Below are 144,179 nucleotides of genomic sequence, written 5' to 3'. Positions count from 1 at the left end.
TGTCTTTTTGTTTTTGAGCTGTAAGACTTTATAGAGTTGGCCCTCTGTATCTGTGGGTTTCACATCCCTGGATTCAACAGACTGTGAATCAAAAATATCCAGAAAAAGAGTTCAGAATGTTCCAAAAAGCAAAACTTAAATGTGCTGCATGCTCACAACTATTTACATAGCATTTATATTTTGTTAGGTATTATATGTAATCTAGAGATGATTTAAAGTATATAGGAGGATGTGCATAGGTTATATGCAAATACCACACCATTTTATGTAAGGGACTTAAGATCCATGGATTTGGTATCCACAGGGGGTCCTGGAACCAATCTACCCTGGATACCAAGGGACCACTATACATTCTGGCTTTTAGACCCTTATCAGATGTATGATTTCAACAATTTTCTTGCATTTTGTAGTTTATCTTTTAACTTTCTTGATAATGTCCTTTGATGTACAAAAGTTTTAATTTTGATGAAGTGCAATTAATCTAATTTTCTTTTCATACCAGTGTTTTCTTAGGGCAGTCTCTCATAAAAGCAAAAATAAACAAATGAGACATAATCAAACTTATAAGCTTTTGTGCAGCAAAGGAATCCATAAACAAAATGAAAGACAACCTATGGAATGGGAGAAAATATTTGCAAACAATGTGACTGGCAAGGGCTTAATCTCCAAAACATACAAACAGCTCAAACAATTCAACAACAACAAAAAAACAAACAACCCAGTCAAAAATGGGCAGAAGAACTAAATTGATATTTCTCCAAAGAAGACATATAGATGGCCAACAGGGACATGCAAAGAGGCTCACCATTGCTAATTATTAGAGAAATGCAAATCAAAACTACAGTGAGGTACCATCTCACACCAATCAGAATGGTCATCATCAAAAAGTCTACAAATAATAAATGTTGGAGATGGTGTGGAGAAAAGGGAACCCTCCTATGCTATTGGTGGGAATGTAAATTGATACAGCCACTATGGAAAACAGTATGGAGGTTTCTTAAAAAATTAAAAATAGAGCTACCTTATGATCTTGCAATCCCACTCCTGGGCATATACTCAGACAAAACTATAATTAGAAAATATGTATACACCCCTATGTTCATAGCAGCAGTACTTACAATAGCCAAGACATGGAAGCAACCTAAATGTCCATCAACAGAGGTATGGATAAGAAGTGGTACATATATACAATGGAATATTACTCAGCCATAAAAAAGAATGAAATAATGCCATTTGCAGCAACATAGATGGACCTAGAGATTATCATACTAAGCGAAGTAAATCAGAAAGAGAAAGACAAATACCATGTGATACGCTTATATGTGGAATCTAAAATATGACACAAATGAACATATCTACAAAACAGAAACAGTCTTGTGGATGCCAAGACTGGGGTTGAGGGAAGGAAGGATTGGGAGTTTGGAATTAGCAGATGCAAACTACTCTATATAGGGTGGATAAACAGTGAGGCCCTAATGTATAGCACAGGGAACTATAGTCAATATCCTGTGATAAGCCATAATGGAAAAGAATATGAAAAATTATATATATATATCTAATTCACTTTACTGTTCAGCAGAAATTAACACAACATTGTAAATCAACTATACTTCAATAAAATTTTTTTAAAAAGTGGGTCCTTAATCTTATAGGACTGGTGTCCTTGTGAGAAGAGGAAGAGGCACCGAAGAGCTCTCTCTCCTTCTGCATGCAGAAAGAATAGTCCATCTGAGGACACTGAGAATTCTATAATCCAGGAAGAGAACATTCACTAGAAACCCTATGACACCTTGATCTTAGACTTCTAGCATCCATAAATGTGAGAAGACAAATTTCTCTTTTTTTAAGTCACTCAGTCTATGAGTTTTCCTTATGGCAGCCCTAGTAGACTAATTCATTAACCAATTGATAGTTGAAGCCTTCTTTCTGGTTGAAGACTCCTGATTTGAGAATAACCATAAGCTCATTCTTCTTATTCAGGTTTTTTGAGTAAAATTAACTTCAGTATCATAAAGAGGCAATATGGCATATATGTGAGACAGAGTGGGGTTCAAATTCTCTCCTTATTCTAAGTGTGGTTTTACAGAACAACAGAACTGTTTTCAATCACAGATGTCATATTTGTTCAGCTAAGCTATAATGATGATTTGAATGAAATTATGCACACACACACACACACACACAAACACACACACACACTGAATTAAGCAGCAAATGAAAAAAAATCCTAACTCTGGTTATCTTGCCTCATATCTCAAAGTACTCAAAAAAATTCTATGTTAAATATTAATGGAACATTTCTGGTACTGAGGGCCACTGGTTTCCAGGGATGCTAGACCAACCATTATCAATCCACTTTTTACTTTGTGAGCAGTTACAGAAGGGCTCTCTTTTACTGGTGGTGTTTTAAATTATTGTACACTCTACACTTTTATCATCTGTAGATTTCTTTTACTTTATTAGTTTTGATAACACCCAGTTTATCATTGTAGTCAAGGTGCTATTCGACAGTGACTAAGGGTAATAAATAGCCTGAACTTAATGTTTCTTGATGACCAGAGGACAGTATCATGCTAGTCTTATGGAACCAACCTTGTCTTTTTATCTCCTAGGTAAATAATGCATAAATAGAAATAGGCATGATTGTATTCTGAGTGCACAAAATAAACAAAAATGTTTATACCCATGTGAACAACTTCTTTGCATGTTGCTTCATTGTAGCTTGGTGTGTTATCAGATATTGTATATCCTTCTCACAGGGCTGAAGACTGTGCTTGGGGCAATTAATCTGGAAATGTTTCTTTTTTATTCTAGGGGTAACATAATTTTGTCCATTCTTTATATCGTTTATCAGCAGATATAGTTGTTCCCTTTGCCCGGACAGAGCAATCTCTTTAACAATAACCGTGAACCAATATTTCATCATGACCATTTTGCTAATTTAAACTCTAGTATAACCTTTAATTTTCATTGAGAAATCTATATACTGCATTAAAAGTATTTTTAGCATATTCTGTTTCATGGTGTTGAAGGATATGCCATTTGTGCCCAGGTGCACCTCAAACACAGTCTTTATAAACCTGAACAGTTGACCTCTATTCCTTTAAACCCGAACCTCTTTCAATTTAAAATACTTCAGCAAATACAATAACAAGCCTGTGTGCTGTTCGGCAATATGAATCTCCCTCGTTTCCTCTTTGTTTGACATTTGCTATCCCATCTGACACACAGATTTAAAGATAATATTGCTTAAATATCTCTTGAATCCCTCTGCTTTACTCCATATCTATCAAAACCACCCTAGTCTTAATAATAAAATAATTCATTATATATAGGCTGTTATCTATGTTTGCTATTGTAACAGCTAGCCATTTTAAATATTTACTCTCACTGATAATTTTCTAAGCACCCAGCCTGTATTAACTCATCTAATAATCAAAGTAGCTATATCTATGGGATGCTACTATTATTCCCATATTATAGATAAGGAAATTGAGGCACAGAGAATTTAGCTAGCTTTCCAAGAGCTCACATCAATAAATGGTGGAACCAGAATTCAAACTCAGATGTCTGTTCCTAAATCAATGCCTTTGCCACAAACTTTGTTTTACCAATTCTCATCTCCTTACAATAAAGTATAAATTCTAAACAAAGGAAGCAAATTGTTGTTTCAATCACTGATTTTCTAGCCTCAACTGGAATCTCTCTCTAATTCTCTTCAATACACTGGTTTTCTTTGGGATAATTGAACTTGGCATTTCCACAGTCTCACCTGACCCGCATCCAGGATCTCGGTCTTCCTCTCACTGGACATGTTTCCTCAGAATTTTTTACACCGTGATGCCTCTAATTGTATATGATCATCCTCCATTAGTGTTATATTTGATAGGAACATCAATTGCAGTGTCAATTATTATTGCTCTGTTTTATCACCTCCCATTACACAGTGTCAGCTCCTAGGATTTCCATTCCCACAGCCTCTAGTCTTTGATTTTCTCCTAAAGTTATTAACCTGGGGTCTAACACTCTTGGAAATTCTACTCAAAATATAGACAGATAGAGAGACAGATGATAGATAGATAAGTAGGTAGACACATAATAGGTGATTGAATGATTTTTAAAAGAGAGAGAGAAGGAGAGAAGAAAAGCTAGGAAGGAGGGAGGGAGGAATAGAGTGGAAGGAAAGAAAGAAAGAAAGAAAGAAAGACAGAAAGAAAGAAAGAAAGAAAGAAAGAAAGAAAGAAAGAAAGAAAGAAAGAAAGAAAGAAAGAAAGAAAGAAAAAGAGAAAGAAAGAAAGAAAGAAAGAAAGAAAGAAAGAAAGAAAGAAAGAAAGAAAGAAAGAAAGAAAGAAAGAAAGAAAGAAAGAAAGAAAGAAAGAAAGAAAGAAAGAAAGAAAGAAAGAAAGAAAAAGAAAGAAAGAAAGAAAAAGAAAATAGATATAACTTTACATGTTCAATTGCTTTCTGGACATGATATCTACCATTTTAATCAGATTTTAGAGCAGTTCAAGATAACTGTACCTACAGAATCTTAAGAGGAAAGGGGATCCAGATGACACCATACCCATAAACTCCCATAATTTCATCTATTTTGATTTTTCTTGTTTCTCCTCAAGGACATCCTCTCAGTATCAGTAGATCTTCTACAAGGTCACAGCTCAAGCGCCCAGGCTACTAAGTCACAGATTCAAAAGTTCCAAAGTTCCTCTTGCAGGCTCTGTCACTGTCATATGGCGTAGGAAACCAGATGGAATGTACTTCAGTTTCCTGTTTAGAAGCTTGAATTAAACTCTTAAAAAGCACAGATTTTTACTGTTTTACAGAAATGAGAAAACTTTCTAGGTGATGTATTGATAGTGTTGGATTACCAACCCAAACTGCATTTTCTGACTGCAATAGAAATTCCTTCTTAGACTAAGAATCCTCAAGAGCTGCCTGTGAAGCAGGGCTATCCACCTTGAGAGCCCACCCTAGTTTTATTCTTTCTCTAGCTCTCCAGTGAAGAAACTAGAGCTATCTTTTCACTCACTACTCACAGTTACTAGTTTTGAACCATGCCCCAATGAATTTCACCACTACCTTCTCTCTCTCTTTTATTTTATTTTATTTTTTTATTTTGGCTACACTGCATGGCTTGTGGGATCTCAGTTCCCTGACCAGGGATTGAACCCGGGCCACAGCAGTGAAAGTGCTGAGTCCTAACCACTAGACCACCAGAGAACTCCCTCACCATTGCCTTTTCCATCAAAGCATCAAGACATAGATTTATTCATGGCCAGTGATATGCCAGCTCTGGCAACGTGACCATCAAGATAGCCCAGGACCCCTAAAGTCCTCACGGTAAGGCAAGGCAGGAGATAGATTGTCCCCAGGCTGGCAGCTGGAACCTGTCCCTTGTGGACAGATTCTCTAAGATAAAGACAATGGCAGGAACAAGGAGGAGCTGAGTCCTGCCCAGATAAAAGACAAAGAGACCACATATTTCTCATTCTTGAGGTCAAGAAGACCTCCCCAGCTACGCATGTGCAGAAAGACTCCTTGGGGGTCAAAAAGGAGGGGGCACTACCCCAGAATAGGTGATGCCAAGCCCCCCCCATAGGCCTCTGGACTGGGATCCATCTTGGAAAATAGTTGCTCACGCATGTTGGGGAAGGTCCTAGGGCAGGTAAGGTGTGGTAAAAGAAAAAGATAACTGGCCAAAGGTAGACAAAGACCCAGAAGAAATGCCCTGTATAAGTGATTTGATCACATCTCTGGGGCACTCCTCCTCATTAGGGAGGATGCCCACACCCTTTTCTCTCTGGGTGTGTATCTCTGCCTTGCTTCTGTCTTAAATAAACTGTTTCACTGTGTGTTCTCCCACTTGTTTTGCTGTGTCTGTAATAATGAACATTGTACCTATTTTTACAGTCTTTGCCTCCTTGAAACATTCTTGCTTTCAAATGAGGCAAGATCCATGGGAACTTTGCTTCCAGCTTCTAGCCCTTGCTGTTCTAGTGGCTAGGATTCCTGATTTTCACCCAGGCACCCCAGGTTCGATTCCTGGGCATGGAACTAAGATCTCATTCAAGACACCACTCACTGCTGTCTCCTCGAGACCAAGGGCACTGACATTTCACAGTCTCCATAAAGAAGTATGACTCATTAACTCCTCCCAGTGGACCCCATATCGTGTTATTACACCTTTTCTCCCTGCTGTGTTTGAGTCTTCTGAGAAGCAAAGGCTAGGATGGGATTATATTTCCAAGAAATTAAATAGGGAATATGCTTGTGCTATGGCTGAATTGTGTCACCCTGCCCCAAATTCCTGTGTTGCCCTAACATCCAATGTTATGGTATTTGGAGATGTGGCCTTCAGGAGGTAATTAGATTTAGATGAGGCCATTAGGGTGGAGTCCTCATGAGGGGAGTAGCGCCCTTATAAGAAGAAGAAGAGACCAGACAGCTTGCACTGTCTCTCACTCTCTCTCACGGTCATGGGAGGAAACAGTAAGGAGCTGGTCATCTGAAAACTAGGAAGAGAGGTCTCACCAGGAACTGAGTCTGCTGGCACCTTGATCTTAGACTTCTAACTTCCAGAACGGTGAGAAATAAATGTCTGTTTTTTAAGCCACCAGTCCAAGGTATTTTGTTAGAGCAATCTAAGCTGACTAACATGATAATTGGTTTTGAGAAGTGGGGTGCTGCTGTAATAAATACCTAAGAATGTGAAAGCAACTTTGGAACTGGATTACGGGTAGAGGCTAAAGGAGTTTAGAGGTGCATGCTAGAAAAACCTGGATTCCTTTGAATGATCTGTCAGAAGAAAGATGGATGTGAAAGGTGATTGTAGGCAGCTCAAAAGAACTGTGGAGAGAGCCTCCATTTTCTTAAAGAAGGCAAATAAATCATGTACAGAATCTTGGTAGAAATATGGATGTTAAAAGCTATTTTGTTGAGGTCTAAGGTGGAAGTAATTATGAGCTGTGGGGGTGATGTTGCCACCCCAGAGGGCCTGCAGGGCAGAGCATCAAACTAAATAGGATTATTCTCAAGCTAGGTTTGGGACTTACTGGAATGGAACGTGCTAGGTTTGGGACTTACTTGGGCCCCATAACTCTTTCCTTCTTTCCTATTTCTCCCTTTAGGAATAGCAATGTCTATCTTATGCCTGTTCCCACCATTGTATTTTTTAAGCATATAACTTTTATGGTTTCACAGGTTCACAGCTGAAGAGAGATTTTAGCTCAGAAGAAATCATACCCTATGGCTCACCCAAATCTGATTTAAATGATATTTATTTATTTTTAATTTTTATATTTTTAACATCTTTATTGGAGTATAATTGCTTTACAATGTAGTGTTAGTTTCTGCTGTATAACAAAGTGAATCAGCTATACGTATACATATATCCCCATATCCCCTCCCTCTTGTGCCTCACTCCCACCCTCCCTATCCCACCCCTCTAGGTGGACACAAAGCACCGAGCTGATCGCCCTGTGCTATACAGATGCTTCCCACTAGCTATTTTATATTTGGTAGTGTATGTATGTCAATGCTACTCTCTCATTTCTTCCCAGCTTACCCTTCCCCCTCCCCATGTCCTCAAGTCCATTCTCTACGTCTGTGTCTTTATGTCTTTATTCCTGTCCTGCCCCTAGGTTCATCAGAACACTTTTTCTTTTTTCTTTTTTGTTTTGATTCCATATATATGTGTTAGCATACAGTATTTGTTTTTCTCTTTCTGACTTACTTCACTCTGTATGACAGACTCTAGGTCCATCCACCTCACTACAATTAACTCAATTTCATTTCTTTTTATGGCCGAGTAATATTCCTTTGTATATATGTGCCACATCTTCTTTATCCATTCATCTGTCAATGGACACTTAGGTTGCTTCCATGTCCTGTTTGCAGATGACATGATACTATACATACAGAATCCTAAAGATGCTACCAGAAAACTACTACAGCTAATCAATGACTTTGGTAAAATAGCAGGATAGAAAATTAATGCACAGAAATCTCTTGCATTCCTATACACTAACGACGAAAAATCTGAAAGAGAAATCAAGGAGACAATCCCGTTTACCATTGCAACAAAAAGAATAAAATACCTAGGAATAAACCTTTCTAAGGAGACAAAAGACCTGTATGCAGAAAACTACTAGACACTGATGAAAGAAATTAAAGATGATACAAACAGATGGAGAGATATACCATGTTTTTGTATTGGAAGAATCAACATTGTGAAAATGAGTCTACTACCCAAGGCAATCTACAGATTCAGTGCAATCCCTATCAAGCTACCGATGGCATTTTTCACAGAACTAGAACAAAATATTTTACAATTTGTATGGAAACACAAAAAAAACCCCAAATAGCCGAAGCAATTTTGAGAAAGAAAAACGGAGCTGGAGGAATCAGGCTCCCTGACTTCAGATTAAATGATATTTAGATGCAACTTTGGACTTGAGTTGCTGCTGGAAGGAGTCAGCATTTCTGGGGCTGTTGGAATAGAAGTATATATTTTGCATGTGAGAAGGACATGGATTTTGGAAGCCCAGGGACAGATTGCAATGGATTTTGTGTTTCCCAGATTCATATGTTGAAGACCTAACCCTCAATGTAATGATATTTGAAAATGGAGTTTTGGGGAGTTAATTATGTTTAGACCGGGTCATGAGGGTGAGATCATCAGGATGGAATTAGTGACCTTATAAAAAGGGGAAGATGATCTCTCTCTGTCTCTTTCTCCATGCACATATACCAAAGAAGGTCTCAGTGAGCACACAGAGAGAAGGCAGCTTTCTGCAACCAAGGAAGAGGATTCTCACCAGACACATAATCTGCTGGCACCTTGCTCTTGGACTTTGAGCCTCCAGAACTTTGGGTAATAAATGTCTATTAGTCTATGGTGTTTTGTTATAGCAGCCCTAGCTCACTAAGACAGGCTGTGAGAGAAAATGAGGACAAAGTTGGACAAGGCTGAGAGAATAACATATCTGGATACAAGATTAAATCCTACAAAGTAAAGAGTGGAAAAGAAGAAGTTTAGATAGGAAGAGTATTAGATGGCAGGGCAGTCCTATGAGAGCTTGGGAAGGTTGGTGGGTAAAGTCACCCCTCAGAAGAGTATCAGGGCTCGCAGGAATGCTAAAGCCTGCATTAGCTTTCCTGCAATGCATACGAAGTGGGGAGCAGCCTGTTGGAATGTGGTGGTAGAGTCAGAGCACAGCAGCTGTGGTCATCCGTCAGCCGTCCTCTCCATGGTAGGAGATGTGAGGGACACACTTTCGTGGATACATAAAGGGCATTGGTTTTGAATCAGAAAACCCAGGGTTCAAGTCTGAGGTTTGATATTTTCTATTTGGGAGACACGGAGCAAATGGGCTTTCAAAATTCTGTTTTCTCCTCTGAGAATGGTCTAAAAGGAAGTACCTCTTTAATGGCATGATTCTAAAGATACACACACACACTATATATACATATATATGTATATATATGTTTGAATATATATATATATATATGTAAAGTGCAACAACAGTCCCTGGTGCACTGTGCAGACACAATAAACGCTATTAGGATTATTAGCATACATGCTATCAGTGCCCCAGAGTCTCATGTAAACAATCAGAATTCCATCCAAATGCAAATTATTGCAGCCCTGCTGGTCTCCGCTCATCCAGTTCCAATTATCAGGTCAATTTTTAACGGAAAACCCTTTACCAGCACACACAGGCACACAGTTTCCACAGATAAGTTGCTTTGATCCCAGACTATGATAAACTTTGAAATGCTTACAATGCTCTTGATCAACATTAAATTCCTTGGAACTGTGAATTCAGACAGACATATTGAGACACATTAATTAAGAAAAAAGAACACTTGAATTTATTAGGGAGCCGTAATTTACTCATTTTTAGCGGAATAGTGCAAGCTAGGTGACAGATGCTTTGAAGCAGATATAGTTTGTGAAGTAAAGAAGCACTAGAGCATCGAATAATAAGCTGTACATGTGGCATACATAATTTATGAGGTGGCGTCAGTTGCAGTGGAATTACCAGTGAAGACCCACTTATGTCTTGGGGCATCAAAATAAGCCATGCTGACATCTAAAATGTCAAAACCTCCACAAAAGATCTTGATTTCTCCCGACTACACTTACAGTTTTGCACAAAAAATTTAATTGAGGAATTTGATCTTCCCATCAGTTATTGATTCTTTTTTAACCCAAGATTAAAGGAAGACTTTCCAAACCCACCCCCACAGGGGGCTGTCAGTGACAGCTGGTTGGAGTTTCTTAATCTGCGTACTCCTGTGTGGTCCTTTTGGATAAGGAATAAACAACCAACTGAACAGAGGCAAATAAAAACCCTGCCTTCCACTAAGAGCTCTAACTGGTAATAACAGATTCTGAGGAAGTCACCTAAGCGTTATATCCTTGTCAACATGGAACCCCTCTAGACGACATTATAGGCTATAACACTGCTCCCCTTGGAGATGTTTCTTTTCTGTAAGATGCAATTATGGATGGTTTGGTTCCTTTGAAATAATGGAAATGCACACATATATGTACTTACATATAGTTTTGTGGCTTTTAAAAGTCTCAGCAGAGGGCATTTGTGTTCTTTGACCTCTTGAGCATCTTCTTCTAAGATATGATGAGGGAAGACTTGTGAGGAACAAAATCTAGAACAAAAATCCGCTGACAATGAGGTAGTTGTTGATGTGTTACCAGCCTGGACAGAGGACAGGACAGGGGGCAGCTGTCCACAGGGCACAACTCCAGTGGCTCAACATCTCTGGACTTTTAGTTCCAGATACTCAGATTTTTCATATGTATTTCAATACATAGCTGATGAAAAATAAATTAGACTGCTTCTAGTGAGATAGAAAATATTGTCATGGGTTATTTTTAAAAAATTAAAAGAAAGCACACACACACAGAGCCTTCTCATTGCTACCAATATTATACAGTTGACACTGTTTGTAATTCTTGCCTTTAAGATATATTGGATAGTGGTTGACTGAGGTCTACAGTAGCAAATATACAGGTGAAATTTTAAAACAACAATTCAAAGCCTATTCTTTTAATAGAGGACAAGCTATGTGTTTTCCTATTTGAATTATTAAAATATTAAATGATTCCATAATCTTTCAAAGATGTTCTGTGATCCTGAAAATGGCAGACTATTGACCATTGCATTAAATTCCTTACTGTGAAAATACATGATTTTTATGAACAAAAAGTAGTTTTTCTTTGGCTTTACTAAATGGATATTAAACCAATATTAGAAAAAATAAACTAAAAGACTGTTATGAAATTAGATAGTCTAAAATGAAACTTTGATTGACCCTTGATGTCACAAGGACATGTCTTGATATAGGTGATGGCATATTCATTCTCGGCTCAGACTACAAACACAAAATTACAGTGCAAAGAAGGTGTAAAATAACCTTTGTGTCACTGCAGCATCAGAACACAGGTTAAAGCAGAGTGTGAAGGCAGGAAAGAGAGGACAAGTTAAAGTTAAAATTGAAATATTGAGGTTAGGGCAAACAAGAAAATCATTCTCTTATTTTCATTAATTTAAGTAACAAACAATATAGAGCCAACACTTTGCAAAATATGTTGGAAATAAAACCATCCAAAAATTAATTATTAAAGGTTGTATTTTAGGAAGTGCTTTAGAACCCTCATGTGCTGTCTCTGATTGGTAATAGGGGCCCTGCAGCAGGGAGCAGCTGATGTAAGGCAAGAGGGTGTGGAGCTGGAAGTCACGATCTTGCCTGACCAGTTGGGGGCTACTGCCTGATATCACTGTGAAGTTCGTGATCTGATCCTTATTGACAAGGAACTAGAAAGTTATATCAGCTCTCCTGGAGTGTCCTCTGTAGTCTCTCATATATATGTACATGTAGTTGCACTTATCCTAAACTGTACATGCATGGTAAATCTCAACAAAATTTTGTCATCTTTGTAAAATGAGAACTAAATAATCTTTAGTTTTATATAATTGTGCTAATTTGCTAAAGCTGCCATAACAAATTATAATAGATTGTATAACTTAAACAACTGAATTTTATTTCTCACAGTTCTGGAGGCTAAAGTGTGAGATCAAGGTGTCAGCAGGGTTGATGTCTTCTGAGACGTCTCTCCTTGGTGTGCAGACTGTTGTCTTCTCCCTATGTCTGTGTCCTAATCTCTTCTTGTTAAAAGGACATCAGTCATATTGGACTAGGGCCCACACTAATGACTCCACTTTAACTTGAACGACTCTTTGAAGACCCTATTTCTAAATACAATCACATTATGAGGTACTGGGTAGGAGGTTAGGACTTTAACATATGAAGTTGAGGGGGGCACAATTCAACTTACAGCAATAGTTGATCTCTAACATATATGGATAGATTATACATATATGTATATAGTCTATGTCTATATATAATTAATTATGTAACCTCTCTATATATAGTTCATTAGTCTCTATCACTATTGAAATCTCTGTCTATAAGATGTATATATTTTCATCTTGAAAAAAATTCAAGACTCTTCAGTATATTTTGTAAGGTTTAGAAGGAAATAGTGTCATACGAATATATTTCTGACACAGTATCAAGGATTCTAAAAATCATAGATAACATAAGCCTAAAAAATAATTATATATATATTTTTAAATTATTATATATATTTTGAAAAGTAGAAAGTAGATTGCACTAATTATAGAGCAGTCAGTTTGATGTAATCCACGGTTTATAGTCTAATTTTAATTATTAAATCATATTTTGGATTTTATATATATACAATATATGATATATATATATATATTATAATGTATATATAAATAGAGTGTGTATATATATAGAGAGAGAGAGAGAAAGAGAGAGAGAGAGAGATTTTTGATCACTAAGAACAAATATAAAGTTCTCTAATACGAAGTACCTTTAATTTTTTTTTTGCAATTTTGTAAACAATACTAGATAGACACATATTTGGCAGACAAAATAAGTTCAGATTTTCTAATATGTTAGAAGTAATTAAAAGTAATATATAAAGACTTGTAAATACTGTTAGAAGAGCAACAAGGTTTCCTGAAACAAGAAGAAAAATTTGGTCTTACCCTGGTAATATGAAGGTACAAGAGCTACAGCTATTAATTAGATTTATTTTCTGTTGAAATAAAAGGCTCAGAATGGTATGTTGGATAAAAAATGAAATTGATATTTGTGTTAGCTCAGTAACAAGATTTTATGAACCGAGTGTCTGATAATATTACATATCCATAACTGGGAGTGTTCTAGGAGAAGATCTTTACAACATTGTACAAGGAATTCAGACATTGATTGATTATGTTACATTTAAGTTCCCTTCTAAACTTAAAATGTTATATTAAATTATGATATAGATCAGAGAGGGTTTTTGATTAATATTTAATAGTTGCTTTCTTTAGATTTTAATGCATGAAATAAACACAGGTTGAAACCCTGAATTTGCAGGATGATAATCAACTCTCAGGCATTTCCATACTGCATAGCTAAAGTTTTGCAAATTATAAATGTATTGTACTTGTAGTGTAATAACCATACATTTTTTTCCAAACTTTTAACCTTTTTATTTTTGAATAATGTTAGATTTGGAGAAGAAGTACAAAGATAGGACAGAGAGTTCCCACGTAACTTTCATCCACCTTCTCTTAATGTTAACATTTTACATAACCATGGCACAATTTTTGCTCTCTTTATAGATAAAGAAATTAGCATTGGCACAATACTATTATTTAAACTACAAACTCTGTTTGGAGTTTACCAGTATTCTCACTAATATCCTTTTTCTCTGTACCAGGATCCGATCAGGATAACACACTGAATTCAGTTATCCAGTCTCTAATCTACTTCCATCTGTGACAGTATCTCAGTCTTTCCTTATGTTTTTGAACTTGAGAATTTTGAATAGTACCAGTCAGGCATGTTATAGAACGTCCATCAATTTGGGTCTCTTTGGTGTTTTATCATGGCTAGATTGGGGTTACACATTGTTGGGAAGAATGCCACAAAGATGAAATGTCCTTATCACATCAAATCAAGGAATCCATGACACCAACATGACATCACATGATGTTAACCTTGATCACTCAGGGTGTTGTCTGCTAGGCGTCCCCATCATAAAGTTGCTATTGTTCACTTTAAACTCTCCTATTTAGAACAGAATCAGTCAAACTCACACTTAATGGGAGAGGAATTAAGCTCCACTTCATGGAGGGGAAATAACTTTTCCATAAGTTATTTGGAATTTTTCTGTTTAAAAAAATTATGCTTTTTCCCATTTATTTGTTTTTTCAATCATTTAATTATAGCAGCATGAATATATGGATATTTATTTTATTCTTTGTGTTCTAACATTATTCTTTGGGTTCTATATTACTAGTTTTTTTTGTTATTCAATGATTCCAGCTTTGACCATCGAGAGATATTTCAGTTTGGTTTTTGTGTTCTGTAGCTATGTCTCTGCCTCCATGCTTCTTCTTCTTTTGGTGGGTGGAAGCATACTTTTCTTTTCAGCATAACGAGATGCTCCAGGCTCATCTCGCATTTGCCTTGTCTCTGTCATTTCTCCAAAGTTTACTTGTTTCATTCTGTTGGAGGATGACATTTAGAAACCAAGATCTGAGCAGTAGGTGTGCTCATTGCTATGGAGGGCTCACAGCTTCCAGGCCTTCTCAGCAGACAGAACTAAGAGATGTCTGTATGTATAATAATCCATGCATACATTCATATCTACATTTATTTATACATGTATCTATCTGAACATATTTTAAGATAAATGATTTCATACCGACATTTCCAAAGGTAATCCAGAACCACAGGACCCATCCTATTCTTCCTTGCTTGTTTACTAGTAAATTCTTTCTCTGACAGTGAGAAACCTGGCTCCTGTTGTCTGTAATTCATTTACTTAATTGTTCAACACTAGTACATATGTAAAATAATTTCAGAATTTGTGACCCTTATCCCTTTGAGAAAGAAATTTACCAACTAGATTGCAGTGTTTACAGGTAGTTCCTTTGAATCAGTTAAAATAAAGATTTATGAAGTATTGTACTTAGGTCATCTCCTTTCCTCCCACTTCCTTCAGTGACATTTTTAATGCATTTAGACTCATTTCTTGCAGACTACATTCTACCTGGAATCCCCTAATGTTGATTGTTTTTTTAAATTTACGCATCACAATGTTCAGTCTTTGTGGTGTACATTTCTATGAGTTTTCACAGACACATATTCATGTCTCTAACACCACAGTACAATATAGAATAGTGTTTTAACCCTGAAAATTCCCCTGGGTGCTTCCTTCTCGAGTTAATCCATTTACTCTCACCAAACACTGATCTGTTTTCTGCTCCTCTTATTTCTACGTTTTCTTAATGTCATACAAATGGAATTACACCATATGTAACCTTTTGGGTTTAGAGTTTTTCACTTAGCAAAACGTGTTGAATATTCACCCATGTTATTGCTTGTGTCAATAGCTCAATGCTTTTTATTTCTGAATAGTATTCCACTATATGGATACATGAGAGTTTGTTAATCTATCCCCCTGTGAAGGGTATCTTGGTTTTTGGTGATTGTGAAGCAAGCGGCTATAAACATTTATGTGCAGCCTTTTGAGTGAACACCAGCTTCCAATTTACTAGGGTAACTATTAGGAATAAAATTGTTGGGATTTATTGTAAGTGTATGTTACACTTTATAACAAATTGCCAAATGGTCTTGCAAGGTGTACCATTTTCTTACTAGCAAAGGTTGAGATTTCCTGTTGTTCCAACATAAATAGACTTTGATATTGCTATTAAAATATTAAAAACACATGAAACAATATTAATTTCATCAATATTATATACTTTTTCAAGTAATAATAACACTTTGCATATGTTAAATGCTTTATAAACATTGACTAACTTAGGTTTCAGCCCTCTCTGAATACAGGGGCCCAACCAAGTGTCATCGTTAGTTTTTACGGTGATGTTCAAAAGAACTGTAAAATTTACAGTTCAATGTTAATACTACAGAAAAATTAACTCATGTTTCCAGATTATGATTTACTAATCATTTATTTCAATTATTAATATCTGTACTCAATATGATTTTATAATACTCTGAACTTGTTACAACATGTATTTAATACATCATTTCAGAAACCGATAAGAGTAAAGAAGTATCATTTTTATGATCTTTAAAACTCTTTCATTGTCTGTCTCCAATTGTCAATCTTATTGTACCCCAGTGCCTGGCACAAAGTAGACTCTCAGAAGTAAAATATGTATTTATTTTTAATGAATAAATAAATGGATGATCACTTTTCATTTGACATTTTTAAGGACTTAAACTATTTTCATCCAGTATCAATTTCACTGTAAATTCTAATCTGTCTTACCAACAGGATCAGGTAAAAACAAATGGGCTGTCTCTTTCTGTGTTTCACACTTTGTATTTACAATTGTAAGATGTAAATCTTGCTAAGACAAATATTTGTGTGTTTATATTGTTCTAGTTCTGTGGTTGAAACTATATCTATTGTGTGATAACAGATGGACAAACAAAGTGGCTAAGAAGACACTGCATGAGATAGGAATTGAGATAGGCTTAAGATAATAGGGTATATTTGGGAATAAGGGCAGTTTATGGCTAAAATAAGATTAATTTTTTTTTAGATGGTAAGAGGAACATGAAAAGATGCTCAACATCACTAATTATTAGAGAAATGCAAATCAAAACTACAAGGAGGTACCACCTCACACTGGTCAGAATGGCCATCATCAAAAAAATCTACAAACAATAAATGCTGGAGAGGGTGTGGAGGAAAGGGAACCCTTTTACACTATTGGTGGGAATGTAAATTGATACAGCCACTATGGAGAACAGTATGGAGGTTCATTAAAAAACTAAAAATAGAACTACCATATGACCCATGAATCCCACTCCTGGGCATATACCCGGAGAAAACCATAATCCCAAAATATACATGCACCCCAATGTTCATTGCAGCACTATTTACAATAGCCAGGACATGGAAGCAACTTAAATGTTGCTTCCATGTTGCAATCCAACAGAGGAATGGATAAAGAAGATGTGGTACATATATGCAATGGAATATTACTCAGCCATAAAAAGGAATGAAATTGTGCCATTTGCAGAGACGTGGATGGACTTAGAGTCTGTCATACAGAATGAAGTAAGTCAGACAGAGAAAAACAAATATCGTATATTAATGCATATATGTGGAATTTAGAAAAATGGTACAGATGAACCTATTTGCAAAGCAGAAATAGAGACACAGACATAGAGAACCAACATATGGACACCAAGGGGGGAGGGGGGTGGGATGGATTGGGAGATTGGGATTGATATATGTACACTACTATGTATGAACTAGATGGCTGGGGAGGGCCCACTGTGTAGCACAGGGGTAAAATAAAAGAAGGTACAATCTGCTTGCAGGACATATATTAAGTTAACCTTAAAAATGCATTCCAATATGCACTAGGTGCAGACAAATACTGTTTGATTCCACTTATAGGAGGTACCTAGAATAGACAAATTCATAGAGTCAGAAAGTACATTGGTAGATGCAAGGGGGCCGGGGGGTGGGGGGGTGGTGAGGGGGAAGGGCGAGCTAGTGTTTAAAGGGGGCACAGTTTCAGTTTAGGAAGGTGAAAAATTCGGGAGATGGGTGATGGTGAGAATTGCACAACAATGTGCCACTGAACTGTATAGTTAAGTATGGATATTCTAGCAAAGAAGAATAGGACAGAGAAGGGAATGCCTAGTGTTTAAGCAAGTGAAAGTGTTCTCCTCCACACCCTGTAAATTTCATTTCTAATAAAAAATATAAAGAGGAAAAAAAAGATTAAAATTTGAAAGTGGTTTTAAAATGCTGTAGAGGAGGATAGACCAGAATGAAGACATGCTAGTAACCTATGTGAGAGATAAGGTCATTGTTGAGGAACTTAGAAACCAGATTTGAGATGTGACCCATAGAATAAAGAACCATATTAGAATACCTCTTTCTTTTCTGCACTAATATATTTGTACTCTAAGATCACACCTCTTTCTTATAAATCAGTGCTTCTCATTATTATCCATACCATTATGGCAGGAGTGATTTTTAACACAATTTGCACACACCTATACAGGATTGCACTTAATTCACATTACACTTTACTGTCTAATGCAGTCGTACTGTGTTGGGGCATGATGAAGATTTATCTATTGTATAGCCTAATTTAAATCATCTTTAGCATTATGACACTAATGATATGATTGGTAAAATTCTCATTTCATACATCCCAAAACAAATATTTTACTTAAAATTCTTAAAACTTAGCAAAATATTGAATTTTATTTTCTCCCACTCTCTCCTTGCAGATCTAAATTTTAACCCAAGTGTAATTAACCCAAGGAAAAGTTTAAAAAAAATTAAAAAATAAAAACTTTGCAGAACTGCAGGACAGAGAAATTCTGAAGAAAGTTTGCCTGAATTTCATTAGCCACTGAGGGACTTCCAGGAAACTAATGGATTGTCATGCAGGCACAATCAGGGTAACATCTGCTGGGCAAAAAGGAATCTCAACCTTAAATTTATAGCAGAGTGTAAGATAATTCATTTGCTTTCTCTTATGACAAATTACCCCTGCTGTGAAGCTGAGAGCTGGAAACGCATCAGTTTAGTACTCCCACATAATGTTACACCTTGATGACTGACAGCACATTACCCAGTCCAGGTCATAACAATAAAGCAACCAGGTGAATCATCAAGAATAAGTAATATGCTAGCTTCTTTTGTTTATTTCCTGGTGAGTTGAACAAGTATCGGCCATAAACCACCACCAGAATAGTTTCTATCATGTAATTTGTACTTTTATACAAATTTGTAGTGTAATTGTGTACTTATATACACACACATATATACACACACACATATGAATAGCTATATGTATATATCTAATTAGTCATTCATCCTAAATTTAGACACACTTGAGAGGCCAGTTAGAGAGTAACTGCGAATATTTTTATATAATTCTTCCTCAAAGCACCATCATATTTAGGGAATACAATAGCCACAGAGCTTACCCGATTTGCTTATATCTACTTTGAGATTACATCTGAGTCCACCAATTATAGCACATGTATAACTGGAAGATCTAAGTATCCATGGCAGCTCCAGGAAAAGTAAAACATACATCCAGTAATATCCAGTAAAAAAAATCTGGTGTGGCTTTAATAACTGCGTGTAACACCTGTACCCATTACTGTCCCCACCACCTACACAGCTCAGACAGAGTTCTAAGCTCTGTTGCTCCCTTGGTGAGGAAGGGGTATTCCAGCGTATCGGTTAGGGCTTTGTTAGCACTTAATCAACAAAACCCCAAAATGCAGTGGCTTAATACAATGGAAGTTTATTTCTTTCTCATCAGATTATAAAACCAGGATTCCAGAGCAGTGAGAAGCTCTTTTTTAAGTGATAGAGTAAGGGCACAGACCCCGTACCTCTAGGGACTCCACCACTTTCAACATATGGTTTGCGAGGTCGGATGCAATCCTGCTTCAGAGCTGGGGAAGGAGAAAGAGCTCAGAGCGGACCAGGTGTATGGGGTGTGGGGGGGTGAGCTTTGGAAATGGTGCCAAAACTAACCTCAGGCCTAAAATTTGTAGTCTACATGTGTGCTTAGGAATGAAATGAGATGGGACGGGTATTTTTCCCCCTCGCATTCAATATAATTTCAATAGCAAATACTTTCTTATCATGTTATCAAGTTAACCCAGCACCTATAGTAATAACCTTAGCCAGTAGCCATCAGTGTGGTCCCAGCCTTGATCAACAGCACAGATAGACCCTGAACAAAGAACCCCTTGCTGTTAAGAATCATAAGTGGCTAAGCTCACTGGACCAAGCCAGCAAGGGAAGGCTACCCTTGAGTATGTTCTGATGGACATAACATATATATGTCCTTCTTATATACTTCTGGTTGATTATTTGTCTGAACTTATACTGGTTTCCCAAGGAGAGCCTTTTAACTGTGAATAAATGGGATTCTACTGGGGTTCTGTGTATGCTCTAGAAATAAGACTCTGACTCAGGAACCATTAAACTAAAAACAATAAAATGTTCATCTGTTTTCTTTTTTATCTGCACTTATATCCCTGGTAAAGTAGAATTTTTAAACATCACCCTAGAAATCGCCCATTTTTTGAGGAAAGTGTGAAAATGAATAAAGGAAAACTCATTTAAAATGGAATCGGGAAGCTCTGAAGCAGGGGGTCTCATGAAGGTACCACTCACCACAGTTTACAGACCCCAGCAGGAAGAATGATCTCCTCTGACCCAGCAACAACAAGCCGCCCAATGCCTGCAGCCAATGAAAAACCCCACAGCTCTCTCCAGTTTCCTCCTTTCCTCTGTAAAAGCAAGCCCCTCTCCTCTATTCTCCGGACGTGCCTATGGTTCTCCATAGTTTGCTTGTCGCAAATTGCAATTCTTGGCTATTCCCAAATAAACTCATTTTGTTGGTAAAACACCTGGCTCCTTTGTTTTTTAACTTCAGCAGAGGACAAAGACAGCCCATTGAGTAAGATCAGGACCAGGTTCAGGGCTAAATATTTTAAATTTTCCAGTAAAGAGGACCCAGTAGGTTGCTGAAATGGAGTTAAATGTTTCTAACGGAATTGCACTCAAGCCTAACTCAAGGGGGAAGAACTGCAAAGGTAATAATCACCAGTAAAATGTGTAAAACTTGGAATAATGCATGCTGGTGTCTGTTGTGGTATCAAAAGACTCATCTCTAGAGACATATGTCTTATGTTCATATTATGAATGTTTTATCCAAATTAGGTGAATAATAACCAATAAGTTAATGTAGAATTAGTTCTAATGAATCCTTTCCATGTAATCAAGTCAAAGGAGAACCTTTAAATGATCCTCAAAATAGTAGAGAAGGATTTGACTAGATCTGCTAGTACCCTGAGTACCCTAAGAAAGTAATGTCCCCTTATTCAGTACCCATGTTAACATGTCCCCTTGGTGCGGATTAGGTGAAATAATATTTGCTTCAGATAACAGACCTAGAGTCCTCCTCAGTTTTCTCTTTAGTTGGGGGTAGAAGTGGGGAGGCAGAGGACCTAGAAGAACTAAACCTAACTAGGAACCCAGAAACCAGCAGGAAGGGCCCCTGAGTCTGCCTTTGTCTACATGAAAGAGATGTTGGTAAAATGAATAAAAATGTGAAAAAGACTCATGAGTGTATTGTCCACATATTCTGGTTTCTTACCCCTCTGTTGGTCGGGACACATGGCAGAGAGGATGGGAAGGAGGAGAAATGACCCTCTTTAATTCCTGCTGCCATATCTGAACACATGAGTCTCCTCAGCCTCCCAAACCATCCCCCAAATAATCCTGATTTTAAATCAAAGCATTAAATTGCCTTATCGCAGTAAAATGTCTGCAGGGTGATTGCACAGGTCCTGTGTCAGCCCCTGGGCCTTGGCCCTAGCAGCACCTTTTGTGATAACAGGACATCTTTGCCACAAATTCTGAGATGACTCATCCTAACACTCACCTGGGCCAGAATATATTGCCCCTGGGTTGACTCTGGGTTGTTTACAGAGATGCACACAAATGACAGGGTTCTTGAAGCTCAGCTCCTATATTAGACCTTCTCTCTCCTCCTGGTGCCAGCCCACCAACTAGGGGTCTGGTTCCTTTGACTGTGCTTGTGTTAAGGTGTCATTTTGAGGTTGGGTTCAGGAAGCTGCCTTCCTCACCATGATGGTTTGAGGCTTCCTTACTTCTGCCACCTCTCCTTCCCCACAGTCTAAGAGTGGAATCCTGACCCTGGTGCACACCCCAGCTTCTCTAAAGAGACATGTTACTGCTGGGGATGTCCTCCTCCTCCGTGGATGCCCAGAGCTGTCCTCTGGGTCCTCCTCCCTGGGTGTGGGGACTCTGGTGCTTATTATTCAGTCTGTCCGCTATCCCATATCCTGCCTGCTTGCCAGAATATCCCTGGCTCTTTGAACCTGGTCTATTCCTGAACACTACCCCTTGTTGGAAATAACAAGAAAAAACTAATCATAGGGCTAATTCATGGTATAAATATTAAACAGTTGGCTGAGCATAAATTATTTGTGAAATTTCATCAGTTTCAAAAATAACATAATAGAAAAAACACAAAGAAAACTAAAACTATGTTTCTAGAATTGAAAAAAACACTCAATATAGGAATGGAAAAAGAAATGGGAGAAATTCCCCTAATCTTTGTTTTTCCAACAGCAGAAGAAAAACTACTTATATAGACCACCTCCAGAGCTACTCAGTTGTCCTCAAAACTCACTCCATTATCTTTTTAAAAAAAAATTTTATTGAAGTATAGTTGATTTACAATGTTGTGTTCGTTTCAGATGTACAGCAACATGATTCAATTATACATATATATCTATAATTATAATATAATTATCATAATACATATATAATCTTTATTTACATTCTCTTCCATTATAGGTTACTACAAGATATTGAGTATAGTTCTCTGTGCTATACAGTAGGTCCTTGTTGGTTATCTCTTTTATATATAGGAGTGTGTATATTTTAATCCCAAACTCCTAATTTATGCCCCCCTTTCTCCTTTGGTAACCATAAGTTTGTTTTCTATGTCTGTGAGTCTCTTTCTGTTTTGTAAATAAGTTCATTTGTTTCATATGTTTTTTAGATTCTACATATAAGTGAAGTCATATGATATTTGTATTTGTCTGGCTTACTTCACTTAGTATGAGAACCTCTAGGTCCATCCATGTTGCTGCAAATGGCATGATTTCATTCTTTTTGCATGGCTGTCTCTCCATTATCCTTGTCATGTTTCAAAGCTGTGTCCCTAAACCAGCATCCTGCTAATGGAGACAGCTGTGTCTAGAACATCTTCATTATGGTAAATACTTAAGCTACTTCAGCAAAAGATTTTCTAGAACTCTTTCTGTTCACTCTTACCATGATCTATTCATTACAGAAAGAGTCAAATTAGATGGAAAGGCCAATGCATTTAGTATACCCCGACTTTCGTAAGTTCTCACTTTTGTAGATTATTATTATTTTTTTAAAGATTTATTGATTGATTGCTATGTTGGGTCTTCGTTTCTGTGCTAGGGCTTTCTCTAGTTGCGGCAAGCGGGGGCCACTCTTCATCGCGGTGCGCGGGCCTCTCACTATTGCGGCCTCTCTTGTTGCGGAGCACAGGCTCCAGACGCGCAGGCTCAGTAGTTGTGGCTCACGGGCCCAGTTGCTCCGCGGCATGTGGGATCTTCCCAGACCAGGGCTCGAACCCGTGTCCCCTGCATTAGCAGGCAGACCCTCAACCACTGCGCCACCAGGGAAGCCCTGTAGATTATTTTAACAGCCAGTCTGAATCATTCCAAGATGCACATGTATTTTCAAATAAAGTAGATGGAATTAGTGCCTGGAAAAGCACTATGATGTCGAGATGCCATTTTGTCTTTCCCATTAAATAATTACTCATGTGGAACTTAGACTTTGACAGAATGAACAATAAGAGCTACTTGCTTAATTCACCTGAACAGGTAAAATCATTATGGAACAGATGAAGCCTGTCGGTGTGGAGCAGCCCACTTGTCAGTTCAAGCACATCTATGAGAACGACAGGCTCAATACACTGTAACATCCCTGCCTTTGAATTTCCCCAGTCTGATAAGGTAGTTAACATCCTTGTTCTCATAGCTGGACTCAGCATGGGGAATGCCAATCTCCAGTTTCAGGGGGAAATGTGTCCTTTGTTGCTCAGCTCCTGAACTGACATACTGGATCACACTGGATAAGGAACTTGAACTTCTCTGTATCTTATACATTTATTTGTAAGATGAAAAGATTCATGTTCGCCATTTGCTTTACAAGGTATGACAGAAAAAATGAAATTTTATTATTGGTACTTTAATATTTTCCCCCTGGGGCTAGATATGTCCCTGCCAGCAATTCTTTGTCACCTTTTCTTACATCTAAAAATAAATTTTAAGTACTTCAAAAATGGCTATAAAATATTAGAACTCCTTAAATAATGAAATATATATGTACTACTATACCTTTATATTCCAATTCATGAATAAAATGATTAAATATTCCCAGAACTCTAATAGTCATATCATGGAAGGTATTACATTTGAGTTTGATGTACCACTGCTACTTCCCTCATATGTTAGCATGTAGTATGGATTTATACATTAATTTTAATGTTTGTCAAAGAAACCAGCACTTAGGGCCAGATCATCTTAAAGCGCATTTAAGCACACAGTGAGTGCTTGAAGTCTCAGGCCCACAAGCATCAGCTGTGCCATTGTTCTGTCTCATTTACTGCACCTCTGTTACAGGGGGCTGGGCATCCAGAGTCAGGAGACCTATGCTGACCTTCCACTGGATGGTTGGTTAGCATGTGAACAATACGATTATGAACTCCAGGCAGCTCCAGAGCCGTCTTGTTCCATAGTGTGATGGGCATGAAGTTAATTTCCCTTCAGCCAGAATAGTTCTCTTGTTCTTTTCTTCTTGAGAAACAGAGCTTTTTTCCACAGCTTTTACAGTATGAGCAAAATGCTTAAGGTCTCACTTGAAACTCAAAATCAACCAGTTTCTGAACACGGTTATTATATTAGTGTCCTCCAAAGAAACAGAACCAGTTATATATATATACATACATAGATATATATATATATATCTATGTATGTATATATGTATATATGTATTATATATACAAATATAACTTATATTTATGTTATTTAATTGTAATTTTTATGTAACTTTATGATAATTTATATATATAGATAAATAATGTGTATATATTTATTTTTAAAGAATTGGCTCATGTGCTTTGGGGGACTGGCAAGTAAACAAATATATTTATAACTTAACTGTATTTATTTTTAAAGGGGAAAAGTAACAGGATGTTAAAGGAACAAATAACAGTGTTGAAAGAGGAATGGGAAATTAACTTTGATCTGGGTGGTCTAAGGGTACCGCTTTAAAGAAAAACTTCTGGAGTTATAAAGCATGAGAACAGGTCAAACTTGCTGAGAATGGAGATAAAACCATTCCAGAGATAATTTCATATTGAAAACCCTAAGGTGCAAAAGAGCTTGGAGTGTTCAGGGCATGAAAAAGGTTAAGGGTTTAGATTTAAGATGACAGGGAAGCCAGTGCATGACAGTCGAGCAGGATGGTGATGTGAAGGATGAGAGGTGACTGGCTGCAGGCGTCTGGAATTAGCACCTGGATGGATGTTAGTTCTGTTTACTAAAATGAGAAGGATAAGATTTGTCTACTGAAATGAGGACAACACAATAGGTTTGGAGGGCCGTGGAGGGACCAGATTGGAAATCCTAGAGTTATCTCTTACAAAAAATGTAAGCCATTCAAGTGTAGTTATCAGGGATGCAACTGGACACAGGGTTCTGGGTCTCAGAAAGGAAGTCTACAGTAGAGACAATCTGGGGCAGGACAGGTATTGCTAGGACAGCAGTAATTTGGTTCCCCAGATGGGCATGGCCTCACCTTCCTCCACGTGGTCTATCACTAGTGTGGTGAACTTGTCACTAATATTAATTAATCACTTCTAATTAAAGACCTTGGAACATGATTTTAATATATTCTAAAGTAGAATATTTAATAATATTCTAAAGTTCTTAACTTTAATATTATAAAGTTAAGACCTAATGATAGGTCTATTGATATAATTTTTAAAATGAGAATATCAAGGGTCAGAAGGGTCTGGGTTCAAATATATGAATGTGGGGAAATTAAATTGAGTCAATCACTGTCTATATTTAGATTTAAAAAAACAAAAAAAAATTAAAATTTGAGTAATTTACTGAGTACCAAAGAGCTGGTAGATTTCCTTCTCAGTGAGTCTCATATTTTTCTTTAAAATTTATCAAATTATCATTGACAGAATAACCTTTTTAAGAAAGTATTTTATTTTGCAATACTTACTTTTTTAACTTTTTAAAATTGAAGTTATATACGTATTGAAAAGTCATATATCATTTCATACCTCCATGTACCAGTCATGCACCTGGATGCATTTGCTAAAACTGAAGTCACTCATGCAACCCTCAGCAGGTCAAGGAAAAGAACATTATCAGCACCTGGAAGCAGCCTTCCCTTCATCACTTCTCATCAACAGTAACTGGTAACATGGCATCTAAGAATATGGATTAGTTTTACCTCCAAACATTTATGTTTGCTATTTATAAAAACATACTTATTCAAAGTAAACATAAGCACTCCCAGTTGGACTGTAAGAAAATTCCTAACAGCACTAGGCAGTAGAATACATATTACTCTTCTGCCTGCGTTGGCAGGCAGATTCTCAACCACTGCGCCACCAGGGAAGCCCCCCTCTGAGTGTTTTGAATGAGGTATCACCGTGACACAATATAGAAGCTTATATTAAAACTTGTATTATGAAGAGTCTATTCATTATTTTTGTACTATGTGGTGTATATTTTTCACGTAGATTCAGGTCTTCTCAGAGCCAAAATGGGCATGGCTAGGCCTGGATTTGTAATGTACACAGTGGCAATTGTCTAGTTCATATACGTGTGTGATGCTAGTGAGTGAAGGAACACATGTCTAGTGGTGGGCAAGTGATGGGGACTGTGTCCTGAAGGTGTGATTTCATTCTCCCTGTGATTCCACCATCCCTAACACCAGCTCCCCTGCTATTCTTCTATCATTTGATTGTGCAAGTTCTAGGGCCAGGGAACCATTCATTGTCATAACGAGTCAGAACCATGATCATATAACTGATAGGAAGCCATCCCCAAGAACCATGTGATGTCCAATTCCCATCTCCTCTGAATATAAGATGATAATATTTAGAGCAGCATTGATTTTCTTGTGGCCGAGTGAGGCCAGATTGCCTACATTTCTATTTCCACATTGTCCCATTAATAAACCTGCAGAACATTCAAAGTTCATTCAAATATTCTGAACAACCATATGGATTCAGATAGCCATTATTTTTCCATGTTTCACTGGCTTAATATTCACAACTAGAGAGAATGAAATCACAAAACATTAATATAAAACATAAAAACAACTTGTACAGCATTATTCAAAAGATCTCGGTGAGTGATCAAACAGGCTTTAAGAGCTATTTGAAAAGAGGTCTCCACCTGGCTAAAAGCTTATGTATGATCTTTCAGGTCTAGCCATAGGTAACTACAGAGACTTTATCTGGTAGAGGTCACAGGAAGACTGTATCCCCTACACCTGGCTTGGTGCACAGCCTCTGATGGGAGGTGTAGTCAAGGACACAGGTCCTGGGCTGGTGATGGTCTTTGCATATCCACATTCCTAACCCTTCATGTCTTTTTTTCTTTTTAATTGAAGGATTGTTAATTTACATTGTTGTGTTAGTTTCAAGTGTACAGCAAAATGATTCAGTTATATATATTCTTTTTCAAATTCTTTTCCATTATAGGTTATTAAAAGATATTGAGTATAGTTCCCTGTGCTACACAGTTTACTTATTTTATATATAGTAGTGTGTATCTCTGAATCCCAAATCTTAATTTATCTCTTCCCCCCACTATCTCCTTTGGTAACCATAAGTTTGTTTTCTATGTCTGTGTGTCTCTTCCTGTTTTGTAAATAAGTCAAAGCCCCACTTTCCAGGAGTTTATAACCTTTTCTAGGTCTCTCTATCCTAGGTTTTGGGCAAAGGTTTTCTTCAGGTGCCTCGGCTGAGACCTATTTATGGGGTGAGCCTTGGGGGAACCCTGTGGACAGCTTTCCCCATTCTGACTCAGTACCCAGTATTTTGTACTCCTTGCTCTCCCAGGATTCATAAAATTTCAGGAACCTTTTGTTTGGGGCTCCTCAGTAGTGAGAGAACACCCATATCCGGGCAGACCTACTTGACCCTCAACCAATGTGCCAGTCCCTGCGGGAGAATGGGTCAGGGAAAGCTGGCGCTTCTTCAGGTTTTAGATGTGCCTATCAGTGAGCAGTTAAAGACCTAATTACTTCATTGTTGGCATGTTGCTTCAATCGGCCACTCCGATAACTTGACAGCTCATTCCCTGTCTCAGCTCAGCGGGCCTCCTGACGCCACCAAATGTTCCTCTTTTGATGACTTGGACATTCCAAGCACATTTTTTGTCAATGTTATGGTCTTGCCCCAGCGTAAATCAGTAAGAAAGTGAAATTCTAGGCTTTCTTCTGATCTGCTGCTTCATCAAACTCATGATTATTTTTTTAAACTCATAAGTATTCTAAATTACTTTTTTCCAAGTCAATACATCCTTTTGAATATCGAAATTTTCAGACATTAAGGGAAACATGAGAAATCATTAAATGGAAATGGGAAAACAAAAGAGAAAATTCCTGGAAATTTAAAATAAGTAATAAATGTAAGAGCAATTTTTCTGGCCTAAAAAATGGTTTCTTTTCCTTTCACTTAATATTACCAATTATTAATGATACATGTATTAATTAATGAATGAATTAATTGTAAGCTTATAAATACATGAAATTAGTTAATAATATAGGTAAATTAATAATACTATTATTAATAAGATCATTTATTTATAAAATAAACATGCTGAAAATGAAAACACAGTGTTTTCATTGCATTTTATATGCTAATTTTATGAAGGCAGCACGGTGTGGAGTTAAAAGCAGGGCCCCAGGAACTATACTGCCCCTGTGTGTACAAGTCCCAGCCCCACCACTTCCTAGTGAGACAAGTTAGAGAACATGCTACAACCTCAGGGATAGAAAGTAGAAAGTCATCCTCAATTCCATGATAGGGCTATAAGGAGCATTAAGTTAGTTACCATTAATAAATGTCCCGAAGTCATTTGTTAAAGAAATTGAATATAGCCTTACCTAGCTTTATTGTGCTTCAAAGATATTGCATTTTTCACAAATTGAAGGTTTGTGTCAACACTGCATCAAGCAAAAGACTCTCGGGATCATTTTTCCAACAGCATTTGTTTGCTTCGTGTCTCTGTGTCACATTTCGGTAATTCTCCCAGTATCTCGAACTTTCCATTATATTTGTTATAGTGATCTGTGATCAGGGATCTTTGATGCTACTACTGCAAAAAGATTACAACTCACTGAAGGCTCAGATGATGGTTAGCATTTTTTAGCAATAAAGTATTTTTAATTAAGTTACATACATTTTTTAGGCATAATGCTATTTCACACACTATAGTGTAAACATAACTTTTATATTCACTGGGAAACCAAAAAAAAAAAAATTGTGTGATTTGTTTTATTGAGACATTCACTTTATTGCGATGGTCTGGAAAAGAGTCAGCAGTATCTCCAAGCTCTGCCTGTACCTGTTTGGAGCAAAACCTTTATCTGTTTCTGTACAGCAACGTACTTGACTCTGCTTTTTTATTATTTCTATTCTCCAGATGAGATGATGAGGGCTCAAAAGTAAAATGATTTAAACTGTATGGATTATTCTAAAGACTTCAAGTTTTACATATATATATTTGATTTATATGTTTGATATCTTATTCTTGCTTGTAATTTACATTTTACCTATATAATACATAAACTTGTAATTTATTTCCCAAAATGTGACAACTTTGAGAGTGAAAGTGGGCACTGCTAATACAGTCTTGCTGGGATAACGGGCCTGACCAGGAATGTTTACATGTATTTACACTTGTTCCTCTGCTGTATTTCGGGGTAAGTATTACACATGTTCTTTGATGTATTCTCCTTTTTGGTGGGGAATCATGTAGGTAAACAAATTTATAGACACACCTAGCAGATGCTGTCAGTGCCTTACCTACATACCCCTGGCATTCACCTTTTTGTATACAGCAGGCTGCACACAGCAAACACCTGCAACACTGCCTGATTCGTTTTTCTTTCTGCAGGAGCACACAAGCCAGAATATAAGTGTTAGTGTTCCTGGAAGCAGCCCACAACCAGTGAGGGATGGAGTGTTCTAGAGTAAGAAACCCAGCCTCCTCACCTGTCAGCTGGAATAGCTCTGCAGCAGGGTCACATGGCAGTTGTCAGGCTGGACAGCACATCCTCACTGGCCCATTTCTTCCTTGTCTCACTCCTCCGGGTCTCCTCCCCCCCAGTAAAGCACATACACGGGAATCTGGGTCTTCAAGTTGGTTTCTGTGGAAACTCAAATCAAACATATGAATTAATAAATGTATTGGGCAGTGATGATCTAACTTGGCAACTCAAATAAAAGCCTTCCCCAAAAGTTTCAGACCCATTGTTCAGGATATAGGGACATGCCATTTCAGGAAGAATGATTTACCTTAAATTCAGCACTCCTAAATTCAAATAATTACTTCCTGTGTGTGGTATATTTGTGGTGTTGTTACCAACCAGGGTTCTTGGCCTTCCCCAGTCAATAGAAATTGATCAGAGACCAGACAAGAAGTTCAGGCAAGGCTCTACTGGGGCCCCTGCTGCAGCGGGTGGGGGGAGTGAGAACAAACAACAGGTTCCCTGGCGTGCTCCCTGAGGGGGGGATGGGGGGAGCTTGTTCCTTACATGGCGTGAGGGTAGGGATGTGTCCAGGGGTCGGGCCAGAGGGGTGGCTTAGGAGGTTTGCCCACCCCTCTGGTGGTGTTGTGTGCAGGGGGCATGCACAGTACCCTGCTTTTGTTCCCAACACCCTGTTTTTGCTCCAGCCTCTTCAAAAGTGGCAGTTAGGTTTTGTGGTCTCTTTGTACTTTTTGGATCCAGAATTTGTCCCGACTGTGTATGCACGCAGTTATTTTTAGTCCCATACAGTTTCTTTGTATTTTGTTTCTTGAGGACAGGTGTGTCCAGGTGCAAGCGTTGCAGCACTGCAGCAAAGGGTCCAAGGCCCCAGCCTGTCTGTGTGTGTGTGTGTGTGTGTGTGTGTGTGTGATAGAGAGGGAGAGAGAGAGATCAATGATACCAGATCATTAAAGGATAATCTTAAATTTAGCTAAACTAACTGAATCAAGATTTTTGACAAAGGATGGATTAGACTAACGACCCTAAAGAAGGAAGCTAACAACAGCATTTCTTTTCTTTTCTGCTTTCTTTTTCTTTTTTCTATTTCTTCTCTTCACATCTCATTGTTTCACTTGCTACAGACCTTCTAGGGATTTAAAATCATGCTGGATGGGCCTCAAAATCTTGGCAACCCTCACTCCTCACGAGCATATGCTCAGCATGTTTCTAACCTTCCTTGAAGCTGAACTATTGCTGAGCTAAAATGAAGCAAATTGGCCCCAGGATCACCCAGGTTTCCTGAGTTGGAGTGTTCTTTTTTAATTGCAATATAATTCACATACCATCAAAGCCATCATATTAAAGTGTGCAATTCAGTGTTTTTATTACATTCACAGTCTGTGTAACCATTACCACTATCTAATTACAGATGTTTCCTTAGCCCAGAAAGAAGCTCCATGCCCATTAACCGTCACTCTCCACCCCTCCCCTTCCCCTTCCCCTTCCCCTTCCCCTGCTCCAAACCCTGACCACTTTTTTTTTTTTTTTTAATTTATTTTATTTATTTATTTATTTTTGGCTGTGTTGGGTCTTCGTTTCTGTGCGAGGGCTTTCTCTAGTTGCGGCGAGCGGGGGCCACTCTTCATCGCGGTGCATGGGTCTCTCACTGTCGCGGCCTCTCCCGTTGCGGAGCACAGGCTCCAGACGTGCAGGCTCAGTAGTTGTGGTGCATGGGCATAGTTGCTCCGCAGCATGTGGGATCTTCCCGGACCAGGGCTCGAACCCGTGTCCCCTGCATTGGCAGGCAGATTCTCAACCACTGCGCCACCAGGGAAGCCCCCTGACCACTTTTTATCTACTTTCTGTATCCATGGATTTGACTATTGTAGGTATTTTCTAGAAATAAAATTATATAATCTGTGGCCTTGTTTGTCTGGATTCTTTCACTTATCATCATTTTAAGGTACATCTATGGTGTAACCTGTACCATTACTTCAGTTTTAATGCCTCAATAATATTCCATTGTATGGATATACCACCTTTGTTTATCCATTGATCAGTTGGTGGGTGTTGGTTTGTCCCCACTTTGGGACTATTATGAATAACACTGCAATGAATATTCATGTACAAGTTTTGGGCACACATGTTTTTTTCTTTTTTGACAATTTTTATTTAACTCCTTCCTTCTCCTGGTCCCCTTCTTTTTTCTATTTTTATGACATATAACAAACATGTTAGTTTCAAGTGTACAACATAATGATTTGCTATATGTGTATGTTGCAAGACAATCACCACAATAAGTTTAGTTAACATCCATCACCTTACATGGTTACAAATGGGCACAGTGTGTAATTCTCTTGTGTATATACCTAGGAGTTGAATATGTGTATTATGTGGTAAACCAAATGTTTACTTTTTTGAGGAACTGCCCTATTATTTTCCACAGTGGCTGAACCATTTTACTTTCCCACCAGCAAAATATAAGGGTTTCAGTTACTCCACATCCTCCTTGTTGTGGGCTGAACTGTGTCCTCCAAATTTATGTATTTAAACCCTAACTTCCAGTACTACACAATGTGACTGTATTTAGATATTGGGACTTTAAAGAGTGGATAAAATTAAAATGAGTCTGTTAGTGGGGGGCCCGATCCAATAGGACTGGTGTCCTTAAAAAAAACAGAATTTGGACACCCAGAGAGACACTAGGGCCACATGTGCTCACAAGCCATGTGATGAAACAGCAAGAGCGCAGCCCCTGGCCTGCAAGCCCAGGTGAGAGGCTTCAGAGGAAATCAACATTGTCCACACCTTGATCTTGGACTTCTAGCCTCCAGGGCTGTGAGAAATAAGTGTATCTTGTGTAAGCCACCCAGTCTGTGGTGGTTTGTTATGGCAGCCCTAGCAAACTAACACATTCCCCCACATTTGTCATTTCCTTTTTTTAAAAAAAATAGCCATCCTATTAGAAGTGAACTGGTTTTGATCTGACTAACAATGACTAACAAAGTTAGACATCTTTTCATGTGCTTAATAGCCAAGTGTATATGTTTTTGGAGAAATGTGAATTCAAATTATTTTCTTTATTTACAATTGCATATTTGTCATTTAATGTTTGTCTGTAAGAAGTCTTTATCTTTCTGGATACTTGACCATTAGATATAAATGTTGCAAATAGTTTCTCCCATTTTGGGGTTACCTTTTTAAGTCCCTGATATTGTTCTTTGGCACACGAAGCATTCTAATTTTGATGAAGTCCAATTTATCAATATTTTGCTTTGTGGCTTGTGCTTTTAGTGTAATATCTAAGAAACCATTGACTGATCCATATTCAAAAAGATTTACATATACGTTTTCTTCTAAAAGTTTTATAGTTTTAGCATTTAGGTCTAAATGCAATTTCAGAGACATAAATGCATTTAGGTCTTTGATGTAATTTCAATCAATTTTTGTATATGGTGTGAGGGATGGCTTCAAATTCATTCTTTTACATGTAGTTATCCAGCTGTGCCAGCAACATTTGTTGAAAACACCACTCTTTCTCCATTGAACAGTTTTGGAAAACTTGTCAAAAATCATGGGTTTATTTCTGCACTTTCTGTTCTGTCCCATTGCTATGTATGCACGTTCTTACCACATTACATTGTTTCCTGCAGATTTATTGTAAGTTTTGAAATCAGGAAGTGTATGGACTCATTCTTTGCTCTTTTCTTCCAATATAGTTTTGACTAGGCTGGGTCCACCTTGCTTTTCCACATGGATTTTTAGATCAGCTTATACATTTCTGCAAAATGACAGAATTGTGATAAGAATCACATTGGCTCTGGAAAATATTATCCTCTTAAGAGCATTAAGTCTTCCAATACATGAGCATAGGTTGCTTTTCTATTTATTTAGATTGTCTTTGATTTACTTCAATAATGTTTTGTAGTTTTCAGTGCATAAGACTTGCATTTATTTGGTTAAATGTGTTCCTAAATATTTTATTTTTTTTGTTACTTTTACAATGGAATTGGTTTCTTAATTTCATTGTCATATTGTTCACTGCTACTTTATAGAAATACAGTTGTTTTTTTTTAATATTGATTTAGTAACTGGCAACTTTGGTGTACTCAGTTATTAGCTTAAATAGCTTTTTGAGAGTCTGGAGTTATTTACCTCACTGGTGTTCATCTTATTCTATCAGTGATCTAAAAAATCACAGTGTAATGGGATTTATCTATTTTAGTCTAACTTTCTGGTCTTCTTTATTTCAGTCTACCTTTGACCTGTGCCTTCATTTCTTTCTTTTGCTTCTGATTTTCACACTGAATCATTTTTCATGTTCTGAGCTCCAGGTCTCATCCTAGAGGATATATAAACTGGCCTGTATGATTGGTCCTATATTCCATCTATCCCGATTCTTTTAAATTAAAAAAACAAGTGTAACTTTTTTTTTTTTGTCATTGGTTCATTTCATTGATTTTCACAATTGTTGTTAGTTAACTCATTGAATACTTTGAAGCTAATATTTGGGTTTTTTAATGAGCATATTGGAAAGTGAGCTTGTAATCTCTCTTTTATTTTCAAGTTACACTATTTATTCATCTATAACTGTGTTTTACTAGGTGTAAATAAATCTCTTAGCACCTATCAACATTTAACTTACTGTTAACTGGAGAACTTTGAACACATGTAATAACATCAAATATAAATTCTAAAATTTATACTGTCTATTTATTTATTAGCATGGTCCTCAGTGTGGATGACACTTATTTCTATTATTTTAAAAATAAGATGATCTAAAATGGCTGAAGTTTAAGTAAATAAATATATAAATATAGTTTATTTGGCCAGGTTTGATAGTAATACGTTATACAAACTGTTTTACAAACATCATTTCATTTCATTTTTACAAAATTTTGTATAATAAATATTATGCTAAATTTAAATTGAAAAAGTACAAGCCTCAGAGGGTTATTATTTTTTTAATCAAATCACATACACAGTAAGCAGCCTAAATCTTCTCTTTCCTTATTCAGTTTATTTTCCCACAGATACCAGGCTGGCATAAAAATTGAAAAATAAGAGGAGACCATCATGTAAAGAAGCAAATTATCAAGTCTTTCTCCTGGGAAATAAACATGGACTATCATTTATTGACAAGTTAATATATGATAGGTGGCTAATTTACACTAAATATACATGACCACAATTAACTTTCACAAATAACATGTAATGTAAATATAAACATTCCCTTTTTGCAGATAGAAGAATTACTTATTTAAAGTTTGAGAGTGATAAAGAACTAGAATGGGAACTTAAAATCATATTGGCAGATAGCTTCAAGATGACGGAGGAGTAAGATGTGGAGATCACCTTCCTCACCACAAATACATCAAAATACATCTACATGAGGAACAGTTCCTACAGAACACCTACTGAAAGCTGGCAGAAGACCTCAGACTTCCCAAAAGGCGAGAAAATCCTCATGTACCTGGGTAGGGCAAAAGAAAAAAGAAACAACAGAGACAAAAGAAGAGGGATGGGACCTGCACCTCTGGGAGGGAGTTGTGAAGGAGGAAAGGTTTCCACACACTAGGAAGCCCCTTCATTGGCGGAGACTGTGGGTGGCAGGGAGGAAGCTTCGGAGCCATGGAGGAGAGCACAGCAACAGTGGTGCAGAGAGCAAATTGGAGAGATTCCCGCACAGAGGATCACCGTTGACCAGCACTCACCAGCCTGAGAGGCTTGTCTCCTTACCCACTGGGGCAGATGGGGGCAGGGAGCTGAGGCTCGGGCTTCGGAGGTCGGATCCCAGGAAGAGGACTGGGGTTGGCTGTGTGAACACAGCCTGAAGGGGGCTAGTGCGCCACAGCTAGCCGGAGGGTAGTCCAGAAAAAGTCTGAAACTGCCTAAGAGGCAAGAGACCATTGTTTCAGGGCGCGTGAGGAGAGGGGATTCAGAGCACCACCTAAATGGGCTCCAGAGACAGGCTCAAGCCACGGCTATCAGCGTGACAACAGAAACGGGCATTAAACGCTAAGGCTGATGCTGCAGCCACCAAGAAGCCTGTGTGCAAGCACAGGTCACTATCCACACCTCCCCTCCCAGGAGCCTGTGCAGCCCGCCACTGCAAGGGTCCCATGATCCAGGGACAACTTCCCTGGGAGAACACATGGCATGCCTCAGTCTGTTGCAACGTCACGCTGGCCTCTGCTGCTGCAGGCTTGCCCCTCATTCTGTACCCCTCCCTCCTGCCAGCTTGAGTAAGCCAGAGCCCCCTATTCAGCTGCTACTTTAACCCCATTCTGTCTGGGTGAGGAACAGGTGATTTCAGACAAACTACATGCAGAGAAGGGGCCAAATTGAAGCTGAAACCAGGAGCAGTGCGAACAAAGAAGAGAAAGGGAAATCTCTCCATGCAGCCTCAGGAGCAGCATATTAAATCTCCACAATCAAACTGATGTATGCTGAATCTCTGGAATACCTGAATAGACAACAAATCACCCAAAATTGAGGTGGTGGACGTTGGGGACAACTGTAGACTTGGGGTTTGCTTTATGCATTTAATTTGTTTCTGGTTTTATGTTTATCTTAGTTTAGTATTTAGAGCTTATTATCATTAGTAGATTTGTTTACTGACTTGGTGGCTCTCTTCCTCTATTTTTTTTTTTTTTAATATTTTTCCTTTTCTCCTTTTGTGAGTGTGTATGTGTATGCTTCTTTGTGTGATTTTGTCTGTATAGCTTTGCTTTTACCATTTTTCCTAGGGTTCTCTCTGTCCTTTTTTTTTTTTAGTATAGGTTTTAGCACTTGTTATCATTGGTGGATTTGTATTTTGGTTTGGTTGCTCTCTTCTTTCTTTTTATTAATTACTTCTTTATTTCTTTATTTTTAATAATATTTTTTAAATTTTTATATTAATAACTTTCTTTTACTTTCTTTTTCTTTCTTTCTTTCTTTCTTTTTCTCCCTTTTCTTCTGAGCCATGTGGCTGACAGGCTTTTGGAGCTTCGGCTGAAAGGGAAAAACCTACAAACAACATTAATCTACCCAGCAACGATCTCATTCAGATACAAAGGAGAAATAAATTAAAACCTTTATAGACAAACAAAAGCTAAGAGAATTTAGCGCCACCAAACCAGCTTTAAAAGGAATGCTAAAGGAACTTCTCTAGGCAGGACACACAAGAGATGAAAAACACCTACAATAACAAACCCAAAACAATTAAGAAAAGGGGAATAGGAACACACATATCAATAACTACCTTAAGTGTAAATGGATTAAATGCTCCAACCAAAAGACATAGACTGGCTGAAAGGATACAAAAACAAGACCCGTATATATGCTGACTACAAGAGACCCACTTCAGACCTAGGGACACATACAGACTGAAAGTGAGGGAATAGAAAAAGATATTCTATGCAAAAGGAAATCAAAAGAAAGTTGGAGTAGCAATACTCATATCACAAAATAGACTTTAAAATAAAGACTATTACAAGAGACAAAGAAGGACACTACGTAATGATCAAGGGATCAATCCAAGAAGAAGATATAACAATTGTAAAAATTTATGCAACCAAAATAGGAGCACCTCAATACATAAGGCAAATGCTAACAGCCATAAAGGGGGAAATCGACAGTAACACAATCATATTAGGGGACTTTAACACCCAACTTTCACCAATGGACAGATAATCCAAAATGAAAATAAATAAGGAAACACAAGCTTTAAATGACACATTAAATAAGATGGACTTAATTGATATTTACAGGACATTCCATCCAAAAACAACAGAATACACTTTCTTCTCAAGTGCTCATGGAACATTCTCCAGGATAGATCATATCTTGGGTCACAAATCAAGCCTTGGTAAATTTAAGAAAATTGAAATCCTATCAAGTAACTTTTCCAACCACAACACTATGAGACTAGATATCAATTACAGGAAAAAATCTGTAAAAAATACAAACACATGGAGGCTAAACAATACACTACTAAGTAACCAAGAGATCACTGCAGAAATCAAAGAGGAAAACAAAAAATGCCTAGAAACAAATGACATTGAAAACACGATGACCCAAAACCTATGGGATGCAGCAAAAGCAGTTCTAAGAGGGAAGTTTATAGCAATACAATCCTACCTCAAGAAACAAGAAATATCTCAAATAAACAACCTAACCTTACACCTAAAGCAATTAGAGAAAGAAGAATTAAAAAAAACCCAAAGTTAGAAGAAATCATAAAGATCAGAACAGAAATAAATGAAAAAGAAATGAAGGAAACAATAACAAACATTAATAAAACTAAAAACTGGTTATTTGAGAAGATAAACAAAATTGATATACCACTAGCCAGACTCATCAAGAAAAAAATGGAGAAGACACAAATGAATAGAATTAGAAATGAAGAAAAGAAGTAACAACTGACACTGCAGAAATACAAAGGATCATGAGAGATTACTACAAGCAACTATATGCTAATAAAATGGACAACCTGGAAGAAATGGACAAATTCTTAGAAAAACACAACCTCCAAAGACTGAACCAGGAAGAAATAGAAAATATAAACAGACCAATGACAAGCACTGAAATTGAGACTGTGATTAAAAATCTTCCAACAAACAAAGGCCCAGGACCAGCTGGTTTCACAGGCAAATTCTATCAAATATTTAGAGAAGAGCTAACACCTATCCTTCTCAAACTCTTGCAAAATATAGCAGAGGGAGGAACACTCCCAAACTCATTCTACGAGACCACCGTCACCCTGATACCAAAACCAGACAAAGATGTCACAAAAAAAGAAAACTGCAGACCAATATCACTGATGAACATAGATGCAAAATCCTCAATGAAATACTAGGAAACAGAATCCAACAGCACATTAAAATGATAATACACCATAATTAGGTGGGGTTTATCTCAGGAATGCAAGGATTCTTCAATATATGCAAATCAATCAATGTGATAAACCATATTAATAAATTGAAGGAGAAAAACCATATGATCATCTCAATAGATGCAGAAAAAGCTTTTGACACAATTCAACACTCATTTATGAAAAAAAAACTATCCAGAAAGTAGGCATAGAGGGAACTTACATCAACATAATAAAGGTCATATATCACACACCCACAACCAACATCGTTCTCAAAGGTGAAAACCTGAAACCATTTCCACTAAGATCAGGAACAAGAAAAGGTTGCCCACTCTCACCACTATTATTCAACATAGATTTGGAAGTTTTCGCCATAGCAATCAGAGAAGAAAAAGAAATAAAAGGAATCCAAACCAGAAAAACAGAAGTAAAACGGTCACTGTTTGCAGACAACATGATATTATACATAGAGAATCCCAAAGATGCTACGAGAAAACTACTAGAGCTAATCAATGAATGTGGTAAAGTAGCAGGATATAAAATTAATGCACAGAAATCTCTTGCATTCCTATACAATAATGATAAAAATCTGAAAGAGATATTAAGGAAACACTCCCATTTACCTTTGCAACAAAAAGAATAAAATACCTAGGAATAGACGTACCAAAGGAGACAAAAGACCTCTTTGCAGAAAACTGTGAGACTGATAAAAGAAATTAAAGGTGATTCAAACAGGTGGAGAGATATACCATGTTTTTGGATTGGAAAAATCAACATTGTGAAAATGACTATAATACCCAAAGCAATCTACAGATTCAGTGCAATCCCTATCAAACTACCAATGAAATTTTTCACCGAATTAGAACAAAAAATTTCACAATTTGTATGGAAACACAAAAGACCCCAAATAGCCAAAGCAACCTTGAGAAAGAAGAATGGAGTTGGAGGAATCAAGCTGCCTGACTTCAGACTATACCACAAAGCTACAGTAAGCAAGGCAGTATGGTACTGGCACAAAAACAGAAATATAGATCAATGGAACAGGATAGAAAGCCCAGAGATAAACCCACAGACACATGGTCACCTTATCTTTGATAAAGGAGGCAAGAATATACAATGGAGGAAACACAGCCTCTTCAATAAGTGGTGTTGCAAAAACTGGACAGGTACATGTAAAAGAATGAAGTTAGAACACTCCTTAACACCATACCCAAAAATAAGCTCAAAATGGATTAAAGACCTAAATGTAAGTCCAGACACTATAAAACTCTTAGAGGAAAACATAGGCAGAAAACTCTATGACATAAATCACAGCAAAACCCTTTTTGACCCACCTCCTAGAAAAATGGAAATGAAAACAAAAATAAACAAATGGGACCTCATGAAACTTAAAAGTTTTTGCACAGCAAAGGAACATAAGCAAGACTAAAAGGCAACCCTCAGAATGGGAGAAAATATTTGCAAAGAAGCAACTGACAAAGGATTAATCTCCAAAATATACAAGCAGCTCATGCAGCTCAATAGCAAAAAAACAAACAATCCAATCCAAAAATGGGCAGAAGACCTAAATAGACATTTCTCCAAAGAAGATATACAGATCGACAACAAACACATGAAAGGATGCTCAACATCACTAATCATTAGAGAAATGCCAATCAAAACTACAATGAGGTATCAACTCACACTGGTCAGAATGGCCATCATCAAAAAGTCTACAAACAATAAATGCTGGAGAGGGTGTGGACAAAAAGGAACCATCTTGCACTGCTGGTGGGAATGTAAATTGATACAGCCACTATGGAGAACCTTATGGAGCTTCCTTAAAAAACTAAAAATAGAACTACCATATGACCCAGCAATCCCACTACTGGGCATATACCCTGAGAAAACCATAATTCAAAAAGAGTCATGTACCACAATTTTCATCGCAGCTGTATTTACAATAGCCAGGACATGAAAGCAACTTAAATGTCCATTGACAGATGAATGGATAAAGAAGATGTGGTACATAGATACAATGGAATATTACTCAGCCATAAAAAGAAACAAAATTGAGTTATTTGTAGTGAGGTGGATGGACCTAGAGACTGTCATACAGAATGAAGTAAGTCAGAAAGAGGAAACAAATACCATATGCTAACACATATATAGGGAATCTAAAAAAAGAAAAAAAATGATTCTGAAGAACCTAGGGACAGGACAAGAATAAAGACGCAGATGTAGAGAATGGACTTGAGGACACAGGGAAGGGGAAGGGTAAGCTGGGAGGAAGTGAGCTAGTGGCATGGACACATATACACTACCAAATATAAAATAGATAGCTATTGGGAAGCAGCCACATAGCACAGGGTGATCAGCTCGGTGCTTTGTGACCACCTAGAGGGGTGGGATAGGGAGGGTGGGAGGGAGACACATGAGGGAAGAGATATGGGGATGTATGTTTATGTATAGCTGATTCACTTTATTATACAGCAGAAACTAACACACCATTGTAAAGCAATTATACTCCAATAAAGATGTTTAAAAAAATCATATTGGCTTTGAAGATAAATGAAATCATAAAAAATGACTCAATCCAAAAGCAGACAAAAAAAGAAATCAGAGATCACAGAAGAGATTAAAAAGTACACAAAGTTCAAAAGCCTGTTTTTGTTTTCATAGCCTTATTTTATTTTCATTGTATCAGAAGTGATACATAGAAATGTAAACTACTAATTATATCATGGTTTTCTAGAATTTATTGCACTTTGAGAATCATATTTGCCATAGAATAGTATAACCCCAAAATAAAAATATTGTTAAGTGATCACTAATGAAAAATGATTCAGGAAGAAATATAACAAAACACATCCTATATTTTATAAGCAAATTTAAATTAATATATAATTTAATTTCATTATAAGTTGTCTGTGAAAAATTTCTGTGTTTAAAATAGAGAACATGTCAATATGTGGAAGAATCATCAATATATTGATTATTCAATTTTTATAATTTCGTTAATATATAGTGTGTCTTCTGCTCTTATATGCATGACAATTTTGGGGCACTAGTTTTGGTTTTTTTAGTCAGTTTAAGTGACGTATAATTTCCACATATTAAAATACAACCTTTTCAGTGTATGGTTCTCTGTGTTTTGATAAACATGTACAATCATGTAAATTTCACCACTGTCAGGGTGCAGATCAGATACATCTCTGTAGAAAACTCTGTAGTGGCCCTTTTCAGACAACACCAAGCCCACACTCAGCAACTATTGACCTGTTGTGATTGAGTTGTGAGAGTTCTTTGTTTATTCTGGACATAAATCTGTTATCAGAAATGTGTTTTTTATACATTTTCTCTTAGTGCATATCTCTTTTTTTCATTTTTTGATAGTGACTTTTGAAGGGCAGAATACCTTAATTTTGATGAAATCTAGTTTATCAAAATTTTTTCTTCACGGATAATATTTTTGGTATTGTAGCTCAGAAATACTCATCTAACCAAAGCTAAAGATATTTTCTGCTTTGTTTTCTTCCAGAAATGTTATATTTTGGTTTCTACACTTAAGCATATGATTGATTTTAGTTAATTTTTGTATTGAGTAGGAGATATGAATCAAGGCTCATTATTTTGCATATGGATGTCCAAATGTTCCAACACATTTGTAGAAAAGACTATCTTCTCTCCATTTAATAGCTTTTGCACTTTTGTTGAAAACTGAATAGCCATTTATGAAAACATCTATTTCTGGATTCTCTATTATTTTCCTTTGATTGCATAGATATTCCTACTTCAATATCAGACTTGTATTGCCAGGATAAATCTTACTTGAGCATGGTGTAACATATAAAATTGTTAAATTGTCCATTTTTTCTTTCAGTTCTATCAGGTTTTGACTCATGTATCATGAAGCTCCCTTGTTAGGTGCATACACACTTAGGATTGTAATATCATTTTGATGAATTGATCTCTTTATCATTAGACAGTGCCCTCTTTATTTGCTAATACATTTCCTTGATTTGAAGTCTACTCCGTCTAAAATTAAGACAGTTGCTCCAGCCGTCTTTTACTTAATGTTTGCAGGGTACATATTTCCCCATCCTTTTAACTCATTTATGTCTTTATGTTTAAAGTGGATTTTTTTTTTTTAAGCAACATCCTTTGGTTGAGTGTCTCATTTTTTAATCCATTAAGCAAATTCTGCTTTTAAAACTGGTATATTTAGATCATTTCATCTAATAAAATTTTGTGTTTATCTGAGAAAATAGTTACCATAGTGACATTGATTTTGTGTATTTTTTAAAATCTCTTCTTTGATCACTGATTTCCTTTTTTGTCTGCTTTTGGATTGAGTAATTTTTATGATTTCATTGTATCTCCACTATTAGCTCATCATTTATACCACTTTATTTTAAAGTTTTCAATTGTTACCTCAGGATTTACAATATATATTTAAATTAATCATAGTCAACATTCAGGAATATTATGCTGCTTCATGCATAGTATGAGAAACTTAACACAGTATAATCCTTATTATGCTGTATTTTATTTATCTTATTTTGTTGTACATTTTATTTTTATTTATGCTATAAAACCACAGAAGTTTGCTACAGTTTTTGCTTTAGATAGCCAATTATATTTTGAGTGATATAAAATAAGAGAAATATTTTTATGTTTACCCTTATTTGAACAATTTTCTAAAGGTGTTCATATCTTTGTGTAGGCCCCACTTCCCATTTGATACCAGTTTCTGCCTGAAGAACTTCCTTTAACATTTTCTGTAGTACAAATCTGTTGGTAATAAATTCTTTCAGGCTTTTGTTCATCTGATAAAACATTTATTTTTAAATACATTGACAGTTTTTTTTTTTTTCCTTTTAGCTTTCTAGTGTCGTCTGGGATAGATGTTTTCCAGGTCCTGCCCCATCTTAATTGGTCTTCACGCAAAGACTGAAGATGCAGTTTTCTGTGCTTGCCCAGAGACGTGAAGCCTTTACTTTTTAGGGGAGAAAGGTCCAGGCAGGGCTTCTTTCTGATTCTGCAGCAGTGGTCATGCCCCGCTTTCAGGCCTGCATCACAGAAGGAGGCTTTCTCAGATGTCCACACCTGTGTTAGTTATTTATCACTGCATCACAAATAACCTAAAATTTAGATTACAACACCACACATACACTAACTCATAGTTTCTGTGAGTAGGGAATCTGGTGTGACTTCCCGGACCCTCTGACAGTTTGCAGTCAGGATTTCTGCTGGGCTGCACTTTTGCTTGAAGACTCCACTAGGGTAAGTCTACTCCAAGCTCACTCCCAGGTTGGCAGGATTTGATTCCTATAGACTGTTGAACTGAGGATCTCAGTTCCCTGATGTTAGTGTGCCAGCCAGCAAGACAGAAGTAATAGTCCTCTATAACCTAATCTTAGAATTCAAATCTCTCTTAGTCTGTTGGGGCTATCATGGCAAAACATGACAGACTGGGTGGCTTAAACAGCAGAAATTAATTTTCTCCCAGTTATGGAGACTGAAAGCCAAGAGCATGGTTGGGTTCTGATGAGAGCTTTCCTCCTGCCTTGTGGATGGCCAACTTCTCACTGTATATGCACATGGAATAAAGAAAGAGAGCAAGTTCTCTGGTGTCTTTACTTATAAAGGCACTAATCCCGTCATGAGGGCCCCACCCTCATGACCTCATCTAACCCTACTTACATCCTAAGGCCCCCACTTCCAAATGCCATCTCACTGGTGGTTAAAGCTGACAGAGGACTTGGTTAGTGGGAATAAACATTCAGTCTATAACAACATCCTATCACTTTCTATATTCTAATCATTAGAAACAAATCACGGGGTTAGGCCACACAGAAAGGGGGATCACTCAAGGGAGAAGATACCAGGAGGTGGGGATCCCTGGGAGCCAATTTAGAAGCAGTGTTCCAGCCACCCCCCAACAATGATTTCCATTTCTTCTAAGTACAAAATGCATCACTCCTTCCTGAGAACCTCATAAGTCTCATCCCATGACAATGTCCATAATCTCATTATTTAAATCAAGTCCACATCTTAGAGTTGGTCCCTGGAAAAGACTATGTGAACTTCCCTTGTATCTGTGGCTACCAAGGTTACTGTATTGTCATGCTGGTCTACACTTGGTCATTAACAATCCACTAAAAATTTTAGCTGCTTACCTGCTTATGGGTGTCATCCATGGATTCTTCCCATGGTTTGTCACAGGTGGACAAGAGACTGCATCTCATCTTTGTTAGGTGGAAACTCTCTTTCTTGAGATTTCAGGGTATTTAATTGCTCTGAACCCCAGGTCTCTGATAGGTTCAGAAAGTTATCAAGTTGTATGGCATCCAGTATTTTTAATATATATAGTTTTGATGGAAAAATAAAAACACCCTGTCTAGCTGTCTACACCTTTGGTAGAAGCTGGAAATTCTGACAGTAATTTTTGACCTTATATTTCAGTATTTTTAAAAATCAAAATATTCAATAGACTTATCTTCCTGTTTGTTGTTTTGACCTTACTGTCCCTTAATGCCCTGAGATCGTTTCACCAACCTCCTCATAAAAGATTAAACTTTATACTAACACATGCCTCAAATGTGGAGATACATGGGATTGTCCTGACTCTGCATTTTCTAAGACAGTTGGTGCACTCAACAGACTTTCTTAATACACATCTTTAATTGAAACATAGTTCCATTATGGAAATAAGTATATTAATGCATAAGTGTCAGACTAGTTAATATATTTCTTTTTACTACTCCTGGAAGGATTTATGAGTATATCTGGACTACAATTCTTTTAAATTTCAATTTATGCTTTATTTTATTGAGTGCTTTTTACAATTTTAGGTTGACCTAATTTCTTGAAGAATGGCTAAACTGATAAGAACTTAGAGCATATTATTTCCAAGTATGTAGCTAGCATTAGAATTGTAAGAATAGAAACAGCAATTAAACTATATATAGTATAATTTCAAACTGAGGGTCATGAATGAAAGATTTTGACAAAATATGCAATGTGATTTGGTGAAATATAATTCATAAAGATAAATCAGTGTTGTTCAAATAAATAATAAATTTATGTTGGTTTATTGAAAACTCTAAAAAAATCTGAAACTGGCAGCTTTTGTAACCACCAACAACTCTTAATCCATTGTCTTAAAAGATGTTATTATCATATAAAATTGTCCTTTGATTAGTATTCAGCAAAGTGAAGAAAATATTAATTTTAAAAAGGTGGCTAAGATGAATAAGTATTGTGTTCTGTGAAATGGAATCTATTTATTGATGATTTGGATGTTTGTGAGGTAAGTGTAGGTAACTAGGCACCCCCGGTTTTCAGCCACTGAAACATCTGGGCTTGAGTTAGACTTATGCAGTCATCTTTTTCAAGTTCTGCTATTCTCAGTCTCACAGTTCTTGTTGTTTTTGTTTCCATTCTTTTTTTTTTTTTTTTTTTTTTTTTTTTTAAGCCATGGGAACCTATTTCCCAGACCAGGGATTAAACCAGACATTCTTATGTGTGCTTCTGGTTGAGAACATTCTCCTTGGTTAGGTTCAGTAGCAGGACTGCCATTGCAGTTCCTTGCTTCCTGCTTAAATCATGAAGCAGCTGTCACCACAAGCAAGGGACATTGGGCATTTGCATGTTTATACTAAGTCTAGGTATTTAATACAAAAACTCCGGAGGTTTGGCAGGACTGCAGTGGCTGTTGCTTATTACTGAGCTTCATCTCATCACTGGATCATAGAATCTTGACTGCTTAAAACCAAAGGGATGCTAAAGCAACCCTCTAGGGCCATTTTGAAATCTAGGATCATTTAAAAAATCATTTAGGGTCATTTAGAAATATCTCTATCCCCAGTAAAGATGTCACAATCACATGTAACTCTGTGCTTCAGACTCTGGCACAGTTCCCGTGCAGGGATGAGGCACCTAAGGTCTGCCTCTAAAGTGGTTCTCCTATGGCACTAGTTAGTACTCATTTACTAAGCTGACCTCCACACTCTCCTACCAAAATTTTATTTGGGAGTGATATCTTAGGTCCTTTATTCATTTGTTAACACATTAAAAGTAATTTACAAAAGGAATACCCTGCTATATACGCATTTCATTTTCCATTAAGAAACATGCTAAATGCTCATGATTGAGAAAATTAATTTAAAATCATTCAAGAAATAGAAGTCTCCCACTCTGCTATGTAGTGATTCTTAAAAATATTTTTTATAAAATACACACAGGGGAAATATACACCAGCACATTGAGCATTGTACTGCGTACTTTAGGATGGTTTAGCCAGGAAGAGACTTAGAGTCAAAATTTATGTACATTTAAAGGTAAAGACAAATATGAATATATTAGATTCATATTTGAATCTAATAGATTAGATTAGCCTCATACAATAAGGCTTTGGAAGTAATATTTACATTCACCTGTCCCATTTATTCTAAATAAAATATGCTAGGAACAGTAGAATAATACATTTTCTAAAAAATGAAATGAATTATAATCATGGAACCTTTACAATGTACAAAAACCTATCAATGTACAAAGCCCAAATCGTTCATAAAGGATGATTTTATCTGCATTTAAGAGCTCCTGTCTCAACTAAGAATATCTGACATGTATAGCTTACAGATGGTATTAGGTTTTACCTATTATGACCTTGCGGTTCAATGTATTGACTCAACAGGTGGATGGCACATGTTCACATATCCCTACCTGTTCTTTAAAAGGTCAGACGGCTGTGATCTCAGCCTTCAGGTTCCTCGGGAACAGACAAACATACTAGCGGTGAGAATAACAGCACTTGGGAAGCCAGCTTATCTTTCAACCTCATTCATGGCCTCTTTTTTTTTACCTTCTTGGTTGATCTTATCACCACCGTCCACAACTTGTAGGGACAATTTTATTTTTCTTGATATAACAATGATTATAGTCAAGAATAACACCCCGTTATGTAAAAACCTCTCTATTTTGAGTGCAACTTTCTGTTAAAATAACATTATATTTTTATTTGTTTATTATTTTTATCAATAGTCCATAATTTCAGTGTCCTGAACAATCCATATTATCAATAATATTATTTTCTGAGACTTGAATGGAGGTATCAGAATTCGTGAAGTCTGATGTGGGTTCTTCATTTGAGGAGATGATTGAAAATGGTTATTGTAGTTCTAGGCTATGTAAGAGTCACCTAATAATGTATAGGTACACAATGAAAGGAAGTACTGCTGTCTCTGAGAGAGTGCATACTGAGTAAATCTGCAGCCAGGAGAATTGAAGCAAAGGAGAAACTCTAAACCCATGGATGTCATGGGAAGCACCTCAGGCACCAGCAGATAAGCCCGCTGGGTTCAGATTTGATTTGTAGGTAGACTTACCCATAGGCGAGTTGACATATGAAAAATGGATATGTAAAAATTACTGAGTGAGGAAAGTAAACGTCTATATCAACAAAGATAAGGAAACATCAAAGCAATGCTTAGCAGCAGTAAACTATACCCATAAATGTAAACCATTTTGATTTCAGATAAATTTATTTTCTCAAAACAAATTTATCTCTGTCGTGCTATATGAATATGTATAAACTTGAACTTCATATTTGAAATTGAAAGAGCTACACACAACGGTCTTTTCCACAAAACGAATATTGGGAAACCTTTTTCTGCCATTATGTATAGATTTACTTTAGTAACCTTTGTTCTGCCACTGGAAATAATGGGATATATTTTTGCTTCAGTGTGGAGATAAATTTAAATAAGTGGTTAAATATTTCAATGAAAACATATTCTAATAATGCTATACTATCCATGGAACACTACTACTAACTTTCTAAGATATCAGAGCCCTATCTGGTTGGCAGCTTCCATCATAAACACATGGGATCTGGTGAAAAAGAGGGCTTAGTTTGAATCCTGGCTACCCTTGTTGACAGGGGCTTGTCTGACTTTAGAAAACTATTTAATTCAATAAGCCTAAAATACTTTGATATGGGCTGAGTTGTTCTCTCCTCCACGCTTCGAAATGAATGTGTTGAAGTCCTAACCCTCAGCAGGTCAGAATGTAACTGTCTTTTCAGATGGAGTCTTTAAAGAGGTGATAAAGTTAAAATGATGTCATTGGAGTAGGTTCTAATCCAATCGGACTAATATCCTCATAAGAAGATATTTGAATACAGAAACACAAAGTAAGAACATGTGAGGAAACAGGGAGGAGAAGGTGGCATCTATGGCCAAGGAGAGAGACCTCAGAAGGACCCAACTCTGATGACACCTTCAACTCAGAATTATAGTCTCTAGAACTGTGAGAAAACATTTCTGTTGTTTAAGTCACCTGGTTTGTTATGACAGCCCTAGCAGACCAGGGCCTATCTATCCTACTAGAAATGTGGAAAAGTAAAACTATCTATATCAGGGCTATTCTGGTGAATAAATAAGTTATTGCTGCTCACTGACACTTTATTTGCACCCCAAATTCCATAGTTCTGGCACTCACATCGTACCTCTCTCATCACCACTTACAGGATGGTTGGCCTGAGATATTGCTCTGTTTCTCACTGAATGCAACATTGCGTGGCTCCAAATGGTCCCTCTGCCCTTGGTGGGTGTAAGCTGACATGGTGCATGGCTATCACTGTGTGCAGCACAGTGTCTAGAACCAAAGTCTCATTGTTTAGAAACACGCCTGTATCTAGAGTATCTCTAGTTATAACATGATTATTCAATTCCAGACATAAAATCTGTAGCTGTGCATAATCTACAAAATCCTGAAAAAATAAGGTTAAAAAACAAGTTTTCTGTGTAAAATAATATTAATAGTTCCTGGGGACCTTCAAGATGTGGAGGAGTAAGACATGGAGATCACCTTCCTCCTCACAAATACATCAAAATACATCTACATGTGGAGCAACTCCTACAGAACACCTACTGCACGCTGGCAGAAGACCTCAGACTTCCCAAAAGGCAAGAAAATCCCCACGCACCTGGGTAGGGCAAAAGAAAAAAGAAAAAACAAAAAAGAACCAAAAACAAAAGAATAGGGATGGGACCTGCACCTCTAGGAGGGAGCTGTGAAGGAGGAAATGTTTCCACACACTAGGAAGCCCCTTAACTGGTGGAGATGGGGGGTGGGTAGGGGGGAAGCTTCAGAGCCATGGAGGAGAACGCAGCAACAGGGGTACAGAGGGCAAAGCAGAAAGATTCCTGCACAGAGGGTCTGTGCCAACCAGCACTCACCAGCCTGAGGCGCTTGTCTGCTAACTTGCTGAGGTGGGTGGGGGCCCGGAGCTGAGACTCAGGCTTCAGAGGTCAGATCCCAAGGAGAGGACTGGGGTTGGCTGCATGAAGAAGGCTAAAGGGGGCTAGTGCGCCAAAGCTAACCAGGAAGGAGTCTGGGAAAATGTCTGGACCTGACTAAGAGGCAAGAGACCATTGTTTCAGGGTGCGTGAGGAGAGGGGATTCCTTCCCTGTCTGCCCACAGAAGGCAGAGCACTGCCTACAGGACCTCCAGAGATGGGCGTGAGCCGTGGCTATCATCTAGGATGCCAGAGGTGGGCATGAAACACTAAGGCTGCTGCCTTACCTAAGGAGACAAAAGACCTCTATGCAGAAAACTATAAGAGACTGATGAAAGAAATTAAAGATGATACAAACAAATGGAGAGATATACCATGTTCTTGGATTGGAAGAATCAACATTGTGAAAATGACTATAATACCCAAAGCAATCTATAGATCCAATGCAATCCCTATCAAACTACCAATGACGTTTTTAACAGAACTACAACAAACAATTTTTATGGAAACACAAAATACCCCGAATAGCCAAAGCAACCATGAGAAAGAAAAACGGAGTTGGAGGAATCAGGCTCCCTGACTTGAGACTATACCACAAAGCAACAGTAATCAAGACAGTATGGCACTGGCACAAAAACAGATATATAGATCAATGGAACAGGATAGAAAGCCCAGAGATAAACCCACAGACACATGGTCACCTTATCTTTGATAAAGGAGTCAAGAATATACAATGGAGGAAACACAGCCTCTTCAATAAGTGGTGCTGGGAAAACTGGACAGCTACAGGTAAAAGAATGAAATTAGAACACTCCCTAACACCATACCCAAAATAAGCTCAAAATGGATTAAAGACCTAAATGTAAGTCCAGACACTATCAAACTCTTAGAGGAAAACATAGGCCGAACACTCTATGACATAAATCACAGCAAGATTCTTTTTGACCCACCTCCTAGAAAAATGGAAATAAAAACAAAAATAAACAAATGGCACCTCATGAAACTTAAAAGCTTTTGCACAGCAAAGGAAACCATAAACAAAACAAAAAGGCAACCCTCAGAATGGGAGAAAATATTTGCAAAGAAGCAACTGACAAAGGATTAATCTCCAAAATATACAAGCAGCTCATGCAGCTCAACAGCAAAAAAAACAAACAATCCAATCCAAAAATGGGCAGAAGACCGAAATAGACATTTCTCCAAAGAAGATATACAGATTGACAACAAACACACGAAAGGATGCTCAACATCACTAATCATTAGAGAAATGCCAATCAAAACTACAATGAGGTATCAACTCACACTGGTCAGAATGGCCATCATCAAAAAGTCTACAAACAATAAATGCTGGAGAGGGTGTGGACAAAAAGGAACCATCTTACACTGCTGGTGGGAATGTAAATTGATACAGCCACTATGGAGAACCTTATGGATGTTCCTTAAAAAGTTAAAAATAGAACTACCATATGACCCAGCAATCCTACTACTGGGCATATACCCTGAGAAAACCATAATTCAAAAAGAGTCATGTACCAAAATGTTCATTGAAGCTCTATTTACAACAGCCAGGACATGGAAGCAACTTAAGTGTCCATCAACAGATAAATGGATAAAGATGTGGCACATATATACAATGGAATATTACTCAGCCATAAAAAGAAACAAAATTGAGTTATTTGTAGCGAGGTGGATGGTCCTAGAGTCTGTCATACAGAGTGAAGTAAGTCAAAAAGAGAAAAACAAATACCATATGCTAACACATATATAGGGAATCTAAAAAAAAAAAAAAAAAAGATTCTGCAGAACCTAGGGGCAGGACAGGAATAAAGACGCAGACGTAGAGAATGGACTTGAGGACATTGGGAAGGGGAAGGGGAAGATGGGATGAAGTGAGAGAGTGGCATGGACATATATACACTACCAAACGTAAAATAGATAGCTAGTGGGAAGCAGCCACATAGCACAGGGAGATCAGTTTGGTGCTTTGTGTCCACCTAGAGGGGTGGGATAGGGAGAGTGGGAGGGAGACGCAAGAGGAAAGAGATATGGTGATGTTGTTTGGTTGCTCTCCTCTTTTTTAAAATTTTTAATTTATTTTATTAACTTTTATATTTTTATTTTTTATTGTATTTTATTATTTTTTTCTCTCTTCCTTTTTTTCTTCCTTTTCTTCTGAGCTGTGTGGCTGACAGTGTCTTGGTGTTCCGCACGGGTGTCAGGCCTGAACCTCCAAGGTGGGAGAGCAAAATCCAGGACACTGGACCACCAGAGACCTCCTAGCACCATGTAATATCAATTGGCAAGAGCTCTCCCAAGATCTCCATCTCAGCACTAAGACCGAGCTGCACCCAACGGCCAGCAAACTCCGGTGTTGGATGCCCCATGCCAAACAACTAGCAAGACAGGAACACAACCCTACCCATTAGCAGAGAGGCTGCCTAAAATCATAATAAGGTCACAGACACCCCAAAACACACCACCAGACATAGACCTGCCCACCAGAAAGACAAGATCCAGCCTCACCCACCAGAACACAGGCACCAGTCCCCTCCACCAGGAGGCCTACACAACCCACTGAACCAACCTTAGCCACTGGTGCCAGACACCAAAGACAACGGGAACTACAAACCTGCAGCCTGCAAAAGAAGACCTCAAACACAGTAAGTTAAGCAAAATGAGAAGACAGAGAAACACACAGCAGATGAAAGAGCAAGGTAAAAACCCACCAGACCAAATAAATGAAGAGGAAATTGGCAGTCTACCTGAAAAAGAATTCAGAGTAATGATAGTAAAGATGATCCAAAATCTTGGAAATAGAATGGAGAAAATACAAGAAATGCTTAACAAGGATCTAGAGGAACTAAAGAGCAAACAGACAATGATGAACAACACAATAAATGAAATTAAAAATTCTCTAGAAGGAATCAATAGCAGAATAACTGAGGCAGAAGAACAGATAAGTGACCTAGAAGATAAAATAGTAGAAATAACTGCTGCAGAACAGAATAAAGAGAAAAGAATTGAGGACAGTCTTAGAGACTTCCAGGACAACATTAAATGCACCAACATTCGAATTATAGGGGTCCCAGAAGAAGAAGAGAAAAGGAAAGGGTCTGAGAAAATATTTGAAGAGATTATAATTGAAAACATCCAAAACATGGGGAAGGAAATAGTCAATAAAGTCCACGAGGCTTAGAGAATCCCATATAGGATAAATCCAAGGAGAAACACACCAAGAAACATATTAATCAAACAATCAAAAATTAAATACAAAGAAAAAATAGTAAAAGCAGCAGGCAAAAGCAACAAATACAAAATACACTTTCTTCTCAAGTGCGCATGGAACATTCTCCAGGATAGATTATGTCTGGGTCACAAATCAAACCTCAGTAAATTTAAGAAAATTGAAATTGTATCAAGTATCTTTTCTGACCACAATGCTATGAGACTAGATATCAATTACAGGAAAAAAAAAAACTGGAAAAAATAAACACATGGGAGCTAAACAGTATGCTACTAAATAACGACCACCCTGATACCAAAACCAGACAAAGATACTACAAAAAAAAAGAAAATTTCAGACCAATATTGCTGATGAATATAGATGCAAAAATCCTCAACAAAATACTAGCAAACAGAATCCAACAACACATTAAAAGGATCATACACCAAGATCAAGTGGGCTTTATCCCAGGAATGCAAGGATTCTTCAATATACACAAATCAATCAATTTGATACACCATATTAACAAACTGAAGGACAAAAACCATATGATCATCTCAATAAGTGTAGAAAAACCTTTCAACAAAATTCAACACCCATTTATGATAAAAACTCTCCAAAAAGTAGTCATAGAGGGAATCTACCTCAACATAATAAGGCCATATATGACAAACCCACAGTCAACATCGTTTTCAATGGTGATAAACTGAAACCATTTCCACTAAGATCAGGAACAAGACAAGGTTGCCCACTCTCACTGCTATTATTCAACATAGTTTTTGAAGTTTTAGTCATGGCAATCAAAGAAGAAAAAGAAATAAAAGGAATCCAAATCAGAAAAGAAGTAAAACTGTCACTGATTGCAGATGACATGATACTATACGTAGTGAATCTTAAAGATGCTACTACAGCTAATCAATGAATTTGGTAAAGTAGCAGGATACAAAATTAATGCACAGACAGAAATCTCTTGCATTCCTATACACTTATGATGAAAAATCTGAAAGAGAAATTAAGGGAAAAAATCCCATTTACCATTGCAACAAAAAGAATAAAATACCTAGGAATAAACCTACCTAAGGAGAAAAAAGACCTGTATGCAGAAAACTATGACACTGATGAAAGAAATTAAAGATGATATAAACAGATGAAGGGATATACCATGTTCCTGGATTGGAAGAATCAACACTGTGAAATTACTATCCTACCCAAAGCAATCTAGAGATTCAGTGCAATCCCTATCAAACTACCCATGGCATTTTTCACAGAACTGGAACAAAAAATTTCACAATTTGTATGGAAACACAGAAGACCCCGAATAGCAAAAGCAATCTAGAGAAAGAAAAATGGAGCTGGAGGAATCAGGCTCCCAGATTCAGACTAAACTACAAAGCTCCAGTAATCAAGACAATATGGCACTGGCAGGAAAACAGAAATATAGATCAATGGAACAGGATAGAAAGCCCAGAGATAAACCCACACACATATAGTCACCTTTTCTTTGATAAAGGAGGTAGGAATATACAATGAAGAAAAGACAGATTCTTCAATAAGTGATGCTGGGAAAACTGGACAGCCTCATGTAGAAGAATGAAACTAGAACACTTCTTAACACCATACACAAAAATAAACTCAAAATGGATTAAAGAGCTAAATGTAAGTCCAGATACTATAAAACTCTTAGAGGAAAACATAGGTAGAAAACTCTATGACATGAATCACTGCAAGATTCTTTTTGACCCACCTCCTAGAGAAATGGAAATAAAAACAAAAATAAACAAATATGACCTAATGAAACTTAAAAGCATTTGCACAGCAAAGGAAACTGTAAACAAGATGAAAAGACAACCCTCAGAATGGGAGAAAATATTTGCAAACGAAGCAACTGACAAAGGATTAATCTCCAAAATATACAAGCAACACATGCAGCTGAATAGCAAAAAAACAAACAACCCAATCCAAAAATGTGCAGAAGACCTAAATAGACATTTCTTCAGTGAAGATATAAAGATTGCCAAAAAACACATGAAAGGTTGCTCAACATCACTAATCATTAGAGAAATGCAAATCAAAAGCACAATGAAGTATCATCTCACACCAGTCAGAATGGCCATCATCAAAAAATCTACAAACAATAAATGCTGGAGAGGGTGTGGGGAAAAGGAAACCCTCTTGCACTGTTGGTGGGAATGTAAATTAATACAACCACTATGGCGAACAGTATGGAGGTTCCTTAAAAATCTAAAAATAGAACTACCATATGACCCACTAATCCCACTACCGGGCATATACCCTGAGAAAAGCATAATTCAAAAAGAGACGTGTACCACAATATTTATGTTAGCACTATTTACAATAGCCAGTACATGGAAGCAACCTAAGTGTCCATCAACAGATGAATGCATAAAGAAGATGTGTCACATATATACAATAGAATATTACTCAGCCATAAAAAGAAATGAAAATGAGTTATTTGTACTGAGGTGGATAGTCCTAGGGTCTGTCATACAGAGTGAAGTAAGTCAAAAAGAGAAAAACAAATACCATATACTAACACATATATATGGAATCTAAAAAAAAAAGAAAAAGATTCTGAAGAACCTAGGAGCAAGACAGGATTAAAGACACAGATGTAGAGAATGGACTTGAGGATACAGGGGGCAGGGAAGTGTAAGCTGGGATGAAGTGAGAGAGTAGCACTGATATATATACACCACCAAATGTAAAGTAGATAGCTAGTGGGAGGCAGCTGCATCACACAGGGAAATCAGGTTGGTGCTTTATGACCACCTAGAGGGGTGGGGTAGGGAGGGTGGGAGGGAGACGTAAGTGGGAGGGCATATTGGGATATATGTATACATATAGCCGATTCACTTTGTTATACAGCAGAAGCTAACACAACATTGTAAAGCAATTATACTCCAACAAAGTTGTTAAAAAATATTAATAGTTTCCAATTTAGTACAAAGCAAGATAAAAATTTGATAATATTAACTCATGAGAGATATTTTATATTAAGGATGAAGAAAGAGAAAATTATGATACTAAGATTTAAGTTAAGAAGGAATGCACCACAATGTTCATTGCAGCACTATTTACAATAGCCAGGACATGGAAGCAACCTAAGTGTTCATTGACAGATGAATGGTTAAAGAAGATGTGGCACATATATACAATGGAATATTACTCAGCCATAAAAAGGAACAAACTTGAGTTATTTGTACTGAGGTGGATGGACCTAGAGTCTGTCATACAGAGTGAAGTAAGTCAGAAAGAGAAAAACAAATACCATACGTTAACACATATATATGGAATCTAAAAAAAAAAAAAAAAAATGTTTCTGATGAACCTAGGGGCAGGACAGGAATAAAGACGCAGACATAGAGAATGGACTTGAGCACACGGGGAGGGGGAAGGGTAAGCTGGGACGAAGTGAGAGAGTGGCACTGACATATATACACTACCAAATGTAAAATAGATAGCTAGTGAGAAGCAGCCACATAGCACAGGGAGATCAGCTTGGTGCTTTGTGACGACCTAGAGGGGTGGGATAGGGAGTGTGGGTGGGAGATGCAAGAGGGAGGAGATATGGTGATATATGTATATGTATAGCTGATTCACTTTGTTATAAAGCAGAAATAGTACCATTTTTCCTTTAAAAAAAAAATCATTTGGCTGTGTGGAATTCTAGGGTGCTTTTTTTTTTCCAACGTTTCTTCTTTTGGGACTGCAATTACACATACGTTAAGCTGCTTGAGGTCACCCCACACTTCACTGATGCAATGTCATCATGTTAACACATCTTTTCTACAGTCTACTTTTTGTATCTCATCCATTTCATTTTTTAATCTCTAAAAATTCCAATATGAGTCTTTTTTTATCTTTAAATATCTTTAAATTTCTCTACTTATGCTCAATCTTTATCTCCTTGAACATGTAATGTTATAATAATGGTTTTAAAGCCATTTTCCATCAATTCTGTTATTTGTGTCATTCTGTATCTGTTTCTACTGATCAATTTTTTCATCATTCTGGGTCATATTTTATGCCATTGTTAAATAACTTTATTTTTTGATCAATTGCCAAACCTTGTAAATTTTACACTGCTGGGAGCCTTATAGACAGGATAAGACACGTCTAGTCTAGGGCTAATTTTATACCAATGTGGAGACTATAAACTTCTGATTATCTTGACTTACAAATTTTCCACAGTGGTGAGGGAATATCAGAAATTTCTGTGTGAGCTCTCAGATTTATTCCCTCTGCACCCATTGGGTGATTCTCTCCCCAGCTTTAGGTAGACAGCTCATGCACTGATCTTTACCAAGCTTAAGATTCACATGGGACCCTCTCTGTAGCTCTGAGGGTTTGTCACTCTGCAGCTTCCTCCAATCTGGTACTCTTCCCTGAGAACTCCAGCTGCCTCGGCTTTTGGGCTCCCAACACCACCTTTCCAATTCAGAGAGATTGCTGGTTTCTACTGAATGTCCCCTGACTACTCTTTGGCCTGTAACCCACTGAATCTAGGTTAGGTGTTTTTCCTTTCTGGAATTTAAAGATATTATTCAATTTTTTCTTGTTTGCAACATTTCTTTTGTGAAGTTATCTGTCAATATAATTGTGATTTCATTTAAGATCATATGTCCTTTTCAAGACTTTTCTCTTCATCTTTGATATTTCAGCAGCTTTGATATATGTCCCTAGTGAGGCTTTCTTCATCTTTATGCTATCCTGGGTTGACCTACTTTCTTGAAACTTTGGGTTGATATATTTCACCAGTTTTGGAAACTTCTTAAGCATTGCCTACATTTTTTCTATAATTTTTCTGTTTATCTGATTTTTTAAAAAACTTCATTAGCTAAAGTACTTCATAATAATTTTATGTTTTTCAAAATCATAATCTGTGTAGACAGCCTATGATTACATTCCCTTCTTTGTCTTATTTCTCTGATATTTTTTTTTCTTGTTTGCTTGTTTGTTTTGGTTAATCTTACTATAATTATTTCTATTTCACTATTCTTATTTCAAAAGACAAACAGGTTGTGTTGGTTTTCTTTTTTATGCTTGTTTAACCTCAAATTTTTTCTCTTATATTTATTATTTAAGATTTTCTATTTTATTTTTCTTCTTATTGAGATGGACACGTAGGTAATCAAGTTTTTAATAGACTTTATTTTCACAACAGTTTTATATTTACAGAATATTTGAAAAGAAAGTAAAGAGAGTTTCCCTATACCTTGCCTCCAGTTTTCCTTATTGTTAACAACTTGCGTTAATGTGGTACATTTGATAAATTAAAAATTAATATTGATACTTTAGTAACTAAAGTCCATACTCTATTCAGATTTTCTTAGGTTTTTTTGTTTTGTTTTGTTTTTTCCACTGACATTTTTCTGTTTCAGGATAGCACATTACCTTTGGTCATTATGTCTCCTTAGGCCACTCCAGGCTCTGAAGGTTTATCAGACTTTCATTGCTTTTGATAACCTTGACAATTTGATGAATACTGGTCAGGCTTTCTGTAGAATTCTTCTCAGTTGGGATTAGTCTGATATTTTCCTCATGATTATGCTGAGGTTATGTGTTTTGGGGTGAAATTTCACAGAAGTGAAATGCCATATTCATCACATCATATCAAGGTTACCGATTATCAGCATGACTTACTTCAAATGATGTTAACTTTGACCACCTGGCTAAGCAAGTGTTTGTCTTATTTTTCCACTGTAAATACCCACCCCCCCCTTTCCATATGCACAGCCCATATTTAAGGAGTGGGGAGTTATGCTTCACCTCACTGAGAGTGAAATATCTACATAAATTATTTCGAATTATTCTGCATGGGAGACTTTGGCCTTTTCCCTCATTTTCTTTGTTTATTCAATTATTTATTTACAGCAGGGTAGACTCGTGAATATTTTTCATATTTTTCTTAATAATCCATTGCTACTTTATTTATGTTGTTACTCAGATTATTTCAATGTTGACCCTTTTAGTGAACTCTGTGTTCTTTTGGCATACTCCATTATTTTGTGTGTGTGCCTGTGTTCAGTACTTTCTTACTTTCCGGCACTAGAAGATGCTTCAGGCTCAGCTCTAGAATCCACCCTTTCTCCAAGGAGACCTGCTTTCACTTATTGGAGAATGGTATTAGACTCCAAGACCTAGCTGCCAGGCGTACACATCGTTACTGAGATTTCATTGCTTCTAGGTCCTCTCAGCTAACAAAGCAAGGGAATGTATGTGTGTACAATAACTCATGCATGTGCACTGGTATACATATTTCTGTATATAGCTATCTGTATCTATATTTAGCTAAATATGAACTTATACTGATGCCTCCAAATGTAAGTCATTACCATATAGGATTTTCTAGCCTCCTCCACCTTCTTACCTTTAAACTCCCACCTCAACAGCTTTGCTCCACCATTCACCATCTATTTAATTTGTGGTTAAGTTCCAAGATACATGTATTAGATTATCAAAATTGGATATTTAGGAATGATCTATTAATGAAAGTACAGTGTTTATATATATTTTCTTTTGCCTTACTCTTAGAGGCTCCACTCATTTTCAAAATTGTCAATTGTTTTCCAGTTTTCTTCAATGACAGCATACTTTTCATGGTGGTCCTAGTTGAACATTGAGGTTTATATTTTTTATTATAAAAATCATGCACATTTTTTTGATTTTTTCTTCACATTATATCTTGGTCAATGTCCTGTTTATTTTTCATAATTGTCTTAAAGTATCCAGTGTTATGGATGAACATTTATATGTGTATGATATAAATATATAATGTTTTCTCTGTAATTTTAATTGTTTGATATATATTCAGTTGTGTTTTGCATTAAAATCGTGCGATAATATACAGAAGTGAGCATCCCTATCTGGAAGAAACGTTCTTAAAAGTGAAGTCAGTAGATCAAATTTACTTGTAATATGATACATAGTATCAAATTATTTTCTAAAGGACATTATATTGATTTACACTAATGCATAGTGAATGAGACTGCCAATATCCATATGATTTACCTAATGCATAGTGAATGAGACTGCTAATATCCATATGCTGTGGCTGATAACTGCATAAGCTCTTCTAAGATTTTTTCCCCAAATTTATAAGCATATTGCTACTAGTAAATTTGTATCTATTTAATTATGACCATGTTGATATTTGAATATTACTGAATTTCTAATTTTTATATATTTCTCCAATTATCTTTTAAAATTATTGTTTGACAAGAGCAATTTTTATAGATTTGAAATGAGACCACTGTCATATTCAAAATCCCCACATAGATTGAAGCTCTTTCTGGATTACCTGTTATATTCCACTGATCTTTCAATCTGTGCTTATGTTAGCAACAAAGGGTTAATCCGTATATCTTACTAATTTTCTCTAATGACTCAGTAGGCCTACTTTGCTACCATAAGATATTTTAATGACATGACTTCTGCTTACATTACTATATTAAATTTATACAGTAATATAGACTATTACACATGAATTTAGATCTCAATCAAAACAACACCACTGAAAACTGACAGTAAAATACATTAAGATAGAAATTGTAGTAATTTTTAGATGATTTTACAAAAAGTTTAAAAAACATTTAAAATTTTCAGACTTTTCTATATTGAACATATATTACTATTAAGTTGGAATAAGCAAAACCTTATTAAAAATAAATAAAAGTCTATGAAATTGAGTATAGACAAATTTCTATAGTTATTTTATTTCCTTTAACTTTTAATTTTTCATATTATTTTTGCATAGAACACCACTTTTTGAGAATTTTGTATTTTAAACTATCTTGTGATCTATGATACATAGAAAGTATCACATTTAATTTGATATATTGGTTTTTTTCAGCTTAAGTTAGAAATCTTGAAACATGCTCCCTAGTAACTTAAACTTTTATAAAACTTTTATTCACTTGTTAAGTTTGGGCCAAGAATTCTTTCTTTCCATGTTGTTTATGTTTCACTGATGAAAGAAAATACATGTAGCATTTGATGTTAATTCAAAGTTGACCTCTAGAAGGAAAGTTTGAGTTGGTAGTAATTCAATCAATGGGTTGCCCAGTTAATCATACAAAATTAATTTATAGTCTTTGCTGCAGAAAGAAATTCAGCACTATAGAAGCCAGTCTCTTCTATAATTATGCACTTTCATTGCACTGTAGGACTCACAATCAATAGGTAGTCACATCTGATTATCACCCCAAATTTACAGAGTGCACTATCTGAATTTCAGCTTTCTCAGTAAATGAGATTGCTACTTAGATTTGGAAAATGTGTGAAATTAGCCTGTCTTAACCAAAGTACTTCATTCAAAACAAAATTTTCAATTCAACAAATAGGTATTTTATAACATTCAGATACTCTACTAGATGTTCCAGGACATTCGAATGAATATAAAGAGTAGCTTACCCTCTCATTCCACTCTCACTCTCCCCAAAACCATCCCAGACATTGTTCTTAGTTCTTTATATATATATATATATATCCATGTAGATCAGCTTTTGTAATCTAGCCCCACAGGTGCTGCAGCTCATCTCCAATGAACTTGTCCTCGTCCCTGCCTTGGCCACTCATTCAAATGGTTACACTTTTCCACCTTCGGAGTTTATCATTACCTATTCAAGTCTCCCAGAATAGCATCTGAAAAATTCCGCTCTCCTACTGACTCCTGTCTTTTCATATCACTTTCTCATGTACTGCATCTCCAATGAAAGTTTAGCACTAAATAGCTTCTAATGACTTGATTCTGCATTTGTAATTCCTACCCCCTTTATCCTTGCACTTCCCTATTTATCCAGTTTAAAATCTATGTTCAATCCTTATACCACTTACCGTGCCTACATAGGTAGTCCAAGACTAGCTTTATATCTTGATAGGGCAATAAAAACTCTGATTAAATTAATATCTTTGACAACTCCATCCCTTACACCCTGGTAGCTATTGTGATGAAAGATACATTTGTAATCAGGCTGAAAGAGATCCTTTTAAATTCACAATCACTGTGCTGAATTGAGTCTTTGATTTGGTCCAGCAATCCTGCTCTATTTCCCTATTCTGTTCCTTCCCCAGCACTTCAGATCTTGCCTGTTTACCTTTAACCTACAACACAGCTTTCCCCCATTCATGCTCTCAATTCTTGATCTTACAATTTACTTCTCCGAGATAACTGATGCGCCCTCTACCTTCCTGCATGTGTGCCTAACTTCTCTCCTGTTATTATGATTATTGTTATTGGGACATTCTTTGCTCCTGTTAAGACTGAAGTCTCAGGTGGGCTTTTTGTCTTGCTCTATGCTTGCCCCTTTCAATCTATTCTCAACACAGCAGTCAGAGGGGTCCTGTTAACAAGGAAATCAGATCATGCTGTTACCTCACATTATTGGTGAATGGATAAAAGAGATTCTAGTTTATTCTGCAATAATTTATTGTCCCTTAAACACTAACCGTCTCATTACCAGTGACCCTGTACAATTCATTTCAGTTGTTCACTACCATGAATACACCCTGTGCCTTATGCACCACAACTTTTCTACTTCTGAAATAAAAATAAAAACTATATCCCTTAATCTTATCACAGCATTCCTTATATATATATATTCTTCATATATATATATTCTTCACATATACATTATAAGTTTATATTTTATATATAAAGAATATATGTATATTTTATTTAAAATATGTATATTTTAAATATATATACATTATTAGTATATATAACTCCTTTATTTTTATTTTCCAGTTCTATATTATCAAGGAAATTTGCAACATTTGATTCTTCATCTTTTTCTCTAACTTGAGGTTTTTGGTCATATCTCTGAGAGTGCTGACAAAACTTCAATTCTCATGGACCTGACTGACTTTATTTCTCAAGCCAGGCTACTGAGTTTTCTTGGAGAATTTCACTCAAAAGCCCCACTTTATGCTATTGTAAATTCGTGATGACAGTTTCATCCAGGCCACCCCGTCACTCAGTGACCTTTATTTGGCAAGTTGCTTCTCTCCCTCATTGTCCACACACGTCTTCTTTATTGCTCATATTCAAACATTCCGTCTTCACTTTTAGCAAATGAACATAATTTCTCTGCACTGAAAATAGACTCTTTATGCAAAATTTTGCAAAACTATGCTATCACCTGCAAGCTCATGTTTAACTACCACCTTCTCCCCTGTTACAGGTAGAGGTGTCTCTTATGCAAGGTTAATACTTTCTTTTACTACTTGGATCTAATTCCTTCCTAATTTTGCCAGAACCATGGTCCCTGTGGCATGGTGCTTCTGGTGCAAACTCTCATTCTCTTTGTGCTGTTCCCTCTTAGGCTCCTTTGGGCACCATGTCTTCAGCTTGTCCCTTAAAGATCAGTGGTTCCTCCAGTCTCTGCCTCATGTTCTCCTTCTTTCTCCTTAGTTTTCTCCTTGAGCAGCTTCTCCCATGTCCCTACCTTCAATTACCACCTATAGATACATATCTCCCATGCATTTCTCTAGTCATTCTCTCCATGGAGCCCCTGATATATATATTACAACTGCTTTTTAGACTTCATACTTGGATGAGTCCCATCCACCTTAACCTGTCCCAAACTGACTGGCTTTCTCCTTAAAACCTACTCTTCTGATTCCTATTGTAATGAATGACTTCGCCATCTACAAGTTTGCCCAATTAACAACAGGGGAATGATCTTTAACTCTTTCCTCTCATTTTCCATGTCCAAATAACATGCTCTGCAATTTATACCTCCTAAATTTGAATATAATTTTGACATCCATTCACTTTATTCACTCCCCACTGATCCTTCCTTAGAAGAGGCTCTTCTGTCTCACACCTAACTTCCTTCAACACACTCATCGCTAGTCCTGTGGCTTCAAGTATTTTTCCCCTCATTCTGGCACTGGTTCCTAACGCATCCAGAGTGGTCTATCTTTAACCAAAAGATGAGCCCATCACTTTTAAAACACTGTAATGATCTCTTCAACCTGTAAGTCAAATCTAACCTTGACACGGTTGGCAATGGTCTACGTGACCCAGCTTCTGTTTATCTCATAGACTCTGACTCACCATTGTCTCCTTTGCACACTATTCCCGGCTACACCTAACTATCAATTTAGTCCTTTAGTTTATCATATTGTCATTTGTCTTTGGAATTTATTATATACTTTATATCTGCCTAAAATATTTCTACCCCTCCTTCTACTCCTTCTCAGCAATCCCTGTTCACAGCTGGACATGTTTACCTGGGTGACACTCAGGTATACGTGGATTAGAGTCTCTTGTCCTGTGCTTCCTTAATACTCAGTATCTCATCTCCTCTCCCCATTTTTATACTTGTTTTGTTTGAAGAATTGTCTGTTTAACCGACAATACTGCAGTCTCTCTGAGAGCAGGAGCAATGCCTCTTTTATATATCATGTTTATCTTTACATACTGACAAAAAGGAGACACTCAGTAATTATTAGTAGGATGAATTAACTGATTTTTTTCTCAGCTAGTATATATAAAACATGTTAATCTTAAGAAGATATTTAACTCTACTTAAATATTTAAATAGCTTTCACAAGAAAAATAAATTAAATTTATTGTATGGTTCTACAGTGCAGAATCAGGGTTAGAAAGCAAAATTTATAAAGAAGAATAATTCACTTGAATTCATTGAAGTACTTTCCTGATGGTCAGAAATGTTTCAAAATAGAAAGTCTGAGCTCAGGGGAGAATAAGCCACCAAATCAAAGGATGGATTATGACAGTGGAGGAATAATGTAGAAGCAAATCTTTTATGTATTCAGTCTCACCAGGATTTCACAAAGTTGTGCTGCATTATGAATGGTTTGGAGGCACTAAAAAAGGTTTCGAGTGATTTATATAATGTTATTCCAACTCTGTATTTGGTTTTGACAAATGCAACAGTATGATCTTAGTAGGTACAGAAGAAGAAAAGGTGCCACTTTATTTGTTGGTTTACATTAATAGTGGTGCCCCAAAGTCTCAGACTATGATGGTATTATTGGGAATAGGAACAATTGTGTAATTAAGCCTGTACTAAGACATCTCCCAAACATTTATAATTGAATAGTGATCTCCATGCTCTGGAGATTATTTCTGAGGAGAGAGTTTTCACTTTTCCAAGGCAATGGAGGATGTACATCTAGAGGCAAGATAAGCTTCATAGGTTGCTGCCAATGCAGTCGCACAGGGCCCCAGGCTGAGAGGGCCCCTTGCTTAGGGTCTGAATGCTCTGTGATTGTTGTCTTGAAATTTTAATGATTTATCTTTGAATTTGTGGGTTTTGTTTTAATACAGCAGGTTCTTATTAGTTATCCATTTAATACATATTAGTGTATATACGTCAATCCCATGAACTTGTGTTTTGTATCTTAAATCTGGTAGAACAGTGGAGCATGGGGTAGGGACTCAGAGCCTCAGCTCACGTGCAGCCCCAACTCTCACTGCCTCCTTCCTGCCTCTGCTCTGTGACCACTACTGCCGTCCACCTGGAGCAGTGACCAGGAAGTCTGGAAGCATGAGGTGGGGATGGACACAGTCTGATGTCACCCTCTGCCCCTCTGAGGGGACTTGATATCCTGGAGGGGTTGAGGGTCAGGTGTGTGGCCAATGTCATCTCTGGGCAGGTCTAGGCAACGGCCATCCCATCCTGGACTGACAGGGCCGTGGTGCATTGACCTCTCACCCATTCACAATCCAAGTACTGAGAGCTTCAGGCAGGGAGGTTGCAATGCCTTGAGGTCAGCTGTCCATCATGGGCTGGGACAGTAGACTCTTGGGATGTGGGTGTTCACTTCCTCTCCCCCAGCTTGGGTCTAGGATTTTCATTTAGCACGAGGCCTGCAAATTGCATAGCCAGCATTGTCTAGAAGACAAATGCATATTCATTTAAGTCAATGAGGGCACGTTAATGATATGCGTTGGCGTGATTATGTGTCCAAATGCTATATTTTGGCTTTAATGAAACACATTTTCATATGAATAAGTTTGGAAAGACAAATGAGAATTTTGAATATGTTAAAACAATGATAGACTCTGTAAAGAAAGACAGTTAAGAAACAGAAATGTGGGGTATTTTCATGCTTGAGTTTGACAAGATAATAAATGTACAAAATATATTTATTTTAATCAGTCTTTTAGCCAAACACCCTGAAGACATTTGTGGTACTTTTACACTGTGATCCTAGGCTGTTTCTGTGCCTTGTGTTTCTTAGCTATCTTATTTCACAGGAACAGTGTCAGGTTAATTGTACCTGTGGCTTTTGCTATTTCAAGTCTCTAGAAAGTTATTCAGTTAAATAAAGTAAGTAGTTATCTCCCAGGTGGCAGAACTGATATGATAAACTAGCTTCTTGAGTCTGTTTTAAAAAATTCATTTAAAAATTAACCTTTAATTGACATCGCTATAGATTCTTTTTCTTATGGGGCCAACAACATTTCATCTCTATTGCTCCCACCCTCGTCTGTGAGGCTTAAAAGCCCTGGTATGTCTCCTATGAATGCAAATGTGTCTGGATAAGATGCATTCCAGTAACTTCCTGTGAAATAGTAACTGATCAAATTTCAAGTGGCCAACCACTATTTTGGTCCATTACCTCTTGGGACTAATTCATGGAAATTAACTGATACATTAACTTATAGATCAAAGTCAAATGGGCCAACCGGGCAGGAATTTTTGCTCAAATTTGCTATTCTGTTTGAAAAAAAAAAACCTCTCCTCTTACACTTTAGCAGTCTGAGTCTAACTCCCAAGCTCCGTGGACACAACACCATAGCCTCCAAGGTAATAGATTCTCCCAGACAGAGAGCCATGTGCTGTTATTTCTCAGAAAATACTTTCTGTTATGAATGCTGCCTGTTATAAACAGTGAATTTCCTACCAACCAACAAATTACAAAACTTTGTAATTTCCTACATATGCTTTTGTGACTCTCAAAATAAGAATACATGGCACTAGGGATGATGAAGTGGAAGTCAAGTCAAGGTGACCATTTTCAATACCATCCCAGTGGTTAATTTGTACACATATTTTTGCTTTCTTTCTCACAGCTTTGACTTCTGTTGAATTATCTTCCAGGAGAGAAAATACAGAAAAGGGTAATTTAAAAATCTCGGTAATTTGTTCTTATCCTGATAATGGAATAGGAAGCAAATGGTAATAATAATAATTAATTGAGTTCAATAAAGCCTTAGCTTGATAATGGTCATAATTAACCATGATTACCGTGTGGAACCACAGTTGCTGCTAGGTAATAGGGTCTGAGAGAAGTATGTTGGAACCCAGGGTGCTTACTTGGGCATTTCTGGTGATTCCAAGCCTGACAATCACTGTGAAAATAATATTTCTCAACCATGGTTTGATGAGAGCAAGGTAACGATATATCCTATTGCTTATAAAGAAAGATCTGTTTCACCTCACTGGAAATCTGGACCACTTGAAATGCTGAATGAATTTGAAGCAGTGAGTTGATAGACCTCAGTTATAGGCTCCAGACTTTTTTCAGCAGCAGAGAGTCTAGGTAATCTCATTAAATCTCCTAACATTTAAAAAGAAATCAGTGAACTACTACTTCAAAGAGTTAAGTAACAATGTAGACATAAAGAGTACAGACAGACATGAGCCCTGAAAGGGGTGGACTGACCTGCAGGCTTTTGGTTTCTTGTTCACAGTGCCTTGGTCCAGCTCTGATTTCAATTGTAGCTACTGTACACAGTTCCTTGGAGGTTGGATTCATGCTGTCAGTCTTCTGTTCAAAAGCATATTATGCATTTTTTTCCTTTTCTGCCTTAGAGTTTCCTCTGAAGACATAGTTACTCAGTTGGTTTGTACAAAAGTAAAGCCCAGAAGGGCAGGAGATTTAACATCTCAAAGAACAGGGATAGTAGCTGGTGGGTAGATGCCCCAGCATCCCATCTCTAGGTAGAGAACTTCAAGAAGCATCCAATAAGCTTGTCAGAGGTCTTGGTGGTATGATGACACCATTGACTACTGCAGCAATCTCAGTGATTTATCTTTACATTAGATTTTCCTCTTTTCTGTCATTTTCCTGCTTCCTGGAATCACTTCTCAAATAATCTACATGTTCTCAAGTCCATATTTGAGGTTCAGGTTTCAGAGGACACTAACTACTCCTCAAAATAGGTGCTTTAATTTGCTTGACTGTATACTTAACAGTGTGTGTTATGAAAATGATGCTATTTTTTGTTTTTAATAAATTGCCACATATCTCAGAAAATGACACTAGGATTTTTAATATGCTTCATGTCCAGTTGTTTCTTTCATCATATATTCCTTCCTACTACTTTTCTTTCATTGTAAGAAATATCAAATCTTTTTTGGAATGAGATGCTATATAGCGCATAAATTTAAAAAATAAAATTAAAGTTCATGTTGGTCCTGAAACACATACATATTTGTTTTAAAGTGTATGTAATGACATATGTGTCTGTTTCTCCTTCCAGATTGTAAATTCCTTGAGGTTAGGGGAATAAACTATTTATCCTTTCTTCCATTAAATTGCCAGGCAATGCAATTGTTTTTAGTGTCAAATTCAGTTTTGGTGCCCTCTATCTTAAAAACAAAACAAAAAAACTCTGACAAAAGTTAAGCAAGTTAAACTTGCTGAAAATTCTTACTAAAATCCAAAATAGTAAGGTTAAATATTTTGATTTAAACGTTATAAATTCTTATCCAAATTCCTGGTGAAATGAAACAGTACTATATCTCCCAATTAAAAAAATAAAACAAACAAGAAATTTGGGAAAAATAGAACTACTTTAAAATTTTCAGAGAATGGAAAATTCTGTGCGGAACATGATAAAATTCTAGAATGACAATAGTTCTAGAGAAGTTATTACTGAGAAAGCACAACAAAACATTTGATTTTAATGCCTAATTGAGGCTAAATCTTCTGTATTCCCAGGCTTTGGTCTTAGGGTAGTTAGGATGAAGCCATAAATTTAAACTTAGCTATCAAACTACTTTTATCATCCCATAATTGTGTTGGTTGCTAGAGAAAAGCAATAGCCTGGAATCTAATCACTTAGATGAAGCAGATGTAACATACTTTGTTAAAGCAACTTACGCTGAGCAGAGATGAAACTATGAAGAAACAAGATGATACAAAATGGATGGTTGTAATGTATATAATGGGAAAAAAGAGAAAGACATTTTTACCATGGGCTGGGATAGTCACAAAAGAATGTATTTGAAAGAAAATAATTGAGGAGAGGTAGAAATGATTAAAATAAATGTTTTTTAAAAGGAATGCAGAGCACAGGGGAAGCTAAAGAGATAAGAACATGTATTTATAATGCAGGAGATAATTTGAACTCAAGAAAATATTTGTAATGATTAATGATGGAAAATATAAATAGTTATCATAAAGAAAATTTACAGAAGTTGTTGAAAATCAGACTGAGAGGGATATATTTAAGTCAATAGTAGCAGCAGTGGTACTAGTAGTGAATGAACATTTTTTGGTCTTCTTGAGGGTTAAGATTGGAGAGAACCAAAGATAACTACTGGTTTCCAATTGTGACACTGGAAGAACATGGACATCAATGAAAAAAACACCACAGTTGTAGAGGCAACTGATGATGGGCAAAGTTAAAACTCCCATCTAAAGAGTGTGTCCTGAATTCACAGAATATAGACGTGAGTAATCAATGAGAGGGAAGGCTAGAGACATTAGCTATCTTAATTTAGAGGTGATAGTTGAATACATTAAAATAGAATAACCTATTAATAAAGTAAATAAAAATACAGGATAAAACGAATAAAATCAAAGCTGCAAATAGCATGCTTATTTAGAAAGAGAAAAAGCATCAAAGAAACCAGAGAAATAGATTTAAAAAAAGGAGTAGTAAGGACTTTCAAGATGGCAGGGAGTAAGATGTGGAGATACGTTCCTCACCACCAATACATCAAAAATACATCTACATGTGGAACAACTCCTACAGAACACCTACTGAATGCTGGCAGAAAAACTCAGACTTACCAAAAGGCAAGAAACTCTCCACGTACCTGGCCATGTAGCTGACAGGGTCTTGGGGCTCCGGCTGCATGTCAGGCCTGAGCCTCTGAGGTGGGAGAGCTGAGTTCAGGACATTGGACCACCAGAGACCTCCAAGCCCCATGTAATATCAATCGGTGAGAGCTCTCTCAGAGATCTCTGTCTCAACGCTAAGACCCAGCTCCACTCAACGACCAGCAAGCTCCAGTGTTCTACACCTCATGCCAAACAACTAGCAAGACAGGAATACAACCCCACCCATTAGCAGAGAGCTAGCCTAAAATCATACTAAGTTCACAGACACACCAAAACACACCACCAGATGTGGTCCTGCCCACCAGAAAGACAAGATCCAGCCTCATCCACCAGAACACAGACACCAGTCCCCTCCACCAGGAAGCCAACAAAACACACTGAAACAACCTTAGCCACTGGGGGCAGAAACCAAAAGCAATGGGAACTAAGAACCTGCAGACTGAGAAAAGGAGACCCCCAACACCGTAAGTTAAGCAAAATGAGATGACAGAGAAATGCGCAGCAGATGAAGGAGCAAAGTAAAAACACACTACACTAAACAAATGAAGAGGAAATAGGCAGTCTACCTGAAAAAGAATTCAGAGTAATGATAGTAAAGAGGATCCAAAATCTCAGAAATACAATGGAAAAAATACAAGAAACTTTTAACAAGGACCTAGAAGAACTAAAGAGCAAATAAACAATGATGAACAATGCAATAAATGAAATAAAAAATTGTTTAGAAGGAATCAATAGCAGAATAACTGAGGCAGAAGAATGGATAAGTGACCTGGAAGATAAAATAGTGGAAATAACTACCACAGGGCAGAATAAAGAAAAAAGAATGAAAAGAATTGTGGACAGTCTCAGATACCTCTAGGACAACATTAAATGCACCAACATTCGAATTACAGGGGTCCCAGAAGAAGAAGAGGAAAAGAAAAGGTCTGAGAAAATATATGAAGAGATTATAGTTAAAAACTTCCCGAATACATGAAAGGAAATAGTCAATCAAGTCCAGGAAGTGCAGAGAGTCCCATACAGAATAAATCAAGGAGAAACATGCCAAGACACATATTAATCAAACTATCAAAAAATAAATACAAAGAAAAAATATTAAAAGCAGCAAGGGAAAAACAACAAATAACATACAAGGGAATCCCCATAAGGTTAACAGCTGATCTTTCAAAAGAAACTCTGAAAGCCAGAAGGGAGTGGCAGGACATATTTAAAGTGATGAAGGAGAAAAACCTACAACCAAGATTACTCTACCCAGCAAGGATCTCATTCAGATTTGATGGAGAAATTAAAATCTTTACAGACAAGCAAAATCTAAGAGAATTCAGCACCACCAAACCAGCTTCACCACAAATGCTAAAGAAACTTCTCTAGGCGGGAAACACAAGAGGAGAAAAAGACCTATGATAACAAACGTGAAACAATTAAGAAAATGGTAATAGGAACATACATATCGATAATGACATTAAATGTAAATGGATTAAATGCTCCAACCAAAAGACATAGACTGGCTGAATGGATACAAAAGCAAGGCCTGTATATATGCTGTCTACAAGGGAGCCACTTGAGACCGAGGGACACATACAGACTGAAAGTGAGGGGGTGGAAAAAGATATTTCATGCAAATGGAAATCAAAAGAAAGCTGGAGTAGCAGTACTCATATCAGACAAAATAGACTTTAAAATAAAGACTATTACGAGAGACAAAGAAGGACACTACATAATGATCAAGTGATCAATCCAAGAAGAAGAAATAACAATTGTAAATATTTATGCACCCAACCTAGGAGCACCTCAATACATAAGGCAAATGCTAACAACCATAAGAGGGGAAATCGACAGTAACACAATCATAGTAGGGGACTTTAACACCTCACTTTCACCAATAGACAGATCATCCAAAATAAAAATAAATAAGGAAACACAGCTTTAAATGACACAATAGACAAGATGGACTTAATTGATATTTATAGGACATTCCATCCAAAGACAACAGAATACACTTTCTTCTCAAGTGCTCATGGAACATTCTCCAGGATAGATCATATCTTGGGTCACAAATCAAGCCTCGGTAAATTTAAGAAAATTGAAATCATATCAAGTATCTTTTCTGACCACAATACTATGAGACTAGATATCAATTACAGGAAAAACTCTATAAAAAATACAAACACATGGAGGCTAAAAAATACACTACTAGATAAACAAGAGATCACTGAAGAAATCAAACAGGAAATAAAAAAATACCTAAAAACAAATGACAGTGAAAACACGAAGACCCAAAACCTATGAGATGCAGCAAAAGCAGTTCTAAGAGTGAAATTTATAGCAATATAATCTTATCTCAGGAAACAAGAAACATCTCAAATAAACAACCTAACCTTACACCTAAAGCAATTAGAGAAAGAATTAAAAAAAAAAAAATTAGCAGAAGGAAAGAAATCATAAAAATCAGATCAGAAATAAATGAAAAGAAAGGAAGAAAGCAATAACAAAGATCAATAAAACTAAAAGCTGGTTCTTTGAGAGGATAAGCAAAATTGACAACCATTAGCCAGACTCATCAAGAAAAAAAGGGAAAGGTAGCAAATCAACAGAATTAGAAATGAAAAGGGAGAAGTAACAACCGACACTGCAGAAATACAAAGGATCATGAGTGATTACTACAGGCAACTATATGCCAATAAAATGGACAACATGGAAGAAATGGACAAATTCTTAGAAAAGCACAACCTTCTAAGACCAAACCAGGAAGAAATAGAAAATATAAACAGATTAATCACAAGCACTGAAATTGAAACTGTGATTACAAATCTTCCAACAAACAAAAGCCCAGGATCAGATGGCTTCACAGGCGAATTCTATCAAACATTTAGAGAAGAGCTAACACCTATCCTTCTCAAACTCTTGCATAATATGACAGACAGAGGAACACTCCCAAACTCATTCTACAAGGCCACCATACTCTGATACCAAAACCAGGCAAAGATGTCAAAAAAAAGAAAACTACAGACCAACATCACTGATGAACATAGATGCAAAAAATCCTCAACAAAATACTAGCAGACAGAATCCAACAACATATTAAAAGGATCATACATCATGATAAAGTGGGGTTTATCCCAGGAATGCAAGGATTCTTCAATATATGCAAATCAATCAATGTGATACATCATATTAACAAACTGAAGGATAAAAACCATATGATACTCTCAATAGATGCAGAAAAAACTTTCGAGACAATTCATCACCCATTTATGATAAAAACCCTCCAGAAAGTAGGCATAGAGGGAACTTACCTCAACATAATAAAAGCCATATATGACAAACCAGCAGCCAACATCATTCTCAATGGTGAAAAACTGAAACCATTTCCACTAAGATCAGGGAAAAGACAAGGTTGCCCACTCTAACCAGTATTATTCAACATAGTTTTTGAAATTTTAGCCACAGCAATCAGAGAAGAAAAAGAAATAAAAGGAATCCAAATCGGAAACGAAGAAGTAAAATTGTCACTGTTTGCAGATGCCATGATACTATATAGAGAGAATCCTTAAGACGCTACCAGAAAACTCCTAGAACTAATCAATGAATTTGGTAAAGTAGCAGGATACAAAATTAATGCACAGAAATCTCTTGCATTCCTATACACTAATGATGAAAGAGAACTTAAACACTCCCTTTTACCATCTAAACAAAAAATGGTTCTGAAGAACCTAGGGGCAGGACAGGAAAAAAGATGCAGATTTAGAAAACGGACTTGAGGATACAGGGGGCAGGGAAGGGTAAGCTGGGACGAACTGAGAGAGTAGCATTGACATATATACACTACCAGATGTAAAATAGATAGTTAGTGGGAAGCAGCCACGTAGCACAGGGAGACCAGCTCCGTGCTTTGTGACCACCCAGAGTGGTGGGATAGGGAGGGTGGGAGGGAGATGCAAGAGCGAGGGAGTATGGGGACATATGTATACATATAGTTGATTCACTTTGTTATACAGCAGAAACTAACACAGCATTGTAAAGCAATTATACTCCTATAAATATGTTTTTTTAAAAAAAAGGTAGTTAGAAATGCACATAGAATTAAACCTGATAAGTGAACAAAATAAAATCAGTCCAAACCTCATATGAAACAAAAACAAATTATGGAAATATTAGGAACAGTGGAGTGCACAGTTATTGAATTACATTGAATATTTATTTGTATTTCTTTTGGTTTTAGGGTATCTCTCACTAGGGATATAGAGTGAAAATATTGTTTAAAATCATTTAAAATCTATAATTTTATATAAAAATAGATTACAAATTTCATACACAGCTGTTTGAATTAGTTTGTTTTCAGTTTTAGGGATTGCTTTTTCTAGTTTGTTCAATTTTATTCAATATGCCATACACTAACATAATTAAAAATCAAAATTTGTAAAAATATATATTTATTAAGAATAATCTCACTTGTGTTTCTGTACTCCTTACCCTGTTCAAACATCCCATTTCCTGGAGATACCAGCAAAATGAATTTCTGGTTTATTTATTCAGCATTTTATATACATATATATTATATTGTATTATATCATACTGTACTGTATCATATAGAGTACCAAATGAATATATAAAATATATATCTATATTTTTTTTTCCCCTTCTTACACAAGATTAAGGCTACTATGTTTATCAATTTGCATTTAATTATGTAACCTGGGAATCACTTCACATTAGCTAATACCTAACTTCCCTGTTTGTTTTTATGACTGCATAGGACTAGTTGTATGTATGTAACATGGATATCCATTTTTCCCTATCTTTTACTGCCAGAAATAATACCACAATAAATCATATTGTATTGTACATGTGCTCAGTTTTATTTCTTCAAGTTCATGTTTAGAATAGGTTTCTGGGAAAAGGATTATCAGGACAAATATGTATATAGCTATGCTGAATATTTGCATAATGCCACCCTCCCCCCCCCCAAAAAAAAGGACTGTGCTATTTTGCATTTCTACAAACAATGTATCAGACTTGATTTTCTCCTACAGCATCAACTAATCAACTCACTGAATAATTTTATGTTCAGTGCAATGGCACACCTACGGATTTGAGATCTCCTGCAGGAATTTTTTTTGTTGTTTCTGGAAACATTTTATAACAGAGTCACAACTGTGAATGGAAAAACAATGGAGACCCTTTCTTGAGCTAAACTACTTTACTTGGATACATGCAAGAAGAGTCTGTATTTCCTGCCAGATGAGATTCAGATAGTTACAGGGCAGGCAGAGTTCTAAAACATCCCTACTAATGACTTTAACACTTTTATTTCATGTGACCAAATTCTCTTCGGTAATTATGAAATGAAATACAAGATACTAAAGAAAAATACAGATGGTGAATATTTGATTGCACTGAACTTCATATATATAATAAAGTCATATAAAATAGAAAAATACAAGGAAATATCATAATACAAAAATGAAAAAAATGATTCTTTTAATACATTAGTGCATTTTTAAACAGTGGGAAACAATTACACTTACATTTTGGTCTGTCATAGTAATGAATAATACATTTACTATTGCTGTTAAGTTTTAACTTCTGCAAATGTGACAATGACTTTGTCAAAATTGATTTTTTACTCATTTTCTTGTTCTATACATGATATAGACAGTTATCCACATTTCTTCTTTCCTAGTTGATTGAATAACTCTTTTTATTAATTTTTAATTTTAAGATTTTATTTTCCATGGAGAATCACATATACAAATATTAAGAAAAACTATTAAGCACAAGGACACATTTGTAAAGATCTCATACACTAACATTTTCCAACAAATTCCATAAATTACAATACTGTCCATTACTTTGTTTCTACAAGAGAGGTTTTAGCAGGATTCAAATATCTCCTTAGTCAGAAAATGTAAAACACAAATTAAAAATGCCAAGTGATTTTGTCACTGTAACAATTGGTGTAATTCTAGTTATTTTGCTTTGTACCAGTATTTACAATCACTCTGTTCTCATTGCTAATTGTATCTAGTGTTTAAATTACATGTAAATTACCCACAGGTGCTAGAGCCATGAAATGTATCCTAAATGAACTTTAAACATTTGGAAGACTTAAGAATCTATTGTGAGCAAAGACTGTTGCTTAGCCTGCGTTAATGGGGAGCCGTCAGTATAAGGAGAGGTCACCATATTAACTTCTATGTAGAACACAGACTTTAATGGATAAATAATTTAAAAATGCCATTTCGAAGTTGTGTACCATTAGTAAAACTCAGTGTTACTGAACCAGGTTGATTTTGCCCCAAGCACAGCAAACTAAAATGCTGAGACACTGTGGTTTGCAGCAAAGAGTGGTTTTATTCGCAAGGGAGCCATACAAGGAAATAAATTTCAAATCTGCCTACCTCAAGGTGAGGGACTCATGGTATTTAGGGGATAATGAATAAAGAAACTGGACGGTCTGAGGCAGGGGGAGTGTGGGGAGAGGTGATTGGGAAAAGGTAGGGTAATTTTGTTTCTGTGCAGATGTAACTAGGCTACCAGACTCTGCACATTCAAAAGGTCAAGGACTGGGCATTTGCTCATGCCCAGTTGGAGGGCCAGTGGTCCTATCCGGTCTTAACCAGCTCAGCTCAAACTACACACAGCTGACTCCAAGTTCCTAGAAAACAATTCTGGCAAACATCTTATTGTTTAGACTATGTGCCACTTGGAAGACATGCAAATTATAAAGCGACCTTGATTAGTGAAGGAAGGTGAAATGAATTTAACCCATGGTTTCATCAACAGTAACTACAGTAATTGTTTACAAGTGAGACTGACACAGGATTCTGGAGGGAAAGAATATTTTATCACTGACATATTTTAGGAATGCCAGCACTCAGCTATCATGAAAATTTGACTTTTAGCTGGTTTTGTCATTGTTTTCAATTCAAACATTTGAGTCCTATTTCATTATTTATGTATGTTATTAGCTCACCATTTGTTGAATAATGTATCTGGATAGAAATGTATATGCCCTTAAGTCTCAATTTTTTATTAACTCTAATACATTGGTTACTATACACAATACATTGAATGTAAAATTTGTTATTCTTGTACAAAACTAAAAGCCAGGTCAAGTAGGTTCTCAGATTCATTGGCAACTCAATGTCATATATACAGACTTCATGAAAAAGTAGGATTGGGATAATTGAACCAATCATTCCTCATCCACACTCCAATCTACACCAAAGTTACATAACAGCATGAAAAAGGCAATGTGTTACATCTGACCAGTTTATGATTGCTTAGTGGAGCCATTGGTTAAACTTCCCTTGTTGATGGGAGTGGATTTCATCTTAAAGAAACCAATCTGTTCCATGGGTCGCATTGGAACAGGGAATAAGATGGGGCCTCAGGTCCAGGGTTGAAGAATGTCCAATGTGTGGTAATCGGTATAGTTTGTCTTAGGGGGGCTCAGTTGTAGTTGGGCTGCCCATGGCTGCATGGAGGCTGAGCAGGATTCAACCATATTTGTAGCATAAAATGGGGCAAATAACCAGCATTTGGGGGCACTATGAATAAATAATTTCAAGCTTGAGAGGGTAGGTTTAGGTTTGGAGGGTGGTCTGATTTTTAGCTCTGCTAGTGGATTTCAAGGACAATTGACATAAAGAGAAGAGTGACTTCCATAGGTCAACTCATGCATGGACAGTATTTAGCAGCATATACTCCCATGACTGGGAGAATGGGACTCTCATGAGTAGCCTAAACATCAGAGGAGGAAAACAGACAGTAAGAAAAAAGGCACTGCAGAGCTTTCTATGTAGTGGACAAGTGACAACGGACTTGGGAACTCTCAGAAATAGCTGGGGCACTTTCAGATGGGGCTAAGTGCTGGCAGGGCATGCACTAGTTTTACATTTATCCTCAATTATTCTTTTGTATTTTCATCTGAAAGAGAATGCATTTTTGCTTAGAGTTTGCAGAAGGATAAGCCAGATGCAAATGAACTACAATTAATTATGATATTTCTTCACTCGACAAGTAAGGAGGCTGAGATAATCATTGCTTATTTTATAGGCTGTTTTCCAATTATTTTGCTTTTAACTGTATAATATCCCCCATTTTACTTATTCTTATGCTAACACCTTATTTCACTCTCCAGTCATGACATATCAAGAAAATCCCAAAGCCTGCCTATCTAAATAGCCAACATTTTAAAATCATGTATCACTTGGACTGTGGTGGAGATTTCTCTTAAGTTCACTTGCACAATGTCACACGATGTCAAACACAACTAGGAAGTTTCAGACTCGTATTTTTCCTAAAAAATATACGTTATATTCCCCCCAGCCTCATCTCATAGATTACAAAGTGTTTATATGGCACAAATGAAAATAAAGTAAGAATTATTGAAAAAATACTAGATATATAAAATGCTTTGAGGTTCAAAAACACATAGATTTACAAAAATAAAGAAAAATAAGTAAAGAACAAATAACAGGGTATTTTGTGACATGATGTTTCACAATTTGTGCTCTCTGGGGAGCCAATTTTTAGATGAAGATTAGTATCAGGAAGTTTATTTGGGAATATTCTTAGAATGAACACCTGTAGAAGGGACTTAAGAATAAAATGATGTGTGATGCTTCCCTAATGAGCCCTTAACAGGTAGGGAGTTGTAAAGAGAAGCCCTTCACTGAAGTAAAGGAGCTGCCCAGTCTAGCCATGAGGTGCGGGCCGTCCTGTAAGGGAGCACCACCCTGGGTGAGGCTCGACAAATCTGCTGAGGCTGCAGGGCTGGCAGCGGAGGCTTCATGCTGGAAGTGCTCCCAGTGACTGAGGGAATGCATCTTTCTCTCCTATAGGGACATCTGGTGGACACATCTCAGCATTCACTACGCTATGGTAGACTTAGTTGGCCAAGTGAAAATTAAGGGAGGAAAAGTTCCTGTCATCTTGGGAACAGGTCCAAAACTGAGTAGGAAAACTTACAATATTTGGAAAGGTCCAGTAGTTACAAAGACCACCAGACACAGTCGATGAGATTGCAAAGGTAACTATAGAAAATGTTATGAATGTCCCACTAAAAATTTTGAGTCTTTTCATGTCATCTATGAGAAGCCACTGAATGATGGTAAAATTGAGACTAGAATAATGTAATTTCAGTGGTTTCCAATAACTTAATGATTTTTTTATGGTTTTGTGTCTTTTCACTGTGCTATGGAAACAATAAAATATATGTCTTCTTGACCTTGTTTCCATATCACACTGCCTGGCTGTTTGATAGATTTGTGGAAATGAATAAATAAATGGAATTCTTTACACGGGTAGATGATGGTATGTTTGATTTGAACATGTTGGGTGCCATGGGGACAATATCATGAGGATGAATATTATACAGTTTGAGTTGCATGCTTTAGCGTTAGCCAAAATAAACATTAAAATATTTTAACCATTCTTTTTAAAATAAAAAGGGAATTAGGCAAAATTTAGCATTTAAAAAATGCTCCCAAGGGTTCAGTGTTTTACATTCATTGCACTAGTTTGTGATCCTTATGTCACTGCTAATTGGAAATTGTCTTTTATGTATATTACCTAACATAGTTATTATATTAGAATAAATGTTCATAGCACTTTCAATCTCATTTCTTATTGGAGACAAGCAAGGTCAAGAAAGAAAGATAAAAATAACTTCCTCTAGCAAATGCCACCATCAAAAACATAACCAAAAAAGAGTAAATGTTCAGTTATTCTTAATTATTAAATATTGTTTATTTTTATTGAAAACAATTACTGTAAAAATGCACATCTATTTACAGTGAGAACTTACTTGAATATTAATTCAGGCAATCAAATATACCCTGTCTATATAACCATTTTCTAAGAATTTTCTGCCTTCTAATGTGTGAGGGGAATAAAATAATTTCATGGCTTTAATTTTAGTCCCAGAAGCCAGAGAGTGAGAGAATGAGGACGGAAAATAAATAATTGAAGAAATAATGGCTGAATATTTCAATTTTTAAATTTAATAAAAATATCAACTTAAAAATCCTAGAATTTAAGTAAATGCCAAGTAAAAAAAAAGAGGACTCCACTAGCAACATCAGAGCCAAACTTCTGTAAATCAACCATGCAGAAAAATGCCTTAAAAACCATCAGAGAAAAAAGTGTACATTACATTTAAGGGAACACTAGTATGAATAGAATTCATGTACATTCTGTTCAGAAACAGTGGAAGCCAGAAAGTAATGTAGTGAAATGTTTAAATAGCTGAAAGAGAAAAAAATGTCATTCCAGAATTCTTTATCCAGTGAACATGTGTTTATAAAAAGAAAGGTAAAATAAACATTTTAGAAAAACCAAAACTGACAGTATCTGTTATATATATTAAAATCTATAAATCTAAATATATATATAGGGCTTCCCTGGTGGCGCCATGGTTAAGAATCTGCCTGCCAATGCAGGGCACACGGGTTCGAGCCCTGGTCGGGGTGTGTCACAACTACTGAAGCCTGTGCACCTAGAGCTCATGCTCTGCAATAAGAGAAGCCACCGCAATGAGAAGCCCGTGCACTGCAATGAAGAGTAGCCCCCGTTCGCCGCAACTAGAGAAAGCCTGTGTGCAGCAACAAAGACCCAACACAGCCAAAATAGATAAATGAATAAATAAATTGAAAATATATATATATATGAAAGTAAAATTTTCATACAGAAGGAAAATGATATCTGATAGGATTTGGATCTGAATAAGTGAAGAAAACATGAAATGACATACATGCTGTAAACAAAACAAGTTCTTTTATATATACTCTTAACTTTAAAAAACACAGCTAACAATTTAAAGCAAAAATTTTAAAACTGTGAGTTGCATAACATATGTAAATATAAAATATATGATAACCAAAACGGGACATGAATTAGTTATAATTTTCTTATATATAAATGAAGTGGTTAGCTCTAAGCAGTCTATAGTAAGTTAAATAAAACCATATTAATATTTAGAAAAATTCTTAAAAGTAGAAGTACAACTGAAAAGTCAAGAATTAATTTAATTGGAATACTACTAAAAATGCTCAATAAACCAAAAATGAAGGGAAGCGTATTAGCTTCTTGTAACAAATTACCACAGATTTAGTGGCTTCAAATAACACAAACTTACTCTCTTATAGTTCTGGAGGTCAGAGGTCCAAAATAAGATATTAAGGAGTTTTTAAAATCATAGTATTAGCAGGGTTGTTTCCCTCTGGATTTCTGCACTCCTCCAGCTTCTTGAGGCTGCAGAATCCCTGGGCTCCTGGCCACATCCCTCCAGCCCAACTTCTCTCCTCACACAGCCTTCTTCATCTGTGACTCTTCCTGCATACATTTCATAAGGACACTGTGATTGCATCAGGTTTACCTTGATAATCTGTAGCAACATTCTCACATCAATATCCTGAACTCACTCACATTTGCAAAGTCCCCTTTGCCATATGAGGTAATATTCACAGGTTCTGTGGTTGAAGAAGTGAACATATTTTGGGGGGAGTTATTTAGCTTACCACAACCAGAAAGTAGAAACTGAAGGAAAAATGGGATAAATAGAAAATATTGATAGTAAAGTGCTATACTTAAACTCAACTATGTCGATGATTGCATTATATGTAAATGAGCAAATCAGTGCCATTACAAGACAAAGATTACCAGAAAGGATTAAACAAATGACACAAATATGTGCTCTGTTCAAGAAATGCACTTTAAACACAGACGTAGATAGAGGTGAAAGTAAAAGTTGAGGAAAAGAAGACATATGATATGAATTGTAAAAATAGGAAATCTGGCATGACTATAATAATATAGTCATAATATAACTCTACTTTGGTGAGCTTGATGAGAGTTTGGCTAGAAAGTCATACTGATAAAGAGGATATTTTAATAGTGATGAGAGGGTCAATCCATCAGGACAATAAGGTTATGTTCCTAATAAAAGAGTTTCAAAATGCAGCAAAAGAAATAGAATAAATAGAGTTGTAGGCAAATCTTCAAGCATACTTAAAATTGTAAGGCTCCTCTGTCAATAGCTATAGGGCAAATAGAAAAAATTCAGTAAAGATACAGAATAGCTGAATAAGACCATCAATAAGACAAATCACATTTGACATTTATAGAACAATACACACAATAACTATAGAATACACATATTTATCAAGTGCACGTAAAACACTCACTAAGATGACAAAAGCCTGAGTTATAAAGCAAGTCTTAGTAATTCCAAAGGGTTAAAGTATTATAGTGTCTCTGCACAAATGGAATTAAAATAGAAAAATAAGAATATCAGAAAGTCCCTAAATATTTGAAAGCTAAACTCTATGTTAATAATTTACTCATGAGTCAAAGTAAAAGCCACAAAGAAAATCAAAATGAATAATGAATTTAAAAGCTCTGATAAAAGGAAATTGTATACATTTAAGTACTAGCATGGTAAAAGAAGAAAGATTTTAAATTAATGATACGTTTTCACTTCACTTAGTGAAAGAGAACAAATTAAACCTAAATAATGTAAAAGCAAGAAAATAACAAAAATGTATTTCTAAAATATTGTGTTGAATAAAAGAAGCCTGACACAAAAAGTTTGAAAGTCTGTTTGCTTAATTCTTCCATATATTTAAAGCCCCAAAATAGGTAAAGCTAGCTTGTGGTAATAGAAATAAAGCAGTAAGAAATAACACCATCTATCTAGGCTTTCAAACCAAATTTGTTGTAGTTTCTCTTCTCTCACTCTCAAAACCTACAGTGAATGAATCACTGCCAGTCATTCCTTCTATCTTTTCAACCTTTTCCTTTAGTTATTTCATCTTCTCCTGCACTGTTGCCATAGTAATCTAATCCGTGAATATCTTTTGTCATGGTGATCGCAGTAGTGGAGAGCCATCGTTTCTTCATTCTTTTTATTCATCAAATATTAAGTAAATGACAACTATATGGAGATCCCTGTGATACTCACTAGGGCACACAAGAGTAAGAAAACAGATACGATTCTTGCTCCTATGAGGTTTATTGCCAAATTGTGAAAGCAGATGTTATTCAAATAATCATACAAATCAATACCAAATAACTGATTTGTGAGTATTTTGTGGCAATCAGGTATGTAATAGGGCATGCATGTTGATCCAGGAGGGCGAAGAAATGCTTAAAAGAGGGACATAAGTTGATTCTGAAAATTGAATAGAACTTATTTAGGTAAAAAGGATAAGGCACATTCCATGGAGAGAAAACAATACCTTATCACCTTGAGAGGAGAGGAAGTGTGGTATTTTTAAGGAATTGAACAAAAGGAAAGGTTAAGAGAAGCACAGAAAGTGGAGGGAGAGAGTGGAAGAGGATGAGACCTGAGTACAAGTGTGGTGAGAAGGAAAACATGCAGGGCCTTGTCAGCCACAGCAATGATTTTCATCTTTAAACCAGGATGATCACATCAGAGGAGAAATATTACTATATTTTTAAACTACAACTGTGTTTCCAATGCACACGAGGGACACAGATAGGATGCTACTGCAGGAGTCCTGGTAGGAAAAACTGGTACCGAGCACTAGGTTTATGAAGCAAAGAGGACCAGATCATGCACAGATAAGAGAAAAAATGGAGACAGCAAGGTGAAAGTTTGGATACCAGGGATACAGAGAACAGGAAAATATTGGTGATATCTGCATGGATTCTGGCCAGCAGAACTGGAAGGGTGCATCAATGTCTTCCCACAAAGAAATAGCCAGGAGCAGAAAAATAATACCAATTCAATTCTACATAAATGCTTCAAGAACATAGAAAAGAAAGAAACAACTGCCAACTCAATGTATGAGGTAAGCATTATGTTCATATTAAAGCCAGGCAAAGAAAATTCAAGAAAACTAGAAACCAATATCCTTTATGAACATATTTTCAAAATATTATTTAAAAATATAGAGAGTCCTGCAAAATATAAAGTGATAAAATACCATAAACAATTGGGTTTCATACCAAGGTTGCAAAGCACATTTAACATTGAAAATAAATTAGTGTAATTTACTTCCTTCTGAAAAAGGACATCTATGGCAAAACTATAAAGTCATCTTTAAGTGGTGAAAATAAAATATTTTCCCCTAAGATAGAGAATAAAGCAAGGACATCTGCCTTTAAAGCTTTTATTTACTGGTATTTACTAGTACACTAGAAATCCTAAGTACTGCAACAAGGCAAGAAAAGGAAATAGAATATATAGTTAATAGAAAGGACAAAGAAAAAAATATATGCTCATACAGCATGATCATCTAAGTAGAGTCACCTGAGAAATGAACCAAAAATAGCAGTGATTGGGTATTTAGCATGGTTGGAGCACATAAAGTGTCTACATATACATAGTGGTATACCTTGCTTATGGATTGGAACACTTGATATTATCAATGTGAACATTTTTCTCAAAGTAGCTACAGATCCAACACAATACCAAAAAAAATGCTGGAGGCTTGTTGGACAGAAATTGACAAGTTAGTGTTAAAATTTTTATGTAAATGCAAATAACCTAGATAGCTTATTTTTAGAAAAGGACAATGTCAAAATATTTATACAACCTGATTTCAAGACTGACTAGAGAGTCAGAGCAAAATAAAGTGATATGCAACAAAGGAGAGCCAGATAAATCAGTGGAAAAAAGCAGAAAGTCAAGACACTGAACCACCCATATGTTGTTAATTACTTTTCAAACAAGATGCCAAGTCAATTCAATTAGAACACAATAGAATTTTCAGCAAATACTCCTGGAAAAATTGAGCCTTTGTGTGAAAAGAATAAAAATTAACCTGAATCATTAAATCATAACCTGAATCATAAAATGTAACTCAAAATGTATCACAGGCCTAAATGCAATAGCTAAAATCATACACATTCTAGAAGATAACATAGACATAAATCTTTGAAATATTGAGGTATGTAAATATTTCTTGGACAAGAAACACAAACACTCAGCATAAAATAAAAATTTGATAAAGACGATGTCATCAAAATTTTAAAATTCTGCTCTCCAAAGACATCCTTAGAATAATGCAAAGGAAAAGTAGAATCTTGAAAAAATTTTAGTAATGTATATATCTGGCAAATGATTTAACTTATTGTATGTAAAAATGTTACAATTCATGAAAAAAGAGAAAAATAACCATTTAAAAAAGGAAGAAGATAAACTCAAAATGAATTAAAGACCTAAATGTAAGATTGGACTCTATAAACCTCTTAGAGGAAAACATAGGAAGAACACTTTGACATAAATCACAGCAAAATCGTTTTTGAGCAACCTCCTAGAGTAATGGAAATAAAAACAAAAATAAACAAATGGGACCTAATGAAACTTAAAAACTTTTGCACAGCAAAGGAAACTATAAACAAGATGAAAAGACAATCCTCAGAATAGGAGAAAGTATTTGCAAATGAATCAATGGACAAAGGATTAATCTCCAAAATATATAAACAGCTCATGCAGCTCAATATTAAAAAAAAACAAACAACCCAATCCAAAAATGAGCAGAAGACCTAAATAGACATTTCTCCAAAGAAGACATACAGATGGCCAAGAGGCACATGAAAAGCTGCTCAACATCACTAATTATTAGAGAACTGCAAATCAAAACTACAATGAGGTATCGCCTCATACCAGTTAGAATGGGCATCATCAGAAAATCTACAAACAACAAATTCTGGAGAGGGAGTGGAGAAAAGGGAACCCTCTTGCACTGTTGGTGGGAATGTAAATTGATCTAGCCACTATGGAGGATGGTATGGAGGTTCCTTAAAAAACTAACAATAGAATTACCATGTGACACAACAATCCCATTACTGGGCATATACCCAGAGAAAACCATAATTCAAAAAGACACATGCACTCCAATGTTCATTGCGGCACTATTTACAATAGCCAGGTCATGGAAGCAACTTAAACGTCCATCGACAGACTAATGATTAAAGATGTGGTACATATAGACGATGGAATATTACTCAGCCATAAAAAGGAACTAAATTGGGTTAATTTGTAGAGATGTAGATGGACCTAGAGACTGTCATACAGAGTGAACTAAGTCAGAAAGAGAAAAACAAATATTGTATATTAACACATGTGGAATCTAGAAAAATGGTACAGATGAACTGGTTTGCAAGGCAGAAATAGACAGATGTAGAGAACAAACGTATGGACACCAAGGGAGAAAAGCAAGGAGGTGGTGGTGGTGGGATGAATTGGGAGATTGGGATTGAGATATATACACTAATATTATAAAATAGATAACTAATAAAAAAAATAAATTAATTTAAAAAAGGAAGATTTTAACAAACCCTTCACAGAAGATTTTATGGGAAGTGCCAATAAATACTTGAAAACATGTTAAACATCATTAATCTTCAAGAAAATGCAAATTAAAGTACATTAGGTTACATATAATATTACTAACTCTCATTGAAAACTCTCATATATTGCTTTTTTGGAGTATAAAATGGTATAGTCATCTTGGACAAACTGTTCAGTAATTTCTTACAAAATTAACTTTGCACTTACAAGGCCCTGAAATTCCAAGCTGTGTGTTTACACAAGAAAATGGAAATCATGCTTATACAAAGATTTTACATGAATGTTTATAATAGATTTATTCATAATATCCCTAAACTGGCTACAATCCCAAAGCCCATCTACGGTTGGATGGGTAAATAAATTTTGATATATCCATAAATGAAATATTACTCAGCAGTATAAAAAATATATTGCTAGTTAATTTAACAACATAGGTGAATCTAAAAAAATTATGTTGAAAAAAATGAGCAGGACACAAAAGAGTACATAGTGTATAAGTTCATATATAGAATATTCTAGAAAACAAACAGTATAGCTTGAAGAATACAGAGATGTGTTTGCCCTCAGCTGAGAGTTGAGAGGTACGTTCATTGCAAAGGGCAGGAGTGTACTATTGTGGTGATGAGAATGTTCCATTTATTAAGTGGAATGGTGTTTATATGGGTATATCCCTTCATCAAAACCCATTAATTATAACATGTGCTTTGTAAATTATTCTTCAATAAAGTTTATTTTAGTTATTTTTTATTTTTGCCCCTTATTTTTTTTTTTTAACAACTTTATTGGAGTATAATTGCTCTACAATGGTGTGTTAGTTTCTGCTTTATAACAAAGTGAATCAGTTATACATATACATATGTTCCCATATCTCTTCCCTCTTGCGTCTCCCTGCCTCCCACCCTCCCTATCTCACCCCTCTAGGTGGTCACAAAGCACAGAGCTGATCTCCCTGTGCTATGCGGCTGTTTCCCACTAGCTATCTATTTTACGCTTGGTAGTGTATATATGTCCATGCCACTCTCTCACTTTGTCCCAGCTTACCCTTCCCCCTCCCCATATCCTCAAGTCTATTCTCTAGTAGGTCTGCGTCTTTATTCTCGTCTTGCCCCTAAGTTCTTCATGACCATTTTTTTCCCCCTAGATTCCATATGTATGTGTTAACATACGGTATTTGTTTTTCTCTTTCTGACTTACTTCACTCTGTATGATAGACTCTAGGTCCAACCACCTCACTACAAATAACTCAATTACTACAAAGCTATGGTAATGAAGACAGTATGGTACTGGCGCAAAAACAGAAATATAGATCAACGGAACAGGATAGAAAGCCCAGAGATAAACCTACACACATATGGTCACCTTATTTTTGATAAAGGAAGCAAGGATATAAAATTGAGAAAAGACAGCCTTTTCAATAAGTGGTGCTGGGAAAACTGGACAGCTACATGTAAAAGAATGAAATTAGAACACTCCATAACACCATACACAAAAATAAACTCAAAATGGATTAAAGACCTAAATGTAAGGCCAGACACCATTAAACTCTTAGAGGACACCATAGGCAGAACACTCCATGACATAAATCACAGCAAGATCCTTTTTGACCCACCTCCTAGAGAAATGGAAATAAAAACAAAAATAAACAAATGGGACCTCATGAAACTTAAAAGCTTTTGCACAGCAAAGGAAACCATAAACAAGACAAAAAGACAACCCTCAGAATGGGAGAAAATATTTGCAAATGAAGCAACTGACAAAGGATTAATCTCCAAAATTTACAAGCAGCTTTTGCAGCTCAATATCAAAAAAACAAGCAACCCAATCCAAAAATGGGCAGAAGACCTAAATAGACATTTCTCCAAAGAAGATATACAGATTGCCCACAAACACATGAAAGAACGCTCAACATCATTAATCATTAGAGAAATGCAAATCAAACTACAATGAGATATCATCTCACACCGGTCAGAATGGCCATCATCAAAAATTCTACAAACAATTAATGCTGGAGAGGGTGTGGAGAAAACTGAACCTTCCTGCACTGTTGGTGGGAATGTAAATTGATACAGCCACTACAGAGAACAGTATGGAGGTTCCTTAAAAAACTAACAATAGAACAACCATACGACCTAGCAATCCCACTACTGGGCATATACCCTAAGAAAACCATAATTCAAAAAGAGTCATGTACCACAATGTTCATTGCAGCTCTATTTACAATAGCCAAAACATGGAAGCAACCTAAGTGTCCATCAACTGATGAATGGATAAAGAAGATGTGGCACATATATACAATGGAATACTACTCAGTCATAAAAGGAAACGAAATTGAGTAAAGTTTATTTTAAAAGTAAGAAGATAAAAATGTGTCAAGAAAAGCTTAAAATAACAAAACATGATAGCTGGAGAGCAGAGGAAGATTAGAGAAGAAATATAGTAGTCTGGAAATTTTAAGCATCATTTTTCAATAAGTAACTATGATTATATGATGCTAACTGATAAACAAAAATTACTCTATGAGAAGTTCATTATTTTAAAGAAAAACAGGGAGAAAAACTACCATATTATTAGAATAAAAAATTTAAAAATAGAACTATTATTCAGCTTTTATTCACATAGAATGATATGAATCAAAATTAAAGCTGTAATGAAAAACAATAACCATTTTAAATGGTCTGTAGATTAAACTTTACCTGTTCATTATTTTCCATATTTCAACAAAATGTAAATAGCCATAGATCATATAGTATTAGTTTAAATAAACTAAATGCAGCAGAGAATAAAATTGAATTCATAATGTAGAAGACAAAGACAACTTGAAACAATGTAAACTTATAAAACATATTAAATAAGAAGGACAAAGGAATAAAATATGGACAGAATGAGCATGAGAGACTAAGAGACATTAAAGGGAGATTATAAATATCCAATTTGTGAATGTTTGGAGCAACCAAATACTAGAACAGAAAGAAAGTAGTGGCACTCCTGCATGTGTCCTCAGCTAAAACTGCACCTGGCATTGAAAACAGGATAATGGGAACACAAAATTGATTCTTCTCTCCCTAGAACTCTAGCCTCAACTACCCCATCCCCCTGTAATTCTGTAAATTATGAGAAGTTTCTTGAACTCTTTCTCTTCACTGCTGCATTGCGTAAGTACTTTGGCTTCCACTCTTGATTCAGTTAATTTTGGTGCTATTTCTGCTTACCACCAACCCCAAATGGGACAGGGATGTCCCTGAAGTCCAGCGAAGGCAACCCCCTCACTGTGACAGCCAAGATGATGCTATGACATTGCCTGAGGCCACTGAAGGTGTCAGCACTGCTCCAATTGTCCAGTTCATGTGATTGAAATTGCTTTTGTCATTTCCAAATGTTATCACTCATCTAAAGAATTAATTCAACGATTTTTCAATTCATTTAACATATTTGTGAAGGATTCACCAGCCTGTTTTTGGCTCTAGGCAAAAGTAGTGAATTAGACAGATAAGGTTTTCTGACAACAAATTCTGTGGTAATAAAGGCTATGAAAATTAGATTTAAATTCAACTTTTAATTTAATAGTTAAATCAAACTTTAATATTAAGAATGTTTTAATAAACTTTCTTTTAATTTTCACCTGATTTTTATTTCAGACATCTCACTCTGACTCAGGTTTGCATCCATGTGACTACGCCACAGGGAATCTCAGTAAAATATTTGATGCTGTGTTCAGAAAAAACATGATCTTCTTCCCTTTGACCTTTAAATAAATGTGCTCATCTAAACTCTATCTCTTGCTTTTGGTATTAGCTTTTTTGTATAGGTTCTTGGTCACTCAGACTCAAAACACCCCAATCCGTGTCCCCAACTTACTCAGACACAGACATCTTAAATATTCCAGTGAACACAGTTTTGGTTTAAAATGGGACCCTTATTACACATGGTATAATGAAACAATTTCAATAATTAGGTGGATAAATGGTAAAAAAAAAAAAAAGTGATATTTTACATTAAAAATAATTCATATGTTCTAGGCAAATATTCAGAAATCACCACCTGGAAATTCATTTTAAAATATAAAGAAAAAAATGAATATTCTCATCAAAATAAGAAGCTAATTGCAGAAGAGTAAAAAGATCAACTTCAGATATTCATTTTGCAACAGTAAATATCATTAAATACAGAAATAATCAAGAAGAATGTGGTCCAAGAAGTCTACATATGTCCAAACTAATAGCATACGAAAACCACAAAAAGATATTTCAATAATGTTATTTATTTAATATGACAGTCATATTTGTATTTTCTAAAATTCCTTGTAGTTGATGGCATGTAAGCTTATTTTGAATAAAAATTTGGGGGATATTGTATTTAGTCTTCAGTTATATAAATTTTAGATTATCTTCCAAACCTGGTATTCTACTTCAGTGAATTATACCTTAACAAATAACTGTGAAAATAAATTGTATCAACAGTGCTTTCTTTTAATGTTAATTTATATGTCTGGAATAAATGACACTGTAATAAAAGAATTATGACCATCAACTGGCAGTGTAGAAAAGATGTATTATGTTCATAATGGCATGGTGAACAAAGAGAAGGTTAAAAATGCCATTAGGAGACTCTTTTTGGCAAATACTTTATGATTCCACTTACAACATATACTTTTTAGAATGTTATGGGGAAACCATCAAATTTATTCCTAATATAGTGGAATAAAATATCTTAGTGATACTAAAATTAATATGGCACTAGAAAATAAATTTGCTTTCCATTCACTATTAGGTAGTATATAATGAATAGCCATTAATCAAAATTTATATCTTGTGTCTCTTAACATTAATGAAAAATATTAGGACACATTCTAAGTGGATGAACAAATGACATTTTCTTTTATAAAATACAGGCAGTAGTTCTTGAAAAATAAAACTTTCCAACTTAACTGCAGAAACTATTGCCATTTCATGAAAATATAAATTTAAAAATTTAGATGAACATTTTGGTCAAATCTGCTTTCAAATGTTATGCTTTCAATTTTAGCTTCCATTCCCATGAATAGCTAGATTATTTCTTCTTTTCTTTCTTTCTTTTTTTTTTTTTTTTGGTCACCCTGTGACTTGTGGGATCTTAGTTCCCAGACCAGGGATCAAACCTGGGGCCCTGGCAGTGAGAGCGCTAAGTCCTCACCAGTGGACCGCCAGGGAAGTCTCTGAACAGCTAAATGATTTCTTAAAATAGTTTTACAGAGGCAAGAATTTGAGTCCTGAATGACTTTCAGTAATTTGAAGCTCTTTGAAGGAAACAGTTGTCATCTCAGCAACTGGAACCCCAGGAAAAATGCCCACTCCTGTCTGTTCACCACTTGCCTAAATTAGCTTGTTAACCCCTTCACTCTCCTGGGCCTTCAACCCTTCTAGTCTTCAGTTTTCCCCTCCTCAATATTATTACCTTTGCATGCGAATAACATTCACTTGTTGTTCTTGACACTTCCATTCCTCCTAATCATATCTAGAACTTTCCTGGCTCAAAATTAAAGAAAAAATTGACTTTTCAAAAAAGGTAGAAAATCTTCCCATACAACCATCAGTTTAATTGTGGGATGCTAGTTTTTCTTATCTCAGTGCTTCCCAGTATATGCCTCTGTTGAGTCATCATAACTTGACTGTAGTAACATTACAAACATGTTAAAATAGTTCTCATATATTATTTGACCTTATATCTCCTTGGAGTGTGTTGGCCATGTTAAACACCAGTTGCTTGCCCTTTGCTTCAGGCTGTCTTCCCTTGCTTCTTCAGAATCCCTGTTCCAGGAGCTTTCCTCCACTTTCATTCTCGTTCTTCTGGAACAGCTCCTTCACTCCCTCTATTTTAAATGTTCATTATTTCCAAGATTTCTATCTTCACCCCTTTCTCTTCTTCAGTTGTTTTTACTTTGTTTATCTTACTCATTCATATGACTTCACTTTCTTCATAAAATGACCAATTCAAATTTTACAGACAAATTTCTCTTACAGCTCCAGGCTATTATTCTTACCTTCTGAATAAACAACTGCAATACCAAAATAAAGTAATTGTTATGCTAACCATAACCCTTGTCACAGGTTGAATTTTGTGGAAAGCACACCCTGTGGCTGAGTTTATTGTGCAAAATATGTATATGGGACTGCTTTGGGGTTTTATTACACCTGCAGAAGGAATGAAAAGTGCAGGATTAGACCAAGGGGAGAAATTGATCTGTGTTACAGGCCTGAAAATAGAATTGGCCAATGACAATAGGGAGTTCAGGAACAAAAATGACCCCTCAGAGGTGTTCTGAGTTGGGTCAGGACGGTCAGATATTCCTAGACCAATCAGCTATTGCATAAGGGTCATCCCAGAGAGGGGCATGACCTTGAGCAAAGCAGGTCTCTGATGAGGCCATTCCTGAAGAGATGACAACTGCAGGCTACTTTCTGAAAGTATTCCTCACAGTTGAGTCAAAGTTTACCCTCCAAAGGACAACTGGACAGTACAGCCAATGTCTATCACATCCTCATATTTTATTTCCAGCCATTAAAACACGTGACTACTCTCTCAAGCACCAGATTTACTAAACTGTCTTCATATGCATCTAATTTACCTACCATTGAGTCTAAATATCAAATACTTATCTATATATTTTTAAACAAGCTTCTTATTTGAGGACTACTTCAGACTTAAAGACAAATCACAATGATAGTGTACAGAGCTTCCTTATAAAGAATAGACTCTAAATTTATAGAACATAGGAGTAGATCATCGATGAGAGGAGAGACTGGGGACAATGATGGTCTTCAGCACGTTTCCCTTATTATTAAATTTTACATCAGCAAGGTACATTGGTTAACACTAATAAAATAATACTGATACACTACTGTTACATAAAGCCCATACTTTATTCAGATTTCCTTAGATTTTACCTTGATTTTTTTGGTTCAGGTATCCCATTCATAATACTATATTACAGTTAGTAGTCTTACCTCCTTAGGTTCTTCTTGGCTGTGATAGTTTCTCACACTTGACTTTTCTTTGATGAGCTTGACAGGTTTGAAGAGAGTTGTTCAAGTATTTTATAGAATGTCAATTCATCTATTTAAACCTTGCCTAATCTCCTGGGGCCTTAACAGACTTTTTTTTTTTTTCATTTAGCAATATGCATTCAAGATTTTATCTTTTCATGGATTGATAGCTTTTTTATTTTCTTGCTGAATGGTATTCCATTGTATAGTTGTGCTAAAGTTTAATTCATTCATCTTTTGAAAGACGTCTTAATTGCTTACAGAATTGGTAATTATGAATAAAGTTGCCATAAATATTTACATGCAAGTTTTGGGGTGAACATAAATTTTCAAATCAATTGGGTAAATATCTAGGAAATCAACTGATGAATCACATGGTAAATCTATGTTCAGCTTTGTAAGAAACTGCCAACTGTCCTCCAAAGTGGCTCTGCCATATTGCATTCCAGCAGCAATGAAAGAGAGTTCCTATTACTCTGAATACTTGTCAGCAATTGGTATTGTTAAGTTTTGTATTTTAGCTATTCTAATGGGGGCCTGATGATATCTCATGGTTGTTTATTTTTCCAATACCTTAATGACAAACGAGGTTGAGTATCATTTCATATGCGTATTTGCCATGTGTACAGCCCCTTCAGTGAGGTGTCTGTTCAGTACTTGTCCCATTTTTAAATTTTCTTTGCTTTCTCATTGTTGACTTGGAAAATTTCTTTATATATTTTAAATTCACATGCTTTATCACATATGTGTTTTTCAAATAATTTCTCTCAGTCTATCGCTTAATTTTCATCCTTTTAGCAATCTATTTTGCAGTGCAGGTTTTAATTTTGATAAATAATTTACAAATTCTTTCTTTCATTAAGAGTGCTTTTAGTGTTTTGCATTAAATTAATTACCCAATCCAACGTCTCAAACATTTTTCCAATGTTTCCTCCAGAAGTTTTATATTTTTGCATTTTATATTTACTTGCATGATCCATTTTCAGTTAATGTTTGTGAGAGGTATAAAGTTTGTGTCTAGGTCCATTTATATATTGTTTTGCAAGTAGAATTCCAATTGTCTTAGCACCATTTGTTGAAAACACTATTCTTTCTCTAATTACTTGATTTTGTACATTTGTCACATATCAGTTTAATTGTGTGACTCTATTTCCAGGCTCTCTGCTCTGTTCAATAGATTTTTGTGTCTATTCTTTCATGGAGACAATTCTGTGCTCAGTATCCTTTATAGAAAGCCTTAAAATAGGGTAGAAATACAAATTTGTTGTTCTTCACTGCAGTGTTGGTTAATCTAGGACATTTGCTGTTCCATATACATTTTAGAATTAGTTTGTGTCTATAGAATAACTTGTTGGGATATTGTTTGAAATTGCGTTCAATCTATAGATTAAATTGACAAGAGTCAATCTCAACTATATTGAGATTCCAGTCCATGATCCTGTATTACCTTCCCATTTATTTAGATCTGTTTTGAGTTCATCATTAAAACTTTGTAATTTTCTGCAAATAGACCCTATAAATGTATTTTTACATTTGTATCTAAGTATATCATTTTAAATTTGGTGCTACTGTGGATTGTATTGTGTTTCATTTCAAATTACAATTGTTCATTGCTGACATATTTAAGAGCAATTGACTTTTGTATATTAACCTTGCATCTTTCAAACTTGTAAAATAGCCTAAAAGTTTCAAGAGATTTTGTTTATTCTTTGGAATTTTCTATATAATCATGTTATCTGTGAAAAAAGATGGTCTGATTTTTCCTTCCCCGTGTAGCTTTGTATTGTGTTTTCTTGTCTTAATACACTAGCTATGACTGTCAGTATGACTTTTAATGTATATGTGCAGGGGACATCCTTGCCTTGTTCCAATCTCAGGGGGGAATTGTCCAGTTTCTCACCATTAGCTGTTGGGTTTTTTGTTAATGTTCTTTTTCAAGTAGAGGAAATTCTCCCTCTAATTCTAGTTTACTGAGAGTTGTTAGCATCAATTTGAGTTGAATTTTGCCATATGCTTTTTCTGCAATTATTGGTATGATTATTTGATTTTTCTTCTTTAGCCAGTTAATGAGATAGAATATGTGGTTGATTTGTGAATATTGAACCAGTCAATAATACCAGGAATAAATCCAACTTGAACATGTTGTATTATAGATTGTTGGATTTGATTTGCCCATATTTTTTAGTGTTTTTTATCTATGTCCATGTGACATACTGATTTATATATATATATATTTTTTTTCTTGTAGTATCTTTGCCTGGCTTTCATTATTAGTATAATGCTGGCATCATAGAATGAGTTAGGAAGTGTTTCCTCTGGTTCTGTTCTATGGGAGGGATTATAGAGAATTGGTATAAGTTTTTCCTTAAATATTTGGCAGAATATACTAGTTAACTCATCTGGGCTGACACTTTCTGTTTGGGAAGTTATTAATTAGTGATTCAGTTTATTCAATATATATAGGGATATTCAGATAATCTATTTCTCTTTGTGTGAGTTTTGGTATATTGAGTGAGTTTCTGTATAAGGAGAACACGGGCTTAGTAAAGTGAGCTGGGAAATATTTACTCAACTTCTATTTTGGGAAATAGTTTGTGAAAGATTGGTGCTAATATTTCTTTAAATATTTGATAGAATTCACCAGTGAACCAATCTGAGTTTAAGCCTTACATTTTGGGTATTTTAAAATTACTAATATGTTACCTTTTCTTGTTGTAGGTCTATTCTGATTTTCTATTTCTTCTTGAGTCACTTTCAGTTATTTGTATCTTTATAAGAATTTATCCATTTGATAGGTTTTTGAATTTGTTGGCATACAATTGCTGATAGCATTCTTTTATAATTCTTTTTTTATTTCTGTAAAGTTAATAGGAATGTCTCCTCTTTCATAGTTGATTTTAATGCTCTGAGTCTTCTCCCTCTTTCTCTTTTCTGGGCCAGTCTAGCTAAAATCTGTGGGTTTTGTTAATCATTTAAAAAAATTAGCTGTGGGCTTCCCTAATTTTTCTCTTGTTTTCCTGTTGTCTACTTAATTGATTTCTGCTTCTCTCATATTATCTCCCTTTCTTCTACTTTTCTGGGGACTAATTTGCTCCTCTTTTACTAGTTTATTAGGGTGGAAAGTTAGTTTTTTATTTAAGATTATTTTCAAGGTAGTCATTTTCCTCTAAGCACTATTGTTGCTGTATCCGCTAAATTTTTATGTGTTGTGTTTTTGTTTTCAATCTTATCAAAATATTTTCAATATCCCCTTGTGACTTTCAGTTTGACTTATTGGATATTTAGAAATATGTTTGTTAATTTTCACATATTTGTGGATTTCCCAAATTCGTTCTGTTATTGATTTTTTACCTCATTGCACTGAGGTAAGATAAATACTTTATATAATTCAATGCTCTTCAATTTCATTTCTCTTTAATTTTAAGTCAGTATTGGTTTATGTCCTCTTGAATATGTTACGGGTACACATTTAATGGCCTTATACATAGTTTATCCAAGGAATGTTCTATGCATGCTTGTGAAGAACGTATAGTCCTCTGTTCTCGAATGAGTGTTTCTGGATATATCTTAGGTCTAGTTGGTTTAATGTTGTTTGTTGTTCAAGTGTTCTATTTCCTGTTGATTTTAGACCTACTTTTTCTATTCATTATTTAATGGTAGTTATGATGCATCCAACTATTATAATTTTATTGCATATTTCTCCCTTCAACTTTGTCAGTTTTTGCTTCATGAATTTTAGGGCTCTATTGTTAGGTGCATATATGTTTATACTTCTTATGTCTCCTTGATGGATTGATAATTTTTATCATTATAAAATGTGCCTCTTTCTTGCTGGTAACATTTACCTTAAACTCTATTTTGTTTGATATTACTATAGACATGCCCACTCTTTTTTTTGATCACTGATTGAATGGTATATTTTTTCCATTCTTTTAATATAAACCCATCTGTGTCTTTAAATTTAAAGTGTGTTTTCTCTAAGAAGCGTATAGTTGTATCATGTTGTTTAATGCATTCTGAAAATCTCTGTCTTTTGGTTGGAGTCTTTCATCTGTTTATATTATATTTTATTGTTATAAGACACTTATAAAATTTATCATTTTAAAATGTATATTCCAGTGGCATTTAGTAAATTCACAATGCTGTGAAATCATCATGACTATCTAGTTCTAGAACATTTTCACCATACACACACACACAAATCCATACCTATTAAATAGTCACTCACCATACATTCTTCCTATAGCCTCTGCCAATCACAAATTTGCTTTCTGTTTCTCTGGATTTGTACATTCTAGATATCTCATGTAAATAGAACCTTATAATATGTGACCTTTTTGTTTGTTTGTTTGTTTTTTCACCTGGCATGTTTTCAAGGTTCATCCATGCTGTGTCTCATATCAGTATATCATTCCTTTTTGTCTCTGAATAATATTCCATTCTTATATCACATTTTATTTATTTGTTCATCAGATGATGGACCTTTGGTTATTTCCACTTTCAACTATTGTGAATAATGCTGCTATGAACACTCATGTACAAGTTTGTTTCAACATATGTTTTTAATTCTTCTGAGTATAATTAGAAGTATAATCGATGGATCAAGCAGTAATTCCATTTAACTATTTTAGGAACGCTACAAATTGTTTTCCATGGTGGCTATACTATTTTACATTCCCATCAGAAATATATGTGGGTACTAATTTCTCCACATCCTCACCAACACATGGAATTGTTCTTTCTTTACCTTTTTTGATTATACTCGTACTGGTGGATATAAAGTAGTATCTCATTGTGGTTTAATAAATTTGCATTTCATGTAATTAATAAGGGAAGACTTATGTCTGCTATTTTCTATTTATTTTTATATAGAAATGTCTTTTATTGACTTGTGTCCTTTTACTACTCCCTGCTTTTGTGTTAAATATATACTTTCTACTGTGCCATTTTAATTCCTTTTTTGCTTCTTTTTTTAATATGTTTTCACATAATTTCTTAGTGGTTGCCCTGGGATTAAAATTAATATATTAAACTAAACCAGTATAGTTCAAATTATTACCAACTTAATTTCAAAGGTATACAAAAACTTCTTCCTGTGTAATAGTTTCTTACCTATCTCTCTCCTTTGTGATATTATTTTCATATAAGTTACATCTTTATATATCATAAGCTCCCCAACACAGTATCATCATTGTATTATGCAGATTTTAAAAGTGTGTATACACACTTACACTGTCTTTTATATTTAGCTGTGTAGTTATACTTACTAGTGATCTTTATTTTTCTGTGTGAATTTTATTTGCTGTCTACTGTACTTTCATTTAAAATTTAAAAACTCTTTTCAGTATTTCTTGCAAGGCATGGCTGGTAGCAATTAATTCTCTCAATTAATGTTTATCTGGCGATGCCTTAGTTCACCTTTATTTTTGAAGGATAGTTTTACCAGGTACAAAATTCTCTGTTAATTGTTTTCATTTTAGCAGTTTAAGTATATATTCCCACTAACTTTTGTCCTCCCTAACTACTGATTGTATAATTTAACTGTTAGTCTTATTGAATATCCTTTGTACATGCAGTTGATTCTATCTTTTTGCTTAAAGATTCTTTGTCTTTGGCTCTAAATAGTTTCATTATAATGTTTCTAGTCATAAATCTCTGAGTTTATCCTACTTAGAATATGTTGAGTTTCTTGAATGGATGAGTTAGTGTTTTTCATTAATTTGGAAAAAATATTTCTTTAAATATTGTTTCTGTCCCCTCTCTTTATCTTCTCTGGAACTCCCATTTTGTGTAAGTTATTGTGCTTTATGGTTTCTCATGAGTCTCTGAGGCTCTGTTAATATTTCTTTATTTTTTTCTTTATATTTTTAGACAGGATAATCTCAATTGACCTGTCTTTAAATTGCTGATTCTTTCTTCTGCCAGCTCAGACCTGTTATTGATCTTATGTAATCAATTTTTCACTTCAAATATTGTACTTTGCAACTCAAGAATTTTCTGTTATTTTTCTAATTTTTATATTATTATTCATACTCTCTATTTGGAGAGACTTTATTCTCAAACTTTCCTTCAATTCTTTACATATGGTTCCCTTTAGTTTGCACACATTTATTACAATAGATGATTAAAAGTCTTTATTTACTAAGCCCAATGACTGGGCGTCCTCCAGAACCATTTCTACTGACTCTTCTCCCTTTCCAATTTACAGGCCATATATTTCCTGTTTCTTTGCATGTTCTCATAATTTTGTTGTTCATATGTTGAAAACAGGACATTAAAATTGTACAGTATGGCAATTCTGGAAATAAAATCTCCATTCTATTTGTTATTGTTACTGTGTGTTGCTGTTGCTATTTTTGTTCTTGCTTCTGCTGCTTTTGTTTTTGTTGTTGTTGATGATGTTTAGTGACCTTCCTGAACTAATTATGTAAATTCTGTATTCTTTGTTATATATCTGCATTGGAATCTCTTTTGGATACTTTTTGGTCAACTAATAATTCGATAGAAATTTCCTAAATGACCAGAACCAATAAATCTCCCAGTCTGTGCTGAGGGTCCATGTGTGTGTTTAGGGAACAACTTCAGTGCTCTGCAGGCATTTATAACTACCTAAGCTTTCACTCCCAGTTTGTGCTGAGCCCCAAAGTCAGTCAGATGTAAGACATTAGGGCCTTCTCAGGTCTTTGCTTGCACGTACACAGCCCTGCACATATGGGGGGCCTTCTGTAGTCCCAGGGTTATTTCAAAGCTTTTTAAAACTTACTATGGACTTTGAATCATCCCTTGGCTTTTCCTTTTAATTTTTAAAGTCAGCTTCTTTTTTACCCCAATTCTTATTACCACCAGAGGCAGCTGTCATGTTAGACAACTGCCACTGATTTTTTTTTGTAACCAACACCCTAAGGTAAAAGTTGTGCACTTTAAGTACTCGAGTCAAGTCAACTAAAACAAATCCCTGAGGAAAGAGTTTCTAAAGGCAACTGACAGCCAGGTGGAATGGTGACAATTTTCTGGGAATGGCTTTTCAGAGTCCCCAAACCCTTTCAACCTCTCCATTGGCTGTGAGGTGGTTGGTTTTCTTCACTACCATGATTGGGGGTCTATTGGTCCTCAAGACTAAAACAGAGCTGGGGAAAGGTGGAACGGAGTAAGGCACATTAACAGTGCTGCCTTACTTTTTCTGGCTGCCTTTTCTTACCAAAAATCTGCTAGTTTTCTTGAATATACTCTCCTCACATTGATGAAATCTTCTGGTTAATTTTGAGTTTGGAAATGTTATTTTGACAATTTTTGCCACTGTGTCCATTGTTCTGATGAAGGACTGGATTTTTAAATGTCCTTAATCTACCATTCCAGGACTGGCTTCTGCTAGGGTTATTTGTAGTCTCTTTTCCTTCTCTATGTTATCAGTACTTTCTATTACTTGAATATATTAAAATATATTTTGTATGATATCAAATTAGTACAGTATGACTTGATTCATTCTGTTACTTTATTTTAAGTTACATATATTTTTTTGCTTTGTTGACATTTTCTTTACTTTAATTCTTTCCAGGTATCATATATATTTTATTTTTAATGTCTTTGGAAGTTATGGAAGATTTTTTTATAATTTAAATTTATATTTTCTGCTTACAGTGTCATTTTTCCCTTTTAAACAGAATATTGTATGTAAATTCTACATTATATATTATTTTTGCTCATATTCACTCCTAAAAATGAAATAGTGTCTATAGGCTCTCTTATTTTATATTAGCCACTTTTAGATTTTCTTTAATTATCCTCTAATCCCCTAATATTGTTGTCTCTGTATCTACATATACCTCAGAAATTTTTGTTATACTCATTCATAAAAAAAGCTACTTGGATTAGTATAAAATTAATGACTGACAATTTAATTCATTTTCATGAACTTGGCTGACAGCTAATGGTTTTTATGCATGGGTTACAGTTTTAGCATTGCTAATATAAAATATTGTGGAAAGTATCAATGTGTTTGTTTTTTTGATCTGGTTTGTACATTTATTGTGTTTTTGTTTTTTATATTCCACATATGAGTGAAATGTGTATTTGTTTTTCTCCGTCTGACTTACTTCACTTAGCATAATATCCTCAAGGTCCATCCATGCTGTCAGGTGGTGACCATTCTGTAGTGTATTCAGAAGTAGAAATATAACATCATACATATGAAACTTATATAATGTTATAAACCAATGTTATTTCAATAAAAAGTAAATTTAAAAATGTGCAATATAACAGAAATAATACTAGTTGTCCTATTTTGAGCCCTTACTATACAGTGGGCATTTTTTTTAGGCTATTTTATTTATTTGTTTGTTTGTTTTCCTCTCACATAATTAAAAAAAAGAAATTTATTGGAGTATAATTGCTTTACAATGTTGTGTTAGTTTATGCTATACAATGAAGAGAATCAGCTATATGAATACCTATGTCCCCTCCTTCTTAGATCTGCCTCACAACCCCCATCCCACCTATCAAGGTCATCACAGAGCACTGAGCTGAGCTTCCTTTGCTTTATAGCTTGTTCCCACTATCTATTTTACTCATGGTATATATATATAGGTCCATCTTAATCTCCCAATTTGTCCCAGCCTCCACATCCCCCCAAGTAACCACATGTCTGTTCTCTATGTCTACATCTCTATTTCCTGCCTTGCAAATAGGTTCAACTGTACCATTTTTCTAGATTCCACATATATGCATTAGTATATGATATTTGTTTTTATCTTTCTGGCTTACTTCACTCTATATGACAGACAGGTCCATCCACATCTCTGCAAATGACCCAATTTTGTTCATTTTATGGCTGAGTAATATTCCATTGTATATATATACCACATCTTCTTTATCCATTCATTTGCTGTTGGACTTTCAGGTTGTTCCCATGTCCTGGCTATTGTAAATAGGGCTGCAATGAACATTGGAGTACCTGTGTCCTTGTGAATTATGGTTTTCTCAGGGTATATGCCCAGTAGTGGGATTGCTGGGTCATATGGCAGTTCTATTTTTAGTTTTCTAAGGAACCTCCATACTGTTCTTCATAGTGGCTGTATCAGTTTACATTCCCACCAACAGTACAAAAGGATTCCCTTTTCTCCACACCCTCTCCAGCATTTATTGTTTGTAGATTTTTTTATGATGGCCGTTCTGACCAGTGTGAGGTGATACCTCATTGTAGTTTTGATTTACATTTCTCTAATAATTAGTGATGTTGAGTATCTTTTCATGTGCCTCTTGGCCATCTGTATGTCTTCTTTGGTGAAATGTCTATTAGGTCTTCTGCCCATTTTTTAATTGGGTTGTTTGTTTGTTCTTTTGATATTGAGCTCCATGAGCTGTTTGTATATTTTGGAGATTAATCCTTTGTCCATTGCTTCATTTGCAAATATTTTCTTCCATTCCGAGTATTGTCTTTTCGTCTTGTTTATGGCTTCCTTTGCTGTGCAAAAGCTTTTAAGTTTCATTAGGCCCCATTTGTTTATTTTTCTTCTTATTTTCATTACTCTAGGTGGTGTGTCAAAAAAGATCTTGCTGTGGTTTATGTCAAAGAGTGTTTTTCCTATGTTTTCCCCTAAGAGTTTTATAGTGTCCACTCTTACATTTAGGTCTTTAATCCATTTTGAGTTTATTTTCATGTATGGTGTGAGGTAGTGTTCTAATTTCATTCTTTTACATGTAGCTGTCTAGTTTTCCCAGCACCACTTATTGAAGAGGCTGTCTTTTCTCCATTGTATGTTCTTGCCTCCTTTGTCATAAATTAGGTGACCATAGTGCTTGGGTTTATTTCTGGGCTTTCTATCCTGTTCCAGTGATCTATATTTCCGTTTTTTTGTGCCAGTACCATACTGTCTTTATTACCGTAGCTTTGTAGTATAGTTTGAAGTCAGGGAGCCTGATTCCTCCAGCTCTGTTTCTCTTTCTCAAGATTGCTTTGGCTATTCGGGGTCTTTTGTGTTTCCATACAAATCATAAAATTTTTTGTCCTAATTCTGTGAAGAATGCCATTGGTAATTTGAAAGGAATTGCATTGAATATGTAGATTGCTTTGGGTAGTATAATCAGTTACACAATATTGATTCTTCCAATCCAATAACATGGTAAATTTCTCCATCTGTTATGTCATCTTTGATTTCTTTCATCATTTCTTTCTTTTATAGTTATCTGAGTACAGGTCTTTTGTGTCCTTAGGTAGTTTATCCCTAAGTATTTTATTCTTTTTGTTATGATGGTAAATGGGATTTTTCCCTTAATTTCTCTTTCTGATTTTTCATTGTTAGTGTATAGGAATACAAGAGATTTCTGTGCATTAATTTTGTATCCTGCAAACTTAACAAATTCATTGATTAGTTCTAGTAGTTTTCTGGTGGCATCTTTAGGATTTTCTATAATAGTATCATTCATCTGCAAACAGTGACAGTTTTACTTCTTCTTTTCCCATTTGGATTCTTTTTATTTCTTTTTCTTCTCTGATTGTCATGGCTAGGACTTCCAAAACTATGTTGAAGATGATTGGTGAGAGTGGGCAACCTTGTCTTCTTCCTGATCTTAGTGGAAATGCTTTCAGTTTTTCACCATTGAGAATGATGTTTGCTGTGGGTTTGTCATAAATGGCCTTTGCTATGTTGAGGTAGGTTCCCTCTATACCCATGTTCTGAAGAGTTTTTATCATAAATGGGTGTTGAATTTTATCAAAAGCATTTTCTGCATCTATTGAGATGATCATATGGTTTTTATTCCTTAATTTGTTAATACGGTGTATCACATTGCTTGCTTTGCATATATTGAATAATCTTTACATTACTGGAATAAATCCCACTTGATCATGGTGTATGATGTTTTTAATGTGTGGTTTGATTCTGATTGCCAGGATTTTGTTGAGAATTTTTGTGTCTGTGTTCATCAGTTATATTGGCCTGTCATTTTCTTTTTTTGTGAAATCTTTGTCTGGTTTTTGTATCAGGGTGATGGTGGCCTTGTAGAACGAATTTGGGAGTGTTCTTCCGTCTGCAATTTTTTGGAAGAGTTTGAGAAGGATAGGTGTTAGCTCTTCTCTAAATGTTTGATAGAATTTGCCTGTGAAACAATCTGGTCCTGGAGTTTTGTTCGTTGGAAGATTTTTAATTACTGTTTCAATCTCATTACTTGTGATAAGTCTGTTTATATTTTCTACTTCTTCCTGGTTCAGTCTTGGTAAATTTTACCTTTCCAAGAATTTGTCCATTTCTTTGAGGTTGTCCATTTTAGTGGCATATAGTTGTTTGTAGTAGTCTCTTATAATCCTTTTTATTTGTGCGATGTGTGATGTCAGTTGTGATTTCTCTGTTTTCATTTCTAATTTTATTGATTTGTGTCCTCTCCCTGTTTTTCTGGATGTGTCTGGCTAAAGGTTTATCAATTTTGTTTATCTTCTCAAAGAACCAACTTTTACTTTTATTGACCTTTACTATTGTTTTCTTCATTTCTATTTCATTTATTTCTGCTCTGATCTTTATTATTCCTTTCCTTCTAGTGACTTTGGGTTTTCTTTGTTCTTCTTTCTCTAGTTGCTTTAGGTGTATGGTTAAATTGTTTATTTGCAATTTTTCTTGTTTCTTGAGGTGAGATTGTATTGCTATAAACTTCCCTCTTAGAACTGCTTTTGCTGCATCCCGTAGGTTTTGGGTCATCATGTTTTCATTGTCATTTTGTTTCTATGTATTTTTTATATCTTCTTTGATTTCCACAGTGATCTCTTGGTTACTTAGTAGTGCACTAAGTAGTGATTTGTGACCCATGATGTTATCTATCCTGGAGACTGTTCTGTCTGCCCTTGAGAAGAAAGTGTACTCTGCCACTTTCTGGTGGAATGTCCTATAAATATCAATCAAATCTCTCTAGTCTATTGTGTCATTTAAAGCTTGTGTTTCCTTATTTATTTTCTGTTTGGATGATCTGTCCATTGGTGTAACTGGGGTGTTGAAGTCCCCTACAATTATTGTGCTACTGTCCATTTCCCCTTTTATATTTGTTAGCATTTGCCTTATGTGTTGAAGTGCTCCTATGGTGGATTCATGAATATTTATAATTGTTATATCTTCTTCTTAGATTGATCCCTTGATCATTAGGTAGTGTCCTTCCTTATCTCTTGTAACAGTCTTTATTTTAAAGTCTATTTTTCTGATACAACTATTGCTACTCTAGCTTTCTTTGGATTTCCATTTTCATGGAATATATTTTTCCATCCCTTCACACCAGATATGTGCTAAATCATTTACTTATATACTGCAGTCCTTAACATATTTAATAGAAATAAGACTCACCCCAGAGGATATGAGAAATGAAGGCTAACAGAGATTATAAATTTTTGCAATTTAACGTAGATGGAAAGTGTGGAAGTTTGGGTTTACTTCTCATCTTGTCTGACTTCAAAGTTTATCCATTAATAAGTACTCTTTATTGCCTCTCTAATTATTAATGACTTGCACTTTCCAAAGAGAAAGGCTTGTAGTATAAAGGAACATTGATTTTTGCTCTTTTGATTTAGTTTACTTAAATCCATACATATATGGTAGCATATCACAGTATGAAGAAATTTTAAGAAGAATAAGGAAACCTTTAGTTCAATCTCACATCAACATCTAACCATAAGAGTGAGGTGGTGAACAATGCAAAAACTAAAACAAAACACTATTTTAGTTAGGTCAGAAAAGTCATTTCCTCCTGAAAATAAGCCAGTGTATTCTTTGTTCAAATTATCAGGAATTGCCACATTTTCAAAAAGTTTTCAAGTGTATTTTTTTCTTTTCTTTTTATCCAAAAGGCCACATTACTGGATAGAATTTATAAATAAATTGGCAGGCATCAAGTGAGGATTTTGCTGATTAATTTTGGATACACTACAATAACATTACTGGATAATTATTAGGTTAGCCTCCACATAAAGCATTTTAAAGATTTCTTGATTCCATTGGTGTCTTACAAATCTCGAAAATGTTTATATGAATCTATCTTTGTCTCTTTCTTTATATATACTTAAGAATTCAGTTATTACAGCATTAAGACATTGTCACTGAACTCAAATATAAATATGTCATTCTATACTTCAGATCAGTAAAAATACTTCAGATGACCATCTTAGCATTATATTTAAAGCATAGGTTAAAATATATTTTCTCCTTTAGGACTTTAAATATTCTTGGTCTTACTATTCAAAATGTTTATAGTGTGTATGATTTGAATCATAAACATTTAAACCATTTTACCATGGTTCCTAAAAATATCTCCTGGTAAAGGACATAGAAAAGCTATTCAACTATGAACTAGCTGTATAATTTACAGCATGCATTTCAACCTCATCAGAATCATCTATGGTATTGAAATAACAATATTCTGGTATTTTATTATGCTACTTGCACTTGAATAATAATTTATACTTGTTAAGCATATTTTCAATAATTATCTCACAAGTAGAGAACAAAATATAAGACCAATGTAACTATGTCCATCTCAAAGACCAAGAAACTAAATCCTAGATACTAATACATGCAAATGAGTGCCAGTCTTAGTACTAGAACCTAGGTTTTCTTCCATATCATTTTTATACAAGAATATAATATAAATACACACACATATGTGCATACACACATGATTATTTTAAAATTTTAAATATGATAAAAATATATACTGACCTATACAATTTACATACACTACCATTTATATTTAATAGTGTTATTATTTAATACATAATACAATATTTCAATTAATAGTTATTTAGAATCGATAAGAATAGGATATGAGAGCCAAGGAAGAAGAAAGTGTATGCTAAACAGATGTAGGTGTGTTTGCTTTCGAGTCTATAATGTGTTTTAGAAAAGATGTAGCATTAAAAATTGAAGCTTTGTAATGAAATCCTCTAAATCTACATTGGGAAGAAGAGGACTTGATATAACCAGAGATTTAAAGGAACCAGATTAGAATTTTCAAGTAGGCTCTGTTATCTTAACATAGAAAATTGTCATAGGAACAACTGAGTCTATATAACCCTCTGATTGGGGAACCTTTCAATGAAAGCTTCCTTCTTAACCCTGCAGACCTGATTATGGTAAAACCTACAGGCAAACTAATCTATGACCCATGTCCTGGTAACAAAGACATTTTTTGTTGTTTAATCTATTGGAATACGTATGTGATGGAAAATCACTATGGAATGACATCCATAGACTGAACATTGTGTATTGTACTAAAAGTAGTATAAGATGTGTTACATTGAATTGCCTTAATAATGTACTATATTTTATTATTTGTGGCTGTTATTCAATTAAAACTAAATCACATTATAATATAAATGAATAAAATTAGTAATCCTTTTGAAACAAAATGTATTGAGTCATAATTCAACATATAATGCACACACACACACACACACACACACACACAGATGAGACTTGGAATTCCATTCAGCCCCACTTCAAGTTATTCCTGTAAAGAGAAGATGAAAGGAATACTACCCAGGTCCCTCCCCCTACTATAAAAAGGATGGTTACACTGAAGGCCATTAAATATTTGGGACATCCAACTATCTTGGTTTTTTTGTTGTTTGTTTGTTTGTTTTTGGGTGGGGGAAGCAGAGAAAGTTTTATTGCAGGGCCATGCAAGGAGACATGTGGCTTATGCCTTAACAACCCTAACACCACTATCCTAGTTTTGAAACTATTATCAAAACACAATTTTCTTCTTCTGAGTGATTTTTAAACAGGTCTCCCTACAGAAAATAACACAGACATAACTCTGACTTCACATATTTAAGTTCTTAAGGCACTTTGTGATTGTTGTAAATCAACATGTCTGTCAGACTGATGGCAACCTCAACCTCAGGCACACTTTAATGAGTCAGGATCGCAGCCTTGAGGACTCTGATAATCCCCAAGCATAGCAGAAGGACATCTTTGGACTTTCAAAGCTAAGAACCGCAATCTTCTGGACTTCCCTTAGAGGACAACACTATCACATCTGTCCCTCTCCTTGTACTGAATTCCAAAGTACTGCTTTTCTCCTGAGTATTAAAGGAGAAGCAACAAAAATAACTGACTGGTAACAGAACAAATAATTTATTATTTAAAGCAGATGGAGTAAAAGGGTGATGGTATAAGTTTACATTCTAAAACCTCAACATAAAACATGGTTTTGTTTTGCCAAAATACATAACCTGGGCTTTTTTTTTTGCTATAGATGACTGATGACAAACTTTATCATCGAATTTTATCTTATAAGGGTAAAAGTGTATCAGGAATATTTCTTTTGGAACAGGACTATAGAAAAAACAAATGAAGTAATACTAGAAATAAGCCAAGCCATGTGACACATGAAATAGCAAAAATGGGGTAAGCAAAAATTTTTAAATATTGGGATAAAAAATAAAAATAAAACTCAGGGGACATGCTTCAAAAATTCAGGAAGTTCATCACTGTTTTTAACAGTATTAAAGGCCACCAGACATTATTTTAGGGGAAAAAACTTCTAAAATAATGGCCTCACATTTGTATATGTTGTAATTTAAGCCCAAGCTCTGGTTTATTACATTCTTATTTTCCATGTAAAGGGAAAAATTCATAAATAGAAAAGAAAATCATGAGTAATAATAGCCTGCCTTGCTTATAAAAAATAGAAACCTGCCAGGAGATAACTGGAAGAAAGTTGTAGCAGGCCTCCACTGACCATCAGTGATTTGTATCCTAAGGGCTGGATGATTTAAGATGGCACTGTAAATCTGCAGTATCTGGCCCCCATCCTGGTGAGAAGAAGCTTTGAAGTATCCCAATGATATAGATTCTAGCCTAGGAAGCTCATAATTCATGATCACAGAGAGGCCTCCAAGATGAACCCCATGCAATCAACTCAGAGAACCCAATACCAATAGCAGGACATCCTTGTGAATGTGAATTCAGTAATTCATATTTCAGAAATATATCAACAGGGGCTTTGTCCCAACTGTGATCATTAGGAAGTTATTCAATTACTATGAATCCAATCAGAGCGCTCATTATCAGAATTGATAACCTGTTGTTCATGTCTTTTCTTCTCTTTACTTTTTAAAATTATTTTTATTGGAGTATACTTGCCTTACATGTTGTGTTAGTTTCTGCTGTACAGCAAAGTGAATCAGCTATATGTATACATATATCCCCTCTTTTTGGGATTTCCGTCCCATTTAGGTCACTACAGAACATTGAGTAGAGCTCCCTGTACAATACAGTAGGTTCTCATTAGTTATCTATTTTATACATAGTAGTGTATAATTGTCAATCTCAATCTCCCAATTCATTCCACCCCCCTCCCCTGCTGGTGTCCATATGTCTGTTCTCTACAGCTATGTCTCTATTTCTGCTTTGCAAATAAGTTCATCTATATTATTTTTCTAGATTCCACCTGTTTCTTGTTCATGTCTTGATATAAGAATATAGGATTAACAACAAATAAGGAAATTACTATTTAAAAGTTCACATGATAGGGACTTCCCTGGTGGCGCAGTGGTTAAGAATCCGCCTGCCAATGCAGGGGACACGGGTTTGAGCCCTGGTCCAGGAAGATCCCACATGTTGTGGAACAACTAAGCCTGTGCACCACAACTACTGAGCCTGCGCTCTAGAGCCCACGAACCACAACTACGGAGCCTGAGTGCCACAACTACTGAAGCCCATGTGCCTAGAGTCCATGCTCTGCAACAAAGAGACGCCACTGCAATGAGAAACCTGCGCACTGCAACAAAGAGTAGCCCCCACTCGCCACAACTAGAGAAAGCCCGCGCACAGCAACGAAGACCCAATGCAGCCAAAAATAAAAATAAATAAATAAAAAAATAAAATTTATAAACAACAAAATAAATAAAAGTTCACATGACACATACCTGTAAGATAACATACTATTATTATGTTAGTTTGCTAAAATAAAAGAGAAAAATAATTTTTGTCACAGATGGAAAAAAATTATCAGAAAGAAGTTTGACAAGAAATATGAAAGACTTCTAGAGATAAATCTTTCTTGAGAGGCATAACAAGCATTGATATTTTATTTGTCAACTATACCTCAGTAAAGCTGAAATTAAAAAAAAAAATACATGAAAAAATTAATTTTCCAAAATTAATTTATCAATGTAAAACACTTTACATCCGAAAACCAAAAATATTTTTTGGGGACACTAAATAGTAATTATAAGTTTTTTTCTTCAAAACAAACAAACCACCCAGGGATGATAGCTAGGAAAATGTTGAGGATAGAATAAGATTGATAGAGAGAGAGAGACAGAGGAAAATATATTGAGACTTGGAATCATGACAGGGCCCTTACAACTGTTCATACTAATAGTGTGTGTGTGTGTGTGTGTGTATGTGTGTGTGTGTGTTCCAGTGTCCATAAAATTAGACTGGGGAATTTTATTTATAGCAAGAATCTTTTAAGACTCAGCTATCATTGCTATTACCAGCACAATTATCTTGATCCTCGAAAAAGTCTTTAATTTCAATAGGTTGTGTTGCTCAGTAATGCAATTCTGATAATAAAAGATTACTTGACATCTCTTTATCTCTAAAATGATATATAATTTTACAATTACTTTTTCATTTCTTACCTGCTGTGTATGCATGCAGGTATAAAAATCATTCCTTTGTTGGAATCTTAAACCAAACAGAAAGTTTGAAGGTCTTTTTTCTATTGAATTTGCACCTCTTTGCTCTTTCTCTATTCTGACAGCTAAACATCCTTTCTCTCTTCCTTTTTGAACTTGCTCCTTGTTTATAGGAGATAAGGAGCAGTAATGGCGTCTTGATAGAGGAGGACATCACTTCTTTTCCTTAATAATGATAAAAATAACTGTTTAAGTTTATAGCAATATAAAGCAGGTACTATTCATGTATTCATTTTGAACATGACATTATTAGATGTCTTGTTTTTATGCAATTGTTTACACTAGACCAGCAAACAAGAAAGACTCTTGTAAACATCCCCAGTGTGACATTTTATGTTGTTATACATTTATTGAATGTCTCCTGTGTATCCTCATGGAGTTAAAATTTAAAATAAGTTGATCTACACTAATTTTACCCCAAAGAATGATACCTTCTCTCTGCAGGTGTAAGGAAAGTGAGCCTATTACTGCCTTCCATTCCTTCTGGAATCCCAAGTTAATAGCAGCCCTTTCTGATGGATTCTAATTGGTGGCACAGAAAGACAATTAAAGACTGGCATAGTTCAATTGTTATACTTAGGGATTGAAAAGGGAAAAAGAGATTTTTAAATAAACGGTATGTGAAGCAGGAATTGTCCTTTATGCACAGTGCTAAAATCTTGCTCCAAAATCTTGCTTCTGTAATAACATATTCTTCTTTCTGGCCAATCGACTGTGGGCATAAGGTATTATGAGTCTGGTAGTGAAAGATGGATAAAAATGTGGTCCTGACTTTATTTAATAAGAAATAAAACCTATCACAGCTTCCTGTGTAGGTAAAAAGGGTTTAGCTCAGAGTTCAATAGGAGACCACCTGGTTTTCTGAGTAAAAGTCTCAAAATAGTAAAGAGTATCTGTTTTTATGGCCTGTCAATTATGCTTATTTATATCTTAGGAAAGATGGGCATGAGTAACAGCACAGAGCTGGTTAGTGATTCAGAACATACAATCAGGACCCACAGACACAGCAAATTATTTTTTCTCCATATGTATAGGCAGAAATATATACAAGTTTGAATTTTTATGTCATCTTGTAAGAAGATTTATTTGGCTATAATTATTTCTTGTTACACTTGTTTTAAGTATTTTATAATTTCAATTATTCAATTTTTCTTTGTAATTAAAATTTCTATTTGGTTAATTGGTTATTTTCATATGTTGTCACATATTTTTATATAAAATTGATTATATTGAAAATGTATGATATAACATAAATATTATGAAATACTGTAAATATATACTGACATAAATCATAATGAAAATGGTGGTTATTTTGAGCAGTAAAATTATACTTCATTTTCTATTAAGTGCTTATATTTACTAAAATTATCCAATAGAGCTTATATTTGCTTTAAAATTTTTATTTTAACTCTACAAAAAGTCCAATGGCAGTAGTTAGAAAAATGGACAGATGAATAAAGTGACAATTCACAAAAAATGTGTACTATAAATTGTAAATATAAATATATGGAAATATCTAACTTTATTGATAATTCAAAAAATGAAAGTGGATTAAAACAAAATCTTCATGTGTCTAACTAGGGACCTAAAAAATTATCAACTGTAAACAAGCATTTTGGGAAAATTAAAACCCTTTTGCTCTGGAACAAGGCAAGAATGTTCCCTCTTATTAATTCTTTCAACATCATGCTGGAAGTCCTACCTAATGCAATAAGACAAGAAAAGTAAATAATTGTACACAGACTGGGAAAGTAGAAATAATACTGTTTTTCTTCACGAATGGTATGACTGCTTATGTGGAAAATTCAAAAGAATTGACAAAAAATTCTATGACTGATAAGGAATTAGAGCAAGGTTGCAGGATACAAGGTTAATATAAAAATATCAGTCACTTTTCCATATACTAACAATGAACAAGTGGAATTTGAACTGAAAAACCCAATACTATTTTATTAGCATCTCCAAATTGAAATACTTAACTATAAATCTAACAAAATATGCACAAGATCCATATGAAGAAAATTATAAAACTCTACTAAAAGAAATCAAAGAAAAAATAAATAAATGGAGAGATAATCTATGTTCTTGTATAGGAAGACTCAATATTGTCAAGATCTCAGTTTTTCCCAAATTGATCTATAGATTCAAAGCACTCTCCATTCAAATCCCAACATGTTATTGTGTGGATATAGACTATCTGATTTTAAAATTTCTACGGAAAGGCAAAAGACACAGGAGAGTTAACACAATATTGAAAGAGAAGAACAAAGTTGAAGAACTGAGACTATTTGGCTTTAAGACTTATGATAAAGCTACAGCAATCAGGATGCTGTGGTACTGGTGAAAGAATAGACAAATGATTAGTGTAATGGAACAGAGAGTCTAGAAATAGACCCACACAAATAGAGTCAACTGATATCTGACAAAGGAGCAAAAGCAATTTAATGGTGAAGTGATAGTCTTTTCAACAAATGGTACTGGAATAACTGGATATCCACACCCAAAAAATGAATCTAGACACAGATCTTCCACACTTCATCAAAATTAATCCAAAATGGATCACAGATCTAAATCTAAAAGCAAAACTATAAAACTCCTAGAAGATAACATAGGAGAAAAATCTAAATGACCTTAGGTTTAGTAATGACATTTTAGATACAACACCAAAGGCACAATCAACTGAATTAATAATTGATAAGCCTGACTTCATTAACATAAGTTCTATTCTACAAAAGACACTTTCAAGACCACAGAGGATTTTTAGGGCAGTGAAACCATTCCGGATGATACTAAAATGGTGGATATATATCATTATACATTTGTCAAAACCCATAGAATTTACAATGCCATGAGTGAACCCTAATGTAAATTATGGACTCAGGGTGAAAATTATGTAATTATTATTGGTCAATCATAAGGAATGTATCTCTATGGTGTGGGATGTTGATGATGTGGAAAATTATACTTGTGTGGGGGCACGAATATATGGTAACTGTGTACTTTCTGGCACAACTTTGCTGTGAATCTGAAAACTGCTCTTAAAAATAAACTCTAGGTTCATTCAAGTTGCTGCAAATGGCATTATTTCATTCCTTTTAATGGCTGAATAATATTCCTTTGTATATGTGTACCACATCTTCTTAATCTATTCCTCTGTCGATGGACCTTTAGGTTGCTTCCATGTCTTGGCTACAATAAAAAGTGCTGCAATGAACATTAGGGTGTATGTATCTTTTCAAATCATGTTTTTCTCCAGGAATATGCCCAGGAGTGGGATTAATGGATCATACAGTATCTCTATTTTTAGTTTTTTAAGGAACCTCCATACTGTTCTCCATAGTGGCTGTACCAATTTACATTCCCACCAACAGTGTAGGAGGGGTCCCTTTTCTCCACACCCTCTCCAGCGTTTATTGTTTGTAGATTTTTTGGTGATGACCATTCTGATCGGTGTGAGGTGATATCTTATTGTAGTTTTGGTTGCATTTCTCTAATAATTATCTATGCTGAGCATCTTTTCATGTGCCTCTTGGCCATCTGTGTGTCTTGTTTGGAGAAATGTATTTAGCTCTTCTGCTCATTTTTTAACTGGGTTGTTTGTTTTTATAATATTGAGCCACATGGGCAGTTTATAAATTTTGGAGACTAATCCTTTGTCAGTTCCATCATTTGCAAATATTTTCTCTGATTCTGTGGGTTGTCTTTTCATTTTCTTTATGGCTTCTTTTCATTTTCTTTTGCTGTGAAAAAGCTTTTGAGTTTAATTAGGTCCCATTTGTTTATTTTGTTTTTATTTCCATTACTCTGGGAGATGGATTGAAAAAGATATTGCTGCGATTTATGACAGAGTGTTCTGCCTATGTTTTCCTCTAAGAGTTTTATAGTATCTGGTCTTACATTTAGGTCTTTAATCCATTTTTATCATATTAAGTTAAGTAAGTCAGACAGACAAAGACAAATATCATATGATATCACTTATATGTGAAATGTAAAAAAAAAATGATACAAATGAACTTATTTACAAAACAGAAACAGATTTACAGACTAAGAGATTGAATTTATGGTTACCAGGGGGAAAAGCAGGGGAGAGATAGATTGGGAGTTTGGGATTGACATATACACTCATGTCAAAAAAAGCTAATTTGTCATTAGCTTCCTCTGCACAAAAACATTTTTACTAATTTTTTATTTCTCCTTCCAAATATATATTTATATTGTGGATGTAACAATAAACTCAAAGAGATAGTATCTTTTTTCTCTTTCCTACAAAAAGTGATAGCACACTGTATACAATATTCAATACTTTGCTTTTTTCCCCAATGATTAATATTTTGACTATATTTTTATATCAATATGTAATGAGATTCCTTATTTTGATTTAAGCATAAGATACAAAATATCCTCATATTACTGGACTCCTATTAAAAGGAATTTAAAATGAAACTATAATTTTGGTGCTATAAACAATACTATAATGTATTACTTTTAATATATGTCATTTACAATTGTGTATGTGTATCTCTTAGACAAGTAAGTCTTATTGTAATTTAATTTTTTTCAGGAGAAAGAAGGATTTATTATTACTGATAAATAATTTTAGAAATGTAATTACTGAATTTTTTTTTGTATATTTTAACACATAGTTCTCCACAGAAGTTGTTCTAAAATATGTTCCTACCAGCTACAAATACTATTTATCCCACAAACTTTTCCTTGAACATACCAATATAACATATTGTTAAACTTTAAGGTCTCTGTCAACCTAACTGGAAAAAAATGGCATATCATGCTAATTTCCCTTGCTCTTCATATCTCTGCCCATTTTTCTATTGGTTATTTTTTAAATTAATTTGCATGAGCACCTTTTGTATTATAGAAGCTATCATTTTTTCTATATTAGGTTATCAATATTTTTTCTTAAGTAGTTTTTGTTTTTCTGTTTGGTTTATGATAAATTTTTCTTGCAGATTTATTACTGTAATGGAAATTAATCAAAATTTTATTGTATAAATTATTGATTTGGGTAATAATTATAAAACTCTGGTTCAATCTGAAGTTATAATTAGTATTTCATGCTTTTATTTTTTATTATTTAATATAATTGCCCTATTAAAATTTTTCTTCAACACAGGAGATTTGCATTAAAGTTTCCTGTGTTTCAAAAGATTTTTGGTTATTCAAAAATATTTATACTAAAGGAAATTAATTTTTGCCCTGATTCAGATGCTAACTTTACCGTACTCCAGCAGTTTATATTTATTTTTGCCTGTTTATGGTCTTTCTATTTTGTTTCTATTGATCTGTGTTAATGTACAAGTACTACAATGGCTTTCTTTAAAGTATTCCTGAGATTTTTAAACTTTACTTAGCTTATTAAGTTTATTTTTTGGCATTTTATATTTTTTTGGAATCATATAAAGTATATTTATTTCACTAAATATTTTATCTATGTGTTGGTTGCATATACGAATGACATTGATTTCTATCTATTAATTTTATGCATCATTATCTCATTTATTCATTCATTGTTTGAAATGGATTTTCAGGGTTGTTGTTTTTTTTTCTCTTAGGTTTTCTTGGTAAACCACCACTACATGTGTAAATAGTAATACATTTACTTCCTCCTTTCCAATTTGTGTATCGTAATTTTATTATTTTGTCTAATTGTTCATGAAATACCCCTAGAACAATGTTTGATAATAGGATGATGAGTGATATTTTTAGTGATCTTCACTGTAGTGCATAAACATCAACTATTATTCCATTATACTTATGATGATGTTTGGGCTGAGTATTAAATTATATCATGTTAAGATATCAAAGGATAAGTATTTTGTTTGCTGTAGGGAAAGATTCCTTAATTACAAGCACACTAATGTTAAAGTAAAAGATAGACAAATAAACATAAGCCAAAATTAATATCTTCTGATCATTAAAAAATCATAAAGAGAGAAAAGGTGAGTTATAGAATGGAAGTAGACAAAAGGCTTCTATGTAGAATATATTATAGCCTTAAATCAAGAAGAAACAGACAATTCAATGGAAAAAAATAAGCTGGACGCTTGATCTGGTGCTTCAAATAAGAACATGTCTAAATGATGAAAAAAATATGACAAGGTGGCCAATCTCATTAATCAGGAAAATACAATTCAAAAAAACAATAAGTTTAATAAGAATGATTAAAATTTGTTGTTACCGAATATTAACAGTATTGAAAAACCATGTATTGACACAATCCTGAATAAATAGAACTCTCATATTATGTTGGAAGGAGTTTAACTGGTAAACAAACCAACCAACCAACAAACACTTTGGAAAACTGAGTGAATCTAAAGAGTTGGATGTATCTTTGAATATATGCATATCACATGAGTCAGCAATTCCTAGTTAAATCATTGAAGAAATCCATGCATCTGTGCAACAGGAGCTATGTACAAGGATGTTCATGGCTGCAGTATATATAGCAACATGTAATGAAAATACCTGAATGGCTACCAACAATAAGAATGAATAAATACATTACTGTAGAGTTATTGATAGGAATAATGCACAGCTATAAAAATAAGTAACTTTGAACATCTTATAACAATAAGTGTGAATCTCACAAACATATTGTTGAGGCGGGGTGCCAAACAATAATGCATACATACTCTAGGAGTTCAGTTATATAAATCTAAAAAATAGGCAGAACTAGCTCAAGTGTTAAAGTAAGTAGTTTACTTTGGAGAGACAAAAAGTAATTAATCATTGGGAAGGGGTGTAAAGTGTTGGCTGTTTGGTTTCTCAGTCCAGGTGGAAAATCCACAAGTTGCTCACAATGTGATAATTCATTGATCTGTATGTTTATGTCTTAGGAAACTTTCTGTATGCATTGTAATATTTCAATTTTACATAAGAATCTCAATAGTGATTAACCTGAGACAGTTTCTCCCAACATATGATGTATCTTTTAATATGTAGATTTATGTCTTTAATTTGAAAATATCGTGAGTTATCTAATTAAATATTTGTTTCATTTTTTTAATTTGTGTTTTTCTCTATTACACTCTCCAAAATTTGTATGTTGTCTTTAATTTACTTGTCTTTTATTTTCTTTATAATTATTTTAAATTCTTTGTTTTCTCTTAAGGCTTTCCTCAGGTCCATCTTAGCATCTTTATTCAGAACTTCATAGTGATTATTTTCCTATATATATTTTCCTATTAGCTATAATTTAAGTGGTCAATTTTCCAATTTTTTTCTCAGTTCTACCGGCTTCTACTGCATATATACATGTATATTTTGTAGTGGTTTTTCCTAATTGATTCTGTATCTGATTTGTTGTTTTATTCATAGTTGTGATTGATGCATCATTATTAAACTTGAGACTCAATGTTTTAATTTTCATCTAATTTTTCTTTACTGTGTTCTGTTGATGGGTTTTCCTGTACTTTCTTCCCCACTTCCTTTGTGATATTGTTATATGCGTGCTCTTTTTGTAACTTTTTAAAAATTATTTTTAAAGCAAAGGGATTATTTTCTGGGTCCAACTCTTTGGAGGCAGTCTCGCTGGAGGATAAGGAGAAATCCAGACTAGTATTGCAGGTTGTAGAATTTCACAAAGCAAACTACTCTCATTTCTTATTTTGCTTTCTAAAAAATGTTACTGTTCTCTCCTCAGAGGTAAAATAAATAAATAAATGATTTCTGGTGCCAGTCTGCTACAAGGCTATAGATAGACTTTTATAATTATTTATTTTTCATTCCATACACTTTTGAGCATCCTGTTGCAAACAGATGCAGGGTTTTCACCTTGAATTGGCCTTTCAATTTTAGGGAGTATATTTATGCTGGTTTCTTCACCACTTGGTATTCTCACCACTTATTTCTCTCTCTGTGAAATGTGTGTCCTCTCAGGTCCTTCCTACATAACCCCTCTCACCTGTGCCATCTGTACCTTTATTTCATGTGTAAGGAGTTTCAAGTTCTCTTATATTATAAAAATAGAGGTATGTTGGTTTCTTCTTTGTTCTTAAATAATTATCAGTAGTTGAAAGTGTAGATGACGAATTTAAGAAAACGTTCAAACCATAAATCTAAAATATCTGTTTTATATTAGTTAGAAATTATTGCTGAATTCTATATTATCAAGGAATAATAACTATTAGAATGCTTACTTCAATTCTGTATCTCAAAACAGCTTACAGACTGTAGTTTAGATATACATTATCCATATAACTATATATCTCTATTTCTATCTATCTTTCTATCTACATACATACATACAGACTGACTGTGCTATGGCATTTGTAAAAGATATCCAGGGCAAATCATCATATGCATATGTGTTTGATGCAAAATTGTATTTCTCTCAAGAGGAGGACTAAATAAGAGAATGTATATTTTTAATTGATATTATTCTATCGAAATATATATTAAGTAATTGTTACTGGAATATCCTGATACACGTTTAACCAATGTAACATAAGATTAAAATTATCTACTTCTTTAGAATATCACCCAGAAGGATCAGGCAACTTTGAATATTAATTATATGTATTAATTCTTGTTAAAAAACAAACAAAAATAAGTAATTGTAGTATACCATTTTATCTATAATAAGTTTTCTTTATTTTTCTAGGCATATAGTCTGACATCCACAAATTGATTTTCTTTAGAAATATGGAATTGAAACATGAAAATACATTGGATAAAGGTTATTAAGATAATGTCTTAAGGGAAAGGAGAAAGCTTCTTTAGTCTTCAGTACATATGTGCTAAACTTTGCAGATGCTTTTTTCTGTGCCATTTTGCGTATTGATTCAATTTAATTAAAATTGCCTTTTGTGTGTGTGTGTGTGTGTGTGTGTGTGTGTGTGTGTGTGTGTTGAACAGCATATCTGAATATATCCCTCACATTTTTACTTGTAATATGGCTCCTATTTTATTTAAAGATCAGTTTAGATACAATATGTTGCACTATGGTTTATCCAGAAGACATCCTTGATACTGAGATTTTCTTAAAACACAACTTATTTTCCTTTTTGTTATTACATTGTTATCCATTGTGATAGTTAAAGGACTCTTGTGTCTGTTACAGGTTGAACTGTGCCCTCCCCCAAATTTATATGTTGGAGTCCTAATCAACAGTATCTCCATATGTGACTGTATTTAGAGATTGGGTCTTTAAAAAGGTGGGATAGGGAGGGTGGGAGGGAGGCACAAGAGGGAGGGGATATGGGGGTATATATATATATGTATAGCTGATTCACTTTGTTATACAGCAGAAACTAACACATTTTAAAGCAATTATACTCCAAAAAAGATGTTATTAAAAAAAAAAGGTATTTAAGTTAAAATGAAGCCACTAGGGTGGTCCCTAATCTGATAGGACAGGTGGGCTTATAAGAAGAGGAAATTAGAATCCACACTTGCACAGAAGGAAGATCATGCGAAACACAGAGAGGAGAAATGGACAGAGAGACACCTCAGAAGTATCAAACATTTCATATACCTTGATCTCGAATTTCTGTGGGAATATACACTTCTGTGATGTAAGCTACTCAGTGTGCCACATTTTTATGGCAACCTTAGCAAACTCATACAATTTGCAGGTTATTTGGGGTTATTGTTGTAGACCAAAGAAGCAAAGGAAAATATGGATGCTCAAAGCAAATAAAAGACAAAAATTAGATGTCTCCAGGATCTCAGTAGGAGGAGTTAATGTCCCTTCTCTCTAAAATATGGCCATCGATCTGACATAATCCTCAGCCTCCTGTGACCTGCACTCCCCATCCCATGCTAGCCTCTGAGTGCCTCCAAATTGGTTTACACCATCTGGGAGCAGCATATGAAGTCCCAGTCTTGGTCAAGGGTCTCACTGCCCTGTTATTTACTAATATGGGTGTGTGCATTTAAACTTCGTTTTAGGTCAGTCACTGGGGCCAGCTGTGGCGTTGGACGAGTGATCACAAACCTAATGACTCCCCAAATTTCACCTACTCTGGTAAAGTTTATAACCACTTTTTTTTTTTAGTCAAAAAGAGAAAAAATCACCATGGACTGACTGTCCTGATACAATTATTAAAATTGCTTTCTACTCACTCTTCTATACGCCCCTATTTAATAGTTTTAATCATATTTCTACAACTTTACTTCTTCACTTAGTATAATAAAACATGTTTTCCTCATTATTAAATAATTTCTTATTCATTCAGTTTAAAAGTAAAATAATATCTCACCTAAAATACAGGCTACAATATTAAATTTTTCCTTTTTGGTGGGCATTTAGAAATTTTAAAGAATTTGATATTCTAGTTACTGTTGCAATGAACAGATGGAAAGTCCTTTTATTGTTTTCAAGATGTGCCTGTTAATAATCCATCAGGCTTCCCATACTGGGAGGCGAGTGCATTTCTCCTGTCTGTTTAACAATGATGCTATCAGCATGACCACTCAACAGGAGGTTAAGTCTTGATAAATCCTTCACCATATGTCCATCAAAGAGTGAGTTCTAATTCTCCTGAATTAATTTAGGAATAATTTATAATTTAGGAAAAATTTATAATTTAGGAAAAATTTATAATTTCCTAAATTATATTTAGGAAAAAAATATGTTATAGAACATGTATTTCTATGCTTACCAGGAAACTAAGCATAGAACAGTAATCTCTTTAAGATATAAAAAATACATGTTATATAAAGTATGTTATGTGATGTATATATTTCATTTTTATCAGGAGAATAAGAATAGAAAAATAATATTTGCTCACTAAAGTATAGCAAATATAAGCTACACTTTTTGGTGGCTTCTTAGATTCCATAATAAAAAATATAATGCATATAAGAAAGACAAAATATTTTTTAATGAGAGTAAGAAATATCTTTACAGTCAAATGGAGTTCAGGTGGATGTAAAGTCAAACTTTCTTGCTTCTAATCCTGAACAAATTCATCATCACTGTGCTTGTATTTTGATTAAATCTAAATCTATTCTTTGCCTTTGCTGCTAGATAGTAGATATCATATCTTCTTGCTCACTTAGGTGAAACCTACCTATTAAAATTATCAGCTCAAATATTATTATTTTACCTAAAACATAAACCCTTATTGTCAATGCACACATAAGGCAATTTTTTTTTTTCTCTTTGTGGCTTGCCTTCTCATATTCTTATTTATTTATTTATTTATTTATTTATTTATTTATTTATTTATTTTTGGCTGTGTTGGGTCTTCGTTTCTGTGCGAGGGCTTTCTCTAGTTGCGGTGAGTGGGGGCCTCTCACTCTATCGCGGTCTCTCTTGTTGCGGAGCACAGGCTCCAGACGCGCAGGCTCAGTAGTTGTGGCTCACGGGTCCAGTTGCTCCGCGGCATGTGGGATCTTCCCAGACCAGGGCTCGAACCCGTGTCCCCTGCATCGGCAGGCAGACCTCAACCACTGTGCCACCAGGGAAGCCCACATAAGGCAATTTTAAAAAACATTTTTCCTAAAAAAAAAGGTAAAGAGGGAACTTACCTCAATACACTAAAGACCATTTATAAAAAGCCCACATCTAAAACCATAATCAGTGGAGAAAAATTAAAAACTTTTCCTCTAAGGTTAGGAACAAGACAAGGATGACCACTCCTAACACCTTAATTCAACATAGTACCAGAAATCTTAGCCAGAGCAAGTAGGCCAGAAAAAGCATCCAAATCAGAAAGGAAGAAGTAAATTTGCCTCTGTTTCCAGATGCCATGATATTATACATAGAAAATCCTAAAGATTCCAATAAAAAACTGTTAGAACTAATAAAAAATTTAGTAAAACTTCAGGATACAAAATTAAAAATCATTATACATAAATGAGTAGCAATTCTTTACACCAACAATAATCTATCTGAAAAGGAAATCAATAAAACAATCTTATTTAAAATAGTATCAAGTAGAATGAAGTACTTATGAATAAATTTAACCAAGATGAAATATCTCTACACTGAAACTATGAAACACAGATAAAAGAAATTGAAGAAGACAAAATAAATGGAAAGATGGTCTACATTCATAAATTTGAAGAATTAATGTTGTTAAAATATCCATACTACCCAAGGCTATCTAAAGATTCAATGCAATCTCTATCAATATTCCAAAGGTATTTTTCACAGAAACAGAAAAAAAAAAAAATCTAAAATTCATATGGAACCAGAAAAGAATCCAAATAGGCAAAGCAATCTTGATAAATAAGAACAAAGCTGGAGACATCACACTTCCTCATATAAAATTATATTACAGAGTCTTAGTAATCAAAACACTATGGTATTGGCATAAACACAGATACACAGACCAATGGAACAGAATAGAGAGCCTAGAATAAACTTAAGCATGTATAGTTAACTAATATTTTACAAGGGGTCCAAAAATACATAGTGAGAAAATGATAATCTCTTCAAAAAATGGTGCTTGGAAAAGTGGATATCCACATGAAAAACATAAAATAGGATCCTTACCTTACACTGTACATGAAATGCACTAAAGACCTGAAACCATAAATCTGTTAGAAGAAAAATATAAAAGAAAAGCTCCTTGATATCGGTCTTAGCAATGATTATTTTGGATTTGACCCTAATATTACAGTCAGCTGAAACAAATATAAACAAGTGGGGTTAAATCAAACTTAAATCATCTGCACAACAAAATAAATGAATAGAAAACAGGCAACATATGAACTAGGAGACAATATTTGCAAACCCTATATCTGAAGAAAGGTTAATATCTAAAATACATAAGTAACCTGTACAACTCAACAGCAAAAAAAAAAAAAAAAAAAAAAATTCAAATAACCCAATTAAAAAATGGGAAAAGGACCTGAATAGACTTTTTTTCAAAGAAGACATACAGCTGACCAGCAGGTATATAAAAAGGTGCTCAACATCACTAACCATCAGGTAAATGCAAATGAAAATCAAAATGAAATATCACCTCACATCTGTTAGGATGTTTATTATTAGCAAGACAAAAGATACAAAGTGTTGGTGAGGGTGTGGAGAAAAGGGAACACTTGTACACCGTTGGTGAGAGTATAAATTGGTACAGCAATTTACAAGGAAAGCCTTTGAAAATTAAAAATAAAACTACCCTATGATCCAGCAGTTCCTCTTCTGAGTATATATAGGCAAAGGAAATGAAATCAATAACTTGATTATTCAGTGCAGCATTATTCACAATAACCAAGACGTGGAAACAACCTCAGCATCCACTGATGGATGTGTGAATAAATAAATTGTGTTATATGTGTATGACACCATAGATTGTTATTCAGCCTTAAAAAGGAAATCCTGCAATTTCTATCAAAATAGAAGAACCTAGAGGACACTATGCTAAGCACAATAAGTCAGCTGCAGAAGAAACATAATGTATGATTTCATTTATATGTGGAATTAAAAGCGTAGAACGCATAGAAGCAGAGAGTAGAAGGGCGGTTACCAGGAATGAGGAGGTAGCTGAAATCAGATGTTGGTCCATGGGTACAAATCTACAATCATGTAGGATGCATAAGTTCTAGAGACCATATTATAGCATGGTGACTATAGTTAATAATGCTATATTATAATACTGGAAATTTACTAAGGTAATGGACCTCAGGTCACACAAACAAAGGGGAAAAAAAAGGTAATTATATGAGGAGAAGGATGTGTTAATTATGTTGACTATACCAATCATTTCATCATGTATATGTATATCAAAACATCATGCAGTAGACCTTAAATATATATAATTATATATTTTTTATTAAAAAACTAAAAATAAAAACATTCTTTCAATGAAATCAAAGAAAATAAACACATAATGTAATTTTCTTTGCCCTCATTAAAATGCAAAAAAAAAATGTTTATTAAAACTATGTATGAGATAGAGTGTGGAATTTATACATAAATTTATACATAAATTTTTAAAAATTATTTGCCATTGTCTAGTAAAATTGAAATTCAAAGACAATGTAAGACAAAGTGCCATTCCTAGTTGAATATTTAAGAAATATTATTGTACATTTGTAACAGATTATGATAGAATGTTTATAACAGAACTGCTCAAAATAACAACACACACACACATATATGAATATACATGTATATATCACTCAAATGAATAAAATGTAAAATTGTCGATATTATTTATTTGATATAGAAGTTGATGAGGAAATTAGCCTCTCAGTACAAAATTTTAAAAAAATTATGTCACATAATCTTAAAATTGAAATATCTGAACCGTCTAAGACATTCTTATTTTTTACCTTCCTGTATACTTCCTTTACTCTTCCTATACACTTACTGTATATCCCTGTAGAGATATTCTATATTTCAAATTCTTAGGAAAATTCAGTAATCCTTTTGCAGATCCTAAAATTTTACTAGACAGATATTCGAACTTCTTGTAAATATATATCATCATTAAACCTCACCAATGGCCTTTATGAAGTTTTCTAACTAATGGAAATATCCACTCCCCTTTCCCTTGCTGAGTCATTGGGTCTCATCTTCTCCTTGTAGTATCACAAGGGCTCACCTCACTGTTAACTCGAGGACAAACTGTACAGGTAGATTTGACAGGTATACAAGAAAACCTGTCATTTATATGTAGGAGGAAATGGTAGGTGGTGGTTCCCAGTCTCTGGCTTGTGAGGATTCCCTCCTCCCAGTTCCTGCAATATGATTTGTAAATATGTAAGTGTGTGTGTGTAATATTATATGTATTATATATAATAATATATATTATAGTTATGATTTTGGTTCTCTTATTCCACCATAAGAAAAAATTGTGGGATGGAGTAGGGTAGAAATATGCAAGTTGATATGTATGTCTTCTTCAAAGTAATAGTTTATAAGTTGAAGCATAGATACAGCGTGATTATTACTAAAGTAAATAGGATGAAGAAAGGAAAGAAGGAAAGAAAGAAAGAGAGAAAGAAAGAAAGAAAGAAAGAAAGAAAGAAAGAAAGAAAGAAAGAAAGAAAGAAAGAAAGAAAGAAAGAAAGAAAGAAAGAAAGAAAGAAAGAAAGAAGGAAAGAAAGAAGGAAAGAAAGAAGGAAAGAAAGAAAGAAAGAAAGAAAGAAAGAAAGAAAGAAAGAAAGAAAGAAAGAAAGAAAGAAAGAAAGAAAGAAAGAAAGAAAGAAAGAAAAAAGAGGGAGAGAGAGAAAGAAAAAAAGAAAGCAAGGGGGGAGGCAAGGGGGGAGAGAGAGAAAAGGAAGGAGGAAGGGAGGGAGACAAATAAATAAGTACAAATACACTGAAAATAGCAGATTTCTTGAACCAATCCTTAACATTACTCCAAATTATGCACTTGATTTCTATAATAAATAATTATTTCACAAACATTTCTTCAGTTCTGAATTATGATAAGTAGTTTTTAGGTTTGGAAATACAAAAATATCATAATCATTATTCTCTAGGTAAAAATATAGTAGAGGGCAAATAATTTTTCAGAAATTACTTTAATAGTATGTGGTTTTAATGATTGAATTGTGTCCAAGGTGCATTCATTCACAATTAGAAATCAAAATATTTATAGATATTATTTAGCTCCATAACATTACGCAGTCTCTGGAAAACTGATCTTCTTCAGGATGTATTTTTCTTTTGATGGTATTTATTTTATCATCTCAAATGGTCAAATAAAATGGTCATCATTATTTTAATGATCAACAAACTTCTCTTGCTCATTTTCTTCTATTCTGCTTTCACCAAAATAGAAGTGCTTTTTTCTTTCATGAAATGTACCAGCACTTTCATTGAAAGTATAAAAAATAATAAAAGATGGCCTGAATTATCAACTATGAGTTAAGAAAGAAGTAAACAAAAAAAGTCACATAATCTCAACAGAAATCATTTAAAATGTAAAATAGGAATGATTTCCCCCATCCTCATAGAAAGTAGTATATACTATTGTTTTGGTTACATATAGCAAAGCGTAGAAAATGTAGATAATAAAATATGCTTAAATGTTTTCAAATGTTGACAAGGATGTGGAGAAAAGGGAACACTGTGCACTGTTGGTGGGAATATAAGTTGATGCAGCCACAATGGAAAACAGCATGGAGGTTCCTAAAAAAACTAAAAATAGAACTAATAGAAATAAAATGATCCTGCAATTCTACTCCTGGGTAAACATCCAAAGAAAATGAAAACACTACTTTGAAAAGTTACATGCACCCCAATGTTCATAGCAGCATTATTTACAATAGCCCAAATATGGAAGCAACCTATATGTCCATCAGATGATGAATAGATAAAGAAGATATATATATATATATACCATATCTTCTGTATTATATATATATATATATATATATATATATATATATACATTACTCAGCCACAAAAATAATGAAATTCTGCCATTTGCAGCAAAATGGATGGACCTAGAGAGTATTATGATTAGTGAAATATGTCAGACAAAGATAAATACTTTATGTTATTACTTGTATGTGAAATCTAAAAATAAAACAAATGAGCATACAAAACAAACAGAAACAAACTCACAGATATAGAAAACAAGCTAGTATTTACTGGGGGGATAGGGAAAGAGGGAGGGGCAAGATAAGGGTATGAGATTTAGACTTACAAACTACTATGCATAAAATAGATAACTTACAAGAATATATTGTACAGCACAAGGAATATAAGCATTATTTTGTAATAACTTTAAATGGTAATCTATAAAAATTTTGAAGCACTGTATTGTGTACCTGAAATGAATATAATATTGTAAATCAACTATACTTCAATTTTTATAAATAAACAAAAATAAATAAATAAGTAAATAAATAAATGCATAAATAAATAAAATTGTCTGACCAACCTAAGGTAATTAGATGATTTGAACATATTCCAGAAAATTTCAATTCCTATCTCTATTAGTGTTTCAAATTGGCTGAAGTTAAATGTAGATGCATTCCAAACGTTAGCTATAAGCTATTAAGCAGCTTTAAATATCTTAAAAATAAAATAATGTAATTAGAATATTATGCACAGATGGTCAAAAAAATGTCCAAGGAAACTCCTTTGGTGAACACAAGCCACTGGAGTTACCAAGGTGCTTACCATGTAAATAGGGCTTTGACGAAAATACGATGTTGTGTTGTATCTTTGATCAGATCAATGGCAAAACTAAGAGTAATGAGACTTGTCTAGAATAAATGAGACATTAACTGTACAGTATGTTCCTTAAACTCTCCATTTTTTGTATTGGTCATAAAACTCGAAAATCTGGATCTTGAGATGGATAACTTTATAATTGTATGCATCTTATGGAAAAATGCCAGTGACACTATCTTATTTGTTATATCCCTCAAGAAAGCCACTCTGCCAGTTTCAGGACATCAGAGCTATAAATCCTGTCCCATGGAGATAAGAGAACTTCCTCATCTTTCCAGCTGCCTTTAAGGTAATCAGCACCATACTGAATCATTTATAAAGGGCATGCCAACATACTGGATCAAGGACATTTTTTAAGGCAGAATAATTTATGAGTATATTTAGAGGTTTATTTTTCAAATTAATACATTCTAAAGCAAAGATATTGAGCAAAAATAAGATCTTCATATATATCGTATGGGTTATTGTTTTCCTTTAAATTATGAGGAAAATCCCAATGTTGGTAACAATTTATGGCACATTTAACTCCAATTCTTTGTCTATTATCATTTGTCATTTCTCCTTTTTCATTAAAATACCTAGGAAGCAATAGGAATGAGTTGTCAGACACATTATTATGACACCCAGTAAAGTTTATGATTGAGATTAATATATATCCTTAAGAAAGTTCACATAGCCAAATTGCTCTCACCGGGCATATTTATTATATAAGCACAGAATGACTAAGAAAATTATTTTTACAAATTGTTAAGAAATAAAACATGGCAAGAAAAAGACTATGGGCTTGTGGCATTCAGTACAGGGTCATACACCACAGCTACTGATTTTCTTCCAGTGGTAACAGTCATTGTGGAGGGTTTACTTTCCTATATATACTCTCTCTTTGGGGCAATCTAACACGATAGGAGGTTACAGAGTATAAACTCTAATATCATTTTGAAATAATATATCATTTCTGTTCTCTTTATATTAGTTAAAACTTTATTAGTTAATCCAGTTGTCATAGGATATTACTCATGTGAACATAGTCGCTTAAATGGCTAAGAGGGCCATGGAGTAGTGGTATCCAAGCACCCTTCAGTTTGAGAAGGTACTAAACCTCTACCACCATCAATTTCTTTTTCTGTTGGAAGAGATTAATAATCCCTGTCTTTGTGCATTGCTGGGAGGTTAGAAATGACAAATGCACTGCATGTGGCACAGAGGAACACAGATGCTCTATGGGATTTAATGGCATGTGGCTCTAACACTTTGCACAGCTGTTTCAGTCGTGGATATCTGTGTTAACTGTGATTACATGATTAACAAGCAGATCCTTTTCTCAGCCTCAACTTTTATATTTTCCAAGAGAGACAAAAATAAATTTTACACCTTCCAGAGACTTCTTACAACTCAATTCCTGGCTTTGAGACACAAGCCTAGAAGTGGGGCAGATATGACCCTGTGTTAATGTATGTCAGCTGTGGTCTAGAAAACTAGGGGACAAGTCAAGAGTTAGGTGCAGATGTGGCGAGACAGGTTTTGTGCTTTGTTTGGCAAGATTAAAAGGGTCACAGGCAAGAGAGACACAGACCTCAGGTGGAGAGGCAGATTGTATGGGGAAGATTTACCTGGGATGAAGACTGAGAACAGCATCTGTAGACCAGAGATGTTAACAGCCAAGGTCTAAGAAAAATCCCACCAGCTACTCCAGTGGACCTAGAGATTATCATACTAAGTGAAGTAAGTCAGAAAGAGAAAGAGAAATATCATATGATATCACTTATATGTGGAATCTAAAATATGACACAAATGAACTTATCTACAAAACAGAGACTCACAGACATAGAGGACAGACTTGTGGTTGCGAAGGGGGAAGGGGGGTCAGGGAGGGATGGATTGGGAGTTTGGGATTAGCAGATGCAAACTATTGATATTATACATAGAATGGATAAACCACAAGGTCCTACTGTATAGCACAGGAAACTATATTAAATATCCTGTGATAAACCATAATGGAAAAGAGTATGAAAAATAATGTATATATACTTATAACTGAATCATTTTGCTGTACAGCTGAAGTTAACACAACATTGTAAATCAATTATACTTCAATAAAATGAATTTAAAAAAGAAAGAAATCATTATTGCTTACTGAGGACTCTGTAGCAAATAATGACCCATTTTCTATAGTACAAGTACATCCTTTTTTTTTTTTTTTTTTTCTCAGAGCAGCTAGATCTGTTAGAAGAAACCTTGTACTTTAGGGCCATATCATGCCCTTGGCATTGGATACATCTCTTGTGCTGTGAATCCATTTCTTCTGTAAATTAAGTGGGTAGTGGTCTTTTGAGATTCTTTACTATTCTTACCCCTTGGATTCTTTCTCCTAAATCCAATTATTTGTGTTTTTATCCCACATTTGATGTTAATAGACCTGTATGTGTATTGTACTATAACTAACAAAGATCCATTTTATTTGGTGCTAAAACATGAATGCAAACAGAGCTGAGAGCAAGAGGGTGAGCCCATAATAATTCTGTTACCGAATCAGGTCTGGCTGCTCACCACTCAAAACTCAGTATCTGAGAGAGGCAAACTTGGTAGAAAGGAAAGTTGCTTTCAATCAGAATGCCAGCAATCTGGTGAGGGATGGTAGACTCAGTGTCCCCCAAAAATCACCTCCCAAGATTCTGCTCAGACATGAAAGTTTTTAAAGAGAAAAAGGGAAGTAATCTCAGTTAATCATTGAGATGGGGGATCAGAGTCATTGCCATTCCCCACTGGGTGCAGGATGGTCGACTTTTTGTATCTTTATTTAAATGCTATTTTGTTCACACACTTTGTTCACAAAATTACTGAAGGGAGAGCTAGGGAAGGGATCTGGCTATCTGTTACGTATTCTTCATTTCTACTTTGATCTACAGAAAGAACCAACAGATTAGGCAAGGTATTGTGTGATCAAAAAATCTGAAAGGTGTGCTAGGGTAGGGCCGGGGATGAGTAGAGCATGGGGGTGCCTGGCTTAAGGTTAGTAACAAGACAAAAGGGGCTTCCTGCAGAGAGCTCTTTCCTGCCAAAAGCTGCTTACAAATCCCCACTTGTCAGGGCATCATTCCACTTCTATTGGATTATGGGCGAAGGTCTGTCTCCTGTATATTCATCCTGACATAAGGTGCTGTATTCTTAGGGTGGAATATGTTGACTTGTAGCTTCTCTTTGCTGATAGCTGTAGTTGGCTGTTTGCATATACAGTCAGAACAAGCTACAATTATTTGGATACCCACAAAGATATAGATTATTATGAGCAATAGTGTTAATTCCATCCTCTTAAGGCCAGTTCTTGGAATTGTGCTAGCCATAGATTCAGCACTGCTCATGGTGAAACAACTTATGTCATGGCTACAGTCTGGTGATCACGCAATTAGCTATGTTCTGCCCCTCAACACAGACAAGGTTTATCTGAAGTTAAGCCCACTTCTATTCACTTTATATGTGAAAATCATTTTCCCTTTGCTTTCTTCAGATATTAGTAGACCATACACCTCTTTAGTGCATATATCAATCTCTGGTTCAAAAATCCTCCCATGATTTATCAGAGTTTGAAACATCATTAAGAAGAGATGAACTGTAGGTATCATATGGCCGTGTAGTCAATAAGCAATAGCTTTGTGGGAGTAACATCCTTCCTTTCTTGTTTCCTATTCTTTCTCCATATATTATCTGTCTTGATGGCCTTTTTTCATTCTCATTAACAAATAACAAAAATAGACCATTGATTTTTATACTTCTTTATTATCATCAATTTTCCTACCCCAGGACAAGAATAATAATTTTCAGTTAAATGTATCAGTGTAGAGTCCACAAGTCAAACAAATCAATCTCATAGATTCAGTTAATCTAACCTAAATATTTGGTTTAAGCACCCTTAAACACTTTCATGATAGCACACTCTCTGTGTTTCCTCCTACCTCTCTGGGTATTGTTTCCGAATCAACTTTGAGGGCTTTCCTTCTTTTTGCTCTTCTATTTTAGCATATTTTTAGGACTCTTTCCTAGATTCACTTCTTTCATTCTTTCTTTATGAGTTCAATTCCAGAGACTTTCGTCGCCATGTATATGCTGATGATTCGCCCCAATCTCTTGTTGCTCATTTTTCTCCTGTGATTTAACAAGGTTTCTACTAATATTGTTACATGGGTACCCAGAAGGTACCCCAACTCAGCATTTCCAACTTGAATTCATATTCTGTGTCCCTAAATGTCTCCTGCAATAGTCACCCATCCACTCCTAGCTCTTAGACCAGAAAAGGGGAGTCATACTGGTTTCCTCCTTCTCCTTCCATATATTTAATTTTACTCATCATGACTGTCTGTTAGATTTATTTTTACATACCTTTCTGGTATAGTCACCTCTTTTTACCCGTGCTGCCAGAACCACAGACAGAACGGCCCATGCCATTTCTCACCAGGGCTAGAACAGACTCATGAACCTCATGTCTTCTCCTCCCCACCCCTGTTTCCTCTTGGGAGCTAGAGGAGGTTTCAAAGACTGCATTGGTGATCAGGCTATCACTGAAAATCCTTCAGTGAGACGCTATTTTCTGTGTTAAATTATTAATTCCTTCACTGTCTCATAAAATTCTCCATGGTGTTTTTTTGTTTTTTGTTTTTTGCCTTCTTAACTATCCAAGCTACATCTAACAACTCTGACCTTCAAACTGTGTATTTAATAGGTGCTGGTGTTTCATTTTCTCTTTTGCTCTATGCTTTATCTTGCATGCAAGCTTCATACATGGTGATTTATTTACGGAAACACTCCCATTTGATCTTGTTCTTTATTACTCTATTATTCTTTAACCTTAGTTTATATCTCACTTCTTAAGGACAGCTTTCTCTGTCCTCTTGAAGAGTTAAGGTTTCCCTAATATGTGTTTTCATAGCTTATCTTTTTCTTTATTCCATTCATAACACTTCTTTTTAAATGACTTGTTTAATTCTTGTTATTCTCTAATCAGATGTTACCTTGTGAGGGAAAAACCGCTGTGTACCATGTTTACCATAATAGCCTTAGAGCCTAGGTCAGTTAATGGCACACCAGAGGCTGTTGTATAAAAAATAAAAAGAAAAAAGGAAAGAAAAGAAAAAAAAGTGATCTGATATTTCCCAGGGAACTCTTGGAGGGAGATTCTGAACTTTTAAATTTCCCCCAAAAGTTAAACATAGAGTTACTATATGACCCAGCAATTCCACTCATATGTATATTCCTAACAGCAAACATAGGTGTACACCAAACTGTGCACAAAAATGTTCACAGCAGGATCATTCACTATAGCCCCAAAGTAGAAACAACTCAAATATCCAGCAAATGATGAATGGATAAACAAAGGTGGTACATCCATAGAATGAAACATTATTAAGCTATATAAATAAAAAAAAAAACTGAAGTACTGATACATGTTCAATATGGATGACCCTAGAAAACACTATGTAAGTGAAAAAAGCTAGTCACAAAAGGCCACATACTGTATAATTTCATATGCATGAAATGTCCAGAATAGGTCAATCTATATAGAAAGAAGAATTGTGGTTGCCTGGGACTAGAGAAATTGGAAAGAAAGTAGGAGAATACTTGCTAAGGTTACAAGGTTTCTTCTAGGAGTGATGAAAATGTTCTCAAATTGATTGTGGGGATTCTGTGAATTGACTAAAAATCACAGAATTTTACACTATAAATGGGTAAATTGCATAGTATGTGAATTATATCTCAATTAAGCTGTGGCATGTTCCTCCTCCCCCAACACCAAAAAAGGAAGAAGAATTGGGAGTCTGTTCTTACACCATAGGACACCACACCTGTTGTCCCAACATAATTATTACTAGAGCCCCTTTCACTCTCAGAAATGCCCTGGGTTAGATAGCAAATTTATGTCATTACCCTGTCACTGTGTGATATCAGGCTGGTAGCTTGGCCCCACTGGGCTTTGGTTTCTACATCTGTTCAAGAAGGTCTACATAGTTCTGATCATCTCTATATTCCACCAAAAGCTCCACTTTCCCAAGTTGTAGGAGTGTCTTTGTTATGTATCAAAAATCCTTGGAAAATACCTGAGTTTATGCTAAGGAGATGACTCAAAGACGGAAACTTCTCATGCCAGAAAGACTAATCCTGTGATTAGAGAATTGGGGCTTTGAGTCACATGACATTGGCCCAACCTCCTAGGAAAGGAGGGGCTAAAAATTGTGTTCAAGCACGTGGCTAATGTTTCACTAGGTCATGCCTGCAAAATGAAACCCCATTTAAAAACATTGATGCTTGTGTGAGCTTACTGGTTGATGAACACATCCATGTACCAGAAGAGTGAGTGTTCTGATGGGGGACCCCATCAGAGTGTCCCCATGGGGACAGGATTCAAAAGGTCTGGGTTTGATACCCTCCCAAATTTTGCCCTATGTGTCTCTTCTCTTGACTGTTCATGATTTGTATCCTTTATAATAAAATTGTAATTATAAATATTGTGCTTTCCTGAATCCTGTCAGTCATTCTAACAAATTTTCAAAAGTCGGGTGGTTGTGAAGCCCCCAGAATTTGCTGTGTCTCCAGTGAGTGCAGTCTTATTGATGACAGTGCCTCAAATCTGGGGAGTCTGTGCTAACTTCAGGTAGTTAGGGTCGGAATTGCATTGCAGCATTTCAGAGGCAAGCTTAAGTCTTTACTAAAGGAATGAATAAACGTGTGAATGAACTGGAAAATAGAGTCTCTAAATTTCCATAGAGAATGGGAGTTTTCACACGAAATCTCGTGGTAGGCAGATTTCTTAAAGGTCCACCGAGGTCCTACTCCACCAGTGTATCTGTCCCTCCCTTTGAGTGTGTCAAGAACTGCAGACAGGATAGGACAGCACCCTTTGACAAGGTTACACAGCAAGACAGAGATGATGGGACAGTTGCTCCCATTCTATTATATGACTCCATTTTAGGAGACTAGGGTCACACTCTCCTGCTGGCTTTCAAGAGGTGAGCTGCTACTTTGTAAGAAGGCCATTTGTCTAGAACCTGTTTAGCCTCTAAAAAATAAAAACATCCCCCTGGCCAACAGCCAGCAAGAAAGCAAGGATCTCACTTCTACAATTGCAAGGAAATGAATTCTTCCAGCAACCTGAATGAGCCAGGAAGAGCACATCATGCTCCAAATAACACAGGCTGCAGGTACCTTGGTCTCAAACTTTAGAACCCCGTGGAGAGTTTAAGCACCCTGTGCCTGGACCTGGGACCTACAGACACGGTTAGATAACTGCCCCCCGCACCAACTGACTTGGCAGTGATTTGTTTTACAAGCAGAAAACTAGCACCCTTCTTTTACAGCAACCCACATGGGGAAAAAAAAATGTTAGCAAGTTTGATGTTCTCTTTTACAACAAAAACTTAGAAAACAATTATTTTGTTGTGACTAAAGGAAATTCTATACCTTTTGATATTCAGCCAAGCTTTGGGAAAAGTTGATAACTTCTTATGAAGGGTAAAATGAAATTTTCATTTTCTCTGCAGCATCTTAAAATAGGTAGCTCAGAACTGAACAGTCACATATAGAGTACCTTATACATGAAGAGGAATATGGAGGGAAACAAGTAGTCTTATTCACAACCTTTTTCTTCAAGTGTTTGATGCTTCCAGTTAGAAATTCTTATTTTAAAAACAACCAAAAGTTAACAACAGTACAAATGTGAAATTTAGAAATCATGCTCTCAGGGCACCAAATTAGATGGCCCATTATGTCAATAACATAAAGCAATGCAAACATAGAAACAAACATTTTCTAAGAATAAGAAATTATTATTTTTACTGAGTAATAATAAGAAGAATTAATTAGAAGGTTTTAATAATGATTGAGCTCACATATATTTATGTGATATGGTATTGAATATATGCCTTAACAACATTAACTGTCTTCTTCAACCTTTTCACTTAGAAGCCATCTTGTGATAAATGAATTATCACTCTTATTCTGAAACCTATGGTACAATTAATTCAATGTGAGATCAAGGAGTTATCCAGGCAAATAATTGCCCAGATGGTTTCCGCTGCACTGAGTCCTTTTCATATAGCTCTTTTTTGTTTCTGCTTATGAAACTTGGATGATATTTAGGGTTGTGTAGTGCTTTTTGTGGGGAGGAAGGGGCATTCTGTTAAAATAAAATCAAAGCTTACTCAGTGTAAACAATACCCTTGCACCTTGTTTAGGTATTTTAAGGTGTACATTCCAGTTGGGTCTCCTATAATTGGATAAGCATGTCATCTATACCATCTATGATTTGATAACAACGGTGAACAGAATAAAGCTGAGGATGTTAACATAAGTCATTCCATTAGATAGTCCCATTTAGTTGGACATTTCTTCTTACCCATCACTATGATTACACAACCCATTCTATATTACCATCACCACAAGTACAGCCACAAATAAATCCTCAGGGAACTTGAACAATTAACTTGTTGAAATTCAACTAAGCTACAAATCGCGATAGGTCCTGGATGAAACTGTGGACTTATGCAAATTCCTGGAATAGACATATAAAAAACTAACCAAATAGTCCTGACTTCAGCATTCTTTGCAAGATTTACATAAGGCCTGTGTGGTCCACCAATTTCATTCTTGTACGTGAAGACGGTTTGTTGTTCACTTCAGCATAACTGTCTAGGTTCAGCTATGTGTCCTTTTCCAATTTTTCTTTCTATGCAGTTATGTGTGTTTTTTTCCCTCCTCCTCCCAGTCTCTAGAAACCAAGAAAAAAAGATATTAGGTCAGCATCCTATTTAAAAAGTTTGCCTACCTTCTACCTAGTTTCATTTTGTTACATTATTAATTTTAAATGTTAAAGGGTATATTTTTCTGTATTCTGTAATCACTTTAAATACAATATTTCAATCTGATGTCAGAATACAATTTGGACTGACATTTAATTTTCCCGGATAAAATTTGCTAAGCTTCTATTTATACACAGCCCCAGAGTTTCACATACTTAGACTAGGTAAATGACGGCTAGGACAATGGTGTTATTTATTATGGTGCATTATCCAATTGCACTGCACCTGTCTGGGTCAGGGGTTTACAATAATACAATGAAAATGATTTGAAAGGGTCAGAGGTCTAATGTGTTAAGCACATAAACAAAGACTGCCCAGGGAGAGTGTTAATCCATGCTCATTAATTTTTGAATTCACATTCTGCAAGTTCATCCAAAAATTTATGAAGCACATCAGAGTTTGGCTTCCACAGCGATAGAGACATACTGAAACATATGGCTGGGGGGCAAAATAGAGTCCTTGGTTGTGCTGCAGAGGGCCAGGTGAAGTGCAGCACATCGGGACCTCCGCCACAGCTGAGAGTCCAGCCACAGAAGAGGGACACTGGACACTGTTTCTGACACCGTGAAAGGCAGAGACTCATTTTCAGTTACTCCCCAAGAGAACATCATTGACCAAATTCAGTGGATTCTGTTTCTTTGAGCATATCTGTATGCACGATAATTTAAATCATGTAAAATCCATCTACCTTATATTTCCATGTTCCTTTGTATAGATACATACATACACATAGATATGATAGATATATATGCATGAACCACTGCTCTGATGTATTATGTAAATTATAAAAAGCATACAAAATCTATTTCTAACAGCAAAAGCATATTTCAATTTATTTTATTTTGCAATTTAGTAATGTTATAAACACTCGACACTAAAACATTACTTTAACAATCTTATTTTTAATGGAAATAAAAGCACTGAATATGATTACATTTGTAAAATCTTGGTTTAACCCTTTGTGATATATACTAGTCTGGTTATTTTAATGTGGCACATTTTCCCCAGTGACTATTCTACCTGGAATGATAATTCACAAAGATATGAGGATTGAAATGGAAAACTGAATAATGATATGCATTTTTTCATAAAATACACTACTATAAAGTATTTTACAAAAATTTAGAAGTAAATATTCATCTTCAGTTATGTTGAAAAAATGGAAATTTACTTTAAAAAATAAAAATGTGTACATAAAAATTCTTTATGTTTTTTAAAAAAAATTAGAAAAGTGGAAAATGTTCAATTTATTTAAATGTTAAGATACAATTTTTTCCACTGACAACACGTTCATATGACTCTGTCCACTGTCATACTCCATCTTACCTTTGCTTTTACTTAGACAGTAAATATTGTGTTGGACAAATTAATTATGAGACAATCCAAAGCAAAAACAAAAAAATTCAAAGATAAAGATGATTTACATTGTAAGAGAAAATTGAACCATTCTCATTACAGTCAAGTAGGAAAGAATTGTGCAAATACAATAACGTCTAACAAAAAGTTCCCAGCAAGAGTGAAATGGAAGTAATAGTTTATATTCTTGACTGAACTCCTTTCATTGCATGAATGAGGGAAACAGGGATCTGTTTTACAGGTTTTCCTCAGCCTACCCAGCACTGAGATGATTGCTACACTCTGTGATAAAAGAATCTACACTCTGCATGTAGATTCTTAAACATATGGTTGAGCTTTCCATAAATTGAGAAAACTTTTTGGAAATCAGAAGCGCATTCAGAGTATACATTCTTAGAGGGCTTTTTGTTAGCAAAGCCATTGTTGTCTTAGAAGCCCTCTGGGGATACCTAGGTAGTAGGGTTTAGAATTTATCTGGTTGGGCGGTGACGGGAGACAGAGTCTGAGTCTTGAAGGAGGGGGGCTGGTCTGAGACTCCCCCAAAAAACAGGAAATCTGTGAGGCATTCAAGGTGATAGCCTTCCAGGATAAAATATTTACAACCCCCCGGCACATCACTGCCCTGCTCAAAACCCTCCAGTACCTTCCCCTTCTCATACAGATGAAAATGAAAAAAACCCAAAGGGAGCCCGCCCATGGGACCTGGGCCATAGCCAGAGCCCCAGCTCATCTCCCACCACACTTCCCCTCTCTCACCCTGTTGCCGAAACTCGGCCTCTGTTCACCAGTGCCGATAGAAACGCGGATACAGAGCTTTGGGTGAAGTAGAAAAGAGTAGCTTTATTACTTTGCCAGGCAAAGGGGGCCACAGCGGGCTAGTGCTCTCAAGACTGCGTGACCCACGCTGGGGGGGCGGGTAGTGAGGAGTCTTATAGTGTTCAAGGAGCAGGGCGTGATCAGCTCGTGGACAATTCTCGGATTGGTTGGCATCAAGGTGAAATTCCAAGCATCATCAACTTTCTGGTTCTAACCAGCCTAGGGTCCATGTGCTTGAGGTCAGCAGTCTTCATCTGGTGAGGGTGTGCTTCCTGTAAAAACAGCTTAGGAATATGTGTCAGGCCTTTATCTGTATCTTTCCAAAAACTGGGGGCTCGGTGACTCTGCGATGTGGCAGATTTATAGACTACATTGTTACCAGTTCCCCAGCCCGACAGCTCTTCTTTGTTTCTATTGATACATCTTCACATTTCCCATCATTCACTCTTGAGTCAACCTTTTACTTCAAAAGAAAAGGACACGGGGGCTTGCTCACAGTTTCAATTCCACTCCTCCACACTGATCTGGCTTCTACTGAAAATGGCGAGTTTACTTCCACCTCAGGGCTCACACAATTCTATTTCTTCTCTTAGTAATGTTTATTTTCTCAGAAACATCCCTATATTCTTCCCATCACTTCATCTTGGTATGTGCTCAAATGTCTCCCCCAGACAGAATGTTCCTGAATACCCTGTACAAAGTAACATACTCAAGCATCCCCTAGCATTTAAACCTGCTTCAATTTTCTTCAGGGTACATAGCGTTATCTATTATCTTGTCCCATCATACCATTATATTATGTATCATATTAGTGTATTTATTACTCCTTCTAACTCTGACACATGGTGGCAACTCTTTCCTGTATCTCCAACTACAATAAAATGTCTGACATACACGTGACATTGAGTAAATATTTACTGGGTGAAATGGATTTGGTTCATTTGGATTCTATTTTGCTATGACCTATGGTAACAGTCCAGTATTGTTTCCCTCCAAAGAGAACTAAAGTGTTGCCTTAGAGCATCATTAAATTATCATATGCAAAAATGATTTTAAATGCTACTTACAAAATTCCATATGTATTTTACATTTTCCCAAGGGTTAAGGATATGCACAGTTATGTGAATTATCTGTGTTCCTCATAAATAAGACAAGCTCAGCCTGATTTGTCCTTTCTCTTAATTCCCCCTATTTTTTATAAAATGAATTTTAATTCACCTTTATTTTAACATAATAAATTTAATAATTTTAAAACTTTGTTTTAATTCAATGGTTAGGATTATGAAAGCATTTTATTAAAATCTCTACTAAACTATCTTTTCATACCATTTCTTCCTTTGAGTTTACTTTTTGCTTCACACCAAATTATTTCCCTAGAACCTTTCTTGTTGCTATTGAGAAATCCACCTTTGGCTAAATGATCGTTGCTTCACAGCTATGTGTCTATTGTTCCTGGTCTCATAGGATGTTCTCTGTATCCTTATCACTCTGTAGTTTCTCTGGGCTATATATTTGAACTGAGTTTGGTTGTTAGGCACTTTTAATTTCTCACACCTTGTCTCTTCATAGATTGTCTCTGTCTTTCTCTCAGTCCTCCACTGCGAGAACTCTCCTGAGAAGGATGCCTGAGTTCTCCAGCTCTCCTCTATAACTCTAAACTTCTTATTTTCCATGAATTCATTTGTTTGAGGCGCATGCTGGATACTTAACTCAGTACTGTTTCCAGCTCAATATCAATACCTCTCTCCAGATTATCATTGAACTGATTGTTCCAAGGGGATTGAATTAGTTTCTTATTGCTGCTGTAACAAACTACCCCATATTTAGTGCCTTATAACAACACAAATTTGTTATTTAAAGTTCTGGAAGCCAGAAGTTCAAAAAGCGCTTCACACAACCAAAGTCAAGGTGTCTACAGGGCTGGTTCCTTCCGGAACCTCAAGGGGAGAGTCTTGCCTTTCCTGGGCTCCAGAGGTACCTGCATTCTTTTTGGTTCACTATCTTTCCTCCATCTTCAAAGCCAGCAATTGTGTCATCTGGACCCTCTGCTTCCATCACCACACCTCCGTCTCTGATTCTCCTGCCTCTCCTTGCCCTCCTATGTACTATGTGATTACAGTAGGCCAACCTTATAATCCAAGATAATCTTCTGATGCCAAAATCCTTAATTTAATCACACCTGCAAAGTCTCTTTTGCCATGTAATGGAATAGATCAATGGGATCAGGGATTAGGACATGGATAACTTTGAGGAAACATTATTGGGGGACAACTGGACAAAATTAGATGAGCACCCTGTCTCCTTGTAAAATTCCAAATTAATTAGACCTCCCTTTCCTTCCTTCCTTTCTTTCTTTCTGCCTGCCTGCTTTCTTTCTTTCTTTCTTTTTCTTTCTTTCTTTCTTTCTTTCTTTCTTTCTTTCTTTCTTTCTTTCTTTCTTTCTTTCTTTCTTTCTTTCTTTCTTTCTTTCTTTCTTTCTTTCTTTCTTTTTCTTTCTTTCTTTCTTTCTTTTTTCTTTCTTTCTTTCTTTCTTCCTTCCTTCCTCCCTCCCTCCCTCCCTCCCTCCCTCCCTTTCTTTCTTTCTTTCTTTCTTTCTTTCTTTCTTTCTTTCTTTCTTTCTTTCTTTCTTTCTTTCTTTCTTTCAAGTCTGGTACAGAAAGATCCAAAATGCCATCATTTTAGTTGAAATATTTTTGACATAGTTCATTTATTTTCTATTTAAAATTATGTTAAGATACAGTCAGAGGGACTTGCCTGGTGGCCCAGTGGTTAAGACTTGGCCTTCTAATGCAAGGGGTGCGGGTTCAATCCCTGGTCAGGGAGCTAAAATCCCACATGCCTCGCAGTCAAAAAACCAAAACATAAAACAGAAGCAATATTGTAACAAATTCAATAAAGGCTTTAAAATGGTCCACATCAAAAAAAAAAAAATCTTTAAAAAATAAGGAAATACAAATAAAATATGGATTAAATAAAAAGATACAATCAGATACTCACACCACTTTATGACTCCTTAGTGGTGACATCTGCCTTCCTGACCTGTTTTAAAAGTCTGAGCAGAAAGGAGGGAGCCTCCTCCTCCAAAGGAAGAGAAGCTGGGAGAAGTTAGTCACTTGTCAAACTCTGTGTATGATGGGTCATTGTTTCTCCCTTGGGGTAGACCACTACATTGGTGACCCCTGCAAGGAACCATACTTCCCTATATTCATGCCCTTGGTTAGTCCTTACCCACCTTGACCCTGGGCTTGGCCCTCTGACTTACTTTGGCAAATTTGCTGTTAGCAAGAGTGATACAAGCAGAGGACAAAAGGTTTTTGTGAACTGAGACTTGTTTTCTTAGAACATGCCCTCTTGGAAGTCAGGTGCCATGCTGTAAAGAAACTGGGACTCAACTAGTGAATAATGAGAGGCTATGTATAGACAAATCTTGGATTTGAAATGTCTTCTCGGAAGTTCCACTCTTCCCTGAGCTCTTGGCTGAATGCAAATGCAGGTGATTTTGGCCCCAGCACATGGTGTGGAAGCACTGCCCAGCTGATACCAGTCAGTATCACTGGGTTGCAAGAAACAATAAATCTTTGCTGTTTTATGCCACTAAATGTTGAAGAGGTGTGGTATACAGCAGCAGATAACTGAAGGACCCCCTGGCAGTATTATATTCAGTAACATTTTTTTCTCACTGAGTGCATTGTGAGGCAGGCCCAAGTGAGATATTAGAACATGGCACCCATGACAAAAATCTTCATGTCAGTTGATGTAAGACAGACATACCATAGAAGATCTCATATTTTAATTTCCTTCCTTTTTAAATTTACATAAAACATCTCACGTGATTAGGATTTTTTTAAGCTTCTATATGCATGGACTCCCAGACTTTGCTCATATTTCACATGTCAAATAGATGAGCTTTTATTCTTCTATGTGGAGTTGTTCTCAGGTTGAAAATTTCACCCCTTGAATTTTTTCTCCCAAGTGAGAACAGATGTATGCAATTCTCTTTACGTTACAGAAACCCTTCAGTCCTTCCATTTTGAAAGATACATGAAAGCAGGAGATGTTTCCTTCAGACTCAGCAACCATAAAATTCAGGCAAATATTGACATTGATTCTGGAAATGAAGGGCTAAGTTTCCAGGAATGAGTGTTTTTATACTTACAGCTCAGAGACCATCCTTCACAGTATTAAATCTGTTTTTAATTGGTATGTATATTGTTGGCCATTACATGTAATACCCAATTCTACCCTCTCCCCTTCTTAGATTAACATACCCTAGAGTGCAAGATGAGAGATTTCCATGTCACTAGTGCCAGATTAACATGACCTGTAAACTAAAATAACACATGACTCCTGTTGAGTCACAGGATCATCTTTGACCCCTGCAAGAGCACCATTGTATTAAACCAATAAGATAGGACTATTATAGAGTCTCCATAACCTTTTAGCTCACAGCCCTTTCAAGAGCACGAATAATAAGCACAGTGGGTTTAATTAAATTGACTAAACACATTTGACCCAGCGTTAGAATTATTCATTACTTACCCACATCAGTGACAAGGGAGACAAGATGGCACTCGTCTCAAAGCAAA

Source organism: Eubalaena glacialis, chromosome 8 (genome assembly GCF_028564815.1).
Source record: "Eubalaena glacialis isolate mEubGla1 chromosome 8, mEubGla1.1.hap2.+ XY, whole genome shotgun sequence".
NCBI classification, from domain to species: domain Eukaryota; kingdom Metazoa; phylum Chordata; class Mammalia; order Artiodactyla; family Balaenidae; genus Eubalaena; species Eubalaena glacialis.
This window is presented reverse-complemented; position numbering follows the sequence as displayed.